The sequence below is a fragment of the Sebastes fasciatus genome, chromosome 10 (genome assembly GCF_043250625.1).
Source record: "Sebastes fasciatus isolate fSebFas1 chromosome 10, fSebFas1.pri, whole genome shotgun sequence".
NCBI lineage: Eukaryota > Metazoa > Chordata > Actinopteri > Perciformes > Sebastidae > Sebastes > Sebastes fasciatus.
The window spans coordinates 13,689,889-13,825,400 of record NC_133804.1 but is presented as its reverse complement, the minus strand read 5'-3'; the positions used below and the strand labels follow the sequence as shown (position 1 = coordinate 13,825,400).

The window sequence follows — 135,512 nt, the reverse complement described above, 5'->3', positions numbered from 1 at the left end:
CAGAGGGAGATGAGAGAGAAGAAAGTTGGAGAGCAAAGTGAGAGTGGGAGGGGGGAGAAACGGGGCGGGAGGGAAAATATGGTTGCAGTCTGCGGTGAGAGGCGAGAGAAAGAGCTGCCATGCGAAGGGACATCAAAGGCTCCAGATTGGTTTGTACTTTTTAGTGTTGCTGCTAATCGGCTGACGGAGCGACACAGCCTCCTCTTCAACTGGAGGGAACACTACCTGAGAGGCAGAGTTTCCTCAGAGATGCTATAGGAAAGCCTCCCTCCATCATTCATCCTGAGCTGGGAGCGAGCTGTCAATCGCTGTAGTCGACGGTCAGTAATCTGTTGGTGACTTATGAGCCTGTCCACCTGAGTCTGCTTGTTTATTCATCCACAGAGTATGGACAGAAACAAAGAGGTGCACACTTTCACCAGAGGTGGAAACTTCAGCCTCAAGTCAGACTTAAATATGCATTCATTAATTAGATTGTTTGGCCACTTGGGGGCAGCACAACAAGCTATAAACATAAATGTGTCATATTAACACCTTCTAAAGTTGATATGATGAGCGTGCAGTGGGCAACCTCCAGGTCTGAAAAGTGAAGCCAATGAGGAAGTGTCTTAAACGTGCATTCTCTCTAATATCCAGCAGGGGGCGACTCCTCCGGTTGCAAAAAGAAGTGATTGTATAGAAGTTTATGAGAAAATGACCCTACTTCTCACTTGATTTATTACCTCAGTGAACATTGTAAACTTGAGTTTATGGTCTCAATCGCTAGTTTCAAGTCTTCTTCAATACAGCATGATGTTCATTTAGTAAATTATGATCCCATTTAGAGTCAAATAGACCATAAAGCAGGGTATGCTTTAGGGCGTGGCTACCTGGTGATTGACAGGTCGCTAACACGGTCTGGGTGTTTTCCGTGTTTTCGTCTTAGAACTTTAAACCTTTCACAAAATGTCTTATTCAGTGTTCTGTTGTACTTAGCTTCACCCTCTAGTATCACTTCTGGTTGCAAAAAAACAACACGGCGACAGCCAAACACTAAGATGACGACGACCAAAATGCTGAACTACAGTCACCAAACCAATGGGTGACGTCACAGTGACTAAATCTACTTCTTATATAGCCTACAGTCTATGTGAGCGTGTAAGCAAACAGTTCCACATGCAGCAGAGACGGCGCAGCATCAACATTCATGTGGAGCAGTGCGTCTGGTCAACTGATGAATGTGTAGCTGAGTCAATATATTGTTTATGTTGACTTTTATTTATTATAGAGCACTGTACACTAAAACAACCAGACACAACAACAATTTCTTCCTGCAGGCTGTCAATCTGATGAACACTTGAATCAGTCACTGTCAATAACCCTCTAACACCAAAATATCCACTGCTACTGGTATAGATTATAATTTCACAGTATTTAATGCACAATGTTTTTAATATGTACATAATCTACATAATCATCCAGTTCACGTATATCGATTCAGTATTTATTTCTTTGCACTATTTGTATTGTTTACAACTTACAGAACATTGGACTTGTTTATAGACAGGTAATTTTATTCCTTATTTTATTGTTGGTCATTGGGACATTTTATATATATTTACATAATATTTATATATACCCCTATTTTTTCCACTACTTGTGTACATAACAATCCTGTCTATTCCTTACCTTTATTTGTCCAGCTTTGTTGTCCTGGTTCCTAAAGAGATGCATAAATCCAGAGTATGTATGCATCATGGTATGTATGCACTTGGCAAATAAATCTGATTCTGATGTTATTTTTTTGGTGAACATTCTCAAAACCTTTGTGACATTTTCTGCCATAAAGTCAAAATTCAGGTGTATTGCCAACCTTATATTGAGTGAATGAATATGTCTTCATAGTTCACACAAAATACGCATGATGTAGCTGCAGATTTCAACAGAAGTTGGACAGCCAGAGCGGCTCCTTTGGGTTTAGGCAACAAACCTACTTGGTTTGGTATAGTAAAAGAGCATTTTTTGGGGTTAAAATAAACTATTTCTGGCCGAAAGTACAAACTTCTCTCATGTGCGGGCAGCTATTGTGCTGGTAAGATGTTGTTGTGAGGCTCTCTTTCCTTTGGTTAAGCTAGCATGTTCAAAAGTAATTTAATTCTGGCTTAAACTGCATGGAGATGTAACGATGGGGTCATTGCTAATGCGTTCCTGAGTTTTACAATTGGGTTTTGGTCGGAAAAAACGGCTTCTACTTCTGTTAAATCAGTCTGAGATTTCCCCTCATTTGCATATTTTCTGCCTGCAGGAGCCTGAGAGAGAGAGCTGCCACTGTGTGTATATACTGACCGTGCCCTGTCCTACTTCTATAGGTGCGTTATAGTGATACATTATTGTAATATTCTTGTGTAACGTTTTTTTTATTGAGGGATTGCATTGAACGAATAGCCTACAAACATGAAAAATATGTGTATTATTTAATGTGCACTTTTACTTTTATTTTGAAGAGATGCTTATAGTTACATGTAAACAAGAGCGTGAGGCATTTAGTAAAAATATGAAATTTTACTTGCTTTTACTGTAACTAAAGGTATCAAATACACATGAGTAACCAGTCTAAGAGCATATTTTACTGTGGTGTGCACATCTTTTATTGATGTCATTATTTTGTTATACACAAACAAGTTGGACAGCTATATTGTGCTGGGGACTGGCAGTGAGCATGCCGCTGTGTTTGTGTGTATTGACTGTGCTTTTTGCTACTTTTATAGGATAAACGTGCAAATCCTGATTCCTGGTGTGAATGGCGTCCTTCAGTCTATGAGAAACAATCCTACAGCTGCTACAAATGTAAGTCCAATATTCACTCTTTTTTTAAAATCTCTGTTTTGGTTTCCTCATCCTCCTGAGGGGAATATCTGCCTCTTTAAGCTGCTAAATGCTCCACTATGTTCACCAGGTAGTCGCTAACTGTGTCTGTTTGCTGTTTGGTGCTGGGAAGGTAGCGCGTAGAGTTGATTTATCCATTCAAGCAACTGCTCAAAACAATAAACCAACTGTTTAGGTTGAGGTAGAGGTTAATGAGCGGCAGGAGTTAACAAAAACAGGAAACTTGCAGGGATGTAAAACCAAAACACTGATATGAAAGATGCTAATAGCTCCACAGAGTTGTGGGGAGTGGCAAAAGTTGGTGGTAATTTTCTCTTGGTTCATCACTAAGTGACCGTTTCACAAAACATGTATAGTCATTTGAGTCATGGTTAATATACAAATATTGAAAACTGGGTCCTTGACTGTTATGAGATTTGACTTATACTTGAGACTTTCCTCCCTAAGATCTTGACTTTTCAAGACATTCAGACCTGATCTGATACAATTTTATAATAAGCCAATACAAAATAAATATGCTAGTGAAAAGCAGGCTGTGCATACAGTAGCCACAAAGCTTACCTTTGAATCATTGGGCCTATTGCTTTGAAAGGACAAGGTCTCAGTTATGTAAAAACATTATTAACACGGCTTTGAAGGGAACATATTCAAATGCCGTGTCATTTTAAAGGGGAACTATACGCTCATTTTCAAAATTCATACATGTTCTTCCTATGGTCTAAGGCAGTGCAAAACATATTAGTAAACATGAACAACTCTCTCCCAAATCCAAAAACTAGAGTGCTAAAACTCAAACTTGTGATGTCAAAGTATACAATGTGTGGAGCTGCTCCATAGACAATGAATAGGGACAGATGTTCCAGATGACACTGAGAGCACCCAGGGGAGTGTTTTGAGTATATGGGAACATCTTCTGTTTCACAACTGACAACACTACAATATAATAAGGCTCACTCAAAACCCACAAAACCAGTCTCCCATTCATTGTCTATGAAGCAGCTCCAGACTTTATACCCTATGACAGCAGAAGTTTCAGACTTCTCTGGTTTCTGGTTTAGAGAGAGGGAAGCTCATGGCATTTTTAATTTAGATAGTGTTCCCCTTTAATGGTCAGCATTCAGACCTAAAAGACTTACATCATGACTTGAAACTTGCCTATGATGACGTGAGACACTTCCTCAAAGATGTTAGGAAAGCCCTCCATCATTCATCCTGAGCTGGGAGTGAGCTGCCAATCGCTGTAGTCAACGGTCAGTAATCTGTCAGTGACTCATGAGTCACCCAGTGGGTTAAAGTGATTGAGTGCGTACACTGCAGTAGTGTGCTTAAGAACAATTTCGAGGTACTTACACAGTAGCTCCTTCTATTTCATGCTACTTTATACTTCTACTCCACCACATTTCAGAGGGAAATATTACAGTTTTTACTCCATAACATTGACATTGATGGTGATATGACTAATTGTGTGCAAAGGAAGGTTTTAGATACAAAATCTACATGTACTACCAGTTAAAAAAGTGCTGCATTGTTATGGATTGAACTACGAAATTGCATATAGCAAAAATTAGCTCCAGCTCGACGAGTTAGAACATTCTGCATCATTAATAATAATCTAATAATACTCTGTACTGCATAATTAGTACAGAGTAGTTAAGTACATTTTGCTGCTAACACTGTGCTTGAATATGAATGTCCACCACTGCACACACCAGTCAGATGGTTGTTCGTAAAAGGAAGCAACGGTGGAGAAAACTAGGTAAGCGGACCAGTGCATGATCATCTATCAGGGCTAACAGGAAAACTCTAGGGCGCGTTGCAACGGCCACACACACCGGGGCTGTCTGGGAGGCCTTGTCTGTGTTTATCGAAGGGTCAGCACCCTCGTGAGATGAGCTCACTGGAAGGTCAGCGCACACATTACTCCCGTTGCTCTCATATAACCATCACTCACCACCCTAATTCAAGTCTATCGCTGGCAAGTCAGGCAATTACGACAGCCTAATTGCAGGTAATGTCAGTGAAAGCCCAAAGTCAAACAGAGACATGCAACAAACTGAATACCGAATGACGTCTGAAAGCAACATGACAGCTTGCAACATGTCTCCTAATGGCTTTGTACAAGCATTTGGTAAATATTCAAACAAACAAGCCACTGTTATCTTATACTTTCGCGTTAAACACTTCATTCAGTCGCGTTCCGACACATTCGAGAATGGCCCAGCGAGCGATGCATTCGAGTGCCTAAAACAAACATTGTGACAAAAGCTCTAATTTCAGAATTTCGAGGACTTCTGTTGGGCGGGACGGTCTTGAGGTGCCATGACGCTCATGCATAAATCATGCAATCATCATCAATGCATATTCAGAGAGGCTGTATCGCTCGGCGTCTCTATGGGAGATTAGAGGGAGCCCGGACTGTGACAAAACCCAGCTGATTGTAATGAGCTTTTTTGTGGCTTCCTGCGCTGACAAAACAAGCCTAAATTAATCATGATACCAGCCTCCTACTGCGGCAAGGAAGCCTTAAGCTTCCATCGGCACTCCCTGTCGCAAATTGGACCCCGAGACCGAAATTTTCTATGACGCAAAGTGAATTAGGCTCCAAACCGCTTTAATTTAAGTCATTCATAGCAAATGGGTGAAAGAATATGTTTTCAATAATTGGCTTGCCTTTTATGAAACATGACTCAAATGGTTGCAGTTTGTTTGTTGCACCATCTGCAGTGAAAGGCGTTAGATAAGTGAGAGGAATGAGGGAATAAACAGAAGCAGAAATACACTCTGAAACATACTGCTGGCGTCACAGGAAGCAAAATGTGAGTGTGTGTGTGTGTGTGTGTGTGTGTGTGTGTGTGTGTGTGTGTGTGTGCTCTGAAATGAGATTTGTTATTTTTAGATTTTTTTGCACATCTTTATTTGCCTGTATTGACTTCCCATCTCCTTCTGACAACTTAATCTCCATCTATTAATTCAGCATAAATGTTGGATTTTCAGCTAATAACCAAAGTAAAGTAAATCTCACTTCTCAGGTAGAACCTATCATCTGTTTGTCACTTTGAATACTTGTTTGGCACATAATGTTACGTGTATTGAATGAATTCACTGTACATTAGCCCCGTCCCCCTTAGTTACCGTTGCTGGGTCATTCCGCCGAATCGGTGCCATTTGCATGTTCTAACATTTACTTTTTTTACCATGTTTTTCTTAATGGAAGATGGTTCATATGAGTAACAGGACTGAAAACTATCTTTAAAAACAAAGACATAATAACATCTAAGATATAATTTAGGTACCAGGACTGTACATTGAGATTGACATTATCAGTCATACTTACAATATGATAAAAAAAATACAGAAAATAGAGTGAGAGAACTTGCTTTTCGTCTTCCCGTGGCCTTCAGGAGACTCAAATGATGCTACTTCCTGTTGACTTGAGTAACGTCCCAAATTTCTAGAGGGGGGAATGTGTTAGGGTAACAGGACTGAGTGAAAACCTGCATGAGGACATGACTGAAATGTGTAATTTTAACTAACGTATTATGAATTTCTGATGAGAAAATGTATTTGTGTGTCTGAATTGGAAACCGAGTCACTTGGTTTGATAATATAATGTATTATAGAGATAGTGTTCATGCATATTTATGCACGTAATGTCCTGGGGACAGAAAAGGCACAGATTCAGCAGAATAAGACTGACTACACCTGTCAGGCTTTCCGTTCTCACATGTCACATAAGCAGTTTACAGTGATAACAGTGGCAGATTTACCATTAAGTCTCAGTGATTTTTGAAACAATGGCTCCTTGATTTCAAAGAGAAGTAGACAAACTCAGGCTTCTCATTTCTAACTCGTGACCCTCGATTTTGCCAGTTGATATAACTGCTGCTAGCAGATTGCATTAGCCATAGCTAACTAGCTAATTAAGCTGACGTTAGCTCCATGAGTCGGATTCAAATTCAGATTCAGATTCAGACAACTTTATTGATCCCAAGAAGGGGAATTCATTCACAGCTTACCCCATCACAAATGCACAGACAACATCCAAAATGTTATGTAAAGCACAGATCAGTAAAACTGACAAACAGAGGTTGGTAAAGGACAGCAGATAAGTTAATAAAATATAATAAATAGCAATAAAATAGAATAGATAATAAATGGTTGAAAACACAGGCTACTTTCTAAATCACATACTTTTTATTTTTACTTTTAATACATACTGCAGCTGCCCTTACAAAGTATGTACTATTGCATGCAGTATGCATACAATTGGGACATAATACTTCGTCATAACATTGTGCTTTGAACTTTGACCCTCTTGCTCCTATAGCCACGGCATAGAGGACTGTGGGTCAGAATAGAAATGCCGGACCGGATGTAGTAGGACATCCGACGGACCTGCCCTGCCTAGATGTTGTTGCTAATCTATGACTGGTCAATTCACCAATACTTTGATTTGACGCGAGTTTTGCCCATCTGTGCCACAGCAGAATCTCATCCAAAAATAACCGACTGCCTTTTAAGCTGCCAATAATAGCATTCAAATGCAAACACAACTGAAAGCCCTTGACAGTATTTTAATTGCACTATTAAATCACTTCCTAATTGTACTGCAGGCAGCGAGAACTGATAGTCCAAAATTAAAAAGCCGGCAGCTGCTTTAAATTTGTAAAATGTGTTATTTCTGTGGGAACATCATCAGATAGGTAATGACATTACCTTATCAGCTCATCCACCAGCTGGAGGTGTCCTCCCGGTCAAGGATGATGACACTGCGGGGGTTAGGATTTGACAGGAAGCCGAGGACACGTCTCATCAGACTCTTTAGTCACACTGAGAAGAGACGCTCACATCCTCTATGTCTAACTGATACTTGCCTCATGATTCCATTACCTGGAGTGCCAGAGGGCCCGTGGGACAGGAGCCATCCACACAGGACGCCAAGAAGCAAGTGAAGGCAAAGGACGAGATGAAGGCAGGTGGACGAGTGGAACATGAATATATCAAAAAGACTTGAATTTCTCCTTCCCTGGCAAACAGATTGCTTGGGTTGGGTGGATTTCATTCCAGCCATATGCCTCGAGGACATACTAGGTCTTCTCATTTTAAGGCTCATCTTCCCGTTTTTGCATGTTCAACATTTCGTGATAATAGAGAAACTGGGTCAAACTAGCACTCTCACATTCCAGTCACATAATTTCAATGGAGGGAGAACTTTTGCGCATTTGCATTGTACTCTGGGGTGATGGAAAGAAGAGAGCAAGTTTTAATTCGGCGAGTGAACTTTGGCGACCGCTGTTTTCCAGCGGGAGATGGAAGGAGTTAGTGTTTGACCACTTACACAACCGCGCGATGGGAAAAGAAGAAGGGGAAAATAGTTGTAAGGATTACTTCTACCCCAAGACCCATTGCCTCAAGGACAGCTTATCTAATCCAAAATCTCACAATTGCAGCAAAACGCTGTGCTGGGCTGTGCTCAACATAGAAAAGAAATAAAAGAAATATACTCATCCTGCGGGTTCAATATGAGAACAGGGATGCCCCAAAGTAATTTACCCAGAATGACCTACACTGTAGAACATGAATAATGTACAAAGGCCATAAAATGGCAAAAAAAGAACTTTAATGGTTTTACCTCGGCTTATACAAACTATCCCAAGAGATGTCACATTACAAAAAAATCATATGGAAACAGCAGCTACCAAAGCAATATAAGCCATAATAAACCTGCTGACTGCAGTAAATATGACTCCCATCTCAGCATACTGTTTAACTGGTACTGAAAGGCACTGAACTGTAGACTATACAGGCTGAAGTGACTTTGTCAAGGAACTCGGTAACCCATGTTTATCAATGCAGAATCGTCGTTTAAAGAAGGCTATAACAAAGATTTCCCAGGCAGGGGGAGCAGGCGTAGGGAAGACGAGTGGACGTGTGAAAGAGGGAGTAGGAGTGAGAATGAAAGAAGAGAGAGGTGGGGGGGGGGGGGGGGGGGGGGGGGGTGAAAACATGGGCTCTAGGACTGAGCCATTCTAACAGAGTGAAGACTATAGGCAGCTATTTGGACGGCATCCAGACACCTGGAGCTGTTATCAGGTTGCGGTGAGTGGGGCTTTCAGAGGGTTGTGAATGGGAAGCCGGAGCTCAGCACTAACGGGCATTTGAAGGCTCTTTTCCTCTGATGATGGTGGCGTTTTAAAACAGGTCAAGCTGACGGGGCAGCAGCCGGGACCCCTGCGCCCCGTCAGCTTCAAGGAAATCTGACAGGAGGAGGGGACGACTGGACTGTCCTACCGCTAGGGCAGCTCCTGGAGCCACATTACACACACACAGACACACGTCAGGGAATAGAACAGTTTGTTCCAACCAGTGACTCATCTGCAAACATGCAAATCAAGAATAAACTGTACAGGGATGTAAACACCTAAATAGCTGTTCAAACAAACATAGACATTCTTTCCCAGAGTTCAACCTTAATCATGGCCACAAAAAGTCTCTCTGTGGCCACCAAATATCCCCTGTGGTCAGGTTTATTAGGTCTCTCTTGAGAATGAGACTGCGTGTCTCAATGAGATTAACCGTCCTTACCAACAGTGCCACGAACATCCTGATTCATTTGCGCCTTTTAGTTACATACTACAAAAAGGCAATAGAAATACTCTCAATCTCAAATTTAGCACCTTTAGGTAAAAGAAGTGATACCACAATGTAAAAATACTTTGTTAGAGGTCAAATTCAGGAAAAAGTTTCCTTTTTTCTTAACGGAAGTACTCACAACAAAATGTACTTAAAGCACCAAAAGTAGAAGTACTCATTATGCCGAATCACGCCTTTTCAGTGCTATATTATTATGAATAATAATACTGATAATTAGTCTTGACCTTTTCATGACTATGAAGGATTAAAAAATCAGCAATATTGGAGAAACATCTTTTTTTTTATAACAATAACAATGTATAACAATAATGGCGATGACTGTGTGGAAAATAAGTCTTTGGACCAACAGCGATTCCAGCTAAAAAAGGAGCAGGCACAGTGAAACCTGACGGTCATTCATCTTTAGCTGGTGTTCTGGCTGAGCGCAGCTGGAAGGAAAAGCAGGAGGAGGAAGAGGAGGAGGTTTTTTTTCCACTGAACATTAGTCCTTGGTTCTGTCAGTCAGTGCTGATCCAGCCTTTTTGTTTCCTAGCTGATTCCTGTACTATTCCCTCTGAAATGCTAATATAGCAACTTAGTGCGCCAGCGTCAGCCTTTCCCAGCCTTCGCCTCACATCTTTCTATCTTCTGGATGAGATCACTCTCTCTCTCTCTCTCTCTCTCTCTCTCTCTCTCTCTCTGTCCCTCTGTCTCTCTCTGTCCCTCTGTCTCCTCCTCTGCACAGATGCAGAATTCAGTTCCGACTTATTTCAAATATCTACAAACTTAGGAGAAGGTCAGCGGTCATGTAAATGTTGCATCCTCCAAGACGAGAAGAAAAAAAAAAAAAACAGCCACGTACTGTTAAACACTACTCCTCGTCACATTTCGCCAACGCAGTGACCTTTCTTTGTACTGTTCTGAAAGGAACCAATTTCAGGCACCTTTATATCCGCTTTGCGTGTGGATGAAAGCTATAATTTCAGCTGTTTCTCAGAAACTTTCCTTTGACAGTTCTTTCAGTGGTATACCTGAATCCCCGGGGTGCCCGCCAGAATACCAGAGAGACGTGAATCGCGCCTTCACAGTCTCAACACATGGTGCCGAATTCATCCCGTCTTTCACGTCTTCCTCCGACAGACAAATCAAAATGTTGTGATGACAAGTAAAAGTCAAAACCAATATGCGTACTGTAAGGATGGGGTGTAATCAAAGATCTGATGGCGCCGCAGCGGTATCTAAACCTCAGATCTGACTGGCCGAGGAAATCTCAAAATTACACTTCACATTATGATTACAGTGTGCCACGTCTGCACTCTATCGGATCTGCTCTTTGGTTGGCTGAGTTTCTTTCCCAGTATCTATTCTAATAAGCGGCAGAGTTAATCGAGAGCACAGTACAACACAGCTTCCCCCCTGGGAGCAGCCAGGCAGTGCTGCTGACTGTGGCGCTGACAGCCAGAGAGCATTAAGCACAGGGGTACTGCCGCCCAGTGCAGGCGCTCAGTGAACCATGACGGTGTCATTTCTTTTAATAGGGCTTCTTTCTTTCTCTCTCGTAGTCTGTTTCCTCCTCTCTCTTCTTCTTCTGCTATAGTTTCTCTCTCCTCTCTTGTATCCTGTGAACCCTTCCCAGCCTCCTATAGACCATCCTCATTCCTAGCTCCCACTTCCTCTCTTTCTTTAATCCCGGCCCTCGTCCTGCCTGTTTAGAATGCAAGACGTGGGGATGCGGTTGTTGCCGAGAACCCCAACGGCGTGTGGGGAACTCTAATTGGTTTGCTTAACCTTCAGAGCACAATGAGCAGGCTGTAATGAAGGCTCATGATTCATGGCCAGGTAATAAAGCTGAAGAGGGCCGTTTACCCCAACACAACACACACACATACCTCGAGACGCTCTGAGTAACACACAGCTGCATATGGGATTTAACACAACATCAGGAGTGTGTTGTCAGACAGGCGTATGGTCGCTAATAAAGCCCTAAGCTATTCTACCGAGAGTACTATTGAAAGGCATTCCTTCTTGGCGAGTGATTTTCATCAAAAACATGCAACCAACATGGCAGCCAGGTGCGGGTAATTTGAACGCTGGATGCCAGAAGGGAAAATTATCAGGGTGTGTGACAGTTGATGACATAATGTAAAAAGTTTTCAGGGTCGGGCGGCTCGGCTCGTGACGGACCAAAGCCGCACAGGTTGCTCGCAGGTTGTGGATGGCACACTCTTTCCACATGTACAGTAAATGTCTTGTCACGCAGCTGAAAAGCCAAGCTAGATTTAATGCGGTGCGTTCAGACAAAGGCCTTTCAGAGGAAGCAACATTTAGATCGTGCACCTTGATAAGACACAATATACGAGAGCTAAAGGAAACTTGTTAGCACCACAGGGCAAAGCTTCCCAGAAAGCTGAATTAGCTTGTGTGTGTGTGTGTCGGCGTGTGTGTGTCAGTGTGTGTGTCGGTGTGTGTGTCTCTGTGTGTTTGTGTTGCGCATGTTTGATGAGGTTTTTTAATGAACTGGCGGACTCCTGGTGGATATTGCTGTGTCAGGGTATAGTCTGCCTTTTAAGGGCCTCTGAATAAGTTATGATATTTGAAGAGATAATGAGATGGAGGGAAGGAGATAGAGGGCGTGAAGGAGCTGAGATCATCAGCAGAAAAGTCTTAACACAAACTGACAGTTGGAGGTTTGAGGCACTTTTCAAGGTCAAGCAGAGATATTCAGAGCAAAAAAACTTGCCACGATTCTGTTTTTTATGTTAAATCTCAGCTGTTTCTAACAGGCTATGAAAGGCACTGGTGGGGAGTTTATTGATGTCGTCTTGTTAACATATCCTTCACCTTCTCCATCTAATGCGAACAAATTTACATCTGACCTAACTCTTAAAGAATAACACATTGCAAAGCCCACTTGTATGAGCTAATGACACTACAACACAGTCTGACTGCTGTGCTTCCACCTGAGCATCAAGGCTACATTTCAAATTTACTCCCCTTTCAGCCCGTGTTGTCACAGACACACTGCAAATCAGAGGAGCCCTGATGCTCTGATGCTCTGATGCTCTGGTGCACAGATGTGCTGTGTCATGTGGGTGCAATGAATTATGGTCATTGTAGTGTAACAGGTTTTCAGGGCTTGGCCGCATTAAATCTCGATAGTCTGAAAACGACATCATTGAGAACCTCCGGCTTCGTGCATCACGGCACCTGTAATAAATCCGAAACAAAGGTTTACGTATTGGATTGTTAATTCAGCTATCGTCTATAAATAACTGCTGGCTTTGCGAGGTCAGATTTAATAGACTACCTGTGTCCACCAGTAAAGAAGAATGTAGAAGTAGCCTCACCTACAGAGTGTGGGGTGGTATTTTTTTCCGAAAACATACTTCGACAAGCGGCACAAAGGTGAGATTTATGCTCTATTTTTATTATTGGGTTTTAAGTGGCTATTATTCAGTTTTACAAGAGAACCGACCTCAGGGGTGCAGAATAACTGCTTGGTTTGGAAAATGTACCTGTGGTTAACTTCCCCATCTGTGACAAAAAGCCAGTGGGCAACCTCCGGGTCTGAAAATGAAGCCAATGTGGAAGTGCCTTAAATCTGCATTCTTTCCAATATCCAGCAGGGGGCGACTCCTCTGGTTGCAAAAAGAAGTCTGATTGTATAGAAGTCTATGAGAAAATGAACCTACTTCTCACTTGATTTATTACCTCAGTAAACATTGTAAACATGAGTTTATGGTCTCAATCGCTAGTTTCAAGTCTTCTTCAATACAGCATGATGTTCATTTAGTAAATTATGGTCCCATTTAGAGTCAAATAGACCATAAAGCAGGGGATGATTTAGGGCGTGGCTACCTTGTGATTGACAGGTTGTCCGGTCTGGGAGTTGTCTGTGTTTTTGTCTTACAACTTTATCCCTTTCACAGTGTGTTTTCAGTTCATGCAAGTTAATTATAACCTTTTTGGTCGCCTGAAAATGTCATATTCAGCATTCAGTTGTACTTAGCTAAAACCAAGATGGTGACAGCCAAAAACCAAGATGGCGATGGCCAAAATGCTGAACTCGAGGCTTCAAAACGGCAGTCCACAAACCAATGGGTAACATCACGGTGACTACGTTCACTTCTTATATACAGTCTATGCAAAGAGCACTGCACAGCTGCTTCCCTAAGCCTTTCTATGGGAACCATCTGGGACTGTGTCCCATGCAGTGGATGGGATGGATGATACGGCCCCAAACAATGCTAGGTGGCTATGTGCTTTTTGTACTTTTGTACTGCCATTTTAAACTTCAACTGCAAAACTCAAGGAAGTTGTAGCTGGGCAGTTCTTATGTACTGTATAGCCTGATCAATGTGAGGGCTTGAGAGGAAAACAGCATCATTCTGTCCACTGCCTCCACCATGATGACATGTATTTCATCGTTCAAACAAAGTGCCAGAGAGGACCTTATTATACTAAAGTCAAAGGTTATTTTAGGACCTTTTTTCACTTTCATGACAACATAAGTCATAACAGTAGGCCATATTATATCCAGGCCTTGAACTTGCCTCTGTTGGAGATGTTCCTGTCTTAGAGGAGGTATTTTATTGATTGGAGTCAATGGGATGACTTCACAATGACTAAAAACCTGTTCATTTCCCATGTCTTGTTCACCAAAGGCTTTATTTCTGGGCCTTTAACCTCGAGCTGGGCCACAATGTCATGTTGTCATACTGATAGCATGCACCTTGCTTCCTCGCAGGATTTATCACTGGCTGTAAATTGTCCATCCACTGGCTGTGGGTTGAACCCCAGGCTCCATTCTGGTCCATCACATTTATTCCCAGTTGCTGCAATTCTGAGTTTCTTAGCCATGCATACAAACAACAATGGGGGGGGAGATTGTGCTTCCAGCTCTTGGAACAGGTTGTGAGGCCAGTGGTTTTTAATTGTAACCTTGTGCTTCTGAAGTAACGCAGGGATTTTTCCATGAGAAGAATATTCTGTATTTAGACCACGAATTGTTCTGAAACAAGATTTTAAGCATTTCGGTGAGCAAGATTTTCTTCATGATTTGCGGGAAATTGACTGGAAAAGAATGCTGTAGAACTTGTAAACGTGCTCCTTTCCTGCAAATTTAGAGTGAAAGGCCTAAACAATCTGTTTGGTTTTCCCCTCAGCTGTCCAGTCTACTAAAAGAAAGGGATGTCGCCTGGGCTAAGGCCAGAAAATTCAAATCTCAGGCTGGCTGGCTGATTTTCAGACTGCTCCGAAATTGTTTTACCAAAATCTTCATTTGGCCATGGTAAATGTTACACCTGCAAAACATCAGCATGGTGTCATTGCGAGAATGTTGGTATGTTAACATTAGCATTTAGCTTAAAGCACCACAGCGCACAGGTCCAGCCTCACAGAGCCACTCTGGCATGCATGTAGACTCGTCGTAGTCTGGTTTATAACCAGTGTTGCTTTCAGACGAGATCTGAGGTTGTGGTGTTACCAGAGTGGGTTCAGTAGGGTAAGTAACCAGCATGCATGCAAATGTCACGATACGCGTTCATTGAATTGTAAAACTGCAAGCGCACAAATGAGTACAGTACTGTAGGTTACACTTGAACTAAGTCGCTGGTCATGGTTAAATCGTAAATTTGTTAAAACCCCAAACTGCCATATCCCTTATGTGACTGCCCTGTACATTTGGTTGTAAAGTCATGTCTTGCAAAGTCATCCTTTCTTCATATTTCTCAATGAAGTAGTTTTGATAACTGATAGCAATAACCTTGAAAACTAAAAAAAAAAAATAAGACCCAAGTTGTAAAAACATAAATGAAGAAGTTATTTTATGTGGAAGTGGTTCATAACCACTGCTGAATATTAACATATTATGGAAAAGAGTGTAATATAAGCCCTAGACAGAGGAATTTATACATAGAAAATATCATTTTACCACTCATTGAGAACCTGTTAATGTATAGACACTAACAGGATATCTTTCCCACCCAAAGCAAGTAACAAAAAAAACTTGGAGGTGAAACACTATAAGATGTTTGACAAGGAAAAGCTTGACTAACCCGTGTTGGATCCATCCCAGAGTGCTGTTAGTAGTTTACATTACATTACATGATGTCTGGGTATCAGAGTACACATTTTTCAAATGGTTGTGTCTTGCTGCCTTTTAACGTCACTAAAGTGTGAAGGTGTGAAGGTACCTGGCGCAGCAGCATTAATAGTGGTCTTTGTGTTGAGAGTGTTTGTAGAAAAGCGAGTCAAAATACCTGACAATTCATTCTTTAAATGAATGAGTTCATTCCAGGTGATTGAAGCTGTGCCACTTCTGCCTGGGCAATTTGATATGTTGCTCTCATGGTGTGTTGCAAACAACTTCTTTGTAAGTTGTTTTCTTTCTCTCTGGTGAACACAACAGCAATTACTTTCAGCGGTTGGCCTTTTCACACCTCCCATTCACAATTTTTAGCCTGTCCATTCAGCTGTTTGCAGGAAGGAGGAGATCGTATTGTTTAACTACAGCTATTTCCCGTCGAGAGCGCTCGAGTCATTCATCTTGTGGAGTACAGGTGAACTCACCCCATGAGGGAAAAAAATATGAACACTGACCCGAGCAAACGGATATTTTTCATCCCAGCGATGTGTGCTGGGATGTTGAGAATAAGAGTGAGATTGAGGTAGACAAATATGGGTGACAAAGTGCACGGTTGGCAGTATATGAAATGGACCGATGTCACTGGGTCCTGGGTAGGAAATGGAAAACCCTGGCATATGAGAGTGTTAGATTATCACGACATGATATCGTTGAATCCAATCAAGGAGGTGACATTGCAGAATATTCTTCCCATCCCAAACCAGGAGAAAATATAAGCAAGTAAAACACAAAAGACAGGTAGAAATAAACAAAGAGAGCAGCGCGGAGAGAGAGGCTGAAGGGTAGATTACCTCTGGGTTCACCTGAGGTGTGCCTCTTGATCATGCTGTTGGTCTGGCTTAGAGGTTTTGATATGGGTGGTGACTGTTTATTGAAGCTGGCACAAGTTGTGCTCTCGGAGGTGGCGGCCTCACATGAGCCTCAGAAAACAAGCAGCTCGGAAAACATCCAGGGAACAGGGTGGCCGTAAACCATCATCCTGGCACATATAAAGGCTCATATAAACATGCATCTCGCTCATATTTCACCTCTTTATTGGACTCGGCTTCATACCGTCCATAGCACATCCAAGATATACAAGTGTCTGCAAGAAGACGGTCTGAATTATCTCTCTATCGCTGTACCTGCTCTGGTTTACTGAGCAATTTGATGCCTAAAAACCCAAAGTGTAAACATTCCTTTCGATGATGGAGCTGGCAGCAAAGCATAACAAATCTGAGTAGGGATAATGGCTCAAAGTATTCTGATTCATATCTTATGAATGCTTTCCGATGACATACTTTTCACTGTCATTTTCTAAATTTAAACACAATAGAAAGAGACAGAGAAAATATCTCAGTGTATAATGTTTTATTAACTCTGTCTTTTTTGAATGAATCTTTTTTTTTTCTATTGACATTGTTGTTAACCACAATCTAACTTGTGTGTTAGCTATTCAGTATACTTAAATTGGCTCATATGATGATTAATATTTAATGCGGCTATAATCAATGTTTGTATATTAACAATGGATGTGAAAAGGTTGCTCATAATGATAAACCCATAGATAATTATCTCTTAATTTCCCTTCAGCTCTATGAAGCAGAGGCGGCACCAAGTCATTGCTTTACAAGTCACAAGTCTTTGCACTCAAGTCCCGAGTCAAGTCTCAAGTCCTAAATTTTGAGTTTCGAGTCCTAAACAAGTCATAATGCACTCTTCCCCAAATGTAATGCCATTAACAACAGAGTAACTGGCGCTCAGTAACGTAATGTTAGTTCTTCATGGCTTTCTCCTGCAACTTGATTGGATGCTGTCAGATTGGTTCAAACAAAGTGGATCTGGGTAATTAGGTGTAACACAATCAAATGCAAGTCCAAATAATATTCACCAAAAATAAAGAGTCCAGAGTTCAACAAAAGAAACACCACTTTTCAGGGTCTCAGCAATAAACCATTAAAGATAGAAATTGAGTTTGTTCAGTTCAGTTTCTTCCCAAATAAATCAGTAAATCCTCTTGCCAAACATAGTAAACAACTACTGGGCAGTTGATTGTCTTCGTGCACACACTTTTTAAATAACATATTTTTTAATCTTTGGGCTTGGGGGAAGATGTCAAATATTATCAAATCAAAAGGTTCAAAGTCCAAGTGAAGTCATGAGTCACTGGTGCTAAAGTCCAAGTCGAGTTGCAAGTCTGTTTTTTATTTCTTCAAGCCACGTCTAAAGTCATCGAATTTGTGACTCGAGTCCACACCTCTGCTACAAAGTGTTTCAGCTTCACTTACCTGCAGCAGCGAAAACACACTGTACGCTACCTGCCCAGCACCAAACAGCAGATAGAGAAAATTAGCAACTAGCTGGTGAACATAGTGGAGCATTTAGGAGCTAAAGAGCCAGATATTTACCTCAGGCGTTGGTGGAGACCAAAAACAGAGCTAAAAAGAGAGTGAATATTGATGTTGCATTCACCAGGTGAACAGAAACACAACTCTAAACAAAATGCTTAAGTTGCTCTATATCTGCCTGATGTTTAAATAGGCAGTTATTGTACATTGTAATAATTTAAGTAAGCAGCAATAATTTAAATTTCTGGCCACTTTGGGGCAGCACAACAAGTTGCAAACACAACATTTCTCAAATTATCACCTTATAAAATTGTATGTAGGCAAACAGTTGGCTATCTACACATTCATGGGGCATCATTAGCATTCATTTAAAGTCTTGTATCTGGCCCCCAGACAAATGTTAATCCATTCACTTCTGTTGTCATACAAATAAGTGTAATACTGATGAATATTTTTTACTCTTTGGAAAAACTTGTGCTATAATTACTAACTATTAGCTGAGCATGATTAATGCATTTTTAACAACTAAAAACATTAATTAATGCTTCATCAGTGATGTGTTTCTTTTTTGTGATCCATAATATAGTCGATACATGGCATGGTTGTATTCCTCTGGGGTTTCCTCGGCTCTCCACTCCGTGTCATGTGAGTGTTCTGCATGTCTCTCAGGTCCTCGGCTTTTCATTAATAAATACAATTACAGAACCGTGTCTCTGCTGATGGTGCTGCAGTGCAACAGACAAGGTTACTCACAGAGGAGTACTGCTGAGCTCAAGGCAAGGCAAAAAATTACAGCCTGTACAGCAAAACATCACTGTTTAATAAATTGCCTTAAACAGTGACAACTTGGCACAGGAAAGAAATGCTTTTAGGGACAGGAACTTTCAAACTTCAAGTACTAAAAGAAAGTTTGAATTTTAAACTTATGCCATTTCACAAATGACTATGTGTAATGTGAAAGGATAACCAGACGCTGTTCCCCTCGACATCTTTCAGCTCATTGTTTTGGTTTTAAGGCCAGAAGCTGTACTGTTCTCATCATCGTTACTTCCAGCAGCAGCAGGCAGCTGTTTTCAGTGAAAAAGCTCTAAAAACCACACAGTACGCTGCTGCTGAAACAGCAGCCAGACAAAGTTAGCGACTAGCTAAGTAGTAATGTGTTTCAGTGTTCTACTGTTCTACTGCGTTCAACCGACAATTTTGAGGTACTTAAGGTACTTTTTTTTAATATTTACATTTTATGCTACTATATACTTTAACACCACCTTTTGTGGTAGCAAATACTGTACTTTTTACTCCCTTACATTTATTTAACAAGAATAGTGACTAACATTTTAGATTTCTATTTTTACATATAAAAACATATTTTCTGTTTATAAAATATAATGCATTGCAATAATAATCCTGTATATAGGCTATATACTGTATACTGTAATTATTTAACAATCTTAGTTTTTACTTTAAAGGGACTGTTTGTAACTTCTTACACATATAAATCAATCCGGGTCGGTGTCCCATGCACACTCACGTGTGGCTATGCTGTTCAGACTCAGACTCCAACACAAACTACATGGAAGCACCAAAACCGCAAAGTTATATCTAGTGAAGCCCGTCTGTTAAACAGTGTTGGCCGCGGTCGGAGGACGCCGGGGAGACCAAAACATTTTTCTGAAGAATTTCTGATTCTTACAAACAGTCCCTTTAAAACTCGTCGACTAATCGATGAGCTGATTTAATGGACAGATCAGTAAAACTGAGTTTCTCTACAAAGAATCACACACAAGCACCACTTATAATCTTGTTTAAAAGAGATGTACTCATAAGTTTCTTTGAAATAAGTCATTCAGCATGAAAAAAGCATATAAAATGACTAATCGACTAAAGAAATCTTAGTCGACTAAGACCCAAACAACTGATTAGTTGACTAATCGACTAAGAGGGGGCAGCCCTAACACTGTCCCTATTCAATAAAGGCAAAGCCCCCCCAATATGATATTAAAACAAAACCAGTTAATGAATAAGTGCAACCCTGACATTGTATTGTTTACTGATTCCCCTGAACAGGGTTACCTTGAGAAAACACACAAAACAACCCTTTGCATGCTAAAAAGGCCACTAAACTGCACCAATTCTGTGTGGAATAAGAAAATCAATTACCAAAGTGTTTCTAAACTGAGTTCCACACACACAGTCAGCAAATAGGTGGAAGCAGAGAGAGCGACGTGAGAGTACAAACGCAGCACAGTGCAAAAAGAAAGGCGGAGAGAGAGAGAGCTTGCCGATCTTGATAAGGACTCTTCTTAAGACAGGCACCCACAATGAGAAGGAATTCATCATTGTCCGTGGAAATGGGAGACATTGTTCAATTTACAGGAGATTTATAGGTAGGAAATCAAATGCCACAGCATATCAATTAGCCAAGGTTGCACCTCCGCAATTCAATATGCCGAGACAATGACTCCTGAGAAGGTAATGTTAGGGGCGGAGATGTCTAAAACAATTTACTGCAATATTGGATGGTATTATTCTATTAGCTATGAATCACTTTAGCTCCTATGTGATTCCTTACGATGGCAATAGAAAGTCGATTTTAATTTGTGCTCTTTTATCAATGGGTATAGGAGAAAGGAGAAATTTGAGACCAAGCAGCCATCGTCTTCCAACAGCTTGGTGCAGTCACGAGCCTCAGCCAACCACGCAAGTCTCCATGGTAAAATATAAGAGTGCCTATTCCTCCTGCAAAACTCTATCATCTGGCAGGGAAAGCCTCTAAATCTTGTTATAAGCTCAGAGAGGATAGAGTGGCACACCATTTATGAACGCTGCATTGAAGCCCGCGGGACGTTATAAGAATTATTCCTGTTTTTTTTTTGTCGATGCCAGAAAAACAATCACGACAACAAAACTGGTTTTAATTGTCACAGAGGCTTTAGAGTTGTGCTGTCGGAAAAGAGGCAGCAGAGACAGATTTGACTCAGACAGTGGCATTGTGTTGAGTTTGACCTTTACGTCAGGGCTGTCTGTCAACTTTCCACAAAAATGACAAATTATTTTACGTACAATTTGATAAATAGTCTAAAGCTCATATATATATATATATATATATATATGATGATGACCTAAAAAGGTTTTTAAAAAGTGGGTTGAAATCATAGGAGATGCATGTGCCTAACTATTCCAGTCCTGAATTATCTGCTTCTCAAAGTCATTGTGCCTGCTGCTTGGATGAAAAGCGTGGCAAACGTGCTTAGGCTGAGCCCTCAGTCACAGGCCCTATGAGGGTTACTTTGAATGTCTTTCTCTCTACGATTTCACTATCTTATATTCTAACAATGGAGAAATGACTTCCCGGGAGAGGGAGAGAGAGACGGAGGACGCTTAATAATGATCAACAGTCCACGGAGAAGTTATATAAAGATATACATACAGAATGTAGAAAATAAGATGTTCTTTCATTTTCATTTTTCACCCAATACGAAGCTGTTTTAAGTTCAAGTTCATCAGAACGCTGGTATGCAGTGTTATTGATTTATGGCTTGGCAATGCTGCCCTTCAGTGGCAGCTGACTAGAATCACTTTTTTTTCTGCAGATGAGTTGGAGGAATGCAACATATTGCGCCGAAGAGAAATAGGCTGAAATTCTCACCTTCTTATAGTAATCAACTTCGTGCTGACAACATTTCACAGTGATGAAATAGCCATATTCCGATGCCCAAAAAGTCATTCCTCTCCATTATTTCCTTCCACAATATCAAGTGAAACCCAGCGATTAGTCAGTGTGCCGCAGGGTGAGCTCATATCATGAAAGAGTGTACCTCTCTGTAGGTCAAGTGCACTCAAATGTCAGGTTTTGTCCCAAAGAAATAAAGACAGATGTTTTGTGGCACTTGCCTGAAAACTAATCTAAGCTGGTGATCCATCAAGCCCCCAAGTTTTTCAGCCCAGCTCGGTGCGCCGGTTTCATCATCTTGAGGCTCAAGGGCGGACTGATCCACAGGCTACCTCCTTGCTTCAGAGATCAAAGTGCCTGCATCTGAAAAGAACAAAATTAAGGTTGACTTTGGATGTTGAAAATGTAGAAACCCAAGTGCCACATTCTATCTTCTTAAAGCATTGTCCTCAGCTGGCTTCTTGGTAACATAAATGTCAAAACTATTCCCCAAGTCCAGCTGAGTGACACGTGTTTAGAGTATTTGATGGTGTTGTACACAGAGCGGTGCTGACCTCATCGTGACACAGACTCCCTTCCAGGCCCCGCTATTGTACCTATTGTACCAGACGGGGTCCAGATGCAAATAAATATAATTGCTTAATGTGTAGTCTTTTCAAGAACATCATTTGCAATACTTTCCCACGCAATATTTACGGTTCCGAATGAGTTCTTCACGCAGGACAATGGATGCACTGATTCGACTTTTTCAGTCCTGATACCGATAGTGACACCTGGGCTTTCGGCCGATACAGAGTACCGATCTGATACCAGTGTTTAATTAATAAGCTTTATGCCTCACTGTGTGGAAGTGACTTGGATCATTCATGTGTAAGGCAAGATCAAGCTTGACTTAAACATGGCTTTCCTAACTTTATAAAACAAAGTATAACAAATAAATACATATATATATATACAGTATATTTACTGTATTGTTATTTATTATTAAAATAATAGGTTGTACACCAACAACTTGGCAAAGAAAAGCTTCAAAATTAACAGGAATTACAATTTAAGTGTAAACCTTTTTAATGCAGCAACACATTGATCAAAACTTTAACAGGAATTAAAATTCCAGTATATAATGTATATAGTATATAAACATAGAATTGAATTTATTGGATCGGCCCCATTGTCACTGATATCCAATCCAGCTGTTGGAGCCAGTATCGGCCCGATATCTGATCCGGTATCAGTGTCGGTGCATTCCTACACAGGATCACCACTCTATGTGCCAACAACATAACAAAAAAAAATGCCAAACAAAGAACACTCATAGAAAGGTAGCATGTCCAAAGCCTACAAATAGGGTGACCAGGTGTCTTGGGTGACTTTATGAGGGACTGCGCAGCATTTCTATCCCTTGTCCCACATCCTTCATATTGAGACGATGTCCCACATTTTCATTGGCTCCAGTTTTTAAAAGTCCACTACAGTCTACCACTGCAGGACAGACGCTTTTCTAAAATCTGGCTTTTATCCAATTGGCAATGAAGAAAGCAGGGAAGGCTGTCATCACGGGGCTGTGTTTGCTGTCACTCAAACTGCACACGCGTGGGTCAAGTGCAGATTAACATTTCACAGTGTTTGCTATTCCCAATGGGGAAAATTTAGAGTCACCACAAAGTCACAAGCTATGCAGATTTAGGCGCAATATGATGGAAACAAACCACAAAGAAAAAGAAATGCAGCTACAACAAAGACTATGAAACTACTTATAAGTGTGTGTGTGAAGCTGGTGGAAGGCAATTCTCAGAGTTTTTTGTGAAATTTGCCAAGCGACACAGTACATGTGAATCTCACAAGAAATGTGCGTCTCAAAAAGAGATAGATAGATAGATAAATAGATAGATAGATAGATAGATAGATAGATAGATAGATAGATAGATAGATAGATAGATAGATAGATAGATAGATAGATAGATAGATAGATAGATAGATGTACTTTGATCCCAAATTGGGAAATGATTGTGTTACAGCAGCAGGTTATCCAAGCAATGCACAGGAACAGTACATAAAATGTAGATGTCAACACTAAAGAAATATATCCATAGAATACAAAATATAAAGAATATTGGAATACACTATAAATATACCTGACTGCTACAACTAGCATAAACAATCTAAATTATAAACATAGAATAACCCACTATATACATTAGCAAGTGTGCAATAACATACAATATTCATTAGCAAAGTGTGCAAGTTACAATGTTTTGTTCTTTAATAAAAAAAAAAAATTGAGATAGTAAATGTGCAAATGTAGCTGTGTAAAATTCAACATGTGCAAGATTATTACAGACTAAAACAGAATGAATGCTTGAGACAGAAACTTTAGAGCCGAGTGTTCTCTGTTGGACAGAGATGAGGTGTTGAAGAGACTTATTGCTTTAGGCAGGAGATGTGCCGATCAATGGATGCATTCGGGCAAAGCGTAGAGATGTTACAAGATAAGGGGCAGAATAGAAATGTTTCTTATTTAAGTTAGACAGACATTATATCAAAATTGTAGACTACCTCTCATTATTGAACACATTGTCATTAACATAGGTACAAACAGATACATAGACAATTGGGAAAAAAACAAGATAAAACAAAAATAATTACATACACATTTCATAATGCCAGAGTTTGTTATATACATCATATTATATAAATGTAATAATTTAAAAGTCTTAATGGCTTTTTTTGTTTTTAACATTGGCCAAGATGGTGCTATATTGTTTGAATTCATTAATAAAGTGCAGGAAAGTCGGCTTTGTTCCTGACCATTTTTTCTTAAGAGTACTAAAGTTTCCCAAAAATAATAAATAATTGTATGATATACAGCATGTTATCTTGACTCAAAATAAAGCATTACATCAAACATATGTATTTTAACATTCATTTTAAGTCCCTTTTGTAGAAAATTGTCTACATCAATCCAGAACATTCTTGTATATACATACGTTAAAGAATAGATAGGAAATATTCTCTTTTTCAACTCCACAGAAATCACACTTATAATCAATATCCAGCTTGAATCTTTCTAACAAAAGTATACCTACCTGGTAAATTCTATGTAATATCTTGAAAGACACACTTCCTTAATTTTGTTATTGATACAGTATTTATCACATATTTTCCAAGCTGTCTCCCACTGTATAGCTTTTAAACATCAGACACTGACAACAACAATAATATCAATATCATGTGCAATACTACTTTTTACATTCTCATGAGTAATATCACTCATTGTTCATTGTGTGCAATATTAATGTCCAACATGTGCAATATTACTTATTTTTCTGTTTTTTTAGCACTTTACCTTTGTTTATTTTACTTATTTTATTTACTAATTTTACTAAATGTATCTTACTTAATTGTTATTCTTTCAGGCACTGGTGCTAAAAATAGTAAATTTTTATTTTATACACTTGTATTTTTAAACACTTGAACTTGTTGTAATTTTTGTTGTATTTTTGAGCAATCTCTGGCACAAGAATTTCCTTCGGGATTAATAAAGTTCTAGCTTATCTTATCTTATTTTATCTTATCTTATCTTATCTTATGAAGTGACAGTAACATAACTGGGTGTGTTCCTAATATTTTTGTTATAGAGCACTTCGCTTTCAATATATATTAGTAAATCCAATATAAATATTTTCCACACAATCTTCTGAATTAAATGGTTGATCAACAGCACCAGGGGTTTCGTAGAAGTATAAGGACATGTTTCTGATATAGCATCGAAAACAATAACATACTTCTTTGTTATGTTCAAATTTTGTATTGGTTCAAAAAGTACAATGAAGCAGTACAACTATAAATAAATCAATGTTTTACATGTTTGAAACAGTTTTATCCTAGACCCGTATTTCCTAACACCCCGTTCCTCTTTGTAGTGATGGAGATAATGTGGTACACACGGAAAGTTTGACAGTGTACACATGGGATTACATTAAATGATCCCAGAGAAGGGAAAACTAAAACTAAATTAATAGATGGATAAAAGAAATAACAATAGTAAATAGATCAGGAAGGAGTATGTATACCTACACACACCTACATATACCCATATACTGTACATATGTATACATACGCATATAAATAATAATAAACCGTAATACATAAACCAAAATAAAAATATGCATTGAAGGAAGCATACTTCTTTAAGTTAACAGGCATTTTTCATTTATCTTAGCATTACATCAAACATATGTATTTCAACATTCATTTTAAGTTTCTTTTGTAGAAAATTGTCTACATCAATCCAGAACATTCTTGTATACAGTTAAAGAATAGATAGGAAATACTCTCTTTTTCAACTCCACAGAAACCACACTTATATTCAATATCCAGCCTGAATCTTTCTTTTTATAGCAATCCCTTGTTTTAATTTCATTATTGTTGACTTTTTGTACACACTGTTTTAATTCAACATTTTATTTTGGCCTTTGTTTTTATGTTTTTATTCTTGCACTATTTTAACTTATGTAAAGCACTTTGTAACTATGTTTGGAAAAGTGCTATACAAATAAAGTTTTTTATTATTATTATTATTATTATTATTATTATTATTATTATTATTATTATTATTATTATTATTAAAAACATAAGTTTTACCGGGTAAATTCTATGTAATATCTTGAAAGACACATCCTTAATTTTGTTATTGATACAGTATTTATCACATATTTTCCACGCTTTCTCCCACTGTATATCCTCAAATAAGGAAGACCAAAAACATCTAGATGAAGTGACAGCAACATAACTGAGTGTGTTCCTAATAATTTTGTTAGAGCACTTCGCTTTCAATATATAAGTACATCCAATAAAAATATTTTCCACACAATCTTCTGGATTAAATGGTTGATCAACAGTACCAGGGTTTTGTAGAAGTATAAGGACATTTTCTGGAAACAATAGCATACTTCTTTGTTAAAGGTCCCATATTATGCTCATTTTCAGGTTCATACTTGTATTTTGTGTTTCTACTAGAACATGTTTACATGCTGTAATGTTCAAAAAACACTTTATTTTCCTCGTGCCGTCTGCCTGAATATGCCTGTATTTACCCTCTGTCTGAAAGGCTCCGTTTTAGCGCATTTTGACGGAATTGCAACGAAATTGCAACAGAATCTCGTTGCTAGGAAACAGCTTGGGTCCATGTGTACTTCCTGTCAGCTGATGCCATTCATATAAACTGCAACCAGGAAATAAACTGGGAAACATTTAGAATGTTTACATTTAAAATTGTGTCAAGGGTCTAAATATTGTATATTTGTGACATCACCAATGGGCAGAAATCCTGACAGCTTGTTTCAAATGCAGAGTTTCTGAATACGGGCCTTTTGTATTTCCCTGTGGATTCAGTGTTTCGATATTTTCACAGTATTTATATAGGACTTAAGCCTGCTTTATAATAAAAAAAACATGAAAATCTCACTTTTTTACAATATGGGACCTTTAAGTTAACAGGCATTTTGAATTGATCTCACAGGCGTTGCAGCTGCTCAATGTGTCCATCAGGTGTCGCTCCACTCCTGCACACCTGGTTCCCTCCAGCCCTCCAACCAACCCTCCTCCAACCTCTGGCCCGGATTGTCTGGGCTCCGTAATTGTCCCTCGACCAATCAAAGCAGAGGTGGGCGGGTCTCCATTGTTACTACAGATAACTCGGGAGAAGTCTGCACCACCACTGTAGCTGCTGCACCACCTCATATATGAGTCTCCACGCTCAATGAATAACAGCCGCGGCCCGCGCGAGAACACACACACGAGCCTGACTATGCCGAGATAAAGAAGAGCGTCTCTCCGTCTCCCTATAATGGCATGCCATGGTGATGGTGCTGGTTCCCCCGCGCAGCAGGAGCACTTCCCGGACAAAGTGATGCCCCTGAGGGCAGCAGCAGCAGCTCCCTGCACGTGTAACACTAACAAGAAGTGCACCAGGAGCAGTCGGAGCAGCAGTGCCGTCTTCCTGGGATTATTCCTGCTGTCCTTGTCTCTGCACGCTGTCACCCTCGTCTGCTATTTGGACCTGCGCTCCGAAATCAAACGGGAGATTATCCACCAGAAGCGGGACTCAATATTGACACTAGCGGGCAGTGACCTGGCTGACCCGGCGGCGGTGCTCTCCTCACCCGGACACCCGAGACCGGACTCCGGCAGCAGCCGCAGCGCAGAGGAGCATGAGGTAAACATTCTATAAGTGTATTAAAAAAAAAATAATGTATCAAAATGAAGAGCAATATTGGTAAACATTCTAGAGTGTAACAAAACAAAAGAATGTATAATGAGGTAAACATTCTAAAATGTAACACAAAAAAAAAGAATGTATCAAAATGAAGAGCAACATTGTTTCCATTCCTCAACACGGAGGCTGTTCGTGTTCATTCACCTCCGTTCAGTGCTCCTGTTGCCGGATTCACGGTGTCAGGTTTGTGCTCTGTTATGGCATGTTTCTTGGGCAACTTCTTCTTCTACAGTAGCCTGTCACGAAAGTTTTTGCCAGCTCAGTTTTCCACACAAATATGTTTTGAATGAGAGCTCCCGTGTGTGTGTGTGTGTGTGTGTGTGATCTCCTTGTTGGACAAAGATGCACAAAGGTATAAGCTTTAAAAAAAGGCTGTCACCTGGCCAAAGTCTCCAGTTCACAGGTAAACACATCCAGCAGGGAGGAGGCATATCAGGGAAGTTATAAGAGAGGTATAGGGTGCTGATTCATAGAAACACGAGGCTGCTCACAGTTAACTCATTTCCTTTATTTTCTCCTTAATCAAATCAAAGATGCACAAAGGTATAAGCTTTAAAAAAAAGTCTGTCACCTGGCCAAAGTCTCCAGTTCACAGGTAAACGCATCCAGGGAGGAGGTATATCAAGGAAGTTATAAGAGAGGTATGTGGTGCTGATTCATTAAAAAAAAGAAAGAGGCTGCACACAGTTAACTCATTTACTTCAGCTTTATTTTCTCCTTAATCAAATCAAAGTTGCACAAACGTATAAGCTTTAAAAAAGTCTGTCACCTGGCCAAAGTCTCCAGGTCACAGGTAAAAACACATCCAGCAAGGAGGAAGCATATCAAGGAAGTTATAAGAGAGGTATATGGTGCTGATTCATAAAAAAAGAGGCTGCCACAGTTAACTCATTTACTTTATTTTTCTCCTTAATCAAATCAAAGATGCACAAAGGTATAAGCTTTAAAAGGCTGTCACCTGGCCAAAGTCTCCAGTTCACAGGTAAACACATCCATCCAGGGAGGAGGTATATCAAGGAGGTTATAAGAGAGGTATATGGTGCTAATTCATTAAAAAAAAGAAAGAAAGAGGCTGCCACAGTTAACTCATTTACTTCAGCTTTATTTTCTCCTTAATCAAATCAAAGATGTACAAAGGTATAAGCTTTAAAAGTCTGTCACCTGGCCAAAGTCTCCAGTTCACAGGTAAACGCATCCAGCAGGGAGGCATATCAAGGAAGTTATAAGAGAGGTATATGGTGCTAATTCATAAAAAAAAAACAAGAGGCTGCACACAGTTAACTCATTTACTTTATTTTTCTCCTTAATCAAACTACATTTAACCCAGTTTGTCTTGTTCCTAGAGCTCCTTCCCCACCCTCAAACAGACTGTGAGGTGGATGCTCAAAACTTAGGCATCCTGCCCAGCTGGATTCACAGAGATGGGGTCAGTCAGTGTGCTGGAGCAGGTGGACGGGAAAATGAACTGGATCACCAGCAGGTGCAAAGCCCCAAGGGCTGATGTAAATTCATCAGGACTTAGATGGGGGCAGTTGGTACTTGGAGCGGAGCCAGCCTCGTCTCACATGTGTTTTCCTTTCTGGCAGCAGGGCTGATTGAATGTTCATTGTGTTGTCTGTGGCTTTGGCAACAGCTGCCCCCCTCCCTCCCTCCTCCTCCTCCTCTCCATCACAACCACCACCACCACCACCACCACCTCACACTCCCTAATTCCATCAGTACAAAGGGACCAAGCGTAGGTCTCAACTTTGCTTGCTCAATTAGCTCACCGGTTGTGTAAGCAGAGAGAAAATGATCCACTGTGTGTGGGGCATTGGCCGGACTTTTAGTTGTGCAAAAAGCGTCAACTTGATAGTCACCCCAGAGGAATGGAGGCTTTCATTCCTCTGTAGGAAAGATTAGAGATCAGTTGCCTGGTGTTGGTGTTTGCTCCGTAACATTTTCCCCTCACAAGTGGGAAGCTCAGCCTATTCATTTAGTCGTCAGCGTGTCCTCGGCTAAGCTTATTTTAGTTTGGTTTCCCCGGCTGAAGCCCAGCGAGATGGGCCCTGCTATTCAACCCAGATGGTGACGCTTCATGAGGTGAAAGACTGTGGCCCAGCTGTAAATATTTAACAGCGCTGTGATGCTGTCCTTGCCAGATGTCTGCATTAAACAACTCTGATTACACATCCCACAGTTTACATAGTTGGAGAAACAGGAGCATGTGGCATTTGGACGCAGCGGCCGCACTTGTTAGCTTTTCAGGCATTTCCTTTGAAGAGTCTCTTTTGTTGAGCTAAAAATTGTTTATTGGATTTTTCACACAAGTCTTCATCAAAGGATGAAGCGATTTCATGCGACGTGCAGGTATACAGACAAGTGTAACAGACGTGGAAAGTCTTCAGAGAAAACAAAAGCAGGAACAAACATACACACCACGTAGACTTGCATGTGATCTCGCTGACACGGAGAGTGCATAATGTGCTTTGTCATCCCATAGTGCCAGTGGATCAATGTGTAACCTCAGTTCAGATGAACTCAGTCCGCTTTGTGGTCGAGTTGTATGTTGAAAAAGACAAGTGGCGAGGCTTCATGTAATAACAGTGCGTGTCAGATAGTTTTCAACTGGTCTGGTCAGCGTCGAACATCAAACATTTGGCACGATTCTTTTGTTTAACGTCTCCTCGAGTCAAACAGAATGGAAAGAGAAGGTTTCCTCGGCTGAGATCGTGGTATCAAGGAGGATAAAGGTTATTTAAACTGGATACAAAAATGGAAAATGACATTTAGATGAGTTTTAAGATGTAAATATCTTCTCTTAAGTGCTCGTGGAAAGAAGCAAAGGGGTTTTCTTTGCGTCAGGCTGAAGTGTTTTAATGCTTAAATTTGATTTATGAAAAGAAAACACCGTCCCGTGTTTATTCTGGCAGCAATTTAGTTTGAATCTAACATTACATTTTATTTTTTCATCCAGTTAGGGCACATTTGAATGCATTTTTTTTTTACCCCATTTTTGTCACCTTGTACTTCAGCTACGACTCGTCACTTGTTTTACAGCCCCTTACCAAAAAAAAAAAGTCAAGTGGACCTGTGAAGGCATAAATGTATAGATCCACAACTGATCTGAAGACACTGATCATGTCTATAACCCCCAGATAAGGATCCAGGCTATATAAGCTGTAACACTACAAGTGTCTGATCAGTTTTCAGAATGTGTCTGTGAACTTGAGGTGAGTTGTAACTTGAGTTGCGGGGTGCTCCGAGGCGAATAAAGAAAATAAGGCAAATGCTATCGAAGCAAATTTGTAACAATATAATACAATTTGAGCCTATCCATATCTGTCAGGATGTCTATACAATTTTTATTCCCTCAGATGCAAGTACAGAAATAGACAATATTGTTGAAAGGTTTATAGATTTTCAGAGATTTTCTAGCAATGATACTCATTGTGGCAGGAAAATATACAATAGAAGCAGGAAAAGAAATGCACTCAAAAATAACGTACCACTTAACATCTCACACTCTTTCCAATCCAGCTAGTTGCTTCTTAATGAGAGCAGATGATCTGGTCATTTATGATCTGAACAAACACTCTTTCCCTCTTCAACAGCCACAGTCGGTATGCCCTTAAGCAAGGCATTAAATCCCAGCTGTCCAGCAGATCTGCGCAGTTCCCAACAGTAAAAAGCCCCTCCCAGGTGTGTGTGTTTGTAGCCTGAGTGTGATGCGGGACATTACTGAATAAGAGCAAGTGTCACTCCCAGACAGCCTCGTTCACCTGACCTCAGTGAGCGACACGTCATAAAAGTCAAACCCGTGGAATATTTAATTGTGTCAGCTCAGATTTTATTCTTCAGCCTAACATTTTTCTTATAACCATTATATGAAATAATTCTCTCCTCTGATGTATGCCTTCAAAGTCTCACAGAGAACAGATGCTGAAACATCTGGAGTCTAGTTAACGGCTATTAAAAAAGTCAGTTTGATGGGACACAAAGTCCTCAGCAGCGTACAAGCTCTGGGGCGCCGGGGTGGGCTGTCACCCACATCTCCTTTAATTGTGACCAGCGCGTGATTAGTTAAAACAGCAGTATCGTATGTACAGATGGGAGCGAGCCCTCCGTATCGGGAATTAATCAGCAAGGACACAAGTGTCATAAAAGCACAAGGCAGAGGAGGTCGAAACATCAGAGATACGCGGCTGCAAACTTTTCCAAAGAAGACTGAATTGTCTTGACAGACAGACGGCGTAGACGCCCAGTAAAGATTAAGTCCAGAGTCGCAAACATCTACCAAAATAATAAATTCTCAAAGCATTCGCGGCATTCAGCGAGAGGTCGCTTTGCCAAGCGGTGTTGCAACAATCTGAAATGTGATTGGCTGCTGACAGGCAACATTTCCCCTAAGGTTGCGCTCCACAGCTTTTTTTAGATGACAATCTATGGATGCTGTTATTAAATTACCCGAGTTATGGTTTAAAACACATGGCCTTCCAGAGAGCAGTGTGTGATATTGGCTGAGGTACGGACACTCCTTTTTAGTAGGATATTTAAGAAGAAAACACGCTGTCGCAGTCTCAGCAGAATGCATGCTATTCAAGTTAGTAATGCCTGCACAGCAGTGATGGGCACTCAGTCTGCATTTCACCTCCTCACCTTGAGTTTCACCTCCTCAACTTTATAACTTCACATTCTCAACCGCAACATAGAGACTAATTATCACTGCTAGTGTGAGATTTAGAGGCGTTACTGCAACCAGAATGTCTGGCAAAAAGTATTAGTCAAAAAACACTCAAGCTGTAGCCTTTTATTTTCATAAAAAAGCGTGAAAAGTTGTGAATTTCTGTGATATACAAGTGCAGAAATGGGGAGAGATACAAGCCGTTGTAATACTAAGTGTTAATAGGGCAAAAAGAAGTCCTGTGATCACTAAATTACACATCCCTGGGGTGACTGAATTTTAGTCATATCCTTGCGGAGCAACGGGGAATCGCGTTGTCTCCACGCAACAGCACCCCCCCCACGCTTTGAAGATTTGAAAGCCCTCTAATTAATAGCATTTTTTCCCTTGTGCTAAAAAAGAATGGTTTACTCAATAGTTGGCACTTGGCATACATACCAACACGTTGTCATCCTGATTTACTGTAACTCTGCGTGCCTTTGAAGGGTATGAGGGCTGTAAATGTTGTAATGAAGTGAAATGAAGCAAACAAGGGGCGCAAAGCCATTCCTCATAGTCGTATAATGGAATCGCTTTTTTTGCCTTCATGTGCAACAACAGACGCACCAGAGTTTTTGGTAGTAGCCTTAGCAGATTGCTTGTTTGTTTTTTGTCGTTTCTGCTGGGGCTTAATCTCGGGCCAGAAATTGGCTGTTGAATCATGTTTGGCTGTCAGAACAGACGAAAGTGTAATGCCATATGCCTGAACATACACCCCGAATCCTTTTGAGAGGTAAAAAGCTCCCTATATGCCAACAGCTGGAGAGGAGATGTGGAGACACCTGCGCGCCAAATGAACAGCGAAACGTCGCCGCTCGCGGGAACATCTGGAGGTCTGTGCGTCGACGAACCACTCCAACACACACTCCTCCACCGTCGGGCTGGAATTCCCGTGCTTATAAGGTCAGACGCGGCTGGCAGCTGGTCAGGGATGTAGACTTTAACTACTTTGCCCAGCACAGCCAGCCGGGGGGGTGTTTGACATGATGCAGCTCATCCCTCACCACATTGGAGGGGAGGGAGGCGGGGGGGGGGTTCCCACATCTGAGACGAGGTATAGAAGAAACTAGAAACATAACTTTTTCTTGTCTGTCTTCTTATGGTCTATCAGTGGCTCTGCTTGGAAAACCACACAAAGAGGCACTGGGAGTTCACGCTGCTTTTTCCGGAGAAGGAGATTTCTCGCCGTCGGGGTTTTGGAGTAAACATAACAACTAGCTGTGTTTACGTGAGCGTCACAGCTGGAAACATGGAGTATGTCATCTTGTACCCAACTGGGATGGGCCCTTGTGGAAAAAGAGAGGTCAAAGTGCCTGTCAGTACGCTTGTCTGATTCATTCCCAGCAGTAAGAATGACTGATACATCATTATTTATTATCTTTTGATCCCGCGCTAAGGGGCTGCACGTGTCACTGCTTTGGAGATGTCAGTTATCCAAACTCCAAGCAGATGTCCGGCACAAATATCAGTTGTCTGGTCGTCTGTCTTCAGCCATCGAAGGCCTTTATGCTTCACACTCTCACCATTATTTATGCTGACACTCCAAAGTGTGACCGAAAGCAATCTCTCGTATATTGCGGGGCTCGACGAAAAGGAGGCTTTGGGTGGTCTTGTTGTGTTTCCAGTGCTGAGTTTCTTTGTCTATCAGATTCTGGGAATCCTCCAAGGATGTGATCACGAAAACTGGCTGCCCTAACAGAAAGCGACTTTGAAAGAAGCGTTTTTAAACCGTCCTTAGCACGACACATTTTTTGTTGTCGGAGTCGGTCTCGTCTCGAGCGTGCTACAGTCAGGTCAGCGCGTCCTACGGAGTTCATGTGAATGTAGGTCGACCAGAACCAGTCACATAAGAACACAGGCATGCGGTTTGCCCCGCCACTCACTCGCCCATGGGAACACCCCACCACTGTAGCATAGCTTTCTCTGTTTTTAGGGATGAGCTCAGAGCAGCTCCATCAGATCCTTTTTCTTTTTAGCTTATTCATGCTACCTCCTGAATAGGGCTGGGACCAGGTGCCACATGAATGGGTATTGCTCTCAGATTAACCGCAATTCATGTCCTCCTTTTGTATAAAAAGGTGAATTTTAGAGCAGTCGTGTCGAGGTGACTGTCTCAAACGGCAGAAACACAGACAAAAGTGACTTGGGTTACAGGATGTGTTACAGCCCCAATGGGACAGACAATGACTTGGCCACAAATGAATGTGCTTGTCTGACAGTGTCTCGTGTCTTTTCAAATGCCCCAAGTTGTGTCTGTGCAAACATTATACCCCAAGAATAGAAAAGGCCACTTGTAACATGGGCTTCGCTCTCGAATACTTGTATCCCTTTTGTTTGCTTTCATGGAATTAATATAATATATAAGGTATTCATATTCTGAGGAGAGTCTCTGGCCCTCTTGAATTTCCTTCTATATAAATTTTCCATTAATATTTTTCTTTTGTTTTTTTTTCACCAGGAGAAGTTACTACACAGACATAGCGAATTCCACGCCACAGAGGACCACAGGGGCATAACTCAGCGGGCGAAAAGAAGTCCCGGCAGGCAGACAGAAACAGGTACCATCATTTACTAATGCTGTGTCATGTCCTTACACCTTGATAGAGAAGTCACATACCGACACTTTATTGTCTCCTACTTCACCCTTCTGTATTTGTCAGACTCAAACTCCAAATTCAGTACCAATAATGACCAAAAAAAACCCACAAACCATTGCTCTCTGGTGCACCTGCATCCATCTGTTTTCTGGATATGTACTTGGCGAAGGCCTCGTCGTCTGTTGAGCAATGGTTTCTGTAACTCGTGTTTGTTTGGAGGGGGTTCAGTACGGTGTAAATAACTTTCGGGGGACTTAAAGTGGCTCTTAAATTTTCATAACAGTTTGTTAATGGTTTCTCACTTTTTGCGGAATTGATTTTTTACTGCTTTGTGCTTACTTAACAAAGCAGCTCCACCACATAATGCTGCCGAGTTTATAGAGCAAGAGATTAAATGGCATGGGATTGATTATTACTTGGACAGCAAACAAAGACAACAAGGAGTTTGGGAGGGTTTCACCAATTTGAAACAGACAGCGCAGCCAGGCGCGTTGATTTCCCCCGTCTCGAAGTAATATCAGGTGCCTGAAATATCTTTTCTATCTGTCAAATAACCAGTTCTCGAACTTCAGATTCCAACTGTGTTATCGGTCAGATCTGAAAATAAGACCAAAAAAAATTTACTTTGTCAAACATGCAGTCATTTTTAAGGAACCAGGTGGTCATTTTCTGAATCATCGGAGACTTTGATGGTTTTCATTAATTCCACCGAATTGATTCATTGTAATCAATAGCTCCGCAGAGAACCACATGGCCGATATGTCTGAATTAGCTTTTGTAGTTTGTGTTTAGAATGTGAGCAATGCAAATAAAAAATAAAAAAAGCGAAGCCTTTTGAAGTTTCATGTCTGAGTGCAACAAGTGCAGCATGATCACAAGGCATTCCAATGTCTGTGGCGTGACACTGAATACTTGAGGGGGGAGTTTAGTGATTGTGTTTAAATTAGAAGAAAAAACTCACCTTTGAGACTTTCTACATAAATCAGTAAAGTCCCGAGCCTCTAAACACTAATCATTCCCAGGTCTCTCCTCTGCTCTCAGCGCACAGACAAAGGCTTTTGTAATCTCAGCCTTAGATGTGTGTTTCTGTGTGTGTGAGTATGTGTGTGTGTGTGTGTGTGTGTGTGTGTCCTGTGTTTGCACGTGTGTGTGTGTGTGTGTGTGTGTGCGTGTGTGTGTGCATTCTGGGCACTCCTAACGGGCACCAGATTCCAGATAGGGCTGCTCGTTAAGAGAAATCTACGCGGATGCATCCAGTCATTTAGCCAGAGGAGAAACACTGGCCATATGTTTGAGGGGGACTCAAACTGTGAGGTTTTAAGGTTAAATGGCCTTTGTAGTTGTAATGACATGGTAAACACAAGAGCAGCGAGACGGCTTTTTGAAAAGGATTCTTCAGCTGCACACAGAGCACACACACACACACACACACACACACAAGGGCATTTTGTCTTTCAAGCACTGACATAGATGCCCCACCAACATCCATGCACGCACACACAGACACACATGGTTGTAAAGGGGAGACTCACACACACACATGTACACACACTTTCATCTGCATTCTCCATCTGGGCTTAATTCAAAGAAAAAGGATTTTGGCAGGATAAAGTATCTCTCTAATGATCTTCTCCAGTTCCACTGCCTGTGAATGCTTAAGGCACTTGTTCATACAGAGGAGGTGAAACCACACTTACAAATTACTACACTAGAAGATACCACAGACTGACATACCTCCACTCCAGTATTCAGAGCCCAACATCTGAATCTGTTATTTTAGGATACCTACACGGTGCGAGCTGTTATCCGAGATGATGATAATTGTTCGGGAGACCATTTCAAGCTTAATAACCGCCCTGTTTTTGTTCCTTACAGAACCGACTGGAAGGGAAAGAAGGAAAGAGAAGAAAAAAGGTAATACATAATAATTCAGTGAGCTTGGTCATTTATTAGACTGCTACCCTCTGCCTACTTTCTGGAAGTATCCCTGAGGTGTGACTTGGGAGTGATTCAATATTTGATTCCGTCCGTCGGGCACATTATTCCTGCCTCTTGCCTTTCTTCATATCAGAATTTACAGTCTGTACAGATGCTGTACACATTGTAAATTTGTGATTTTAGGCTATATAAATAAAATTGACTTGACTGTCAAAAGATTAACCTTTGCCAACCATTTTGCTTTCTCTCTTGGCAGGGAAAAAAAGGTCTGTGCCGGGCCCCCCTGGTCCCCCTGGTCCCCCGGGCCCACAGGGGCCGCCGGGCATCCCTGGAATCCCCGGTATTCCAGGAAGCAATGCTGTGGGGCCCGCTGGACCCCCTGGACCCCCCGGGCCACAGGGACCTCCGGGCACTCAAGGTCCAGCAGGTATTAAAACATAAAAATAGAAATGACGCGATAACACGCTGCGATAGCCAAGAGTGGAGCCGGAGGACTGGAAAACACCCACGAGTTGAGAGATTCGTTCTTAGATTACACTATTTTCCCCGCACGCAGACACGTTCCCACACTAGAAGGGGGCTCAAGTTGTCAAAATCGATGAACTCATTGCGTTCGCAGTGAGAGTTTCTGATGCGGGATGTCAAACACAGTGTGGGAGAGCAGTGATCGTTCCTTAAACTATTTCACTGTTTGTTTTGTTTTAATCATCATCATCTCCTTTGTTCCCCGGCAGTGTTGAAGGCCAGAAATTTATCATGTCTCTCTCCCTTATTGTTGCAGGGGTTCCCGATAAGACGAAAACAAAAGAATTCCAGGTAGAGTATGTCAGCTATTGAAATTAAATTTTACCTCGCACACAATCCCAGATGAAACCGCTGTTCTCGTGTTTTACTGTGTATAAAGATTACTCAACCAGAGATCTTTTTCTGTTGTTTTTCAGCCTGCAGTGGTTCACTTGCAAGGGCAGGAAACAACCATCCAAGTGAGAGAAGGTGGGTCCTCTGTCTATTCTCAGTTGTAGCTGCACCTCTGTCTCTGACACAAAACAATAAACATGTCATAGACTTGGGTCTGCAACTCTTCTACTTTACACAGATTTACACCAGAATAAATATAAGATTTTACAGTTAAGAGGGCTGAATGTTGCTACCAATATTTAGTGTAATATTAAAGTAATCCTACAGCTACTGCAGGATTATTATACAGTTATAGGCTTATATAATAAATGAGACATGTGTTAACTCTGGTCAAGAGCCTCGCATGCTAGCAGATTTAGGGTTACCCTGTGTCTAAAAGGAGTGTAAGCATCGTTAGCAGGCTTATGTTTTCTGCCAGTAATGAGCTCTGGTTGCAGTTAAACACTGCTGAAAGCTGTTTATGTTGACTGTTTGCCTCTTGTTTGTTGTGACATGTTTAGATCTGTCTGAAGGCATCCTTAGGAACTGGAAGATGGTGTCCATCCATCACCGCGTGTTTAAAATGCACTCTCGCTCTGGAGAGCTGGAGGTGCTGCTGGACGGTGTCTACTTCATATATAGTCAGGTAGAAGTGAGTACGGTCCTTGACGTAACTCTTATAATTTACAGTTTAGAATGAAAAGAACTGGCAGTCGCTCTGAAGCTAAGCGTAAAAACCTGCTCGCTTTTGCTTGTCCATAAATGTTTGAGTTATATTACGAGACATATTTCTTTTCCCGTCTCCCTAAGTGAGCATCTATAACTCAAACCCTTGTTTGCTACTCTGATATTCCAGCTGTTCCATCTTTAAGTAAGATCTTACATATCATGTGGTTTTTGTTTTGACTACCCCTCTCAGTCTCGTGTGAATTTTATGTCTCCACCAGGTGTACTACCTCAACTTCACCGACATTGCCAGCTATGAGGTGATGGTAGACTCCAACCCGTTCCTCCGCTGCACCTGCAGCATCGAGACGGGCCAGCGCAAGTTCAACACCTGCTACACGGCTGGGGTGAGCCTGCTCCGCGCCGGCCAGAGGATCTCCATACGCATAGTGTATGAGGACACCCTCATCAGCATGACCAACCACACCACCTTCCTGGGAAGTGTCAGACTTGGAGAGGCTCCATCTGCTGGACAGAACTGATAACTACACACAGCCAGCAGCCCTCTCTACATGAAAATGCCACCCAGTCTTGCCCCTGTTTAGAGGATACATAAATCCTCCAGGTTACTAAAGTTGAGGAAGCACCCGGGTGACTTTTGTCACTTTCACATTTCCGTATCAAAAAGGGCAATATAGACTGTTACACTCCCCTCTCACGTTGATTCTGTGCAAAGAGATCAGCCTCGACGAGCCTCGCCAAACAAAAGTTTCTATTTATAGTCACCATTTTGTGTCAACACAGACGGCATCTCTCTTTATAACAAGGAAGGACACTGCGCTGACATATACCTAATATTTACATATTTTTAAGTGCTGTTGAATGATAATCTTGTATCTCCAAAAACACCATCTATTCAAAATGTTTTTATTTACAGTTTGTATACATGGACATTTTAATTGATTAAATGATATTAACAGTTATTAGTAAGTGGTTTAACAAGCTCCATATGCCTCTGGGTTATAATATGATCATATACATGTTCAAAGTATAAAGATATCTATGCAAAGCTGAGTAAAATCCATTACAACTGGAGTTATAAGGTATTCAGAGAGCAACAGCACTATATATTTTGCACACATTTGCACTACAGCATCCCTGCAGAATATCAGCGATATGTTTTGTTACAGTGCTATTGTTTAGTTACCGTATGAATGAATCCATGTGGAAAAATGATAGTTGTTTATACGTCTCTGTACATATTGTATATAAAAAGGGATATACTTTTGTAAATGGAGTTGATTGATGGATTAAAATGTTTCATTTTCTGTCTAAACACATTTGTCTGTCTCTTGTGTTTGTGTAACGGGTGGTATTGATTTAAAAGGTTAAAACTCTCTTTCATATTGGACTCCGCTGGCACGAGTATTGACAAGAACAAATGACTCTCTTTGAGTGAGGCCTTTAGCGTTATTAAAATGTGGCTTTTACTCTGAAGGCGAGTTTCACAATACACTGCAAATTTGGCTGTAATCTTCATGCTATCTAAATGAGTTCCATCTTGAGAGGCACAGAGGAGATAGTTCCTCATTTGGAAACTAATTTTAAAACTGAACGTTCAGGTTTCCGGGGTTAGCTGATGTGTGACCTCACCCATTTCAGTAACTTGAGGACATCCAGTCTTTCTCTCTGGTCTCACAATGCTTTACAATGCTTTATTATCACTAGCAGCATTTATGTTTTGTCTTAGTCTTTTCCTGGTGCACAGAGCCAGTGTTTTAGAAAATGATTTTCGCAAACTCCAAGGGGACATAATTCTACAATTAAATCAGCCACGTTCTGAGGGAGTCAATGGGAAAATGGCCAAGATGTCTAAAACAAGTGAGGTATGTCATTGATTATGCAGGATGGAGTCATCTTGGACATTGTACTACTGAGATTTATGCCATTAGTGAGTGTTCAGATAGCGCTGCAATAATAAATTGTCTCCTAATGCTTTGTTTTCTCATAGGACATAAAGCCAAGTACTTTGCAAAAAGCTCAGAGTTCTCTGAAGATGTCTTCAAGGAGAGTAAAACGGGAACAGGGCAGCTGCAGAGGTGGGTTGGAGCTGAAAATGTGTCCATTAGTTACGGTCTAATCTGGTAGTGAGACAATAAACAGTACATGCTAAGTTAATAAAATTAAAGTGTTATGTTGATTTCCTCCTCTTGCCAGCTCCAACATCATTCCTGCAGTTAACAGCTAACATTAACAAACAGCCAGACACAAGAGGTACAACTAAATTCAAGTATTTGGCTTTAGCATTGCACCGTATGCCATTATTTTGAATAAGTATATCTTGCCTTCTCCCGTAGGAAATATAACAGTGATCCCTTGGACTGTTTCTGCGCAGCAAGGAAATGCAATTTCACAAAAAGAAAACAGAATTGTTGTCCAAGAAGATGGATTTTACTTGGTGTTTGGACAAGTATTGTGTCACTGTTACTCAAGCATAACTAAATTGATATTACATCTGATTTGTTCCAACTGTTCCGCTAATGTTCTGCTTAATTCACAGGTTTTGTTCAAAAGCCCAAGTACAGTTATGGGTCACATCATTCGAAGCTGGGGTTCCACTGGAACGGGGACGACATCAACAGAGCTCTTGCGCTGCCTGCAAGAGATGCCAGATGAAACTCCTGCCAATACATGCTACACCTCAGGTCAGTGAGGCGATACTGCTGGCCTGCATCGTGGCCACTTAAAGATAGAGTTCAACATTTTGAAAAATATGCTTATTTTTCTATTCTTGCCAAGAGTTAGATGAAAAGATTGATACCACTCTCTGTCTTTGCCGTAAATATAAAGCTACCGCAGCAGGCGGTTGAGCTTAGTTTAGCACACGGACTACCTCTGTCCAAAGCATAAACAAAATATGCCTACTAGCACCCATATACCTTGTTTGTTTAATTTGTACAGAAACCTGAATATAAAAGCAAAACATTGTGGTTGTACAAGTGGGCAACTTCTGGGTCAGAAAAGTGAAGCCAATGCAGAAGTGCCTTAAACTTGCATGCTTTCTAATGGCCAGCAGGGGGCGACTCTTCTGGTTGCAAAAAGAAGTCTGATTGTATAGAAGTCTATGAGAAAATGAACCACTTGATTTATTACCTCGGTAAACGTAATAAACTTGAGTTTATGGTCTCAATTGCTAGTTCCAAGTCTTCTTCAATACAGCATGATGTTCATTTAGTAAATTATGGTCCCATTTAGAGTCAAATAGACCATAAAGCAGAGGATGCTTTAGGGCGTGGCTACCTTGTGATTGACAGGTCGCTACCACGGTGTTGTCTGGTCTGGGAGTTGTCCGTGTTTTCGTTTTACAATTTTAACCCTTTCACAGTGTGTTTTCAGTGAAAGTTAATTATAACCTTTTTGGAAATGTCTTATGGCCAAAATACCGAACTCAAGGCTTCAAAATGGCTTTCCAAAATCCAATGGGTGACGTCACAGTGACTAATTCCACTTCTTCTATACAGTCTAGGGCTTTGCTGGACTATTTCTTGGCCGGAAGTAGTGACTTCCTGAAGTCTTATCGTCACCCTGAGGTTTCCAGACTGCTTCTGGCCATTTACACTTTTGTACAGATTAAACAGATGAGATAGTATGTGTTGATTTTGTGAGTTTTAAGAGGTGCTGGTAGGAGGATTTTGTTACCTTTGGACAGAGCCAGGCTAACTGTTTACCTCTGTTTGCACTCTTTGTGCTAAGCTAAGCTAATCGGCTGCTGGCTGTAGATTCATGTTTAGGCGTGAGAGTGGTGTCAATCTTATCATCGGAACACTGGGCAAGAAATTTGGGTGCATTTCCCAAAAATGTTGCACTATACCTTTAACTTTAGCAGCCTCTCCACCATTTTCTCATAACACCAAATGAGGGAAAATCTTTTGTAAAAAACCCCTCCAGTACAGCTCCAGAGACTATGCCAGGGAGCATTGAAGCTGGCCTCAGTAGGAGACATTATGTCAGCTTTTCCTTTAATTTGTTACCCATCTTGTGTCTTCCTCTGATGCCTTCTTCTGTGTATCATCTGCTACAGGCATAGTGCAGCTGCATCAGGACGATGAGCTAGAGTTGGTGATACCATACAGGCCCCAAGCCCTCATCTCTATGGACGCAGACTCGACCTTTTTTGGTGTCATACAGCTGAACTGAGACAAGACAGTATGAAGATGATAACTCTGCGGCTCGTTGCTGCAGGATGTAGAAAACTGACACTGAGCCGTGTGAGGGGATGCTGATAAAAGACAGAGTGACAGACAGCAGCAGGATAACTGTCAGAGCCTGTCATTAATCTCAGGAAAATACATAATGAACTTTTTAAATGAACTTCCCATTTCTTGTGTCAGTTTTTTGAAGACAACTTCTTTTAAAACCCTTTAGCTTTGATGGTGTATCCTTCAGGTAATCCACCTGGGCTCTGTCCCCTAGTATTGTTTATGTGCGCTACCAAACTCCTTTCATCAGTCTATTTTAACATGTCTCTTTATACCTTGCTGGGGGCTTCCCTCCAGCTCCACCACCGCGCTGTCTGTTTATTTGTTCCTCTCGTCTATTTTAGAATCGTTTCCGTTTTCCTAATATGTCAGGAACAAACAAAGGTTTAAATTTATATCTCTCTGGAGGTGTTTTCCTGGTTGACACAAAATGCTCAACACTGTAAATACTTTATCATGATACAATTTAACTTGTTAAAAAATAAATGTGTATTAGTACAAATAAATTCCCAATTGGTATTAAGGTTCATAACTAATTTTGAATGTATGCATCTGTATAATTGGTTACATTAAAGACAGAAATATGAGCATCTTTGTCTAAAAGCCTGTTTTTATCCAAATGTTTTCTTAATAGAAAAGTGACATATCAGTGGTCAAGCCTTTATTGTCTAAATATAGTATCCACAGTGCCTATCTGGTGTCCACAGCTGTTTTCTCTCTCCCATTTTTTTGAAGCCTGGCTATAAGAGGGTGTGTGTGTGTGTGTATATGAGCTCTGGCAGCAGCAGTAGTGGTACAGTTTAACAGCAGCAGAAGCAGCAGCAGGGAGGATGGTCAGACATATGTTCTCTAATCTCCTACTGCTCTGGTCAATCAGCCATGACCTCTATATAACTGGACTGACATATCACGAGCCAAAGGTAGGCTCAAGATTTATCATTTTGTGCAATATCATTGCAATTGTTTTCAGTTTTTTTGTGGGTTTGGTTTCCATGGTTCCCTCTTTGATTATGATTAATGCTCCTTTCATTTCAAGGAGCGGTCCTGGAACAACCAGAATCTACATTCTGTCCCTCTGGATTTGGATGTGAGGCTCAGAAGACTAGACCTGTCCAATAACTTCATCAGACAGCTGCACACACTTGCTTTGCCATACTTGGAACAGCTGGACCTGAGCTCCAACCAGCTGGATCTCATCTCCGAGGGAGCTTTTGAAAACCTGGCTCGACTCGAGGAGTTGAATTTGTCCAGAAATGCGCTGAACAACGACGTTGGCAGCAACGGCAAAGCACTCCGATCCATCAGAGGACTGAAGAGTTTGGACATATCAATGAACGGCTTGAGCGATGATGCAGTGGAGCTGTATCTTCGGAACAAATCGTCCCTTGATCAACTTAAGATGACTGGTAATGCTTTAACAAGACTTTCACACAACTTGTTCAAAGAGAGTAAAGGTTTGAGGGCCATTACTATCGATGACAACCAGATTTCGGTGATAGAACAGGGGACGTTTGAACCGTTGAGCCAATTAGAGATGCTAAACTTGGCCAAAAATAACCTCGCACATATCTGTGATTTCAAATTACATCAAGTGAAATATCTGAATCTCAGTCGAAATTCAGTTGAGTTCTTTGTTACGCGTGAGGACGACCAGTTGTACAAACTTGAAACTCTTGACCTGAGCCACAATAAACTCCTTTATTTCCCAATTGTTCCCAAAATTAACGGTCTGCGGTATCTTCATTTACAGAATAACATGATTGGTGCCTTAAATTCAGAGGCTGCAATGGTATCAGAGGCCAATGCTCTTTATCGTGATATCACACGTGAGAAAACAGTTACAAAGAATAACCTACACTCAGTATGGAGGCTGATGCCACTGATTTATATCGACCTGAGCTATAACCACTTCAGATCTTTCCCACTGGAGACTTTGAGTCGTCTCTTATCTTTAGAAACTCTGAATTTCAGTTTCAACTGTTTGCAAAACATCACCTGGAATATAAGAAATGACAGTGAGTCAGGACACCATCGTCAGCTTTTCTTTCCCTCCTTAAAGTACCTCGACCTGCAGAGTAACGGCCTCGGATACATTTCTCCACTATTTCTCAAAGCTCTCCCACAAATACAAACATTAAATCTACAAGACAATTCTGTGCAACCTTGTGACTCTACGGACCAATCGACACAGCAGATAGATCTCAACACATCCTGTGTCGTCTTCGGGCAGCTAAGGACTCTTAAACACCTCAATCTTAAAGAAAACAACATCAAAATGCTTCATCCAAACACATTTCTAAATACCTCTTTGGTTTCTCTGAACCTTGCAAGAAATCCACATATGGTGATGCACGGGGATGCATTAGAGGGTGTGCAAGAGACTCTCGAGTCCTTGATCATCAGTGAAAACAGCATGACCCGCTCTGATCTGTCTTTACCCTGCATGCCAGCCTTAACTCAGCTGAACATATCTAACAACCATCTCGACGAGATGCCCAGTAGTTTGAGCTGCTCTCCTCTGAGAGAAATCGACATAAGAAATAATCATTTTGCGTCTTTAAACCATTCTTTGATTCTTGCTTTATCCCTGCACCTCAATCTAATGTATATTAGTGGAAATTATTTTAACTGTTGTGACAGTAAATGGCTGATAATCCTACATGAGGCGATGATAAAACTGCCTGATGTTAGTGACGCTGTATGCTTTGCAAGTGATGGAAACATTACGATGTCGGGGTATCTGAAAAACCCTTCAGTGAATTGTTTGTTTCATACAAAAGCACAGGAAATTCACTTTGGGACAATGATCATAATCATTTTATTTGTAGCTGTAATATCAACAGTGTTCATCATAATCACCAGGAAGGTGTGTTGCAGACAGAGATCATTCATAGTGTGACATGTAAAATCTGTTATCATTGGTTTATTGTTCTATCTATACACATGGGTTACATAAAGTAAGCAAACCAAATACAACCATGAGAAACTGGATAGCAAACTAAAGTAACTGAAGCATAATTCCTGTGAGTTTCATTTTGCATAACCCATTTTACCACAAACAGAAGTGGGACTACTGAGACTGTAAAAACTAGCAGACTTTAAGTTAACAACGTGCAGTGAAATCTTCATCATCTAACACAATTGTATTGTCATCACCATCCAAGGCTTTGTTTTATGACTCCCCTGCACACTATTAGTCATGTAGAACATGCATCCCGCTGTGTGACCTGCACAGCCAAAATGTTGTGATTAAAGTGGACTCCCAAGCTGTTTGGTTACGGTGCATGCCAAATCGCTAATCAGGCAGAGCATTTTTGCCCATCCTTCATTGTGAAATGTTTGCTTGCAACTGAAAGGTTAGTCTTGGCTCAAATTTTTATGACGTCTGTGAAGCCTTGCACAACGTTCCCAGAATCAGAACTCCTGAACAATTCAATAAAACGCCAATAAACCTTTTTCCAAATTAAAAACATGAGCGTTCTAAATGGGCCCCTTTGTATCTTCTGTTGCTATGTTTGCTAATGCAGTAGCTGACAGGAAGTAAACTTGGACCAAAGCTGTTGCCCAGCAACAGAATGGCAATGAAAAGGTCTGCAGGAGAACTTGTACGAGATTCTATATCACCATATTCTATGTGTTTATATAAGATCTATTTTAATATTCATCACTATCTGCATTGTGTTTTGTTATGTATAATTGAGGTAGCCCTGGCTTTGAAATATTGTAAATGTGGCAACAGTTATGCTGTACATAATAATAAATATGTTTTAATAACCAGACTATGTTGGCAGTCTTCATTTTAGAATATGTACACCTGCAAAATAAATCACTGAGGTTCAGAGGGGAAGAATTTTGGTGTCTGTGAATTTCTGTTTTTAGTTGAGCAACTTGAATTCCACCAAGACATAAAATATTGATAAGAAGGACTATCGTTCAGTGTGAGGTGCATTCTCACTGAATTTGGATCCACTACTTTAAAGAAAATAAGACCCCTCTATGCAGCACATATTCTTTAAATGAGGTCAAACTGTGTTCTTTCTCAAGCTTGAGAAAGTTAAGTATTCTTTGAGGGGTTCAAATGATAAATTCTTCAGTGCCCTGCAGAGGCTTCCTTTGGATGAGGGGCTGTAACTTCAAGTGTTCACAGGCACTGAGTCATGTTATTGCCATTGACTCTACGTTGTCAACACGCGATCTATGCAATTTGCAATTTTAATTTTATTCTACTTATTCATTCATTTTATTTTCTGCTTCACATTTCTACCCCATACCATCCCACTTAATCTATGCCTCCCTCCTTATATGTTACGTTACCCTCATAATTAGTCGAATACAGGTCTGTGTATCATTGTACAAGTGATGGTTTTGTAATTGAATTTTGTGCATATGGCTATGCTCTGGGCTCACGTTCCCACTACTTCTACCAGCAAATGATGCTTCCAATACATGGGACTTCTATGATTTATTTATTTTTTATTTTTTTAATATAAACTCGGAAAAGAAAGTTTGGAAATTTGTGTTTGGTGGATTATTTCTCTGTTGTTACAATGCTAATTGGCATTGTATTTTACATCATTGGAAAGCCTGTTTATTTACCTTCACAATGATCTATCATCAATCATCCAGCCACCAAACAACTCAAAACAAGAGTCAATACCAACAGGAGAATACACTGTTTACCATTGGCAGAGCATTTTGGCAAATTTTTCTTGGGCGCTACCCACATAATCAGCTGTGCTGCTCATCCCACAAATGCATGATCCTTACACGTTGGACATCATTGTGAAGGTAAATAAGCAGGCTTTCCAACGATGTAAAATACAATGCCAATTATCATTGAAACAACAGAGAAATAATCCACCAAACACAAATTTCCGAACTTTTTTTCCCGAGTTTACATAACAGGAGAAGAGGAGAAGACAGACAGTGAGGTGGGCTGATTGTCGGGTGAAAAATGTGCAAAAGCCTCATGACATGTTGCAGTGTAAAATGACTCAAAAAGTATAGCTCGGGGTACACCGGGGAGAAACTGCTATTGCAGGAGGATATCCTGTTAAGCAATCCCCTTATTGTCTTCTCATTGACACATCCTTCCCCTTTAAAACTGATGCAAAGTGCCATTTTGCAATTCTCACGCCCATTACCACTTTGTCCACTGGGTAGAGCCGAGGCTGTGTGATGCCAGCATTAGTGCCAAAATATCCAGGATGCCTATCAATCTGGCTCTTGAGCAATATAACTGTAGAAAATGTCTTCGTTGCCCCACCCACAAGATTTAGGTACTAGATCAAGTAGCAGCTTGACAAGTTCAAGCAAAGAGTACTGGAAGAAAAGAACACTGTGTGGATAGTATTATGTGTAAAACCATTGGAATGCAAGTAGCAAATTGCATTCATTCTTCTACTTGGTGGTTAATGGTAGCTGGCATTTAGACATTAGCAGCAGCTTGTTTGTTATAGAGCAAGTATTGAAAACTTGTGTCAGTCAGTCTCTCCCTGTAGGCTTACTATATTTCCAGTGAACTCCATCCACAAGCCCAATTAAACCTGAGGCTGTGGAAGTATTTCCTAATAAGGATAATTTTATCTTACATCAAATGTAGCACAAGTCATTGGCATTGCCATTAATGTGGAAAATATCTTGTTTAATTCAGAGTGAAATCCGTTCTGTTCTGTTTTATCAGTTTTCCTGTAAACCCATCCCTGACAAAGTTACTGTCTCAGCATCCAGCTGGTTGTTCTGCTCTCATTTTCTGTTTTTGTGCTATTTAGAAATCTGCTGACCTGGAATTATAGTTTTCTTAACAAATACATTGTGCTCCTTCTCCCAACACGCTACAACCAGCAATTCACCAAAGAAAATATAAAGTACATGGTGCAAAATGCAGAAATCCTCCTAACAATATTATTTAGAGTACTTTGACAATACTTATTTTTTTTTTCTAATTTTCCTCCTTCAGTGCAAACAGGAGATTAAGGACACAATCAACTTCTTTGAATTATTTAGTACACACTTCAAGGTTCATTTATTGTCATTATACAACACAGGGTTGCGCAACGAAATGCAGTTGTAATCCCTTTATGCTACATAAGAAAAACTAAAAAGAAAAACAATTTTTTTATGGTGGAGGATGAGTTGATGAGTCGCACAGCCTGAGGAAAGAAGCTGCTCTGCAGTCTGGTGGTACGGCAGCAGACACTTCTGTATTGCTTTCCAGACGGCAGCAGGGTGAACAAGCTGTGGCTGGGATGGCTATTGTCTTTTAATGTCCTTTGGACTCTTCGCAGGCACCTCTTCTTACCAAAATGTTTTTAAATCATATTTGCTCCATTTCTACCCACTGCAGCTTTAAAAGTGATTTACAAAGTGCATTTAATCATGCTACATTTAACAATTTACATGACCAGATTAAATAACCTGAAGGATTTGCTTTGTGAATTCACATATTCCAGTAATTCGATATGATAGTTTGCATTATATTACATTTTGTAATGATTCTTGGTACACAGGCAGGCCAGCAGCCCACTGCACCACGAAGAGGCCAACCCACTAATGGGATTATTTTTCTCCACACTGTCCTTGAAGCAGCAAAACTGATGACATAAAAAGCCGGCTAACAGTGACATAAATTTGGACAGCAATACGCCATAGCAGCGTCTAGTCCAGGGGTCAGCAACCTTTACTATCAAAAGAGACATTTAAAAAAAAAAAAATGTCTGCAGCCGCAAAACATTTGAGCATTGTGACAACACAGTTTATAGTCTAAGTATATAGTATATAAATCTAATGCAGTGAGGGCCCAAGTGCAAATGTACTACGGAGTATTAGGGCCACATTGAGGGAAAACAATCTGAGATTTCCAGAATAAATACATGATATTACGAGAATAAAGTCGTAATATTACGAGAATAAATTCGGAATTGAATGAGAATAAAGTCATAACTTTACAAGAAAAAAAGTCGTAATTTAAAGAGAATAAAGTCATAACTTTATGAGAAAAAATCTTAATATTAGGAGAGAAAAAAGTGTTATTATTACGAGAAAAAAGTCGTAATTTAATGAGAATTAAGTCATAACTTTACGAGAATTTTTTTGTATTATTACGAGAAAAAAGTCGTAACATTACGAGAATAATGTCATAACTTAACGTGAAAAAAAGTCGAGAATAAAGCCATAACTTTACGAGGAAAAAAGTCGTAACATTACGAGAATAAAGTCATAACTTAACGTGAAAAAAGTCGTAACATTACGAGAATAAAGTCATAACTTAACGTGAAAAAAGTCGTAACATTACGAGAATAAAGTCATAACTTAACGTGAAAAAAAGTCGAGAATAAAGTCATAACTTTATGAGAAAAAAGAAAATAACACGTAAAATCACTACTTTATAATATTTTAACTTTATTCTTATAATACTACGACTTTTTTTCTCGTAAACTAGTTACTTTATTCTTGAAATCTCAGATTTCAAAATCCACTGAAGAAGCAGACGAGTTGAAGAAAGAGCAGGACAACCACTAATATCAAAGTTATACCACAACCGCTCCGTCACATCAGATAACCAAGGTAACCGTTACTATAGCTGCGATCACTGAGCAACACGGCGGGCAGCAGCTCCTCGCTGTCTGTCGGTGGCTGAAGAAAGAGCAGGACACGGTTCACCGACAAATCATCCACCAGGACAACAAGAAGATGAACCAGGACCTTAACGCTGCGAACAAAGAGCGCCGTCAAAACTGGTAATAGCGAACAACTTCATTGACATTTTTAACCTAGCTAGTTAGCTAACATTAGCCACCGGAAGTGCAGTGAGCGCGCTCAGAGCCCGCCGGCGCCAGTCTGTCCCTCCAGTCCGTCCCTCCAGTCTGTCCCTCCAGTCCGTCCCTCCAGTCTGTCCCTCCAGTCGACCATGGCTCCTCAGCAGCAGCAGCAGGCTGTCCACCACTCCTCCATCATCACCCAGAGAGTACAGCTAACCTTCAAACTCTTCCTGCTGGAGAATGCCCGCAACACACTTGAACAAGAACTTCTCAAACTCACCAACAAGGTAATAAAAACAACACCAGTTTCACTTCTTTACATGATCAGGTTATCACTATCTGTATTAGTTAATGTAGCTAACGTTAGCTAGCTCACAGGCCACATGGTCAAACCCTGCTAATGTTATAAACCCAATCAGATGCTTTATAATATGGCTAGTTTTTTTTTAAACAATATTTGTATTGCATTTTTACATATAGACATATATACATATATACACATACAGGCAGACTAACTATTAATATTAATATTAATAATTAAATTATACAATTAAATGTTTAGTCAGAATTCCAAAGAAAGAGAGACATGACATTTCATGTATTTCACTTATCTAATAAAGAAAACAAAGAAAATAAAATATATGACAAAATAAATAAATACCTCAAAGAAGAAGAACAAAAAACAAACAAAAAACAATTTCAACAACAGCAATCAACAACATACAACAGTTTCAATTTGACTGTGCTTCCTTGAAGTCCAAGAAACTCCAACAAAGGTAAATCTCTCCAGTACAACACAAGATGCCATCTCCCTCACCCAGACATGTATCAAAGGTAAATCCATTTTCTCCAAGACAAAGCTATCATTCTCCTGGCCTGCAGGAGTCCAAAGTCAATTAAAATTAACTGTTTTGAGCTAACGATAAAGTTATCTGGATATATACCTAGTATACATATCTTTGCTTGGTGAGGCACCTCCAACAATCTAGCCAATAATTTGGCTAGTTGGCTGAGATTGCAAAAGTGTAATGAAACAAAGCACTGTGGAAAATAGCATGTAATTGTTGCCAGAGCTACAATCAAAGCATATTTTTCAGTATTGATTAATACTTTTCCAATTAATTGATTAGCTTTATCTGTAGTCTATAATATGTCAGAAAGTAGGGAGTCATCACAGTTTCTTAGAACCCAAGATTTCTGGTAAATTATTGAATTGTTAATTGATTCAGTTTTCTGTCTATCCAACTAATAAGCACACCACTAATTGTTATTTTTAAATAAACCTGCTCACTTCAGCTTGTCTCTTTTTTTCCCCTCAGGCCTATGGAGAGGTTCAAGGTTTCTTGAATTCATCCTTTCCCACTAACGTTGGTGTCTTCAGTGATGTTGCTGAGGCTTTGGATACAAAATGTCAAGCCATCGACAAGCTCTCAGCTTCATTAAAAGACCTCACAGTTGGTAAGTCAAGATTGAATCCTACAATTATAGCTGCTAATGTGACATTTTGCATAAACCTTTATTTAATCAGGCAACTCCCATTGAGATCTCATTTTCAAGAGAGACCTGAGTACATAATTGTATCAATAAAACATACAACAATTTAAAATGTACAATATCAATTGTGATAATTACAGTAATATAATATATATATATATATATAAATAAAAAGTAATATAATCCAATAATAAGTAAATTAAAACAAGTTATAAATCAGGATTTTGACTAGATTTCTTCATTGACCCATGGGAACCAGAGTATCAAGCTTTTAACTACACTGCAATTCATGAGAAATGTACGGTGCAAAGAATCTAAAAGAAGTCTTTCCCAGATCAGAGTTAATTCTTGGATCCTGCAACATTAGCCAGTCCTGTGTTATGTGTTACTCTCCAGCCAATAAGTGATGTCAAATATAAGAGCATTTTTTTTGGAGAAACACTTACTAAATAAATAAAAAGAAAGGCTTGTCTCCTCTAATGGAAAGAGAAGGCCAACTTGCTTTTAAATAAAGAATGCAGTGATGAGTGCCATAGATGTCTACAGTTATAAATCGTATGGTAGACAGCATTTAGGGGTGTAAGAGTGGATGTTGCTGCATGTCTGTAAATCAATTTTATTATTTTATTATTACATTGATATGTGTCTTAAAAGTGAATTAATCATCAATCCAGATAATATCCATGTGTAAGACAATTGTACCACATTTCTTGATATAATATAAATGCATTATCTACCACAAGCATTACTCAATTATTCAATGTGGGATTTAGGAAAAGATTTTTAGTGCACCTTCATTTAACTCTCTCTTTATGCTTTTCTCATCTTTACAGAGCCACAAGTTTGTGTCCAGCTGATTGTCAAAAATGGAAGAAGAACAAATCAACTCCAGCCACTCAGACACAAAGGGATCCTAATGTCCGATGTTGTCAAGTTCGGGCCCATGTTGCAGAGCTCGCTCATGGCGAGCTCCATAGCCAAAGCAGTCCAGGTGCTTGGGGCCACGCTGTCCCACCAGCAGTTGAAACATTTCCTCATCTCCCAGCCTGCAGCGGTCCAGCAGGATGACGTGTTATGCAGCATCTCGTCCAGCTACAACAGGGCTATTACGGCTACAAGCCCATCCTCTCACTTAAAAGCTGAAGAAACAGAACATGCTGTTGTTTTTGACGAGCAACGCCCATCAGATGCTGTGATTCTTCCACCTGCGACTATTGAGAGACCCGAGATTAACCCAGAGAGGCCACCACTACTACTACCTCCCATACAAGCTATACTCCCAGAGATCAGTAACCCTAAACCAATGAAAATAACCCCACTAATGAGCTGGGGATGGGAGGATGATGTCCAGGTGCAACACCAAAAACAAACATCCTCTCAGCTGCTTCACTTCCTCAGAGCAAAAGCTAAAAACATGGGTGCACTGGAGGTCACTGTCATGGAGTTGAGTAAAATTATGTACACTTCAAGTTTGCCACAGTGGCCTACCATCAAGACACAAAGCTACCAATTCCGACACGTTGCGACGGATGATCTGATCGATGCGCTACCTCAGAAAACGTTATGTGCAGACATTGAAAACCAAGCCCCAGTCTTCAGAGTGAAAAGAGTGGAATCAAGCGGCTCTCTGACCTACACTTGTGTGATTGCAACAAAGACTGAATTGTGGGATATTGGAGACATCTTCACAGAGGTGGGACATGGAGACTCTGAAGCTAGCCCCTTGGAAAATGAAGACTGCCAAAATCTCACGGCTCAGGTGGAAAACTCCCGTCTAAACGTCCAAGCTCTCCAGTACACAGAACCTGAACAAGTGAGCCATTTTGTGGATGCAAAAACGCCAGCGATCAACGGCGTTACCATTCCTGAGTTCCAAAACCGGAGGTTTGAAGAGACTGAAGTTGTCGTGTCTCATATTATCAGCCCAGGAAACTTCTACATCCAACACGCAGACTCCATCACGAAGCTGCAGGCCCTCGTCACAGAGTAAGTCGTTCAGCATGGATCCTAATCTCTTGTCTGCTTTTTCTCAACTTTTCTTAACCCTCACTGATTCCCTGATCACATTAACAGAACCTATACAGCCACTTATCCTTTTTTTTTTTTTTTTTGTTCATTACTGCTTTCTTTGTAGATTTTTTTTTTTTTTTTTTTAATAATCCACCATGTTTCTGGTTGTCATTATTTTTTCTCATTTGCAGCAGCTGGAACGCAAGTAGTTCATATGCCGAGCAGAACTGCATTCCAGACATTGGAACCAAAGTAATGGGTTGGTTCCCTAAGCAAGAACAATGGTGCAGGGCTCAGGTGACGAAGATATGCGGAGTAAGTGGAGGTGGGTCCAGTTTTGTGTATTGGAATGGTTTTTGCAAATGCATACCTCTAGATGGTAGCAGTGTCACTTTGCTCGCCTGTTGCCACTTTGGAATTTCTTTCTGGATTTTTTAGCTTAACCTTGCCATGCTCCTTGTCTTGATGTCAGATAATAATGCCACCGATGGTGCTGGGAGCGAGACCTCCATCAAGGTGGAGGTGAGGAAGCTGGACCACGGCGACACAGCCTGCCTGTCACTGTTGAACATCAAAGAGCTGACCCCAGAAATGGCCGTCCTGCCACTTCAGGCTGTACAGGTCGCACTGGCAAATGTGAGTGATTCCCTACTGATAATGTTTGGCTACATCATTTTTCACATGTATCTATAGAGTTCCACCGGGGTTGGGAGGGTTACTTAAAATATGTATTCCGATCCGATTACTAATTACCTGTTAAAAAATGTAGAGTAACCTAATCCAAGTATCACAGTAATAAAGTAACGTAACGTTGTGCTACTTTTCATCACTATACGGTGCAAGTTCTGCCTTCCAGCTGTGAAAATGCTGTCATCATCCAAGGACTCAAATCATTTGGCACATTAGTGTTCCCAGATTTTAACTTGGATCAGCAGCAGTACCCATATAAATTAGATTAAATTAACCTCCATGCAATCTTCCCGGTTTGTCCTGTATTATGTTTGCTGGACCAGAACTTTTAAGCGTTTCTCTTAATTCTAAAAAAGCATGTTCTTGATGAACTGGAAAGTGTGCAAACCATCCGCTATTTTCCAAGCTACTGTAGCTGTCATATTGCGCAGAGACGGACCTTCCTTTCTGCCACTTTGGATTTCGGATTTAATAAAAAAAAGAAATATCAAAACGTAGGCTACACGGGCCGGAGTTCTGTTAATCTGCACTCGATTGCTCTTCCTCGACGACCGGATGTGTCTCAGTAAACTGAGTTTGAATTGTGAGAACTGAATGGGGAAGTATAGAGAGTAAAATTTTCAGTCAGGATCAAATACAGTTTCAGATCAACTGAATTCAGTTTCATAATATTCAGTTTCAAGTTTATTGGAATTCACTTCACAACTAATAATTCAATTTCAAATTATGCTATTCAGATTCAGTTTTTCAACGCAATTTTTCAAGTTAAACAATACAAATTCAAATATGTGATTCAAATAAAAAATTTTAATGCAATTATTAAAGTTGAGCAATTCAAATTCAAATATAAATGATTCAGTTTCTAGTGACACATATTTCTGCCCATTTATATGTCGTTCTTTAAAAAAATATTTTAAAATTGTAAACCTGCAAATAATCCCCATTTTTACTAAACGTATCGGTACTCTGATAATGATACTGAATACAGGTATTTTTTTTGGTATCCTAATTACGTAACGCCGTTCCATGTAATCCGTCACTCCCCATGCCCGAGTACCACACAGAAAGATCTCACTGATGAACACGTTAAGATCTTCAGCGACGGGCGTACCGATTAGCCCTCTCAGGATTTGCATACATGGAAATGGTTAATAACTGTGCTCTGCTGTGAGAGTGTAGACTCAGTTACAGTACTGGCATTTGTCCACATGATTAGTCACAGCCTTATCTATTGGGAAGAGATAAAGGAAATGAATTATCTCAGTTCATGGTATTTTTTGTTTGTTTCCTCCCCCCCGAGGTGACGCCTGTAAATGGGAGTGATTGGTCTGAGGAGGCAGTGGGCTGGTTCAAAGCAATGGTGCACAACAGAACGCTCTTTGCCAGACTTTACCCACAGGGGCCCAAAGTTACTGTCGAGCTATTCTTGGAAAAAGGAAAGCTTGGAGCTATGAGGTACTTAAGTATGAAACAGTCGGTTAATTGTAAATTTGGAATTAACACCAAGTGTGCCCCTTTGTTTGATTTTACCTGCTATCATTGTACAAAGGATATATCTCGTTGCATTAAGAAGTAGAAAAGTGACTGAATATATATGCTAATTGATATTGTGTTTATACTGTATGGCTTCAAGGCCAACAACTGCACAATGTCTCAACTGTACAATGGTATTATCTTCATCTCAGGAGGGGTGCATCGCTCTCTTTGAGACTGGCCCAGAACGGACACGCAAAACATAGCAAACTGAAAAACGTCGGCCTCATGAAAACAAGTAAGTCGAGCTACAGTTTGGATATTGTTTACCCAAAAATGGTGCATCTACAGTAGGTGGCAGTATAGCCTGTGTATGACCAGAGCAGCACTCATTTTCACTCCGAATCTTGTGTTTTTGCTTTTTAGGCACAGTTCAACTTAAAATGAGGAAACGGCACTCGGAGTGGGAGAAATACCTCATCTCGTGCTATACTCGAAGTAGGAAGTAATTCAGAAAGCAGAGAATGTGTCGTTTTGTGGGTGTCATTTTGTCTGGCTTGTCTGACAGCCAACCAATGTCAAATGTGAAATAGAAATGGCAGCCCCTGACACGAAGCACAAATGTTAACACTGAGACATTTAATGATTCTTTATATATATATGTATATATATATAGATATATACGTTTTTGTTTATTTTTTGTGGGCGGGGGCATTTTATGCCTTTTTATTTGATAGTAATAGTGGAGAGAGAGTAGGGGATTGACATGTAGCCGAGAATTGAACCGGGCATTTAATTATTCTTAAATGAGAGCTAAATCATCCAGTTTCGGTTGACCATCTGTATATAAGTGAACATACAGTGGACTTTCAGCTCACGCATTGACAAACTGCTGTGACTGGCACTTTGCAGTACAAGGATAAATCAAGGATATTTATATAAAATGTAATATAAATGAACATTTTGCATTTAAACTGAAGGAATTGACTGTTTTAGTACACATTAAGTAGCTTGCATCAGCTTCCTGGTGTATTTTTATGTCTTACATTGCAGTTGATAAAGTCAAAGCTATGTCTAGAGAATGTGAGTGTAAAGATAATGTTCACTATAGCATCATTGGAACTCAAGAAATTTCTGTTTTGGCTTTTTTTTTTTACATTCATTTCTCTGTTTGAGAGTCTAACACATTTTGTTCATCTTTTTTTTATTTTTATTTTTTACATTTTTGATGTATGTATGATGTATGGGGACATGAATACCTTATTGCATGTTGCATTGGTGCATGTTGCTTTATTTAGAACATTTCCCCCATGTACTTTATACTTTAGCATTTCCTTAAAAATGAGGAAGTGTGTCTCAAGTCCTGGTTATTATTCCTGCCACTAGACGGTGCCGGTTCAGTTAGATTACCTGCCCTCTTTAAGTGATACTTGATTTGTCTGTGTGCCACATACAGTAGATCTATGTTATTTCATTTTTTATGTATCACTTTCCTTTCATAATAATCATTATTAGAGCCATGTTGCCTTAGTTAATATTGCGTTCTTGTACAATGGCATATCTATCATTTTGAATGTTCAGTGTACGTGTATACCTTTGCTTTCATAATAAAACTGTTAACTACGACTGTATGCTCCATGTCTCTGTATTGTAGACTGTATTCTTCTCTCGAGGGAATATAAATGAGGTTTAGTTCATTCAAAGAATTACCAGGCCACCCGAACCCTCCCACTACATTTGTCATAAATGACGCAGAAGAGCTCATGGCACAGTAAACTGCTGTAGGTCATCTGATAGTACATGACAAATGACCACATTGTGTTTTCACTTGCATTCAGTTTGTTGCTACTGTAAATTATTGTTTCTACTGTTATAGGGAGGAGTTTGACCAGAACAAAACGTGCATTCTCAGCTGATAATGGTGAAAGGAATTATATCTATAATTCATATATTTCACATGCTTTACCAAAGCTCATTCATGAGTGTTTCATAGCAGATGGAAGATAGATAACTGTGATGTAAACTTTAATCCAAATGACTGGATATGTGTCCCAATTTGCATATAATATGTTAAAATATGGCATGTGCCCACAAAAGGATATTATCAAAACAATGGATGCAAATTTAATACAAAACTAATTATTGGTTAAAAGTAGTTTAGGCCAAGATAATTGTTTACCCTGCACAAACATCAGTAAGAATAGCACTTGGCAAAAAACAAAGTTAAATTAATTTCTTATATATTTGCTTAATTCACAGTATTGTAGCTTTTTACATTTGTAACATGGTTATATTGCAAAAATTGGCTTGAACAAATGTGAGGACTGGTTCAATTAAATAGTGTATAAATGATCTTTTCTTTAAATCTGGCTTTCATTTTCTCCTACATTAGTGTTTTGCACATGTATTTTCTGGATGAATCTGCAAACCTGTCGGTGTCTCTGTGCTCGCAGTGACAGTGCTTCAGGTCAAAAAGTTCCTTCACTTCCCTGCCCTGCCAAGCACAATAAATAATGTGGCAGGCTGAGGCCTTTTGTGTCCACACAGATTCCTTCTTTTGCCCGGGGTAGGCGGAAGTCGAGGCGTTTGATCCGAATTCTAAAGAGTCTTGTTGCAGCCCAATAAAGGCTGCCATTGTATGTAAATAGTTTATATAAGAGCATATGACTGCTACGGTGCAGGGCACTGGCTAGTGGCGGAGGAATGATTAGCATTTTCCGAACGCAGGGTGTTCTCAATCCAGCCCTCTGGCTTGCTAAAAAACACAATATTTTCTTCTTTTAGTCTTTTGTACACATTTTTGTGTACCACCACAGCTGAAGGTAAAATGTTTTGTCATTTAATTGTGTTTTATACTAACATTTCAGTGTGAAGTGAGTTATGTGAGTGATGGCTGACATGCCCCATTGCTTCGACTCGACAAATACCATGTTGTTTGAATTATTATTACCCATTATGGTAATATTATTTGAATGAATCTGCTTTCAAAGTGTGATCATTTCAAGTTTTTATTAGGTAAATCTGGAAAAGTCTGCAGCCTTTCTTCCAAACAATAGAGGTCTCTCAGTTGTCTTAAAAAAAAAAAAAATCTCATAATGAGATGGATGTCTTGCTTGTTCCTTGGAGAAATATGCTGGCAGTCTGTCAGTCTGTCTGCAACTGGGCTGTAGGTCAGTTTGGGAGTACAGTATAAATACAGGGTGAGCGAATCACGTGGCTCTGCGAATGTTTCGCAATTGGCTTCGTCCTGTTGCGTCTTGTGACGGCGCGCGGCGGTAGGCCATCACGCCCTGCCTTTATACGGACAATTTGCTACTTGGCAATTCTTTTCTGTTGTTCCTCACTCTGCCAGCTTGATGCTCAGGCCTCACCTCAAGATGGTCATCTTTGGACCCGGCGCTGCTTACGCCGCTTGCACCGCTGGCTGAGCCTGGTAAACCTCTAAAAACTACTGTTACAAGTTGTTGTGGACGTCAATTATAACTAAATTATTTAAATTCATTGCTACAAATGTGAGTTTTTGTTCAATACAAGGGGCTAAATGGTGCATGTTTTTTAAGAAATTGGTTTATTTTAGACATTTTGATAATACTCCCTTACTTTATGTTGTTATACATTTATAATTTGGTTATAACCTTAAGCTAGAGCTATAGCTTAGCTTTCATCCATGTAACCTGTCTGAAAATGTAATTATTTTTTTAGACCTGGAGTCGAAAATGAACTGGGGGACCTTTTATGCCGTGATCAGCGGTGTAAACAGACACTCTACTGGCATCGGACGCGTTTGGCTCTCCGTCATTTTCATCTTCCGTATTATGGTCCTGGTGGTTGCTGCTGAGAGCGTTTGGGGCGACGAGAAGTCGGGCTTCATCTGCAACACCCAGCAACCCGGCTGCAACAGCGTCTGTTACGACCAGTTCTTCCCCATCTCGCACATCCGCCTGTGGGCGCTCCAACTCATCCTGGTCTCCACCCCCGCCCTGCTGGTGGCCATGCATGTGGCCCATCGACGCCACATCGACAAGAAGATCCTGAAGAGGACAGGTCGCGGCAGCCCCAAGGAGCTGGAGCACATCAAGAACCAGAAGTTCCAGATCACCGGAGCTCTGTGGTGGACATACATGATCAGTATCATCTTCAGAATCGTCTTGGAGGTGGCTTTTCTCTACATCTTCTACTTGATCTATCCCGGCTTTAAGATGGTGCGTTTGGTGAAGTGTGACTCGTACCCGTGCCCCAACACGGTGGACTGTTTTGTCTCCAGGCCGACAGAAAAGACCATATTCACTGTGTTCATGCTGGCGGTGTCCGGGGTGTGTGTGCTGCTCAACCTGGCTGAAGTGGTATACCTCTTATGCAGGGCCTGTAAACGGTGCTTACGAGGCTCTGAGGAAGAGTCCAAAGTAGATTGGATAAGTCAAAGATTGTCTTCATATAGGCAAAATGAAATCAATCAGCTGATAGCAGACCATTCTCTCAAATCTAAGTTCACTGTGACCAAAAAGAGCCCAACTGAGAAGGGTGAAAGGTGTTCTGCTTTCTGAGACTCTGCCTCTCTTTAAACTAATCAACAGTAATCACACATGTTCATAGAGCACGTTGCTCTGCATTAATGTCACACATTCTGTATATTTTGATCATCAACATACACATTTAGACCATTTATTTATGATTCAGTCAATCGCTTATTGATTCATCTGTTTTTTTTGCTGTGTTATTGGCACTAGTTAGTTGTTGTTGGAACTGGTGTATTTGGATTTTTGCCAGTAGTGAAGGTTAAAGGACCATACTAGTGCATATTTTAGACCATGCTGACATTGGCGTCAACTGTCATTTCAGTGGTTTTAATTTGAATACAGTATTAGAAGCAACTTGCCAGGGCGCAAATTATCTTGAGCTGAAGAAGCCATGCCTCTGTGAGCATCAAACCTTCATACATTTTGGTCAAAGTTGTGTCATTGATAATACGGTTCAAACTGGATTTGTTTGAAAATCCTGCAGGTTTGGCGGGTTGGCACACTGATTAGAAACCATCAGTTGCTGCCGCACAGTTGTATTTACACCCTACGATGTATGAAAATCATGCCCATCAATTAAACGTTGATTTGAAAAAGATAACGGGAATATTTATTATTCGGCATTATTTTTGTTTGGGAAACTACTCGATTCTTGGATGACAGTTTCTCACCAGCGCATGAATGCACCGATCGGCCACATTTCAGCTGCTTTATCACGCAACAATAATGTAGCTTTGACACAAAAAAAGGAAACGGGCAGCTGTCCAGAAGGCATGAAAACACTGAAAACTAAAAAAAAATATATACGCATTAGGATATGCTTAGTAATACAAAAGTATGCATGATTTCTAATATTAAATATCTGATATGTCTGACTCTGTTGTCGAAGTGTCCTTGAGCGAGACACTGATCCCTAAGTTGCTCCCCGGGCGCTTTACAGCAGCCCACTGCTTCTAATGCTTAGGATGGGTTACAATGCAGAGGACAAATTTCATGTATGTACCTGTATATACATGACGAATCTAATGAAGTTAAAGTGATAATTTGTGCAAAAACACCGGTATGGTCCTTTAAAGGCGAAAAGATTACAGTAAAGATTAAAATGCTGGATAGAAAGGGAACCATTTATTTACATCAAACATGTTCATTTGTACCATATTTAATTTAATTCCAGAGTCAAAGCTAGGTGATGAAAAAAGAAAAGGGCATTTATGTGAGTAAATGCCATTAAATGTCAGTAACAGCTCTTTAAGACAACAGCGGTATGCTTAGATTTTATTAGACAGTTTTAGTTATTTGACTTTGCTAATCTTTTGTGCAGACAGCTATAACTATTATGTAATTTAGCGTACTGCTATGGAAATATTACAACAGTTGGTGCTAGAAAACCAAAGAAAGATTTCAAATACTGTCCAGATGTGGACAACTGTCATTGGATATTATCGTTCCGCAAGTGATTAAAAAACAAAATTCATTTTGAAAACAAACATATCTTTACTACTGACCTATTAAAGAGGACCTATTATGCTCATTTTCAGGTGCATACTTGTATTTTGGGTTTCTACTAGAACATGTTTACATGCTTTAATGTTCAAAAAACGCTTTATTTTTCTCATACCGACCTTTCTGCAGCAGCTCTTTTAACCCTCTGTCTGAAAAGCTCCTCCCCCCCTCCAACCCCCAGCTCTGATTGGTCAGCTGGCCAACTGTTGTGATTGCTCAGCCGAACCAAACTCTTTGGACTCTGCTCCAGCTCCTCTCTAAATAGCTTTGTTTGAGAGCATGCCAAACTAGGCGCTAGGCAAAATGTGTTACTTGGTGACATCACCACGTTACCGAAGAAAAGGCGGGACTTCAAGCAAGGCGTTTCAGGCAGTTCAGGAGCAGTGTTTCTGTGGGGGAGAGTAACTCCCTTTGGCCTGGACTTTGGGTGTAACTTTGCAGACCTTTTACATGCACAAAAAAATATATAACACACTACAAGAAAGGGGAAAAAGCATAATAGGTCCCCTTTAATAATATGTTATCTCGACATAGTGGTCGGAATGTTGCACAGAGCAAAAGTTTATTTCAATAAACTCCCAGTACTGTACATATGTCTTTGTATATCTTTGTATTCAACTGTAAATACTGCCTACTCACTTCATTGTAGCTTCTGTTTGAGGTGGTCTTTTCTTTCTTTTTTGTGGTTTCAGAAAAATGTTTGAGGTTGACAACTTTTTAACGGAGACAGTTGCACTTGCTTTCCTTAATATTACCCTGCATAATATTATTCAGTATCTCTGACGCTGATAAGCTGGTATTTGTTTATACAACTGTTCTATTACAAAGTTATACACATTGTGGTCTATATAAAAACCCAGATGTTGACATTTATGCTTATATGTACATATATGAATTTACACCCAGGTAAACAATCCGGATAATATATAATATGGGTTGAAACTATATGTGTACATTATGTAATATAAAGAAATAAACTGTTGATAATTTGACGTTATTTGAAGTTATTTAGCAAACATACAACAATTGAGTGTCTTTCAAAAAGTTGTACTAAATGGGTGAAATAATGACATCTGTCATAGTAGCCTCAGTAATTATATAAACTGTGTTTTCCATTTTAATACTTACTTTAATATAGTTGGAGCTCATCTCATTACCGATGTGTTGAAACACAACTTTTTCCTTCCCGTCACTGTGATTTGTAACTTGAGGATGCAAATGGCTACTCATCTCCAAATCATGCCCCCCATGATAGGAGAGACTCTCGTGCTATATTTAGACCACTTGTGGCCAGACGGACTTAGCGGACACCATCATTGGCCAGCTGCCCTGTCACTCACTGTAACAAGCGAGTAGAGGGGCTTTAATAGTTTACATTAGAGTGTGTACCCTGTGCCAAATTTAACCACAGAGGGGAGGGGTGGTGGTGGGGGTCTGAGGCCGGACAGAGTGTGTCCAGCAGGTTACGTCTGTGTTGTGGTCAGTGGAAGACCCCGAGGCCTGGATCCTGATTCCTGCCTTAGCTGTATTTGAAGACAGGAGACCGAGTCGGTGTGTTTGTCGGTGTGGAACAGAGGTTGTGGCCAGCAGAAGTTCACTTTTCCTGTCCATTCAAGGGCATTGCTGGGGGCCCGAAGATCAGCTTTTTCACTGAGGCCTGTCAGCGAAGCAGGCGGCATCATGGACCCTCGAAGACGTGTAGGGCTTCACCGCAGGGGATGCATAAGCTGACAAGGTGGGTTTATCCAGTAAACTTCTCTCTGATTATTTGTTAACTTGAACCTTAGTGGATTGAAGTACTTTTAGGAGTTTAACGTTTAGACAGCTTACTTAAGGTACTACATGTTGGAGCCAAGGGCTGTTGACTGTCTTGTGTGGGCGCATCATATCTTTTGTGATGGGGGATTAAATAGTCCGAGGGGTTCAATATTGAAAGCATTGTTTTGTTTAAAATTGCAACCCAGTCTACCGTTGGCTAGATTTATTCGTGGTGGCTCCCTAAACATCACTTCACCTGCCACATTTCACCAGTTATCAGAATTCATTCTCCCTCACAGCAGCATACCCTGACTGTGCTGTACTGCTTCTGTACAGTATCATCCATCAGAAGTAGAATGTATTTATAACATAATGTGTTACGGGAGCTGACAGTACCGACACTACTCAACTATTTCTAATTCGCACTTCCACCACATCTGTCCGGTGTTTGATTTCACCTCGTGCGTGGATCGTGTTGCTGGCCGGGAGCTGCAGAATCATGACTGGAAGGTGCCTTCCCCCCTGTCCACACTTGCCAAATATATACCCTCCTAAAGTAAATATAATCCTGTCTGCGTCCACGTGGAAAAGGCCACTACCTGCTCAGCAGCAGAGCCCCCCCGGTTGTACAGTCAGTTAACAGCTTGGCTCCCTAGAGACTCATTTGGTCTGCTGAAACTGGGTAAGACGTTTTAGAGGACTTGTACTCATCAGGAACACTGAAGCTTACTCTAACCACTGGATTAATATTATTACAGGAGTTACAAATCAAATTGATAATCTATTTTTGACTGTTTTTGTAACCTCCAGTCCCAGATCTGAGCTCACGCAGCCATGGGGGACTGGAACCTGCTGGGAAAGCTCCTAGAAAAAGCCCAGGAGCACTCCACTGTAGTGGGGAAGGTGTGGCTCACCGTCCTGTTCATTTTCCGCATCCTGATCCTGAGCGCCGCGACAGAGAAGGTATGGAGCGACGAGCTGTCGGGCTTCACCTGCGACACCAAGCAGCCCGGTTGTGAGAACGTGTGCTACGACATCACTTTCCCCATCTCCCACGTCCGCTTTTGGGTGCTTCAGATCATCTTTGTGTCCACGCCTACGTTGATCTACCTGGGACACATCCTCCACCTGGTGCGGATGGAGGACAAGCATAAAGAGAAGGCGAAGCAGAGGGAACTTGCAAACCTTCCGGAAAAGGAGGTCCTTATTGTGAATAGTAAAAGGAAGGCTCTAGAGAGGGACGAAAGGGGACGAGTGCATCTACACGGGGAGCTCTTGCGAACATACGTCTTTAATGTTGTCTTTAAAACCCTGTTCGAGGTGGGCTTCATCGTGGCTCAATACCTCTTGTACGGCTTTGAGCTGAAGCCCATGTACAAATGTGACAGACCGCCATGTCCCAATGTGGTAAACTGCTACATATCCCGTCCCACAGAGAAAACTATCTTCATCATCTTCATGCTGGGAGTTGCCAGCGTGTCTCTGCTCCTCAACCTCATAGAGATCTACCACCTGGGCTTCACCAAGTGTCGCCAGGGCATCACCTTCAGGAGAGGTGTTCAGGCCCCTGTGAATCTCCCCAAGGAGCCCAACGAGGCCACGGTGCCGTACGCGCCGAGTTATGGCGACTATTTCCACCAAGTCCAGCCGGCCTACCCGCCCGTGCCCAGCTACGACCTCTCCCCTCTGTCGGAGGGCACGGACTCGTCCTTTCACCCCTACCACAGCAAGGCGGCTTACAAACAGAATAAGGACAACTTAGAAGTGGAAAGGAGCAGCAGCATGCCAGAGGAATGTGACCTGAAAGGAAAGAAGGGAGCAGGATCAGCCCCTGGGTCACCTACGCAGTCCAGGCCCGGTCGCAGCGCCAAACACAGCAACAACAAGACTAGAATAGACGATCTGCAGATATGAGGAGGTTTATGTTTCTCTGAGGGCGTCTTAAATTGCTGCAAGGGGATTGAATGTTGTTTGGAAGCATTCATACACGCTGAACTGACTCCCCTCTTTAAGATGGCGCAGGTTTGACTCATTCCAACTCGGAAGGGAGTGGCATTCATACTGTAGGGCACACGGAGAAGCTGCAGTTGCACAGTAATGTGTAAAGACGGATGTGGGTCAATTATTACATTTCTAATGAGTTTAGACTTCTCCAAGGAAGCTCTGCTCCACTGAGAAATGTCCCATAGCTGGCTTTTCTTTTGAAAAACTCAATTGGATTTCACATTAGACTGTAGCATTAATGGTATACAATACACCATTTGTGACAACGCCATATTTTTCGTCTCCACTATTCACTATTGTCACTGAGAATCAAACTAAAATCAACATCTGCTCAGGTTTTACATGAATGTGAATGAACCTGCACCTCTGTATATAAAGTTGCTCAAACTTTGGGAACAGAATCCAGGGCAGAAACTTGTTCAGCGCTGGCCTGACCTCATTTGAGGAAATCAGATAGGGCGAATAGTTAAATTTAACTTCCTTTAACTGTTTTGAGGTCACCATTTAGCATAGTTCACTTGCTTAGACTTGAAGTGAAGAGTTGTGCAATACCTGACAACACATTGGACCCTGGAAACGCTGTACCTAATTCCAGGACGTGCCTCAAAAGAAATTGCACTGGTCTCAGGAGTTCCCTAATTTGTACTGCCTCTTTTTATTATGACAGCCAGCAAGTACATAATTATAAGCACATTGTTTTGTTTATCTGTGTTTGTGCCGTTTGTGTTCTGTAAAGCACTTGGTGACAACCATATTTGTAAAACTGCTTGTAATAAATCTGTCTTAAATTTGCAAAGTTAGCAGTTTGTTTATAATTTGTATGTCTTTATCAGGAAAAATGGGATCATTTCCCTGGAACACATGTTGCAACTGTTACTTTGTATTTCTGAAACAAATAAATCAAGATCAGCTCAGGAGTAGAAACGATAATATTAGTAATATTCTATACACAGTAGCTCTGCAGCTGAATCTTTTTGAAATCTCTGAAATTAGAAACTATACCAGGTGTACTTTGAGTCATCAATATCCACCCACAAACATTTCAACCTGTTCAAAACTGACGTGCTTGAGCGGGAATAAACATGTCCAGTCTGTGCTGTCTGCATATCCCACATATGCACATCTTGCTCATCTTACGGGAAAGCACGGCATGCAGGCACCCCTGGTATGGAAACCTTGAAATTAATGACATAGCATTTTCATGACGAGGAAGCTGTCTCACGCCTTCTGACTAGTACATTCATCATTTTCTACCAATGCTTAATGTGTCAAGGGAAGAACAAATAGAATTTTTACTAAACTTGTATTAAAAACTAAAGAATACAGTTTCTGAAAAAAAAAAAAAAATGACTCTTTCAGCTGTAGTTTAATGATGTGTTGAGATATGATTGAGTGTCGTCTGGGCATACTATTCACTTTAGTGTGTTGTGGTGCCAGAAAAAATGTGTTTCAGATCTCCCAGACAAAACAGCCAGGAGTGTTATTTGTAATGTATGGCTCCATAAATCAGAAAGTATACCAGAATAGTCTCAGATTCTAAAAATCTACTTTTACAAATGAGAATAAAACACGAGGGTTACCCAAAGATATTTTCAAACGTTCATCATCTTAACATGTAATAAAGTGATCATCTTTGAGAAAAGGGTACATATATGTGTTTATGAAATGTTGACAGATGAATAGATATGAGTTATGAGTGTAGATGGATAGCCAGCACTTTGAAATGAAATCCTTTTAGTGTTAAGGCCAGCATTTCAAATTGTAGTTGCATCAGAGCATTGTAATCTAAAGGTTTCTAGTTTGGCTGAATGACGTAATAAAAGTCTGTGATTTGTTAACATTAGATGACATGTAGTAGTTTTTTTGTATAAAACTGCCATGACTCTGATCAATGGTGGCGTTTGTATTTTGTAGCTCTGCAAGTGAAATTAATCGCAGCATGATCACCTCTGACACTCTTGACTTTACAAGAATGGTGATCTCAGTGCAGTTTATCTGAGGGACTGTACAAAAATTACTTGTGTGGGAAGAAGGGCTGAACATTACGTTTTAAAAAAAGCAAGGCTCTCGTCAGTGGTATCAACATTTTCTTTGTATCTTAACCCTTGACTTAGAGAAAGATTGCAACACTCTCTCCACATTGTACAATAAGGTAATATAACACTATTGAACAGGTAAAATTAGTTACATTAATATAACAACTTAAAGGGCCAGTGTATAGGATTTAAGGGGATCATGGTTTTCTGTATCATGGTGGACTTAGCAAGGTAGTTAGCTAACTAGCCAGTCTCTAAATGAGTAAAATTTAACAAGTTAATGGTCTGGTGGCTAATAGTTTAGCCCTCTGCTAACTGCAGCCATTGGCTCACGACTGTGGTTAGCAGAAAGCTAAATATTAGCATAATTTACTCTCCATCTCTGAAACGTTTTTCCGATGTAGTTCACAGTTTGTTATCTCAAATGTATGTGTTAGCTCGATTCTGCCACCCAACAACTCAGCAAGATGACATTTTTGATGTGTAACTTTAACCCACTGCTCGTGTTTGCCTCCAGTCTTTTTTTTGTTTTGCCTCCCGCTAACGCTGTGATGTAGGCCTAATCATGATGTCGACACAAAAAAGGTCTATTTGCAGAAAATGGAATATAATATTCATAACTATGTTTTCATTAGTGTATAATCGCCTGAAACTATTGCCGTATTGTCGTGTTTTTGTTAGCTTAGAATGAGCCCTTCATATCTACATAGGGAGCGGGTCCTCTTTACGGAGTCCGCCGTGTTTCTCTGCCATGTTTCTACAGTAGCCCAGAACGCACAAACCAAACACTGGCTCAAGAGAGAGCCTTTCATGTTTTTAAGTTACCTGAAGGCCGCCGTAGTTCTTTGACACGCTTGGGTAGGGAGGGGTGAGCGGAGGGGTATTCAGTTGGTTGCAATCTGCAACCTCACCACTTGATGTCACCAAATCCTACACACTGCTCCTTTAAGATACCTAATTTAAAACTTAATATCTGAAATAAGTTTCACATAGCCACCAAATCACACAATAGAAGTGGAATTAGTAATTCACAAAATTATGGGAAAAATAACAAAATGATGCATCCTTTTTACGGACTATTCCAGCCATTATTTACTGAATATACTGTATATTGAATGAACAGCTGTCACTGTCACTTTATATGGCACATTTACATTTTTGGACTGATTTTATTTCGAAGAAGTTCGGCTTTTTGTCAAGATGCAGAATAAAGTAAAGGTTGGAGCTGCTATAGGACATGTGGACTACTCACTCACTTCAGGAAAGAAAAGCAACAACAAAAACAACAAACATACAACCCTCCCCCCCTAATAATTTGTGTACAGTCCCTAAAACCTAGGGAAGGTAAAATTGCTTCAAGGGTCTTAACGTCACTCACTCATTGTGTAGGGGAAACTTATTTAGCTTACCATACTCATTAGAGGTGAGGGGCTGTTTAGATAGACCTCCAATTACCTTTCAGTTAAATTAACGCACAAAATAGATTGTGGCATAATCTTATATAAACAAAAGTACAATATACAGTACAAAGTTGAATATAGCAAAACACCTACACAAAGCACAATTAAAACTGTCAGCAACGCTTTTATAGTAGGCCTATAGCCTAATCAAGAGGATCTATACTGAGGACACTTTCAAACTCTGCACATCTTCATAAATAGCTGCACAATAATATATTCGGTATGTTTATACCTTTATATACTGTATAAAAGATTTAACATTCAGGATAAATAAGTAATAGAGTTGTTTCTTCAGTGCTGAAGCCAGTAATTATCTTCATAAAAGCACCTAAGCAGAGTTCCATGGGAAATAACAGCACAGACTATCAGAATAAAGCGCCACCTTAGTTATGTGTAATGGTGGATATCATTTTATGTGTCCGGATGAGTTATTCTATCACTTTATTCTCTTTTGTTCCCTGTTGTGCTATGATTCATATTATCTTCCACCAGCTGTAGCACAGTGCTCTACTGCCCTCTCTCTTTACTTTTACTTAAACACTGACATGCTGCTCATCTGAGGGATGTGTCTGCTGGGCACGCCATCTGCTGGGCACAGCAGTCACCTTAGTTTTTCTGTAATGCGGATAAATAACTGTGATAGTGAACATTTATAATGATGTATTCCTCCTATATATATATATCTGTTTAGTCTGTTCTAATCTAATTAGGACATATTTATACAAAGCTTCTGTATTGAATGTGGAATGCATTCTGGCACACACAGAATAAAATCATCAAAAAGTTGTAGTGTTTATTTAATCCCTGACTCAAATAAGTGTTCAGCGCTCTCTGGCCTGTTTTTCATCACACTCACACTATACACCCAACCTGCTAATGTGTTATAAATGACAAAGAGCCAGGAGCAAAGCCTGTCCTTGCAGCAACTTTGTGTTGCTGCAAGCTTCAGAAATATCAGCCAAAAGGAAAACGAGGCTTCTGATGTTTGCTGACTGAATGAGTCTGATTGCTTGCAGGCCTGTCACCTCATCACCAACACCAGCCTTGTTAAACTTAATGCAGACTGCATAGCTCAAACACCAAACTCTGCAGAATACAGTGTGTGTGTGAGCTACGCTAGAGTGCTGTTGAAAAGAGACTCACACTACAAAGAGGGACAAGAACAGAAATCAGCTGCTGTCATTATGGCTCAGCTGCGTCTGTCATTTCTTGTCTTGGCCTCCATATTGTGTTGTCTGCGGGACAGGCTGACTGTTTGCTGCCACCATGTGACAGCTGAAAAGCTCTGCAGAAGTCAATAAGGTAGCTCATGAACTTTTGTCTCAGCAACCTTGAGAGAAAGCCTGTGATGTCATGGAAACTTGATTGATATTCCATATACCCTCTATCAGGCTTGGGAATAAATCAGGGTAATCAATTTAAGAAGTGAACAATAAAATGACTTTATGTGAATCCTGCTTTGAAAGAGGATGAATTAGGTAATCAATTTTAAGAATTTTTACTGTAGCATTTGTTTATTGCATGTCAGGCGTGTTGCTGCTGTGGCAGTGGAATTGGCTTCTGGGATAAACAAAAAAACGAAAAGAAGAGACTAAAAGAGAACTACACAAAGACTGCATACTTACCTCAGAATACTTTTTGTTTGTTTTCAATGGAATCTCCTATTTTGACTTAGCATAAACATAAAGCTTATGTCTTATGCTTAAAGTCTAAATAAATAAAGTACACACACACACACACACACACATGCATCTACGTGGTCACATTTTGGATTGGTGTGGTTTACACAACATATGTTAAGGGAAGGCCTCTTGTGTGACAGAGCTTGTTTATCTCGTGCACAGACCACATAAAAAAATATTCATCATAGATTCCATCACAGCGTCTTCTCCAAAAATGTCATAATATAGTATGCCATAAAAATGCCATAAACATATCATAGTATAGTATTCCCTTTTAAAAAAGGTCATGAAAAAGTCATAGCCATAAAGATGTCATAAAAATGTCATGATATATTGTCATAAAACGTCATAGCATAGTATGGCATAAAAATGCCATAAACATATCATAGTATAGTATTCCCTTTTAAAAAAGGTCATGAAAAAGTCATAGCCATAAAGATGGCATGAAAATGTCATAAAACATATCATAGTATAGTATGCCAGAAAAGAGTTATAAAAATGTCACGTATAGTATGCCATAAGTCATAGTATAATTTGTCAAAAAAAGTTGTAAAAGTCATAGCATAGTTTGTCTAAAAAAGTCATAATATAGTATGTCGGAAAAAGTAATACAAAAATCCTAGTATAGTATGTAAAAAAAAATCTGAAAAAGTCATAAAAAGTCATAGAATAGTATGTCCGAAAAAGTAAATAAAGTAATTTTATAGTATATTAATTATATAGTCATAAGATAAGATGTCGAAAGAAGTCATAAAAAAGTAATTGTGTAGTATGTAGAAAAAGTCATAGTTGAGATTCGAAAAAGGTCGTAAAAAAGTCACAGTGTAGTATGTTGAAAAAGTTTTTAAACAGTCATAGTATAGTATGTCGAAAAAAGTTAACCAAATTTCATAGTATATGTCCAAAAAAGTGATAGTATAGTATGTAGAAAAAACTCCAAAAATGTCATAATATAGTATGTCGAAAGAAAATCATAATATAGCATGTCTTTTTTTGACATACTGTACTAGGACTTTTTCACGACATACTATTCTGACGTTTTTCCACGTACTACACTGACTTTTTTTTCAAAATACTATACTATGACTTTTTTTTGACATACTATACTATGACTTTTTTAAGAATTATTAAATTATATGAAAAAAGTCATAGTATAGTATGTCGAAAAATTTCATGAAAAAAAAGTCATAGTAAAGTAGGTCGAAAAATTTCATGAAAGAAAAGTCATAGTATAGTATGGGATGCAGGGTGAGATGGTGACTTGGCTTAGGGAAAGATTGAAGATCTTGGTAAAGACCCCTGAGAGCTGGTAGGCACATGCTTTTCCCAGGCACCCCATCCGGACCGGCAGCTTTCCTCGGGTTCACCGACCCGAGTACACATCTCACCTGGTGTTTTCTCGCAGTGTGAGTGTGTGGTTGCTGGAGGTTGGGTGAGTGTGGTGAGTGTAGTAGTGTGACTGTGGTTGGCCAGTTTACCTCAAAGTGAGCAAAGAAGCTGTTTAGCTCCTCTGCCAGCAAGGTGTCCGCATCATCAGTCGTGGTGTTGCTGCCCTTGAATATAGTGATGTTCTTTATTCCCTGCCAAGCTTGACGAGGGTCGCTGTCTGAGAAGTGGTCCTCTATTTTCCTTGTGAAGGCCATTTCACTTCATCAATCAGTTCATGTGACATTAAACCTTACGTTGATATTACACTCCTCTTTTGAGCGTCTAGCAGCCATTATAACCTAACTACCGAGATTCTTTTTTTTCTACTCCTAGAAAATAAAAACGGCTCATTGAAATCTGTTGAGAAATGTAGACGTCATATTGCTTTTTATCCAGAAAAATGGCAGCTCCCTGTTCACTTGTATTTCTTTACAGGCCAGTCCTGCCAGCTCCAATATGGCAGCGACGTTGACATATCGCAGCAATGGGATAAAGCAGCTAATGCAGCATCTATATAAGCCTATATGCTTGTTGCTTCCGCTTAGTGCTCATCCACAGGTGGCGTTGATTTTCTCAATAACAATAGAGAAAGTATAAGAAAAGCAATATAAAACACCATGTATCTCCCACAATAATCTTTCATTTTTGCCTTGCATCGTTCGGTGACCGCTGGGTCGTTTGTTTATTCGGCCCAAACAGCCAAATTGTTAGCATAAGTTAGCTGTAAACTGGCTAACGGAGGCAGAAACCATGTCGTGCGGCCATTCAGCCTCTGACTGGCCTCCTAATTCACAAGAAACTCCAGTTCTCTCTAATTCAACAATACCATCTTCTATGGCTAGCTAACTTGAAGATCTTTACAACGTGACACAGATATTCCAACATGATCTCACTATGAATATTGTGACGTTATATTAGCTAACTTTATATAGATAGTGTCCGACGACATCACTAACCTTCAAAAAAAAGTTGTATGTAGTTTGCTTTCATTATTGGGATTATCAATAACAAATTTGACATGTCCAAAAAATCTAAATCTACATAGTGTTTTAGTGAATCAACAAAAATCGCACAACGGCTTTGAAAACATGTGAAACAACTGAAAAGTTAATTTTTTCAAATTTATTTGAGCAAGTCAACATTCTCATCTGCATCACACCGACAACATCCTCAAATCACCAGACATCTTCAATACAAATCATTCCTTTAAATACAAATTGATCTTGCAATAATTTTTCTAATTCAAAGTTCCAAAATACCACTGAGCTACATTACAGACACACACTTTAAAACAGAGCGAAAGACACAAGGACGAATAGACAAGTCTGATTATTTTAAAGACAAGACGTCATGAAAAGTTTTGCTCCAAAATACGGCATGAAAGTTAAGCACATTATGGGTTTGTATCGAAGTTAAGGGTCATCTTTAAATGTGGGCGGATAATAACTGAAATTAGACAGAATGATCAATTCAGCAGCACAAATACTCACAGAATGGATGTAGAGCATTTTGGAGTCAAATCCTTTATGCATACACATTGCAAGCCCGTACAGTTTGTGAGTAGGTGTGTGTGTGTGTATAAGTGTGTGCGTGTGGATGAACGCATCATCCAAAAGATGTTTTCCTACACGACAAAATCTTAACTGTGAAGGATCTTATAGCACGTAGCCAAATGGCAGCTTATAACAAAGCCTCTTTAAAATAAGGGGCCATCCTCTGTCAACAAAAATCACATTTTCCGAGAACAAAAAGTCATAAAGTGGGCCTGCTGAGGCTGGTGAAAAAACACACCCAACAGCCTCCACTCCCTTGTGTCAGGGAGTAATACAGTAGATTCATGCTTTAACCTCGTGTTAAAGCCTAAGCGCAAACCAGATCCCCTAACTGTCTGGTTGGTAGATGGTGCTGGAGCCCATGTTGGGGGTTTGGGGGGGGGGCTGCGGATCCATGCCCATGTCTGTCCGTCTCCTCCGGTCTTTTACGAGCTGATAAGGACGTGCCTTAATCGTCTTTGCCCTTCCCTTTAGGCGTGCCTTCGTTCCAGGCCACGTAAACAAACAAAGCCAAAACTACATGCACAGCGAGCACTGCAACAATGGCTGCATAGAAGTAGCTGTCAGAGCTTGACATCTTCATGGAACCTGGGACAAAGGAGGTGGAGAACAGTTAACAGTGATGACAAGCAGCTGCATTGCGGTGCCAAATGTGTCTACATCATCTTTCATGTGAAACTTAAAATCAGGATGCCTACAACTTTCATTGACTTCAGTTTAAAACTTGTTTTAATGCCCATTAGAAAAATGAGCGCAGGAGTGGGCCATTTGATGATTATCTTACTTGAGATGAGAAAAAAAAATGTCTACCATTAGAGAGTTTTCTATATGCTGTGCTGCCTTATCTTTAATATCACCGGTTTTATTAGGTCTGTGGGCAATATTATAAACCAAGGACCGCTGTCAGATTTACAGGCTTTTTGTATATCAGTGGCTTTCTCAATTGAATGTCAAGAAAATGTACCGTATCACTACACAATGTTGACTCGGGGGGGGGGAGAGGAACTGCCCCCCCTTGGTGCTCCCATGTTCGAAAAGAAAAATGCTGCAACAGTGCCCTCTTGGATGCCCATATGGTAAATACAACATGATGAAGTGCCATAGGGTGCCCTTCCAGTGGAGAAAACATGATAAAGTGTCCTTCAGGGCAGGGATTGATCACTTTCTTTTCTTTTTTTATAAAAGGCTTCATAGTTCAACAAATAATATTAAAATGTTTAAATCTAAAATAGTTCACAGATCACATTCTAATCTAACAAATTGTATATTATTTTAAATGCCATAATCAGAATCTTGTTTTTATTAATGTATGCATGCACTAGGAGTGAAACACTTCACTTCATACTTCTCTTGATATGTGTGATGTTTTGTTTATGTACAGTGTTACTTGCAGCTAATTTAATTAGTGTCAGTTGCATTGTTTTATGGGTATTCTGTGTTGAGATGGTGCAAATTTTTTTAACCCTTTGAGACACACAATAGACCCATTTTTGTCTTTTTTAGGAGGGGCAGGGGATCTTTAGGGGGAGGTCAACAGCAGATGTCACATAGAAGTGGTGTACATCATCTGGAGAAAATGCAATGAAGTGCCCTCTGGGGCTGCTCATGACTCATCTGGTTAGTTTATCTATATAGTTTTCTAAAGTGAATGTCACTGAAATGTACCGTATCGCTACACACTGGTGGACTCGAGGGGAACTGCCCCCTTGGTGTCCCCATGTTTGAAAAAAGCGCTGTGCCCTCTTGAATGCCCTTATGGTAGATACAACATGATAAAGTGCCATAGGGTGCCCTTCCAGTCGAGAAAACGTGATAAAGTGCCCTCTATGTTGGCCTTAAAATTGAGAAGACGCGATGCAGTGCCATATAAACTGCCCTACATACTAGAAAAAACTGTCTGCTCGCTGGTGTCATCACTGCATGCAGCTGGTGCCCGGTTTCTTTTTTTCGCCCCCCTGCCCCTCAGACAGTGCGTTACCGTCACTACATATATCAATATTGCAATATATGATTACTTTTTGTCCACATCATCTAAAAAATGACAATGTCATCATTTGAAATAAAGTTAATAATGAAAGCCAATGTTTGACCCACCAGACGATACAGTTCTGCCTGTAACTCAATGTCTTGATTTTTCTATGTTCTGAAGACAGTTTGCATCAACAATGAAATGAAGAATACTGCAAACTATCTCTTACGGCCTTAAGGCCCAGACACACCAAACCAACATCAAAGAACTAGCGGTGATGAAGGCTGACTGTTGTGTCAACTCACTTCGCCTGTCTTGGCCAAAATGTTGCATTCAAACACACCGCAAAGACTACAGCCAACGGCCAACTACCACGTACGTCCTGCGCCTGTGTGAATGGAAATAACTCTCCCTACCAGCAGGCAGCGGTAGTCTGTATTCATCATTCAAAAAGGAAAACCAGAAAGCCGAGGACTGCAGATATAGCGTGCATCTCAAGTCTCTTAGTTGTCATTTCCTCACTCCTTGATCCTTGCTTTAACCGGAAGTGTTACAGTGTCCCCTTATTGGATATCAGTTATTGACTGGGCGCTGCAGCTGATCCGACTGATCTGATACATGTCAATATCACTGGAGTCTCATACCGTATTGAAGACAGATAAAAGATTAAAAGTTATATTTTATTTGTCTTCCGTATTCACCATCTAGTTCAAATCTGAGTTAATTGTAGGTTTGAACAACAAACAGACCATGCTGATGGTAAAGTGTTCCAGCAGCAGAAGGACCTGCGGTATCTCTCTTTCACACAATGTGGCCGTCACTGAAAGAGCTTTACAAGACCTGACAACAGATGAACTTCAAACAACTTTCTTCATTTATTAGAAAGAGTTTTCTTTTCACGATCTGTTATTTCCCCCATAAACTTTTATAAAGGATACTATTAAAGTCAGAGACAGCAGGAGAGTCTGTCTGTCAGCCACACACACTTTTTACATCATTTATCGTCAATTCCATTCAGTCACATGTGAGGCTGATAATTCCTGAACATCTGGTTTGATATGAGTTACATCATTTCAATTTTCCCTGACACATTTAGCCTAATAAATCATTTCCAGTGTTCAATATAAACCATAATCATATTCAATCAGAATATCAATAAATACAGACGCTAATAATGAATAAATAATATAAAGCTATTGTGCCAGTAGAAATGGTTCCTGAGCCTCTAAGCAGGACTCAGTATAAATACAGACTGCAGGTTGTTATTCATGTTAAACAGGCAACAGGCTACAGAGAGGAAACACTGCTGCTCTGCCAGGATTAACTGTGTCTTTATTAGTAGCCTATTAGGACAGTTCACACACAAATTCCATCAAAAGTCTCTACAACTGTTATAGCCGACTGACAGCTGATCCAGCTATGATCAGAAACGGACGTCGCTTCACGTGACGCTTCAGAGGAAAGGACGACTCATGTCTCTAAAAACATATTTCCTTGTTTCCTCCGTCCTCGTATGATTTCCTTGCGGAAAACGTGATACAATTAAGAGACTTGGTACACACAGAACCTTCTGTGTGTGCCCTCTTGCTTTCCTCACTTCTGTTTCTCTTCTTGTGCATTAATACGCTCAAGCTGAACAGCCAATCAGAGTGAATGATTTCTCTCACCGACAGGCTCCGCCATCGATTCAACTTGCTGAATCGGCCGAAAAAATCTCCAACATGAGAAGACTAGAGCCAACAGTGCGGGACATACTGCAAAAACTAGGGCAACAGACGCTCACCGACGGCTTGAAAATTGGCAGATGACCGACCATCGGCTTGGTGTGTCGGGGCTTTTACTGTTACTATTGGGGACGGCAGATGGCCGCCCACCCAGAGCCCAGTTCTGCTCCAGGTTTCTTCCCGCTAAACGGGGAGTTTGTCCTGGCCACAGCGCGCTTGGTGGATTTTGTTGGGTCTCTAAACTATTGTGTACGGTCTAAGACCTGCTCTACATATAAAGCTTCTCGAGACGCTATATCAAAATAGATTGAATTGAATTGAATTGAATTGAATTGGCTATATTATAGTCTGATATTAGTATTTTAGGGCATTTTTTATGCCTGAATTAGAGTAAACAAAAGATATATGACAGGAAATGAGGAGAGAGAGAAGTGTTTGGGAGAACTTGCAGACAGGGATGCCATTATAGTCTTTCCACCACAAAGAATAAACAATATCAACAACAATATCAATATCTGTATCAGCCAGACTGTGGTTAGGACTACTAGGCTGAGCTTTTTATCTGGCCCAAAGATAAGACCTGAAACAAGGTGAAAAGTGCAGTTTGTGGCAGCATCCTCCTTTCATCTAAATCAGTGAAACATGCTCAGTGACATTGCTCTGCAAAACACACAAACGAGGCAGTGTTGCAAACCCTCACCCTCGAAAAGGTAGGCCTTTGTTGCAAAGTACAGTCCGATGGGAAGGGTCACCATCAGGATGGTGAAGAACAGCAGTGTCTTGAGGGCTGACACCAGGGAGCTTTCATTTCTGCAGAGGAATACAAGAGTTCATGAGTCAGTAGAGATAACAACAGCAGAGACAGTGACAGTACTGTTACAGTGTGACATGCAGACTACTGATGTGGGGATGTCCCTCAGGCGGTGATTAATGTTGTGTTCCAGGACGCCACATCACATAAAAGTCCTCTGTAAACTTTGGCACATGTGCAACATGAAGCAGCAGAGAGAGAGAGAGAGAGAGAGAGAGAGAGAGAGAGAGAGACGTGTTGTTGTGAGAACAGGAGTCCACGCAGAGAGAGAGGCTAAGCTACAAGCTAAGCTAAGCTAAGTTTAGCCATCTGTTGTTTTAAAGTATCTTATAGTTGTCTCACCCTCTGTAATAAGCCGGTGGTCCGGCGTCTGGAGCCGCTCTGACTGATCCGTCCATGTCTGGGCTGAACGGCGTCGTGATAAAGATAAACACGGAGACTATAGTGGGGTAATGTTGATGTTAGCTGTGTGTTGTCACTGTGGCTGAAATCCCTTCTTCCGCAAAGGACCACGGGACTGTCACATGATGAGATGTGACGACAGCTAGTCTCGCGAGAACAGAGCTTGTTGTTCATCAGTTCTCTTCATACATCCATGTGAATGAATGAATGAATGAAAGACTTTATTTCGAACATATAATAAATAAAAACAGATACAAAATAATAACAAACAAAACAAGAGTTATAGTGTCCGAAAAGGAGTAGGTAGAAGAAAAACGTATATTACCCTACCCCTTTCTCACTTCTCCTCTAATAACTCATATATCATAGAATGATAATATAATATAATATAAAAACTATCCCAGATTTATTTACATCCCAAGTTGAATATATGAACAGCATCCCAAGTTTATTTACAACCCACAAATACATCCGGAGTTAAAAAGTATATAACCAACCTTTAACACAACTCTTCTTCAACCATATACCTCCCAAAAATATCTTTCTTGTATAGCTTTTTAAATTGATTTATATTTGTGCTCCCCTTCAACCCATCACCTAACCCATTCCACAAATCCACCCCACAAACTGAAATACACATACTCTTCTTTTTTGTACGAACACAATGCTTTTTAAAATTAAATTTTCCTCTTAAATTATAACCCCCCTCCCTGTCACAAAACATTTTTTGAATATTGCCCGGAAGTGAATTATGTCTTGCTTTAAACATAATTATTGCGGTTTTAAATTTGACCAAATCCATAAATTTCAATGCATGTGACTTCAAAAACAGTGTGTTCGTGTGTTCCCTATATCCCACATTATTTACTATCCTGATTGCTCTCTTCTGTAGTATGCATAATGGTTGTAAGTTGCTTTTATAAGTGTTACCCCAAACTTCTACATGTCCTGCACTAATAAAGTTCCTTTAAAGAAGTTTCCTTTCAAATTTTGCATCGCATATATCCAGCACAAAAAGACATAGGAGAGATTTAGAAGTGATATTGACTATTCTTGTACTTTCTGTGAATTAGAAGAAGAAACAATATGTAATTTGTTTTATTAATGTATGTATACCAGGATCTTTAGGGTGGATGCTGAACATTATTTAAGAAGGCACCTCTTTTATTTATTTTTTTAAACTCTTTTTTTTATTTGAGAACAAAGAACACGAGGTCATCATGGGTGTTACAATGTCAGATCACAGTACATTTTTGTAAATACATCTTAATATACAATGTCAAACTTCAATCAACGGTGTAAATACACAATCCATTTTTCCTTTTAAGCCTTAAAATAAATGTGAGTCTTTCCATACAATATATTTCATTTACAATACCACACCATTGGTCTAATGTTGGAGGATCAGTCTGCATCCACTTTCTAGTTATGGCTTTCTTACTACTTACCAAAAGAATCTTTATTAAATATTTACCTTTGTGTAAAACAATTTCTGGTATTTTCCCCAAGTATAGTGTAATGTATGAGTACTTCTCCCATTATTTTATGGATCTCAGTTGCCACCTCTAGAAGGCTCCTCTTTTAGATAAAAAAATAAAAAAATAATGTATTTACATGCCCACACAGTCCGGGGAAGAGATATTTGGCTAAATAAGTGAAGACACCTGTGTTGGTAAACTAAGGGTGTGTAGTGCCTTTATTGTAAATAACTTGTTTTCCTGTTGTCCTGCATATTTTCCATAGATTTAGGTTGATTGTAATATAAACTTGGAAAAAAAAGTTTGGAAACTTGTGTTTGGTGGATTATTTCTCTGTTGTTACAATGCTAATTGGCATTGTATTTTACATCGTTGGAAAAGCCTGTTTATTTACCTTCACAATGATCTCCAACTTGTAAGGATCATGCATTTGTGGGATGAGCAGCACAGCTGATTATGTGGGTAACGCCCAAGTAAAATTTGACAAAATGCTCTGCCAATGGTAAACAGTGTATTCTCCTGTTGGTATTGACTCTTGTTTTGAGTTGTTTGGTGGATTGGATGATTGAACTCTCTATCAGTAACAAGGAACAAACAACACATATTGGCTATTTTACACTTTGTCCATTTAATACACCGTCAGGAGTCTCAGTAGCGGTGGAAGATCAATACGCAGCCACAACAGCCTGGCACCTCCTCCTCATGCTGGTCACCAACCCGGTCACACGTTGCTGTTGGATGGCGTTCCATTCCTCAACCAGGATTCAATTTGGTTTTGCGGAACACCAGCTTCAACCGCAGGCCTTATCCAAATCAGACAAACTTGGCATGCCGATGCTTGGAGCAGACACCAAATGATCACTTTAGTAGGGCACAGCACCCAGCAGGCCCCATGCTTATGAGGCACCGGATTGGCAGCACCTGGAGCTCAAAATAAGAGTCAATTCCAACAGGACAATACACTGTTTAGCATTGGTAGAGAATTTTGTCAAATTTTACTTGGGCGCTACCCACATAATCAGCTGTGCTGCTCATCCCACAAATGCAGGATCCTTACAAGTTGGACATCGTTGTGAAGGTAAATAAACAGGCTTTCCAACGATGTAAATTACAATGCAATTAGCATTGTAACAACAGAAAAAGAATCCACCAAACACAAATTTCCAAACTTTTTTTTCCCTGTTTACATTTGCTGTTTATTCATTTATTTTACATTAGGCGTATTCATTTAGCAGACTCTTTTGTTATACAGTATAATTCAGATTCATAAAGTGTCTTCTTTGGCCTTGGGGGATTGAAGAAATACAATTTCAATCATCTTGTCTTGACTGTTTATTCAGAATATCTATTCACAGGACCGCTTTAGGGTAGAGTTCTTCACAATCTTGAGCTTTTATGGATTGATCACTGCATTTCTTTTTGCTATAAATGATCTATTGTGACGGGTAAAAATAGCCAGAAAACATAAACCTGTCCTGTCTCAATCAATTTTGATTCATGATGGTGTACTTTCTCTATCTCTCACAGAAGCTCTCTAATGTAGCAGCAAATGATCAAATCAGCATCACATCATAATTAAATCAAACGTTGATATGTTTTCAGATTATTTTTTTCAGAGTCACAGTTTGTGAGTCTTTTTAAGAAGATGATAAGAAGTATAGAGCATGGCTTTTACAAATGGAATCAGTAGCTGTATATTTATAGGCATTGTCCTTGAAGTCAAACACATCATAATTATCTTTTTTTAACAGTTTAGACATATTTTTCTCACATTAAATGAAACAATTTAACATGGTCCATTCATATCCTACATCACTGTTATTTTTTTTTCTATTCCCATAAGTAGGCTCTGAAAATAGAAGCAAAGAAAGGATGGATAGACGTCTAAATTAGTCATTCACGGATCATTTATGGCATTCCTGTGTCATGTGCTTGTGCACCCTACATTCCTGAATAATTCAACACTGTAGACCATCTCCTGTTTAATTGCAGATGTAACAGAGAGTCATTTAGTCCATTTCGTGCCGTCTGTATACATTCAGTGTTGTGCGCTTGCTGTGTCTCTGGCTGAAGTCTCGCTGCCTGGGTGTCAAGGAGTGGCACTTTCTGCTCCAGTTGGCTTTGTTCTCACCGGTCCCACGCTCAGCAGGTTCTCCGAAACACATTTCATCTGAACAGACTCTCAAAGGGGAACCAGCCAGTGATGTGTGTTCAAAATAATCATTTTTGCTTTCTGTGGCAATTTCACTCCCAAGTAGTTACCCATCAAAAAAAACACAAGATGACACCGACTCATTGAATCATATTATCCTCTAATCTGTTGCTGGATGAACCACGGAGAGCAATTTTTTAAATTATTAACACTTAATCAAATACATGTCTTTTTGTTCATCAGCACTGTATGCTGACATCATGAGATGTTAATACCACTGTCAATATCAATATCTCATTGTTCAGAGGCACGGTTTATATATTGTACATGCTGTATTATCCTTAATAGGCTTTACTGCTAAAACCTGAAACTTAAAACATAATTGCACTTTAAAAAAATAATATAATCAGATCAGGGAATTGTAAATGAATGCAGTTAGATGTTGATTTTAACAGATTGCAGGTGCATATTACAATGTTTTATAAATCATTCATATTTGTGTGTCACATTATTTATTGATAGATCAGATCAACACTATACAAAATGTACCTCACATAACTGTATTTAAAACAAGATATTGATTACAATCTAACACCTTTTTGTATGGAAGCCAAGGCACGTTACACTGTATGTTTTCTAAATGTACCGGAAAAATATCTTAATAATATATCAATAAGCATTAGAGCTTATTCTAAAACAAACAGTGACCTCTTTTCATAAACAGATCATCAGTAATTATTCCAGATCACAGTTACATCCTCCAGATACACTGGACTTTTATTTTCTTTGGAAACAGATACAAACCCAAAAATTAATTAAGTGGTTTATGGCAGTGAGCTCTGGGAATAAACCGTAAATCGCAGAGGACTTGTTCACCCCGTTATGGTGGGATTATGAAATTTAATAAAACAACCGAGTCTAAAATTGAAGCTTGACATAAAGCTATGTTCTCAATGGAATAACAGTGTTTAGATCTGGTCAAGGGGTCTTCTGCTGCAAGTTCAATACTTAATTGTCCTTCCTCGTGGAGTTTGACCTCTGACCTTCTGGAAGTATTTCCCATGGCTCTCTCTGTCTGGACTCCCCCAGCTATGCCTTTTCCATTCCATGTGTCACCAGCGCTCTATGTCAAACAGGGGGCACCCCACACGCCACACCTGTTGTTTTGTTAACTGTTGCTGGAAATGAAGTTTCCATTCCAACTAAGAGTCAAAATATAAACACACTTTAAATATAGTTTCATGCTATTCATAGCTTTGTCATTCACTGCCTTTACAACTGTTGCTAAAGGTGAGAGGACTGCTATTAGCATTTATTTATGTGTGGTGGAAATAACTAAGTATATTTATTCAAGTACTGTACTTTATTGTACTTTATGCAAACTGCAATTTTGAGGTACTTGAGTATTTCCATCTTTTGCTACTTTATATACTTTAACTCCAGAAAATTTCAGATGCAAATTTTGCACAGTTTATCCATTTATCCATTGCATTTATTAAATAATTAGAGTTACTATTTGCTTTTCAGATTTAGATTTCACATTTAAACGAAAATACAATGTACCTTTAAAGTAAAAGTTTGAAATTTTGAGAAATATGCTTATTCGCTTTATTGCTGTGAGTTGATGACAAGGTTGATACCACCTTCATTGCTAACTTAGCTTAGCACAAAGACTGGACACAACCTGTCTCTCTCCAAACATAACTAAATCCGCCTAGCAACATCTCTTAAAATCACTAATTAATATGGCCCCCCACTCATAGACGCTTAGTTGACTAATCGATCGTTTTGGTCTTAGTCGACTAAGACTTTTTTAGTCAATTCATAATTTGTTTTGCTTTTTCATGCCGAATGACTCATTTCCATGGAACTTATGAGCACATCTCTGGTAAACACCAGATTTACAGTGGTGCTTTTTTGTGGAGAAACTCTTTTGTTTTACAGATCTGTCAATTAAATCAAATAATCGATTAGTCAACAAACTCATATGAGTGTTAGTCCCCTAAGAATTTCTTCTGGAAGTTACTGCTCACAACCAAGAAGTAGTCCGGTATAACTTTCCGTGAAATGTCAATTTGTAATTTTCACACTTAGTTTTTTGTACGGATTAAGCAAGATGCAACATGATAATAAGCTTTAGAGGTACTGGTAGATGGATTTTGTCACCATTGGACAGAGCCAGGCTAGATGTCTCTCCTACAGCTCTCATCAAGAAAGCAAATAAGCTTATTTTGCAAAATGTCAAACTTTTCCGGTAAATGTTAAACCAGGTCGTGACCCAGCAGTAGTGACCCAATAGTTCAACATTAAAGCAAAGATCTGAGAAGAGTCCTAAAATGTAGCATAACTTAGTTTTGTGCCCTGTTAATCTTCTCACAGATTAATCTTGTGACCCTTTGGAGGGGTCTGACCCTCAGTAGACTAAACAGCTAAGCTGTATATAAAGTAGTTAAAACTAGCCCCATCTCAACCAGTTACAACAGTAAAATTATACTTACTGTATTGATTAGCAATTTAATAATTTAATTTATAACAAAAATATTATTCAAGTGTTTTCTGTGTTTTTTGGCACTTTAAGTATATATATATATATAGCTATATATATATAGCTATATATATATATATATATATAGCTATATATAGCTGATAATACTGTTTTTTTAAATGCAGGACTCTTACTTGTAGAGATCCGAGTACGTCTTCCATCTTTGGTATCATGGCAAACTAGAGGTTACTGTCAACAAACAAGGAGCATGGGAACATTTTGTCTAGTAGAAGTAATGAAATATTTACAAATCCATCTCTCCTTACCTCTGTATACCAATCAGTCTAAAAATAAAGTCAAAAGATGTGACGTACATAATCACCATCACCCATAATTTCCTGCTCTCATTGGCTTCCACATTTCCTTGGACCCACGCCACCTAAAACCTCCTGGTAGTATTGTGACCCACAGCCCATCGGGACATGTAGGAACACATCATATGCATGAGAACACAGGCAGCGCTAAACCCGATGCACAAATCCATTAGGAGACTTGCTATTGGGGCAGTAGGCCCACTGTGAGACCCCACCGCAGTAAAACGCAATGATGTGCAAGAGCTGTAGAAATTCCTCTGTGCAGAACAGGGGAGTTACGTCTGGCATCAACCAGCGGGGAGGAAAACCATCATGTCGTGCTAGCGTTGGGCCAGATAATGCCTCACTCCTCAGCCATTGTGTGTGGTGTAAATAATCTCCCACAAATCCATGATGATTTGTTTCTTTGAGGCCTCTCCAGCTCACATAGCACTGAGGAGGAGAGGAAAATCAGTAAATAAAAGCATGGCTATGGGGGGAGTAGAGTATCATGTCCTCAGACCAACTCAAGTTTGCGCCTTCCTCCCCTTATGCTTGATCCAGTATGGGCAATAAATTCTCTGCGCCATCACGTGGATGCTGCAAAAGGGCACTGCGGATCTCTTACTTACAAGAAAATGGGTCAAGAATGCCTGCCTTGTATCTGATATAGGACAACAGAATGATAGAATCTATGATAATAAATATCCTATATGACAGTATATACAGATTTATGGTGTGACTTGGCTGTAGAAAGCTTACCTGAGACACAAAGTAGCAGCCAAACAAAAAAGAAAACGGAGCTGATGTTACAGAGAAACCAGGGAGAGACTCTGTCACATATGTGAAATTGGCAGAATGAAGTCATGAGTTATGATGGATCTTATAGCGTAGGGCGGCGTGGATAGATGATGCTGTCCTTGAACATACCGAAAGAAGAATGTCTCCACAAGCTATTCCCCTTCATATTAAATCACAGGCAAAATGACAGACAGTGTGGGTGGATGGAGTAGTCATTTCAGCTATTCATCCTGGACTCTGGTTTGTACTTTTGATTTATCCACTGAGCAATGTGTGTTCCAGAGAAAAATGCCAACCGTTATTTTACAAAGACACTTTATATCTTGAGTTATCATCTATCCAAAATTGGTTGGAATTTGTATGAAATCAAATTTTTTATGCTAAACAAAGCCTGCATTACATTTTGTGGTTCAAATTTTAATTTGATTACGTCAGGATGCGTATTTTCAGTAGCATGAAAATGTCTTTACAGCACTTGTAATGCTTAATAGCTCAAACTAGATACAAAAGCCTAAGTGTAAACATGACTGTTTTTATGAGGGGTTATGCGTCAGACAATTTTTTATTTGGGACTTAATTTTGATTTAACTGCAACTTGTCATTATAAATTAAACAAACTTCACTGAATGCTGGCGGGCTGATCTTTATTGTAAACCTTCAGGCGGAACCAGTCTAGCTCTTTCCCTCTGATTCCAGTATTTACGCTAAGCTTAGAGAACCGTCTCCCAGCTGTGGCTTCATACTTTACTGACTAAATATGGGAGTGGTATTGATCCTCTCATCTTACTCTCGGCAAGAAAGCAAAAAGCTTATTTCCCAAAATGTCAGACTATTCCTTAGGAGATAGGAGGATAAATAAATACAGGTAAAAAGTGCAAGACAAAGAGAGAATGCAGAGTGGAAGGTGACAGGAGGAGGAAGAAGGATGACCCTGCCATTAGTCTGTGACTCGTCGGTGTGGTAGAGCCGACTCTGTCATCTTCCCTCGAGCCCCTTTAGCCACTCATCTGTAGCTGACCTTGCACTGGCATGTGGGCCACTTCTTTCTTCCACATCAGAGACGCTGCCTGGTAAGATTGTAAGCGGGATTGAACAGTTAGGGCCACGTTGCTGCTGTGCAACTTGATAGCACCTCCTGATCCAAGATCCATCAGGGATTCAGGTTCCTATTCCTGCATCTGTAATCATCCACTGAGGGTTTCATTTATTCAGACATCAGGCAGCCCAAGCTCATAGCTGCAGTGAAGTATTGCAGAATACAAAAACCAGAAAGCTGATATGAAAGTAAATGTAAAATATGCTGAACTTGCTTTGAATTACACATCGTGAATGTTGGCCTAATAAGTGCATCATATCAAGAATGTGTCACATTGACGTCTTGGAGCCTCCCTGTGAGGTGAACCGCTGTTTGTTTGCTGGGTTGAAGTTATGCTGGGAGGCTGTCAGAGCTCATCTCGGCTAGGGTGACGTGCTCAGGCACACTTGCACTAACACGTAATTACATCTCTGGCTCCTGATGCGTATCACGTCCCCCAAGGCATTTAATAAACACGGAAACTAGCTTTATTTATCATCTGTTTTTCCCTTTTCCCAAATTCCTACAATTCAGAAATCATTCAGGGTCTGTCAGGGGACGCCCCTGGCTTTGAAAGTTTTGTTCCAATAAATTGATCCACGCGATGGTTGCGTCAGTCAAAAGATACTTTTGTTCACCAGAAAAATTGACTGAAACTGTGAGAGAATTAAATTTGACAAACAGCAAGGCACGTCTTTTTCCATTAACAAACAAAAGCCTGTTTAATACTTCTTCCCAGTGTGTGTTTCGTGAGGGCATCATGGCTCAGAAGACCAGCCTGCGGGCGAACCAGCATCATGGTGAATTAATACGGGATACAATCCCAGTGAGAAGGAGCCTGAGATATTCATGCGCACTCAGGATGAAATATGGGATGCACACTTCACCGTGGCATTTACCAAAGCTAAAATGTGTTTCCATATTGCCACCTACCCTAGTTTTAATATTCTCAGTGATAATAAATGATGGCATTAATTTCTTGATAATTGAGCCGGGCGTTGAATAAAAAGGCTTCAGTTGAAATCACATTAAGTATTACATTGAAGGAAAACAACCAACCTTTATACTCTTCCTTCATTAATGCTGCATTAATGAGCTCAGAAACACAGTGGGAATAAAAAACACATTTATTCGCTTTTCACAATGTTGTTGACATACTTATAATTGCTCTGTGCAAATAGGCAGTGCGTCATTCTCGTGCACATGATGTGCTCGATGTGCTGATGTGGCTTGAAAAGTGAAGACTCCCATCCAAATAATAAGCTTTAAACGGTATGTATTGACTGAATGTTTTTTTTCTTCTTTGTTAACCAGGTGGTCTGTCTTTAAAGTCCAGAGTCAGAAAGGAGCGCATTGTACTGATGATACAATTGATTTTTCCTCTCAACATGAGGGAACGGTGTCTGACATGGCTGAAATGAAATCATGATCACGTCTTTACAACTTGTGAAAAGGCACTGAATGAATCATGGCACATATCCACAATGAGGCTCCACAGAAACTTAATCGTAAGTTTCCCAGTAAAACAAGTTTATACATTTATCTCTGCTACATTATTGTTTGTTAAAACCGGAGCCGAAGGCTTACTCTTCAGTCCCTCAGTGGCACACCTGGAGGTCTCCGCGAGGAGCAAGCGTGGGATGCAAAGAGCAAGAAGGATCGTCTTGTATTCTTTACGGAAGTTTTGGTTTAGCAGTCCGTATATGACGGCGTTGAGGCAGCTGTTGAAGTACGCCATAAAGTAGCTTGTGACAAAGAGCCACTCGGGTATGACGGGCGCAACTTTCGCTGGGTTTATAGCTACGGCCAGGCCTATGAGGTTCAGTGGAGCCCAACACACCGCAAACAACACAAACACCATAAACATAGTCAGGAAGTTCCTCACATCGCTCGATTTCAGTTTGGTCCTTAGCTCCGGTTTCACCCGGTGTTTCACTTGAATCACCAGCACCCATATTCTCATGTAGCAGTAGGACACCACCAGCAGCGGGATCAGGAAGTGAATAACCACCACCGAGATGGTGTAGTACGAGCTGACCGTCTGGGCGAAGGTGCAGGAGTAGATGCGGGGGTCGTACTGCAGCGAGCCAACGAAGAAGTTTGGCACTGTGGCGAGCGCAGTGAGCAGCCAGGTGAGGCCCAGGTAGCAGCAGGTGTTCCTCAGGCTGTACAGCCGGTCGTAGTGGAGGCTGTGGCAGATGTAGCAGTACCGGTTGATGGCGATGGCTGTAATGTTGAAGATGGAGCCGATGACGCTCAGCCCCATGATGAAACCGCTGGCCTGGCAATGCAGGTCGCCCATGGTCCAGTCATCGTGGAAGATGGCCGTCAGGACCAAAGGGTAAGGATACAACGCCACCACTAGGTCGGCTACGGACAAACTCACCACGAAGATGTTGCCTGGAGAAAAACAGAGGAGGTTCAGATAACAGCACAAAACAAACCAAACTGGTGTATGATTAAAGCATACAGCACTTCCTTTTTACTTTCTGCTCCGGGTTAAAATAAACTGGGTCACTGGAGGTACAACTGAGATTTACCATCATAAAAGAGCATTGTGCCCTCGGAGGCTCAGTTTGATGAGGCTTTTACCATGTACTCTCCACTGATGTGGATCCAGGCAGATGCTTTATTGTCACAGCTCTCTCACTGTTGCAAGCCCCTTTTTTCCCACAGTAACTGGTTTTAAAACTAACAACATTTTTATTTACTGATATTTTATTTCTATGGATGGCAACGGCGGTCTGTCGGTCAGTTTACCACTTTGGTCCAAACTGAAATATCTCAACAACTATTGGATGGATTGCCATGACATTTGGTAAAGATATTCATGGTGCCCAGAGGATTAAGCCCACTGAATTTGATGATCTCCTGGCTTTTGCTTTAGCGCCACCATGAGATTCACTTTTATGGTTTTGAGTGAAATATCTCTTGGATGGATAATCACTACCAAGATTTATTGCAGAAACATTCATGTCCCCCTCAGGATGAATTGTTATAATTCTGTTGATCCTTCGACTTTTCGTCTAATACCATCATCAGGTCAACATTAATTTGTCAAATACTTTGTTTTATGACCAAATACTTACAAATCTAATGACATTTTCATCCGCCTCAGCTGCAGTTTGTGTTTAGTGCTGATTAGCTATTGTTAGCGTGCTAACACACTAAAGTAAGATGGTGAACATGGTAAATATTAAACCTGTTAAACATCAGCATGCAACATGTTGGTATTGCCGTTATGAGCGAGCTAGAGCCGCTAGCATGGCTGTCGAATCTTGGTCTGTTTTTTTAAAACTATGAATTTGTTTCCCGACACACAACCCACAAATATATTTAGAAACCAAATATTCATTGTCTACTGACAGTGTTTTATTTGGCGGATCCATTCCAATAAAATGCTCCAATCAGGCTGTCCTTGTGTTAAAGCTTCTTTGCCCCCCGGCAACGGATAGTTGAGCACATAAAAACCAGGACACGGATGATTTTAGCGTCCGATTACATCCAAACAAGTTCCCGTCCTTCTGAGGTCTAAGATGATAGCTGTGTGACACTGGACGTCCTCAGAAAACATGAATCATAGAAAATGACATGTGATACTGTTGCAGTGCAGCTGGTCTGGGCGGAGGATAATAAAACAATAAATCAAATTGCAGTGTGTCAGATAAGACGATAGATAACAAGAACATACAGGACAGTGGAGCCACAATGCAATTAAATTGGCAAAAGACGTATTAGCTTCCCGTAAGTTTTGAGTAGACGTTGTTCAATAAAGAGTCTATTGTGTGTGCAAGCTACATGTTTTAGGAGTCAATATTTGTGAGGAAGTGGAGATTTTGCCCAAATAAACCCAGCATTTGCCGAAATTAATTACAGTTTACCCATCTTTTTCAGCCGATTAGACTGTTGTCAGGCAATTAAATAGGCGTTATCAGTCACTATAAGCACCATAGATGTGAGTCAATAGGGGCCTACTACACCCACTAGTAGGTTTTATCATCTATCTATTGTCTTTTTAAGAGATAAAACTCTTTATCATATACTGTAGTTAGTACTCCATGTTGTGAGTAGCATCAAGCTGATCAAAATAAACCAACTGGTCCAAAAACATGATTACATACTGCCTGTCATTACCAACTTTTAGCCAGTTTCTCATGCATCATTACATCACTGGTTAGAATATCAACATTTATGCTTTCTGTAAATAATCTGTAAAGGATTATATATAATGTGCCTCAGTTTAACAACATTTTGTGTCAGACATTGGGGGGATTCCAGGGTTGATATAATATAAACTACCTTCTGAAGTTTAACTGTGAAGGCGCAAGGCTCTCGCTCATTCTCACAACAGCTGAAACAACAGCATTGATTGGCAGATATGATGGGAGCAAATTTAAAACACATGTTGGCCATCAATCCCCCGCGTTCAAAGCTCATTACAATCCCCGCTCCCCAGGGACAACACAGTATAGTATGTCTAATTTGAATTTACTCGATTCATCGAAATGGTAATAAAGACAATAACAATTACATCATAAATAATCATGTCATTTTATTCTTATACCTTCCTAACTGGGGGACTTTTCTGTTTTATTTTTAGAAGGAAATCAGATGTTGGTCTTGTGTTTTTCCACAGACCTAGCACAGGTATTCAGAGACAGTCTTACTAAAACAGCACGAGCCGTCTCTCAGGCCTGCTAAGATAAAAATAAAAGCATTTGCTCTTCGTATTCGAGTCAGCTCAGTGGACAAATCTGTCAGATTGTATTTGTGACGCTCACAGTGCTCGCTGTGTGCATTTGTCATTGTGCAGAGGTTTGATTCCTCGCTGACATCATGTGGCTCAGTGCTATCATGTGCGCTGGCTGGGCAGGCCATGCTGCAGCCTTATAGCTCTCTCTGGCTGAACCCTCTCTCCCCTTTATCATCAAGAGGATGAGGTAAGTGCTAAAACACCGCTGAGAAGATTGCTATGTGACGCGGCCAGATGACTCTCTTTGATTTGTTGGCAACCATTATTAAAACATGGGACCATTACAGTACCTCTCGCTGTTTAATTAACCGACTTGGCCGACCTGATGCTCATCACGCCCAAAAAACTCACAGCCCTCAAAACGATTATTGTTTTAATGTAAAACAATGACAATCTCACGCCTGGATACCAGAAATAGGGTCGTGCCCCCTGAAATCTTTGGGAGCTATTATTATCAACGAGTGTGAGTTGAACAGAGCTTAACCTGAATGCTGATTGGTTGCAGGCCGTCGGGGACAGCTGACTTGCAGCATATCTGACACCACTGGCTCTGTAATTATCTGATCTTACAGTGCACTCTCACAAAACTGTCAACCAAGTGAAGCGTTGCATCGAATCCAACCAATTCTTGCTTTGAAGTGTCTCCCTACCGAGATTTGAGCGACCACCGCATGGATCCCCCCCGTGGATCTCCCTCTCTTTGTCTGCCACATACAACATTTTGTGGAAAATGAAACCATAACTCTTAACAATACGGCGGGGAACTATTCAGCCCTGCGTGACTGGAACAAGATATTTGTCACGAGACGCGTCCAGCACACACCAGGCTGCAGCATATTCAAATATATATCAGACAGGAACTGCCTCCCACCCAGCATATAAACCTGCATACGCTGTAGATTAAAATAGACTCGGTATAGAACGTATATTTATGGCACATTTCTTCATTCCAGCTGAATAATTCTGAACAGTAATAGGACATAAAGAAGGATTTATGCTGGAATATAAGAATAGGTGCAATATTTAAGAGCAAGACATAAATAAAAAAAATAAAATACAAAAGAAAAGCATATGTGGACATGTGAATCTGCTTATGTTCTTGTGTTAAACCCCACCGCCTGTGTCCCACTGCTCATACAGGAAACGTGATATACTACACATTGATTCACCCGGCTATATTTATACACCTTTGAAAGATGAATTCACAGAAATGTGTAGGAGGGCTGGCGTCGCTTAGATCCGGCTGAACATTCGCAACGAGAGGCTTATTAGGGCCCACTACAAAATGCATATCCAAGATTAGATTACATTCAACTTAGTCAGTCATGTTATCATAAATAAGCAACAATAACCTTTCGGCAAGGGCATTAGCGCTGATGAATTAGCAGTGACTACTTCATGACCTCGTGTTCAAGGGGCCAGAGAATTTTTTCGAAGAAGTTCAACATTGAACTGACACAAGCTGCCTTTTGGTGATGCAGCCCCGCTACGAGCCTGGCCAAAAACATCATCGTCATCATCAAAAGGCCGTCCACCAATCAGATCCCTTATGTCCGAGAAAATAAGACTCACTGGCCCTGAGAGAAAGCAGACCGTCGGGACACAAGCAGCGTCTGGTCCAACAGTGTTTCCCTCGCAATCCCGGAAACACGAATATGACAGAGAATTATGCAAATTTGAAACAAAACAGCCGCCCACATTAGAAGGAGAGATTGGATTTAATGTAAACATAACAGTGCCTTTACCTTATCTAGGAGTGGTTTGGGCAAATAATCGCAATCTGATAACATCCCACATCCATGCTGACCACATTAGAAGACCACATGTCATGTACTGTTTTGTTGTCATGGAGAAGAAGACGTGATTAGCGTAGTGTGCTAAGTGATATTCCCCGTAGAACTTTCAATGTAAACTGGCTTCTGGTTTGACTCACTAAATCCACTGACTCAATTAACCCCCGTCTGGACACTCGGCTTTGCAGGTTTTATTCATGACTGTAGAGTGACTGAGGGGATGCGACGCATGATTTAACAAAAAATCAATCTCCCATCCTTACAAACCGCACAACCCACAGCTCCTGACATGGAGGTTCAAGTTGCACACACACACACACACACACACACACACACACACACATACACTGCCAAGCTCATTCTTTCGTTATTACCTCCATCTGCTCCCCATCATCGTCTACTTTATCTGTCCCTCTCTCTCTCCCTCTCATGAGTGCCTTTTCAGAGTGTATTTTTAGTATAGTTAACCCCAGTGGAACACTTTAGTGTTAACACCCCATCGGCGGTCCTATGTCACGCTCTACCCCAGTGATCGTCAACTGGTGGCCCGCGGGCCACATATGGCCCACCAAAGCTTCCCATCCGGCCCTGAGACTATTAAAGGTCCAGTGTGTAACATTTCGGGGGATCTATTAGCAGAAACGGAATATAATATTCATAACTATGTTTTCATTAATGTATAATCACCTGAAACTAAAAAACGTGTTTTTGTTAGCTTAGAATAAGCCCTTCATATCTACATAGGAAGAGGGTCCTCTTCATGGTCATGTCTAGAAGGGACTTTCACTCTCACAGCACATCAGACCTCTGAAAAGGCATCAAGTGGAAACTGAAATTCTCTGGCAGAGTTGGCCGCTGCACAGAGATGGCAATAAAGATGCATAAACCAATTAATTTATAATATTTCCTGCATGTGCACATCTGTTAGATTGTGTATCAATACAATACAATACAAGTATTAAGATTCCTTTACTGAAGTAAAAGTACTCACTGAGCAGTAAAATGTTCCCTGTTGGTGTTTAACTAGTATATATGATGTTTTTGGATTAGTGCTGCATTAATGTATATGTTGCACAACATATGTAACCATAACATTTCATGGTGTCAAAGAAACAGCCCTGTTTTCATCTTTGTGACGATGCATTTTTTAGCTGATCCAAGAGGGATTTTAAATAGTTTATTTAGCTTAAGAAATCGTAGATTGTTTCAACGCATAAAGGAACACTTCATCCTTCAGTTTATCACATTCAACATCAACACATGGTTTTCACTGGACAGCAAGGGAAGGAAAAATTGTAATATGAACAGTAATGCTTGTGTTCATGTTTTATCTCATCGCAAGGATTAATTATCTATTTTTTCACGCCTGTATTCCTCCGGCAGCGAACAGACCCAGATTTGGCCTCACTGCCGCCTTTGACCTGCAGTCTGAGCTCCGGCAGTATAGGTGGAGAACTCGACGGCTGTCAGCAGCAGCTCCTTCTCCAGCCAGGAGCAGAGCTTTGCCTCGCTGCTCTGCCGGTCCTCGCTGGGAGCCAACACTGACACCACGCTGCTCGAGACCCAGGCCGTATTGCTGGGCACGCTGGTTATAATTGTAACTATGGCCACCGAGCGAGGCCAACGGCGTTACCACAGATTTGCACTCGGCGGCTCACGTTAACGCAGTCTTGGAAAGGGAGAAGTGGGCGAAGGGGTACTCAGTTGGTTGCAATTTGCAACCACACCACTAGATTTCACCAAATCTTACACACTGTTCCTTTAAGGAATTAAGTAAATGTGAGGAGGAAAAAAATGGGTTCCAGTATTTAGGGTATCTAGCATTTTTTTCTTCTCATATTGAAGCAACTCCTAAAACAATTGAGATGGAAACAATTTCATTAGGAATGATTTACCAACCCCAAATATGTGTATCCTATCCGCGGCTACAAAAGACATTATAAATCCATCTTTCTGCCTATTATTATTAGCGAGGAGCCCACCCAACTTGATGCAGGAGTCAGGCCTCACAAAGCTGTGCTTACTTCGCTGGTTGTGCACTGAATAGCAGCAGCATACAATAGGTGAAGCTTAAAAGATGTTCCTCCTTTATGAATGTAATGCGGGTTGTGCTGTATCTAAATTTGCACGCCTTGTGTAATGGTGACGCCCAGGATTGTACTCTTTTGCAAAAGCAATGCTTTAAATGCAAATGAGGCTTTAAGGTAAAGCATGTCTGAAAGTCGGCAAGATGAGTGCGTACTTGTTGGGAACAATCTGTTCATCAACTTCCGGCTCTTTGAGAGTGACATTGCCTTACATTACCTTACCTTACATTACTTTACCTTACATGACATACAATTCAACAGGCTTTTCCACCAATCAGGACACCGCATAATGTTAGAGTTGATTAATATTTCCTGCTAATCAGGATTGCATTCTGCAATTACCTTTCCATTATTTTAACCATCACTCCTCAGTGAACTGCATCCTTGGCGGAGGTTAAGTATCTAGTTATCATTATAGTCTATTCACACTGATATATGCTAATAAAATTCAATTCAATTTATTTTTATATAGCGTCAAATCATAACAGAAGTTATCTCAAGACGCTGTTAAAAGGGACATTAATTTTGTAAGAAAGTTAAATATTAAACAATGTTAGGCTAATTAGGCCTAAATAAATGTATTTTTTTGTTATTTTAAAGTCTGGCCCCCCAAACTCTGGCCCTTGGACAAATATAGTTGATCCACCCTTTGAAGATTCACTGGATGGATCCTATTACATTTGCACACTCGAGAGAACCTGCAAACCTTTGAATATTTAACATATGGTACCAGTTCTCCCCAAATACATGAAGAGATCTGGGACAAATACATCACTCGGAAGATGTACCGGCATCTACCAAATGTGTACACATGCGTGTGTTTTTTTGTGGGGGGGTTGAGTGGTGGATAGCGGAGGGATATATGGAGGCAGGGTGAGTGTGTTGAAGTGAAGCCGAGCAGAAAGGTCCTGCTGCAGTGTGTGAGAGGACGCAAACCAGCGGCCTGAATAGTGTGTAATGGAGAGAGGAGATGGGATGTTTTCAGCAGTCTGCCTGACACACAGGATTACACAAAAATGTGTCTGAGTGTAGACTTTCTTCACCCACTGTAAATCATACATTACACCTCAGTATATCACTCAGGAGTCTGTTCGTGGGCCCAGAGGTATTGTTGTATTATACTGCACCTATCATTCCTTCACAAAGCAGCCGTCTATCACAGAAACAGATTTTTATGGTGGACAGATATTCTACATCTGTTCTTCCACTGTTCCTCAGCTGTGCGTCCGCGCTTTCCTCCTTTTCGGAAACTCTCTACAATTAAACATTCATACACACGGAGCCTAACCTATAAATAGCTTGTTAAGAACAGAGAGGAGATTGATGATAGGCTAACGGCAGTAACAATTTCAGTCACTTAAACCTGCAGTAGGCGGAATGTTTTTGGCAACATTGAGCAAAAAGTCCAGGATAACCTTTCAGCATATTGTAATTCAAGTGTTGTGAGAGAAAACTAGACTTCTGCACCTCCTCATGGCTCTGTTTTCAGGCTTTAAAAAATCTAGTCTGTGACGGGAGACTTTGGCCAATCACAGGTCATTTCAAAGAGAGAGAGCGTTCCTATTGGCTGTTCATTCAACGAGGCAGCTGTCAATCTCTCCCGACCTACGACCAAACGGTCAAACTAGGCAGCGGCTGGTGGGCGGTGCTTGGTATTTCCTCAACTGATCTCAACATTGCTGCAGGGTCACAAACTTTCTCATGTTACAGCTAAACAGTACACTATAAGATGTTTTTGAAAATATTTGAGGAGAGAAATAGGCATTACAGAAACAGAATATTGATTCATATTTGATCAGCGTTGCCTAGTTTGACCGTTTGATTGGAGTTTGCGAGTGATTGACAGTTGCACAGAGACGCAAGGCTCCAGCTCAGCTCTGATTGGGCGTTTTCCTCTGGTCTGTGAAATCCTGGACACCAGAGGACACCGGAGGACACCGGAGGACACCGGAGGACACCGGAGGACACATGATTTTGTTTTCAGATTACCTGTCTCATGCTCTACTATCAGGATATAGTAACCGTTTTATAAAAATAAATATATATTTTTTTAAATCCTATTTGCTCCAGTTCTACCCACTGCAGCTTTAAGGACCCACTTGGAAAAAGTAGCTTCAGGTTTCTACTCACACGTGCATCCATCACAACTCTGGTGAGGAATCTTGTGTGACTGGACCAATCAGTTAGTCCAATTAGAATAAGAGAACAGTGAAATGAGATCAGTAAACACCGCAGTGTCCATATAGTCTGCCAGCATGGAGGAGACTTTTGAACAGTGTTTACTATCCTCTTGTTTGAGACCAGTCGACTGTGGCATGAGATAATCTGATTATTCTTCGGGCTCCTAAACTCCTCGCCAAACTGCTTTTGGCTGGTATGCACAGGAACACATTGGACGTGTTATGCAATGTATTTGAAATTGTAATTAAAAGCTCATTATTCCAAACAGTCGCTGACCTAATCCCACTGCCTATTCGCATGTACTCATTAGCATCATGTTGTGATCACGGAGTTTAGTCTTTTGCCTCAAAAGACTTTACTTTTAACTGCAGACCAAATGGATATAATGGTGCTTGATCTCTCAAACCTTTAACTTAAACGCGACACAACATGAAATGTACAGTTTATTGAACTCTTTGTTCTGTTTTCAGCCTCTAGAAGACACATCTCATTGTTCTGCTCACTTATTTTTGGAAAATAAAATCATGAGGTGCTTTGGTACAATTCTTGTGACCGGATTATAAAAATATGCATTATGTGTTTTACGACTGTTACACAAACCCTGTAGGGATTGTATGTTCATTGCTGAGACTGTCCTGTGACTGTTTCCATGATTATTTTCTTTGCCACTTCTTTAGTTTTTCCATGCCAGACAACAAACAGGCTCCAAGTATCAAGGTATTATCTGAAATGGACAGCAACACAGACAACTTGTAACCCAAGATACGACTGATAAATTGAATTTGTTTCTGGATTGTTGGACAAAAATAACTGGAGTGAGACGGCCCTCCCCGCCATCATCAATATTTCCTTGCAACACCCACCCCTCTACCCTCAAAAGCCTTGCTTTGTTATATCATAGAATACTTTTCACTGTAGAAGTTTTTAAAAATGTATTCTTTTTTAATCACGCTGTTTGGGAGGATGTATTCAATCACTAACAATAATAAAATAAGTGTATTCTGTGTTTCTTAAAAACTGACACTGGGACAAAGAATTAGTTCATTTTGATGGGGAAAAAAACCTGATAGACACAGGACTGTTGTCCTCTGCATATGAAAGACGTCTTTATATAACAATTTTGGTTAACTATTTGTGTAACTAAGCACATTGCAAGGGAAAGCTGAATTAAAATATAAATCTGGGGTCAGAAAAACAATGAAAGACCCTTGTCTCCTTGCTTCAGCCAAAAGAAAATATACAATACCTGCCCACTTTTCTGACCTCCCTCCGCCCCTAATAATTTCCGTACAGTCCCTTAGATCAAACGGACTTTAAGAAACACTTTACAGACTATATTTTCCAAATTAGTGCAAGGCACTGAAAGTGACAGGAGCTGACTTAGTGTTCAAATTAAAGGAGGTAACTGAATGATGGTGGCATTTTTTCCAAAGGAGAAAAATGGCATTAAAGTGACATCTCCTTCACCTTCACACTGCTCTCTGGACGCCTCAAATGTAACACAACAATGGTTGTGTTCAACATAAAGCGTGCACAAAGGGGCACTGAAGCCATACAACAGCGTCTCTCACCTTCATGGGACACTACAGGTCCTGATATAATGGTGGGGGTGGGGGGGGGGGTGATGGAGAACCAAGGATAAAGCCAGATGGGGGGGAGAGGGTGTTATTATTTATGAAGAAATATGAAGGCAGACAGGCAAACCTCCATCACACTGAGATAGAAAGCAGCCTGATTGTCAAGCACAGAGCAGAGGTCACACGCTACACGATATATTACATAATTATAGTTATGAATGAAGAGAGGAAAAGCAAGGCATCCCACTTACTGTAGGTCATTGAGAGAGATTTTTTTTTTTTTTTGGTTTTGATCAGATTAAAGTGTCTGTTTGTTAAACAAAAAGAAAACAAATTCTTTCACATTCATTTTGATAAAATAGATTATATTTCGTGGGTCTGCTTGTCCCTATAACTTATCTCACAAAACCAAATCAGGTCAAAGTACAGCAATATACAGAGCAATGCAAGACTGGAACTCACTCTCAAATCATATTACACAACAAAATACTAAAAAAAACACTAAAAGAGCATTACTTAAGAAGAAACTTTAGTAATTAATAAGTATTCTTGGGTGTGTTAAGGGTATTAAGGGCATTCCATGTTAAATGATGATATTTATCTGTTAGATCATGATAGATTCTTTGTGTTTTTGTCATTTAAACTGTGTCAGTTGTTATTTTTATTTACAGTTGACGTGCATTACAATGTGTTATGTTAGTGTATAATGAGTAGTGTGAATGTGTATTTTTGTGTATTGTCACCATGTAAACTATGTTGATCCCAGGAAGAATAGCTGCTGCTATGCAAAAGCTAATGGGGATCTAAATAAACAATATCTTGACCATTGAAGCAGCTTTCCATCAGCATCTTTTGGAGTCTATTCCAACACTTAAATCGTTTCTTTTATCTCTCACCTGCATTCCTGAGCTTCTTGTTCCTGTACACGGACAGGATGACGAGGACATTGCCCAGGATGTCCACCACGATGGTGAAGATCAGCACGCTGGCCAGCGCAGTGGACACTCCGGAGGAAGAAGAGGAGGATGAGGAGGCGCACAGTCCGAGGTGGTCGCTCTCATTCCGGGACAAACAGTTCGAGTCGTTCACCTCTAAATCCATCTCCCCCTCATGGTGCAGCAGCAGCCTGCATGATGGGAAACGCTCCCAATGTTCAAATATAGAAAGAGCAATAAAAAAAATTCAAAAATTCTTTACTGGAGGGAGTGTGGAACTTTTGGATACTCCTGCTGCTCCTCCTGTGGAGTCGTGGGAGGACGACGACGTGAACCATGGCATGATCATTGGAGTATTAATAGAATTAATAGAATTAATAGAATCCCATGCATGCATGCATGCATGGGAATCTGAGAAGTTAATTTTCAGAAAGGTGAGGTTCAAGATGCCAGGAGCTCGTGTTTCAGTGCTCAGTCCTCAGTGTGGTCCTCCTGAGTCACCAAGGTTCTCCTTTACTGCGCGCTGCTCCATGCTGCCACGAGGACTCGTCCAGTACCAGGAGGCATGTGAGCGCTCTCCTGTGCGTAATGGAGATGGTTCAGGGTGCGAGGCTCATATACAAGGGGTAGGAGAGTCCCTTGGCTTTGTTAGGGCTTACATATAGTGTTTCAGTTCTGTCAGCAGGCAGGCTTTACGCGTAAAAATCAGCCAGTCAGCTCTAAGATGCTTTGTGAGCTTTTTCCAAACTATAAATAGTCTGCAATCTGTGCGTCCTGACCAGTGATGGCTAGCCAATAGAGGGCGCTAGAGCTCCCTGAGTCACACACAAAAAAAACATTACTACTACTACTACTACTAATAATAATAATAGTACAAATTATATAAATTGTCAATATTTGTGTTTTAAATATGGAATGCACCCAGTAATATGTGTAATTTGATTGTAATGTGATTATATTTTGTATTAAAGGGACTATTTGTAACTTTCAGAATTGCTTGTTAACAGCGACACCTGTGGCCGTTAAGTCAACGAAAGTCAGCGTCGGGCTCGCGCTTGTGCTCGCTCTACATTAGACATGAATGAGCATCGCTCAAAACAGTGAGGCGACACACGTCAGCTAAAACCACAATATGACTCTATATTTCACCTGCTTGGCAGTAATGTTAGCTGACCAGACGGAGGTCTCTCCATGAATCAATGCTGATCCTAGTGTTGGCTTTTCCTGCCTCAGCCGCCGGGGCTGAAGCAGGAAGAGAAACGTTATTGTCTCCGACTGCGCCCGCAGGGAGACTCCGACACCCGGTCAGAGGCGATAACGTTTCTCGCTGCGGAGCCCCGTCACCTCACAAGACACGGGAAACCTCTGTTGGTCTGGAGGAGCTGCAGCATTTATTTCTGCACAAACGTCCACTGTACATTCACTAGATATTCTCAGAGCTAAACTAACTCTTTTGCAGTGTGTAGTGAGCGTGCGTTCACGTCTAGAGGTGGAGCGAGAACGCGCGCGGTTTGTGAGTGAAGGCAAGTAGGCAGAGGAGCAGAAACTCGCCACACGCGAGAGCGCAAGGGATCCCGACCCGGTAGATTTATACGTGTAAAAAGTTACAAACAGTCCCTTAAATAATCTGAATCTGTAAAGTAACTAAAGTTGTCAGAGTTGTTGTAGTGGAGTAAAAAGTCTAATATTTCCCTCTGAGATGTAGTTGAGTAGAAGTAGAAAGTAGCAGAACATTGAAAAACTCAAGTAGAGTAGAAGTACCTCAAAATTGTATTTAAGTACTTAGTTACATTCCACCACTGAGTACATTTTATACTGTTGTGTTTTTTAAAAGCATTATTTATTGCTCCTGTTGGAATAAAATAATTGTTAATTATTTATTATTTTTATTTTTATTTAATTATTTTTGATACCTTTTTTTGCATTAAATCATACGGGGATGTTTGCTGAAATTGATCGGATGTGGCACAGCCCGACCTACAAAAATTTCCACCAGCCACCACTGGTCCTGACACTCTTCTCTCTGAACCAGTCTCATCAAATAACACTGAGATCAGACTATATATGGGGCTTTCCCAAGTCATCCCAAGAATAGCTTGGTTTAATTGTAGGGCATCAACAACTTGTCAGGTTTCTTTACTGGTCTTCATTAAAACAGAGAGTCTCTCCTTCCACATGCATGGAAATGGCGCCTTCATGTGTCCAATGGAGACTCCTGCAAACAAAAACAACTGGTTAATATTTGACAATTTATAATTTTTTATTATAAATTGTGCATCACTGGTATTATATAAAGCTCTTTATTCTGTGCACCTCTGAAATAATAAACCAATGTGAGCATCTGCCCCGGGGCCTCCTGGACCTCCAGGGGCCCCATAACTTGTAACAGGTTCACTGTTGCTTTTTGGTAATCTCATTACTTGCAAATTTGTTAGGGAATTATTTACACCCATTTAAGTACAATATCGACTGTGTTCTGCATTATTATGTAATCTTGTGACCTTGTTTCAAAATCTGATACAGGCAACTTTATTATTTTGGTTTGTTTTGTGATCACATGGCAAATAAAAGTTATTGGTCATCAAATTACCACAAATTAACTGACTGGTTTTCTGTGCAAATTATGATTAAGTGTGAAAAGCTTAATTTTCAGGTGTGAAAAAAATGTTGGTGTAGTGAGAACAGAATAGGGAAAAGATGCATTTCCAGACTTAGCGTTAGTGTGATCACACACACAGAGGAGGGGACAGAGTGGACGTTTGACCAGCTGAGAGCTTATGATTCATAGCAAATTATTTCATGGACCCCCAGGCATAAATCCAATGCTTGGTTTTTCATAATCCAAGGGTCAGTCCAAACAGAGCAAACAAGTCAAGACTTGGAGAAGACAAAATCCAAACCCAGGGAACAAGGTTAAGTCCAAAAACCAAAGAAAAATTACAGCAATGAGCTCACGGGGTAGATCAAGGACAATCTGGCAGGGGAGCAGGGGAAAATAAGAGGTGGAGGTGGGTATATAAACAGGGTAGACTAATGGCAAAATCAAGGGCAGGCAAGTAGTTGAGGGCAGGTGTGGATAATCAACACTGGAGTGTTGGAACTGGAGATGTTTGTATATCAAAATAAAACAGGAAATTATGAAAGAATGAAATGAAAACCTAAGGGCAGGGCAGATCAGGACAATTGTCTGCAGGAGTTTTCTTTGAAGCAATGGTTCATTGGATCATACAATACTGGAAGTGAAGGCCCTTTAAGATGTAAATAATAGTTGGGTCATTTTAGCATTTGAGGATATTTTTAATTTTGAACTTTATCTATAACATGTTTGATTTCTGGTCTCTACCTATAGGGAGTATGTTAACCTCTTAGAAAGATGCTGTGCCATTTCCCAAAACTATTTTGTAAACTTTTTCAGTTTGGCACCTCTTTAATTAAACATGGCTACCTACAAGGAGTTATAACGCAGTCACTTCCTCGCATTATGAAATTCAAATTACACTCTTGACACAGCACACTGTTTAATCACTTTTATTATAAGGAAACTGTGCACACTTGTCAGTCAGTGTGAATGAGTCTCAAATTAACTGTGGTGCTTCAGTTCACACTGCGGCTGTGTGATACAGCAGTAAATAGTTACACCAGTCTACTTGTGTGTGAAAAAACAACAACCTTAATATGCCCGGGGAGATATTTTGCATAACTCAACAGAAAGTGACAGGTCTTTGGCAAATGTAGACATAAACACGCTCATGATGAACAGAAGCACCTAGACTGTCAAAAGGCCATGTTTGTGGTGCAGTTTCTGAAAAGATGGGCACACTTGGTGGATTTAAATGTTGGTTTCACTGCGGGTAAAGATGTTCTCATCCCGGGCTGTCAGTGAACACCAAATGCAATCACACAATTATCTTAACCGCTGCTGGAAAAAACGAATGTTTGTATTTTTTGAGAACACTTTATAGGTTTTCAGCTTTATGTTGCCGACTGCTTAAAAGAACAGTGTGTAACAATTAGGGGGATTTATTGGCAGAAATGGAATATAATATTAGTAAGTGTGTTTTCTTTAGTGTATAATCACCTGAAAATAAGTATGGTTGTGTTTTCGTTACCTTAGAATGAGATGTTTATATTTACATAGCAACGGAGAGGCCACCATGTTACTACAGTAGCCCAGAACAGACAAACCACTGTGTTAACTTTTTCTGCTTGGGCCGGAGTCGATAACGTTACTCGCTCCGGAGTTAACCCCCGTCGTCACTCCACTCAGCCGGCGGGAAACAAGACCCGGGAAACATCTGTTGGTCTCGAGGAGCTGCAGCAGTTATTTCTGCACAAACTGCAACTTCAACTGTACGTTCACTTGATATTCTCAAAGCGAAAATAACTCTGTCTCCTGCTCACTTATTCGCTCGCACATCAAACACATTCGCTGCCGCTCTCTCTCTCTCTTGCTTCACAACTCACTTTCCACATACACATACACAAAAGCAAATTGCTTTGCTTCCACTCGATACCCGCATATCTGTATGAAATAAAACACTTCCATAAGTCTTTTCACTGACTATACTGTATGTGCCACTAAACGTAATGGAGGAGGTAATAATTATAAATTGCCTTAGTTAGCTTCACTACCAACACAATAGTGTGCTTGCTGCTAATAATAGGCCAAAATGACTCAGTGTGTATTGATTCACCTCAAAGATTTAAACTTCCCACCACTACAGCATCGTGCTACAAGGGCTCAGAAATGGTATGGGCTGTCTTTCACAATTTTGCTGTATATATTATTTTATGTTATAAGACCTAGCAATAAGCTAACAGATAACCTTAGTGCGCTATGAAGTATAACTAACAAGTGCTAGCAAACAGCCTGTTCACACCTATGGTTTACACAGCAAACACATGTAGCTCTGTTTGGTTTCTACTGACGTCTGAGGAAAACATCTGGTTCTTTATATAATATTAATTGTGCATTGCAACTTTATTAGTGATTTTATTCAACAAATGAGGCAGAAAGACTCGTCCTGACATAGCAGCTTATGGCTAATATTTTAGTAAAAAAAAAATACTACTAACTTATACTAATACTGCTTATAAACCCAACAGAGCCAGAGAGGCATTAGCATCTCATTGAAGTCATGTCTGGTCATCTGATAAATATTCAACATGCACTCACCTTTTACAGGGTTTTCATTTCTAAATGAGCTTTCTGTCATTTCACATTATCGATTATAGATGTTCAAATTCGGACTAAAAGAAAGCATAGCCCTTGTTTTAGCAAGGATTATTGTGACAGATCTATCAAATATATCAAAATGTCATAAAGAAAAATAGCTCACTCGTATTTTATAAGAAAAGCACACTAGTGGTATCAGGAATGCTTAATAATTTACCCCCAACATATTGTCATGACATGCAAAAGTGCTGCTACATCTACAGCTATACAGATGAAATTAATATATTTTCTTGACACTAAGAATGGTTGTGTTTTCGTTAGCTTACAATGAGCCCTTCGTATCTGCATCCTCTTCACGGAGTCCGCCATGTTGCACCAACATGTTTCTACAGTAACCAAGAATGAACGAACCAAACACTGTTACGTTACCTGAAGGCCATCGTAGTTGGAAAGGGAGGGGTAGGTGGAATGGTATTTAGTTGGTTGCAATCTGCAACCTCACCACTAGATGCCACTTAATCCTTCAAATACCTACACACGGCTACTTTAAATGTTATAAAGTGAAGTCTTATTATTGAAACTACACACATTTTAATCACACTTAGTCCACGTTTATTAATCTCTCGAAGTGCAAAAGCAGATTCTTCATTTTGTACTTTCCAAACATACTTTTCTTAAAGCACACCACTGAACACACTTACCGTACAGTCACATCTTTCCACTTACTCCTACACCTTTTATTGCATAAATTCTGTATCTGCGTGCCTTTTTTACCACAAGCTTTCATTACTGTACATTGAAAATATGGCTAGGATTGTTAGCATAATCACTTGGACACACAAAGTGGCAAAAATCTAAGGCACTAGAAGTCATAGACTACGGTCCACATATTCTGCTGAAGCACACATAAATCTAGGACGAAGGTAGGGACAAAATATTCACAGCAGGATTTTCTGCTCAGCAAATACATGTGATGTAAGAGACATCACATTGAAAATACAAAACGACTCGTCTTTCTTAGACAAAACATAGGAGCTCATGTAGCAGTCTGTGTATTAAAATGAGCTCCATCACAGTTCTGCGTATGAAGAGCATCGTCTCTCTCCAGAAATGATTCACCCATATAAAATGGAAATATAGGCACAATTATGTCCTGGTGTGACTAATCTCCGATTGGGTCCGTGTCCAACCAAGCCTGAGAAGGGGGGGACACAGGTGGCATCCAGCAGCGGAAGTCACAGCACCTGTTTCAACATCTGGACCATCATGGCCGATACGTTTTGATTACATCTTTGATAGGCCTCCGGCATATCGGACAGCACGCGTTGATCTGTCTCTTCAGCTTCAGCCCGCAGTCGTTGCACAGACACATGTGTCCACAGGTGTAGATGACTGTGTCCACGTCCTGGTCGAAGCAAATGGTGCATTCTCCGTTTTTCCCAGCAGGGGGCAACTCTGGGGCGGTGAGAGTGGGAGAGACAGACGGGCTGAGAGGGGAGCTGGGAGCAGTCACTGGATGAAAAGAGAGAAAACATGTGGGTCTGAAAACAGAGCAGACATGGATGCATGTACACAGATGTTCTCGTCGTTGTTGTGGGACGAGTAAGTCAGGTTCACATCTTCAATACTTATGCTTTTATACATTCTTTGTTTATCTGTGTTTTGGAGTGTGTTTTGTTATTTATGAGCCATGACAAACACACATTTCCATATGTAATCTTTGAAACTTTAAAAAAGCAGTATGTATTAAGGCTACAACTAATCCTAATCATAATAATCTGCTGATTATCTTCTCGATTCATCTATGTAACATCACAAAACAGTTAAAAAATGCTCATCACAATGTCCTAGAGCCAAAGGTGATGTCATCAAATGTCTTTGTTTTGTCCAACCCACATTCCAAAGCCCAAAAATATTCTATTGACTATAATGTTAAGACGACGAACAGCACCAGATGTTCACTTTTTTGAAGCTTAAAGGAACAGTGTGTAACATTTTGGGGGATCTACTGGCAGAAATGGAATATAATATTAATAACTATGTTTTCTTGAGTATATAATAAATCGTGTTTTTGTAACCTTAGAATGAGCCGTTTCTATCTACATATGGAGCGGGTCCCAGAATGGACACACCAAACACTGACTCTAGAGAGGGCCATTCGCGTTTTTTCACGTTTTTGCATCGGCCATCGTAGTTCTCCTACACGCTTGACACACGGGAGAAGTTTCAGTTGGTCGCAATCTGCAACCTCACCACTAGATGCCGCCAAATCCTACACACTGCACCTTTAAACAAGAGAATGTTTGAATTTCTTTTTTTACTTTAGAAATGACTTAACGATTTATCAATAAGTTGCCAATTCTGTCGGTTGACTAATTGATTACTCGACCAATCGTTACAGCTCTAACATGTACCGAATCATCATATCTCTAACAATGACAAAATGTCATATAAGAAAGGAGATCCGTTGTTGACATTTCAAAACGTCTTTCCGAGGACTCGTCTAGTGTCGCACATAAACAGACCAAACAGGATTGCCACACCTCTACACCATAAAAGTTTTCCTGCCGTGACCTTGCGGGGGTTTCTACATACATTGTAGGCAAGCTGTCAACATGTGGTAACCTACCCAGAGAGGATTCAGAGGCAGAGGACGATCTGTTGACACTGAACGCCAGGTCTGAGTCACTGTCGTCTGGACTGCTGCTCTGAGACGTGCTGGGGGAAGTGGAGGGAGGACTGGACTGCAGTGTTCCTGTGTCACAGAGAAAATATACACGTCAACAAAAGCCAGATAATTAGACTCATGTAAAGCCTTTAAAGGTGACATGTATATTGAATTATTGTTGATTAGATATGCATATTACTTGAAGTTTCATAGAGTGATTTTCTTTTAGTTTCTGTTTGAGGATAATATCGTTGGGTCTGAGCTGATGGGAGTTTATGTGGGAGTTTATGTGGGAGTAGTGGGACGAGGACAGATAGGTCACAGCTCTGAACTGTACAGGCTTATACAGACATAAACTACTCAACTGCATTCCTTTAGTCTGGGAAAAAAATAAATTGCAGGGGCTGCCTCGACTCAAGAATAGACTGATGATAATTGAACAGTATGTCCATTTTGGCCATTAATCATTTGAGCATAAAAGGAAAAGCTGGACATTCTGGGAAATACACTTCTGAAGTTGGTTACCAATCTCATTTCTGTCCATTATGACGAGACACTACAGGCCTAGACATCGTTTTTTTATACGCTGGTCTTTTTTGAGATTTGGGATAGTTTGCTTGCCATGTCTTCTTTCAGACTAGTGGAAAGAAAACACCCCAAATACACATTTAGTTATATATGTTACTACTTTGTTTATTTGCATTTGTAGATTTCTCCTAAATTCACCAATTAGATCATGCCTCATTTGCATATTTTAACATACGATTTCAGAAAATGTATAAAATTAAAAATAATTGTCTTCAAGGTGCTATTGATAATATTGATAACGTTCAACCACCATATTTACTTCACAACAAGTTGTTGCCAGGCACTTACCGTCAATCTCAGCCATTTATCCGTTTTTTTCCACACTAATTGACGACCCAGAAATACCATGTGTTACCAATGTTGTTATACTATTGGCTCACAAGCCTTGTTAGAAGTGGGAACCCAACATCTGATATCTTCCACAGAGATAAACAAAACATTCATTTTGGACCCGCCAACATTTTTAAAATGATTAACACAATCAGAATATATTTATTTTTATTTGGCACCTTTCTTAAGGCTCTGTTGATGTAGTATTTAAATCAATAAGACCTTAGATGTAAGTAATCAACTGGGAAATTTCATGGTGTCTTGTAAAATGTCTGGAATTTTACAAAACTTAGCTTTAAAAGTCGTTTTCTCAAAGGTTTTCCCTCATACTCTGAGCCAGAAATCTCCACTTCAGTATCACTTACATCCACCAAACTTTCCAGTTTCATTCCTCCCTATATTCTGAATGTTTTAACAGAGGGGTTTGTTCATATATCAATCATAGTCTGATTAATATAATATTTTATTCCTAAAAACATGGCGAAAAATGTTTTATTTTTTATGGCTGTTGACAGTATTTTCTGATTTATGGAGTGATAAAAAGAGATATCCAAAAATCCCTCTGTAAAAACCTTTTACTCTAATATGTCAACAAAATGAAACAAGAATTTTGAACCTGGCTTTATCTAATGTTCAGATTTCCGTTCTGGAAATGTATGCAAATTAGCACATATTTAATAAAATAATGCCTCATTTGAATGTTTAAACATAAAATTTCAGAAAACTTGTAATAATAAAATTAAGAAAGTGAATGCGATTATTTCCCAAAATGTCAAACCTCTGCTTCAAGTATTCCATTTGGTAGTTTGTCTCATCTCATAATTACAATAATTCCACAAAAAATGTAAGACTTGAGGAATATGTGTAGTTTTGTTTGCTGATATCACATCTCTGTGTTGCTGTGAATACACTCAGCTTACCTAGTATCCTGAGTCTGTTGACAGCCCCATGCAGGGTGAAAAAGGCCCACAGGACCTGAGAGGAGTCCACACAGAGCAGCCGGCCCCGTCCCACTCCGTTCACCCCGTGGTGCACCTCTCCGCTGGGCAGCAGGCTGAAGCTGAGCACGTCTCCGGAGCAAGGCATGGGGAAGCCCCGGTGCACCACCCAATACTCTTTACGGTCCAGGAGCACCTCGGGGTCTGCCGGTAAGTCCCCGGCGTGCAGACTAGCCGGGTCGCAGGATGTTAAACCAAACAACAGCGCCCCGAAGTAGGGCAGGCCCAGGTGGCCCACTTCCACGTACAAAGTCTCGCCCACGTGCAGTGGCCGGTCACTGAACACCAGAGTCCGTGCACTGTCCAGAAAGTGGATGCAGGCGGCCGAGCGGTCTGCAGAGAGTATCACGTCAGAGCCACGGACGGGGTGAAAGTGCAAGTCATTTTCCAGCGGGGAAGGAAGTCCCCGGACCACCCTCGGGGTGCTGAATCCAGTGGAGGCAGAAGAGGACGGTGTGGTGGAGGAGGAAGAGGTGGAGGAGCAGCAGGGGATGAGCTGAGTGTAGTTATTGAGCTGGAGGTTGGCCATCTTGGCAGCAGCGGCCTGGTTGTTCTCCAGCTGATTGTTGCTGTAATTGGCCGAGTCATGGCTACTCTGGGGCAGATAGGCACTCAGACGGGCCGCGCTCAGGCAGCTGGATCCCACACTCTCAGCAAACGTGCTTTCTGTGGTGGAGAATATGAACAAAGAAGTTCGTGACTGGGACATGGTACGATATCATCTGTCCCGAGTAAGCTCGGGACACTTCATCTTTTTTCTCTCGTTTCTAGAGAGTCCTTTTTTCTTCCACGGAGCTGGGTGCTGAGATACTATCTGAGATACTATCTGCATGTGTTACCGCAACCTCTTTGATGTCTGCTTTTACTCCATGAGCGCTTTCGTTGACATGGGCATATCATAGGACTGCAACTAATGAATAACTTAACTATGCTTATTTTCTCAATGGATTAATCATCCATAAAACATGGCTATAAAACCTGAGAAAACTGTGTTGTTTGTTGTGTGTGAGTTAAATAAACCTTAGTTTTTAGAAAGCCGTGTTGGCCAGACAGTCACCAGCTTATTTACCTCCATGAGCTCTTCTAAACTGCCACACTTCCTGCACAGAGTTCATAGTACAGCTGAATTTCTTTATGAGGGGCTGATATAAAGACATCTGGTGCTAGTAGTCCCCCTTTGACTTATGATACATTCCTTTATTACTATTTCTAGTGATGCTGGAGCAGTTGAGTGCACTGGCCCCTCCAAAGCTCCTGGGATCTGCCGCCTTGACCAAACATGGCTATAGCTCTTGTCAGACTGAAGATAAACACACCCAGTGAGTACGAGAGGGAACCACAGGGGAGAGGGTGATGGAAATGAAGGAAGAGGGAGAAAGTGACACAGCGCGGGACATTGATAGTAAGAGAGCGGAGAGGTTCAGGGTGGGTTGAGATCCGTGGTCCACATCCTGTTTATCTCTGTATGTTCTGGTTTTCTAGACAAACTAGTTTTGTCACGCAGACAGTGGATCATTGAGCCACCCCAGTCCCTACTACCTACTCCTACTATATATGCCATGCTGGCACAGCTGCTCTCTGAACTCTCAGGAAGCTGCTTAAATTAGCTGTGAATGTGTTGACACTATAAAAATAAGTTCCTGAGGTTTCGGGGGGTTGTCAAAGCCATGGTCAAAATACACGGCCTTCTAGCTGACTCCAGTCAAAAAATATCCACTATTTAAAACTTTATTGGATGTATATGAATTGTAATGATGGACTGTGTACAGATTCATGACCAGTCAGTTGTGAAATTTGTTCCTCTCGCTTCCCTTTTGAATGCAAGTCAGCTTCTGCTCGCCTCTCTCGGATGCAGTCACGACAAAAAAACAATAAGTATTTTATAGGAGTCATTTCACAGAGCAAGTAAACAACATAATAAAGTGCTTACCAAGCAGTGTGACCTCCTGAGTGATGCCATAGATATCTATGATGGCCCAGAGTGGACAGCCGATGCTGAGCCCGCAGTGGAAGAGGATGGGCTCTCCGTCGTTGATGCTGTAGAAAACTCTCCCGTGGCGGTCGGCCCAGAACGACAGCACGTTGTCCTTCAAGGCCAGCCTCTCGGGCAGAGCTTTGGCCCAGTAGCCGGGCCGTGTCACCAGGTCTGGGCAAGCGTACTTGGGGATGTCTGTGGCGAGCAATTCGCTGGGGTCCAAACTGGTGAAACCAAAGCGTAGAGATCCACTCCAGCCGGTGTGCACGCCACTTAGGCGAAGACGCACCTGAAGGAATGGCAACGTTTAACTTTTATTCTTTACATCTTTGTTGTTGATAAAAAGCACAGTGAGTTGAAAACAAACCTTCTCATAGAGGTGGACAGGCCTGTGGCTGAAAGTGATGCCATTACAGAAGCTGTTCTTGCGCGTGGCACGGCGAAGCTGCCCGTCCAACCTGATATTCTTGCCTTTGGCGTGGGGGTGAAAGCGGGGCGACTCCACATTGATGCTGACCGGAGCGGCCGACGTTCTTCTCTCCACACCTGCCCCGTTGTTGGGCAGGGTGTAGTACTGCCTGCTGGCCACCGGACGGGGTTGCAGAGTCGCATCTGTGGGTACCAAAAATATCAGGGGGTTCAGTGAGAGAACAGAAAGCCATCAATGATTCAAACTGATCAAGACAGCAGCGCGGTGTGTGAACAGCAGGTCTAGTTTTGTGCGAGTCCGACAAGGTCAAAACAGGAATGTTAGTGACACCAGCTGTTGGAAAAAGAGGCGAACATATCAGCACACAATAACTCGTTTGCAAGTGGTCCATGGCAGTTGGTTTAGAGGGCAGAGGCCAGTTATGTAAAGGAGCCCACAGCACTTCCTTTCCCACACTGACACTAAAAATCCCCTCTGCTCCTCTCAACAAGCACATTAAATAGTCCCTTTTAGCATGTAACCCACATTTACAGTATAAAAAGGCAAAATGTCCCAAATCAGTCTTCTTACCACATCCATATGGGACATTTATATCACAGAAATAAAACAAGGTAAATTTAGACAAAACCCATGTGCATACATCACTGGGAAACATACAAGGGACATTCGGTTCATGTAAAATCAACATATATTTCGGCGGTGCTAATATTAATAGCGTCACGGGAGAGAGGAAAACATAACAAAAAAAAATGAACAGAAAGTCGACAACAGACGTGATAAGCCTTCCTCTTATTTATGGGCTACACACACCCTTGGCCTACAGCATAAACAAACCCGGAATAGCCCCTTTCATTCCTCCACAGTTATCTTCAGAAGTGGAATGAATCACACAGCGCCTAGTCAGTGAAGAAATACCAAAATGAAAGACTTAATCTTTCATCTCATCTTCACAGGAGTCAATGCCCTCCTTGGGAGAAGAATCCCTTCATGAAGCATCACAAAACAAATTAACAAGGATCAGAAATCACACGAGACAAAGTGGCTTAAAAGAGACTGTTTGGGTTTTATATTAAGTCAAATGAAAGCTATAGATGGGAGTTTATGGTATAGACTGGATGAAATCCAATATTCAAAGGGAGGCGGTGTTTCTATTCGCTTCGAGGGCCACAGAGTGATTGCATTTCTGTTTAAAATTCACTGGGATCTGGTGTAAAGACAATAACTCAGTGAAATGCTCCACAGTACATTTCCTAAATTAGACATTAACACTGATTATATTCTAAACTATAAAACAGCAGCAAGAACATCTGTAACATCTCAAATGATGCGTGGGTGCCCCTTTCCCTTCTGTCCCTGGGAATTTAGCTTTTGAGGGAGTAAAAAAATACACTTTGGGTGAAAGTATGGAGAAAAACATGTTGAGGATCAGCCTACGGGCTTTAGTATCAGCTGCCTTGCTGACAGAGAGATGCACTGGGACTCTGCAATGAAGGCTGTTGAAGACACTTGTTTGCCATTATTAGATGAAAGGCATAGCCCACCAGGTATTTCCAGAATCCTTAAAAACTCTTAAAGAAATGTCCGTCTGCAGCACAACAAAAAATTATTTTAGCTAATGTGAAACAAACTTAAAGGTACCCTACAATTTTTTTTTTTTTTTTTTTTTTTTTACCTCTAGGAGCGCTATGGAACAGGTTTTTTATTTGTCCCCATTTTGTTTGCCTTGTGCACGTGCACGAGGACGCACATACATATGCAATAGACAATAGTTTCACACCATGATGTGAAACTAATGCACTAGGAAATGCAGCAATGTGCCAATAAAGGCAAAGAAGAAGACAGATGGCAAGTAAACATAGATAACTGGCTAACAAAATTGGCTTAGCAAATATTTTATGAGCAAAGAATGCATTCAACACGTTTGTTAGACTTCAAGGCTACACACAATGTGTTTTTGTGAGAATCGCCGACTGTAAACATAGCTTTAGTGTGTTTATAAAAAAACTCCCCAGGGCACTTTAAAGAGTTTTATTATCTCTCATAATTGTCTATATTGATGATGCTTTCTATTTGTTTTTTAAGCAAAATAAGTCTTTTCTCTATTGCGGCACAAAGAGAGCAACAGCTTCCTGGATAGGTAGAATAGTTAAAGCTTGAGAAACAGGTTTCTTATCGTGCAGCTGAGATGGTTGAAAGAGTCTGTGATGATTCTGGAAATACCGTCAGAAAAGTTGTCATTAAACGACTTTCTGGGTCTTTCAAAGATCACTGGATGATGAAATTTCGGAAAATCCGTCGCTTAGCTCTGTGACTCGAATGTAATGCTTATGCATGAGCTTGGGTTAGGTCAACGTCAGTGATGGATAACTACTCTGACCTTCTGCTAACAGGTGATACTAGCATGATGGACCACCAAAATCATGACAACAGCAAGAGAGCCAGAAATATATCTTTTATCTGGAAGGTGATGAGACAGACTGAGATTACAGTTTCGACCAGACAGAGACCTGCTGAAGATCAGAAATATGGTCATCATGCAAAGCTCAGTCTCTCATACAGTATATTTCTGCAAGGTTCAATTTTGAATTGTAAGAGATGGTGTCTCTCTGTCTTTCTCCTGATGAAAGAAAAAAGCATAAATAAATGCAATCATAAGACTGCACAAGACACACTGGCGTGCCGAGGGAGAGCTTTTTGAAATGTAAAACTGATTATGTGCATCCGCGGAGTTATCTTTGCTGATCAGGCTATTTATTCTCTCATATCTCTAGGCTGTATGTGTTCATCATACTGTAATCCATTCACTGAGCAAGACTTGAGCCTCTATGGATTTCAGGGTTTGATCTTTTGCTCCTAGAAGTTGTGAACATCAATTTCTAAGAAAAAACACCTCAATGACATCACTCTTTTCAAAACTGGTGTTTTTGTGACTGCAAAATACTGACTGAGATGAATACATAAAGACCTACTGTCTGATATATTGTGCAAAAACGCAGATATTCTACTCATTCCACGTTTAATGGAAACCATACAGTGCAAGCAGGGACCCACGCTGCTCCTGCTCCTCTGTGACTAAACTGATCTCAGTCCAAACCCTACGTCAGCTGGCTCCGGTGGCAGCAAACACATCATTTAGCCACCGAGTGGGTCTGTTGGGGGCGTGGGAGTGTGACAGACACTAAATCAAAGTGATACGGGGAACTGATTATCAAGTAGCGTGCTGTAGGTGTCATGACAAAGTGATATTCTGAGAGCTCATAATGACAGCTTTATGCAAAAAACTGGGGCGGGCAATCACATGCAGGGATAATTCACTTGAGATTGTGCCTTATATAAGGCAGCTTTCATACTTGGGAAAACAGCAGAATATTATACGTAGAGAATAGTCCTAGTGTTCAGTTTCTGGTTAAAACTGTAGTTTTCTTTCTTATTGACCTCTTACTATGTGTGCTCATGATTGTTCTGTGATTCATGTGTGACTTCTTGGCTTGCTGTAATTCTGTATTTCCCATTGGGATTAATTAAGGACTCTCTAATCTGTATATCCATCTATATGAAACAAGGTTGTATGGCAAAACAACAAAATAATGAATCATGTCAGAAACAAAAGCCAGATTTTACACATTGTAACAGAAAACAAGATAAAAAACAATCTGATCGTGCAAAAAAAGCAGAAATTAAGGAGCCATATAATGCACTGCGTAATTTGGAAATTGGTCTGTTAGGCTATACAATCAGGGTCTTTTTTATTATGATAGGGTCTTTGGCAACAGTTACAAAGGATTAATTAAATACTCTCTAATCTGTATATCCATCTATATGAAACAAGGTTGTATGGCAAAACAACAGGCAACTAAATAATGCATCCTGTCAGAAATAAAAGCCAGATTTACACACTGTAACAGAAAACAAGAGAATCTGATCGTGCAAAAAGCAGAAATTAAGGAGCCATTTAATGCACAAGTAATTTGGAAATTGGTCTGTTATAGGCTACAATCAAGGTCTTTTTTATTATGATAGGGTCTTTGGCAAGAGTCACAAAGGAGCTTTGCTGAAAATATTAGGTTAATGACTTTAGTCAATTAATTTGCTTGCTCTTTGTATTTCATTTAAGGCTACATTGCTGCTTATAATGCTACAAAATGATGCGTAAAAAGTGGATTTCCAGAGAGAGAGAGCGCATGTTTGGAGTCGCTCCCTGGGAATCACGCTCCGTGATGGGAAGCGCGTCCTGGACCAGCCATGTGGATCTCTGTCTGTATATCTAGCAAGGTTTCGCACACAGACAGACACTCATGCTTCGTGTGAGTGCATTTACAAGCCTCGTGAATGATGCATTAATAACAAAGTCTCACCTATTAAAGGTTTAGGTGTCGTATTCCCCATTATATCCTGCAGAAATTCCTCGCACCGGCTGACAAGTTAATTCCGATTGCACTATGTTTTCTCTGTCCATCCATGTATGTTGGGTCGGGATGAGTATCTGCGTGGAACCAGCTCAATCTGAGGATCGGTGCCTTCAAATCTCGAGCATGGATTGTCTGCTTTAATGTCAACCAAGAGCTGCTGCGACAGGCAGACAGAGACACCTCCAACTGGCTCACAGCAGCCCCCTCCTTTCCTTTCCTTAGAGGAGCTCCCTTTCTGCTCTGCACGACTTTAAAGACACAGTAAGCAGCAGCAGAGATCCCCCCCCAAGAGCATCACACAGCCTCTGAATAATTCATTTAACTGTTCACTCAAAAAAGCCTGTGATGAAGCCCTATAATGAGTGTGCAGCCTACAGGACAAACATCATGCTTGGAAGGGGATGTGTGCTAATCTAAAGGAAGGTCAGCGCATTTGCACACAGAAGTCTCAGGGGTCAAACAGACAGCAAGGGGTGCAAACTTTGATAACAATATAAGATCATTGATCATGGATGCTTTTTTGCTACTGCTATTTTTTTCTTTTGATCGCTGTTGATTGATTTTGTGCACGTTATAATTAGTCGATCACTTTCATTAAACCAGATTTTTGTTCAACGCATTTTTCGAATCTCAGGGTATCATTTTGGTGGCGCGTCGGACAAGCGAACCGGCCCGACCTCAGCCTCTCAGCGGCTTTTGTTTGTTTCCCGAAAAAAAGCCTGTGATGAAGCCGATAATGAGTGTGCAGCCTACAGGACAAACATCATGCTTGGAAGGGGATGTGTGCTAATCTAAAGGAAGGTCAGCACATTTGCACACAGAGCAGGGGTCAAGCAGACAGCTTGTGGTGCAAACTTTGATAACAATATAAGATTATTGATCATGGATGCTTTTTTGCTTCCTGAAGAGGTTAAAGTGATCTGAATACAGAGGAAAGAGATTTACAAGATCATTAGTGTTTTTAAGTCACAGACCCATCACGGGGGTGGGGGGGGGGGGGGTTATTAAACATTAATTAAACGTGCAGTAGGCAGAATGTTTTTGGCATCATTGGACAAAAAGTCCATAATAATCTTTCAGCATATTGTAATTCAAGTGTTCTGATAGATAACTAGACTTCTGCTCCTCCAAAAATCTAGCCCGTGACGGGAGACTTTGGCCAATCACAGGTCATTTCAGAGAGAGAGCGTTCCTATCGAGCGTTCCTATTGAGCGTTCCTATTGGCTGAGCTCCAGCTGGTTTGGCGGTGCTCGGTGTTTCTTCAACTGTTCTCAACATGGCTGCCGGGTAACAAAGTTTCTCATTTTACAGCTAAACATTACTTTATAGGAGCCATGAACAATTTCAGAAAGGAGTAATGTTTGTATTAATATTAGGTTTGTGATAGTTTATATTTTTGCTGTTGGTATTTGTTAGTGTTGGGGATATTGTCATTTAGTATTATAGATTGGGATGATTTGGGTCACATGGATATGGGTAGCACTCATAGTTTACGTAATCAGTTGTTCACCTGGGTGCGAGAGGGAAGAGAGGGTGGGTGAGTGGGTCGCCGACATTTTTTGTTGACCGCTATTTTTCCTTTTGATCGCTGTTGATTGATTTTGTGCACGTTATAATAAGTCGATGAATTTCATTAAACCAGATTTTTGCTCAACGTATTTTTCGAATCTCAGGGTATCATTTTGGTAGCGCGGCGGACAAGCGAACCGGCCCGACCTCAGCCTCTCAGCGGCTTTTGTTTGTTTCCCGAAGGCGCTACAAGTATACTATGAGATGTTTCTGGAAATATTTGAGGCGAGAAATAGTCATTACAGTAACAGAATATTGATTCATATTTGATCGGCGCTGCCTAGTTTGACCGTTTCGTCAGAGTTTGGGAGTGATTGACAGCCGGCTCTCATAGACGGTAGACTCCAACTCTGCTCTGATTGGTTGTTTTGCTCCGGTGTGTAAAATCTTGCAGATGCCATTAGGAGCACAGAGGACACCGGAGGACACAGAAGCACATGATTGTTTTCAGATTACCTGTCTCATGCTCTATACTGTCAGGATATAGTGACCGTTTTATAAAAATAACTTTTTTTAATCATATTTGCTCCATTTCTACTCATTGCAGCTTTAATCAGCTATTCATATGTTGGACACATAGATATGGACTGCACACTTTTAATAAAAGTCCAAGCGCCATATGAGGAAATCCCCTTATTTCCCACCCTATCCTCTGCCCTCCCACAGCCTTGACTGCTGGGTTTCTCTCAAGCTGTTTCCTGTCTTCTGGACTACACCGCTCTCTGAGGAGCCATGGCCTGCAGGGTTTATAGGACTGAGAGACCATCAGTGAAGGGAGTGGCGGGACAGCGTATCTAACCGTAGTGGAGTACTCGTGAGGCCTGGGGCGCTACAGCAGCTGTGTAGTGTGTCAAATATGAACAAAGCCTGCTGGTTAAGAAATGAGAATGCGTGAAAATGTGACTATTTGGAAAAGGTGTGGCAGATTTACTTTCTGCTTAATGTATGCAGGTTGACTATACACACATGATCCATATCACAAACAGAGGAAAAGTGCTTCTGGGCTTTGGCGGCTGCCAACATGGTCATATATGATCTACTTCAGTTTGAGGGCAAACGAGTCTCGTGAGAGATGGCGTTTTGGGTGAAGGCAGGCAGGAACTAAATATAACTCAAAGACAAAAGCATTTGTTTCTACCTCCTCAATGCTGTTTGTTTTAGCAGGATATGGTGGCTCTTTATATGAGCCTTGGGTGAATGGTGTTTGGGGTGAAGCAAAGCAGAAGTGAAATTCCCCCCACGCCCTCGCCGCTGCCTCAGAAAGAAAGATCTGCTATGGCAAAGGGGATTAACACAGGAAGTGAATATGGAGTCTGCAATCAAGCTTTCCCTGTAAACACAGCAGAGCTGCAGTAACAAGTGCTGCTTCCTCTAATGCTTGCTTTACTGCCTGAGCGCAGACTATGGGGTGTTAATTAATGCATAATGATTGCCGGGCTGAATCTTTTCCAGAGGAAAGGAACTGTGCTTTCAGGATAATTTTCAGCCCAATCATGTAAGACGCTGTTGAATGTCTGCAAGAAATATTCAATAACACAGAGAGATGTTAACGGAATTGTTCGACATTTTGTGAAATAAGCTTATTGGAGACTGTCAGCATCAATCGTTTCAGTAAGTGCCCCAAAATGACATCTGTTCAAGTGACAAAGCCCTCCGGAGACTGTAGTAATTATTAACAATTATCAACGATTGACAGATATTAACAAAACATCAGACTTTAACACGGGAGACTGCTGTTCGTTTCCCGTGTCCAACCGACAGTCAATGTTGTCTTTTTTTTAAAGCATGACCACGATCATTCACTAAGCTTAACCACATGTTTATTATCGTAGCCATGACAATGAAGCTACCCTAACCTCAACAAAGTAGTCAGTAGTAGTATTAGTAGTAGTAGTAGATGTCACGAGAACCAAAATTCTGATAACGTGACGTACCACAGGTACTGTAGGTACCGGGGATCAGGGCTCAAGACTAACGAGGGGACGATAGAAAATTCCCTGAAAATGTTACACTGTGAGCAAGAAATCTGTGTTGAAATCGGCAGGAGTAGACTCGTGACATTACCTGTTAGCAGCCGATGGGCAGTACAGTCCTGCTTGGCTAAATAACGTAACGAACAGTTAATGTACAGAGGTTGCATTGAGTTACACTTTGGTGTGTTCAAGCTCTATTAAGTAAAATTAGTATTAGATGAAGGTACATTATAAATTTCAGGTATCGTCACATCCCCACAACAAAGTCCTTATTTTAACCAAAACCATGATCGGCATTTTTGTACCTAAACCTAACCAAACCTTAACCATATTTTCACATCATAAACATGAAATTTGTAGGTTTTGGAGGGCACAGACAACTGGCAAAATCATGGTGACAACCAGACACTGAGATTAAATCGACAAGATATAACATATTAATTGGTGAGCATTAGAGGCCCTGTAGGCATACTGTATTTTGTTACAGTCGTGAAGAGCTAGACTGTTTCCCCCTGTTTACAATCATTGTGCTAAACTAAGCTAACCGGCTGCTGGATGAAGCTACATACTGTATGTTTACCATAAAAAAATTAGAGCAATATCGATCTTCTCGATGCAAAAACGTGACTAAGCCTGTCTCCCCAAATGACAAACTATTCCTTTAAGATGACTGGCTTGTTGTTTGTTTGTTTTTGTTTGTTTGTTTTCAGTTTAAATGTAAGTGAATGCGAAGAGATAATTGATAATTTAGCACACAGTGGCTTTAACAATGATCAAATCTAAAATATACAACAGCGCTTAAAGATGAACTCACAGTTGAACAGTCAGAACTCACTCAGGACATTCAGATAGTCTGCAGACAGTGAAATGTTAAACTAAACACATTAGTTTGTGCTTCATGCTCAGCCAGAGCCTAAATTACTATCCGGCATCACCCTAAGCCCTGATCCCTGGACACTGTTAACACAGATATGTCGGTCTGATTGCTCTGATGACAGCATGACAGAGGCAAAGAAGCCTCTGGAAGTTGGAGACCAACTGAGAAAGACCCCACACTGTTGGTTCGACCACCCATGTACAAACAGAATTAACTTCCCACTGCAGCAGAGAGTCATACATTCTGGCAAGCTTGTATGTGATTAGTTAGTGTGAAAATGATTGGTCCAGAGTTGGGATTTTCACCAACGAAACTAGGCCATAGTGTATATGAGGACATACAGAACAACACACTGTCAGAAAGCTGTGTCTATTTTTATTTAACTGGATGCAAACAGGGATGCTCTGCTCTAAACTGAACCATAATGCATACTGTCCCCCTTCTGGGTATTAAGCATCTGTGATGCAGCGATCTCACGAGGGCACCTACAGCGGATAAAGTTATTTCCAGAGAAGGAGGGCAGACATGCCTCGTTTGCTCAAGGAAACTTGGCCCACAGCGGTGTGACTGCTGCCATGCGGAGCGGCGCAGTGACTGGTCCTTGGACAGCAAAGTGTTACATTTGCAGTATTTTAATTCTCAGTAAAGATTCAAACGCAGTGCATAAATGCTGAGCAGATGGCTGTTTGGGAAAGTTTGTACGCGGTGGTCTCAGTATCAGGGGAGGGCTGCTGTCCAAACCCCAGCCACTGATCTAATGGATGAAGTGAGTCATACCCACCTTCGATGTGAACACAACCATCTCCATCAAACACACATGGGCCAGCAGCACAATGAGCCACATTCATACAACAATGTTTTTCTGGTCACCTCTTTTTGTTTCTACTACAGTGCATTCACATTTGGTTTCAATTTGTGCTCCTGTCTTTTCATTAGGTCGTCTCTTTGCAGGCCGTTGGAGTCAAGCACCTGCTTTTCAAAGACACAGTAAGAGTTCAACTAGTGCCAAAGCCATTGTATCAGTAAAAAAAATCTCTCACGTAGATGATAAAACATACTGAGTTGAAAACGTTTTTTGTTTTTTTTATCAAAGCAACAGTGCAGCATTTGTCTTTAATTGGAGCCATTTTAGGGGGAGTTCTTTGCCATGTGCTCGGTGCCCTCACAGATTGTTCTAATTTTCAAAATCCTCAGATCATGAGACCGAATGCTGTGGTAGTCTTGAGCTGACAAAATGCATGCATGCTTGGTTTCACTTCTGCAATTTCAGATTTCAGTAAATTAAAAACACCACCATGAAGTGAATCACTGGCGAGTGGGAAAACAAAGCGCTGCCACTGGTACGAGCACTGTACAGTAATGCGGTAAATTGACAATGGCTGTCGAACTCTTTACTCGTGTTCACTTCATACGTCATTTTTACAGTGCTGAGAAAATAATGTAAATACTTACAAATATGACTGATTACAAACAGTGGGCAACCTCCGGGTCTGAATAGTGAAGCCAATGCGGAAGTGCCTTAAACTTGCATTCTCTCTAATAGCCAGCAGGGGGCGACTCCTCTGGTTGCAAAAAGAAGTCTGATTGTATAGAAGTCTATGAGAAAATGAGCCTACTTCTCACTTAAATGTATTACCTCAGTGAACATTGTAAACATGAGTTTATGGTCTCAATCGCTAGTTTCAAGTCTTCTTCAATGATGTTCATTTAGTAAATTATGGTTCCATTTAGACTAAAATAGACCATAAAGCAGGGTATGTTTATGGCGTGGCTACCTTGTGACTGACAGGTTGCTGCCTGATCTGAGTGGTGTCTGCGTTTTCGTCTTACAACTTAAACCCTTTCACAGTGTGTTTTCAGTTCATGAAAGTTAATTGTAACATTTTGGGAGCCTGAAAATGTCTTATTCAGCGTTCGGTTGTACTTAGCTCCACCCTCTTGTGTCACTTGTGCAAAGAAACAAGATGGCAATGGCCAAAAACCAAAATGGCAACAGCCAAAATGCCGACTTGACGCTTTAAAACATCAGTCCACAAACTAGTGGGTGACGTCACGGTGACTACGTCCGTCCACTTCTTATATACAGTCTATGATTACGAACAGCAAGCAACCGCAGAACATTTCACAACATGTCGTCATGCGATAATACCATAAATGAGAAAGAAACAACTGTGTTTTCTGACAAAAATTTTAAAAAAACTTAACTCAAGGTCCACTTACTAGCGTTTTCTTGCGCTTTCAACCGCATGTCATGGTCTCCCTCAGTTTGCTCAGTTATCTTGGAGAAATAGTCGATCAGTTGCTCTGTACAACAGAGAAAACTTCATCCACTGAGGAAGGCTGTGACGGTTTAAATGTGGTTTAAATGTGGTTTAAATGTGGTTTAAATGTGGTTTAAATGTCTGGAAGAAGACAGTAAGTGGAAGATTTGTTTGACAAAATATTGTTTCCAAGGTCAATAATGAACTTTCATGCTTCAACTTTCTGTTATTGCAGTTATTGCATACACACACCTAAAATACGTTCTCTCTATTCTTGTCTGAGACTGATTCACCTCTTCCTGTTGATAGGCAGGTTGTTAAAAATGGTAAGGATAATGGACAAGGATATTGACTGTGATATGAAGAATTTCCTGAATCATTTTCCATTGAAGGAGTCTAAATCACGACGTTGCGTAACACGCCAGCTCCTGACATGAAATGACCCCTTCTACGCTAACACAATGGAAACAGTCAGAGGCGAAATTGAAAAAAATGCTTTATCTGAATCTCTTTTTGAGCATTTTAAAGTATAACAAAATGTCTCTAAATCAATGTCACACTTTCAGTTTGTGCAAGTGGAACATGAAATAGTGGCCCAGCTCCACTAAAATGTTGTTTTAGGCCTCTCTGTCAGTGGGAGACTGGCTAAAAATGGCCTTTCAATGCATTTAACCAGATGCACGGACAGTGTTCTTCCTCCATCTGTTCTATTGTCTCGGTGTTCTCTGGGATGAAGAGCGGATGCACCACCGAAGGAGATGCAGGAAATGCTCTTGGCCCAGAACAACATGGCCAACGTCTTCTAGCCTTTTGCATAGATGTGGCTTCAAATACAAGCACAGCTTAAGACCATGGCAAAATGAAGGTATCAATAATGTCTTCTATTGTTTAAAGAGATCCAAAAGGACATTGTTCCATACAAGAATTCAATCCTCATTTCTTCCTTTTTCTTTCATCTTTCCAGCAGTGACTAGACGGTAGCACGCTTGATGCAATGGAAAATTCATGGGATTATACAGTTGTCAGAGGGTTAATAACAGCCCTGAGTGGTGTCCAGTCTCTGGCCAAAGAGGAAGAGGACGGGTGTCTATGTCAAGGTCTTTGTCATTTTTAACATGACTCCACACAAACAGCAGCAGGCTCGCTCCAGACTGCCTGTCAGGGCACTCGCCAGGAATAGACATTCTGGTCGAGCGTTCAAATTTACAAGGTAAAGCTATGTATTTTTAATCGTTCTTCAAAAAACGGATAAAAATAAAAGGGAGTCTTGTAAAGAGGAGAGGTGTATAATGTTAAATAAAGAGAGGTGTGTGTAAATACGGCAGGGGTTTCATGTTGGTGTGTGTATAATTATATAAATGTGTGTTTTTGTGGGATCATATTTTTAAAAAGGGATGGATGTCGTTGACCCACAGCATTTCACTGCAGCACCGCAGTTGTAAAAAAAAGTCTTGTGGCATATTCACATTAATCCTGTCAGGCATACGGGGGGAAAGCAGGGAATTCTTGTGGCATATGTTAAACAACCAACCTATAGTTAAGAACATCAAAATTAAACATCATTAGAATTTATGACAGAGTTCAAAAGGAAATCTCTTCCCAGGCAATGTAAGGCTTGTCAGGATTTGCCTTCAGGGTCCCAAATTCTAACCTCTAAATTACTTCACTCTTAAATATTCGGAAGAAAAGAATCCAAAATCTCATTAGTGAAACGGGAGTGGTTTTGGGGAACTGCTGAGCGGCTCAGTTTGGGGGTTTTCAGCTACGGCCATTTAAACATTTTAATCCGTTCCTTTTCATGTGTTGATCATGTACCATTATTTCTCACTAGAGCCAAGGCAGCAGTTTATTGAAGATAATGTTCCTGAAAAGTGGAACCTTGGAGTCTTTACTGTATTATAGTATTATAGTGCAAGGGTGAAAAGTGTTTGTTTTTTTAAATACCCACGCCGCTAGACACACATAAGCAATTAAGAAGCAGTAAACACTCAACCAACATACAAAATCAAGTCTGTAAACCTCAAATTACATCATGGAATAACTATCGCAAACAAAACAAAATATGAACAAGATGTAAAGCCTAATTTGGCCCATTTCCAAAAAATCAAATATTAACAGATTTGAGTATTTGCTGCATGTTGCTAGAGGTAACAAACTGTTTACACACAGCAGGCCCCCATGGTGATTCAGACCTTGACCGCAAAGCGCTCAGCGACCCAATGAAGGGCCCCGGGGTTATGACACAAAATACTTCTGCTATTATTACCCACCCCGTCACTCAGTACGCCAAAAAAGACATTGAAGCCCACTTTTAGAAACAAACTCTTGGTTGGAGAGAAGATTCCAGTGTTTCCAAGAAGAGAAAGAAGTTCAAGAACAACAGCCAGCAGCTGTCATATTATATACTGACCATTAGTGAGTGCCCGTTTTGTCTCACAGTCCCAAAGGAAAGGGCATATAGGGATAACAGAGCTCCAGGTACTACATTACATAATAGCATATTTCCTTCCAAACTTTCTTTCCATTCGTCTGCAGTTGGTAGCCAGAGACAGTGAGACGGAGCTGAGCTGTATGTATGGTAACCTCCTGCTGCTCTAGCTTTCCTGTTGAATGTTTTTCTATCCCCTTTTCTGCCCCCTCTCTGGAGCTCTGGAGCTCCAAATCTCTGGAGATCATGAGGCCGTCCAGCTCCACATTTCCCACAGAAGGCAGAAAAATCAGACTGGTCTGCATGTGTCAAAGGTCACGGAAGTTACTTTGTTAGTCTTGTCAATGCAGAATTTATCGGCGCCTGAGCGTTCGATGTTATCAAAATAATGTAACTCCCTTTGGTTTCACCTCGTGGCTGATGAGAAATGCTTATTATTTTCATGATATCATCGCAGTCTCTGCGCTCCAAAAGCAGATCAAAAACAAATGAATCAAACTAAAACAGAGGCTGTAACACAAAGCAGCGTTTGTTCTCCACTGGACCGTGCATCGCTATGAAGGACATATAATTGGCACTCTGGGGGGACACAAGTCCAGCCTCTCCTTCCAGCGCTCTGGGTGCACGAGTCATTTCAGCTGTCATAAAAGACATTCACGTCACTAGCAGCTGTATACCAGCAAGGTCCGGTTATGCTGTTGTTTTGGTGTCAAGGGCGATTTCAAGGCCTTCAACTCTCTCTGCATAGGCTTTTTAATGAAGGTGGACAGCGTGGCGTCACTTCATGTAGCATGCCAACAATCATGTCCTTTGACTTGAACAGGGGAGCCATGCTGGGGTTTAAGCTGGCATGATGTCACTCGCATGTTTTTGTTGCTAACCTGAGATACATCATGTAGGGAAGGGGACACCATCCTTCTACCACCTGTCTTCAGCAAAAGAGCACATATTTTTAAACATTTCTTTCTCAAATTTACCTGTCAGCTTAGCTCTACAGTCATGCCAGCATTGTATCCCGAGTGTCGTTTCCTCTCCAGCCTTCATGTCCTTAGCTGCTGTCCTTTTGCCTCTATGCATCTTTCTTCTAAAACTGTTTCAGAACAAAGTAGCAGCATGAAGTCAAAGAGATATTAGTTGTTTCTGTGCTAAGGGTCCTGAGCTGAGGCATGCTTCCTGCCTCGCTGCTGACTCGGGTGGGCGTAGGTAATTAGAGAGCAGGTCATGTTAGTCCCCGCGTCTCCAGGGAAACAGCTGCCATCCATCGCCGGTTCCCATGGAGCAGCTTGATGCTGAGGTGTGTGCCGACTCCTCTGCCAGCCACCACTCCGTTCTGGACGGATGCCCTTCACTGAGCACATGGTGGCTTCCTTCTTCCCTGCTACCTGAGGGATCACTTCAGGATCACTGATCACCGTCACCAATTCTGATAGTATGAGAGTACAGGATAACAGATCTGGACTGAGTCCATCAAATTTCCGTCATTTGCAAATGAAACAACATCATGTGCATTTCTCCTTTCTATCTCAAGAATTCACATCAAATAAAATGTCTGCAAAAACTCGTCCTTTATTTACGTCCTACTATTATAACTATTACTGCCACTGATGTAAAGATTGATGTTCAAATGGAGGACATTATCAGAAAATGAGGGGACCAGAGGGAGAAGATTAGCCGTGTTCCCGTCTTATCGTTAAATTTCCAGACTATGACTAAGAACAATAAATGGAGTACATGGACAAACAGCTCTTCTTCATGATGGACTTGCAGCCCCGCGGCTGCAGCTGAACCAGGAAGCAGACACAGATTAGCAGCAAAGGACCAGGCTCCATTTGTTTGTGAGACAGATTATTGATGATTCCTTCAAAGTAAACAGAGAAATAGATGTAATCTTGGTTCATCCAACACAATAACCAACCAAAAACTTGTAACTGAGTGGCTTCCATCACTATGTCATGGATGTTTGTGTGCAATGTCGCAACATATTCTCACCCCAACTCGTCACATACTGATCCCTTGGCGTCACTTTTCGGTCACAGTAAACACATGCTTCACGTTGTGAATTAAACAAAAATAATTGCTTAGGTTTAGGCAACAAAATCACTTAGTTAGGTTTAGGGGAAAACAACATGGCTGAGCTTAAAATTACTACGTTTGTAAAGTGAAAGTGAGACTTAACGTTGTGAACACGGGACACGAACGAACAGCTGATTGTACCGTGAAAGTGAAACTTAACGAATGGGACACAAACAGTGGTCTCCTGGATGAAAGACCTGTGTTTGTTGGACCCATACAACACCCCTTCCACCCTCTGTGTATCTTCACTCTTTAAACTTAGTCACCACACTCCCGCAGCACTTTCTCTGAGCGTTTACTGTTGCCGCGGATGGGTTTACATTCTTGTTAAAGGTACAGTGTGTAGGATTTGGCAGCATCTAGCAGTGTGGTTGCAGATTGCAACCAACTGAGTTCCCCTCTGTTCACTCCTCCCTTACCAAGATTGCAATAACGTGAACCGTGAAGTGCAAAACCGTTGTAACGCTGTTCGCCTCGCTCAGAGGCCATCCTTACCATAATAACACTACTTTAGGAGCGACGGAAGTCAGACATCAGCTGGGGGTACCACGGTTTCCACTCTGCAGCTCACATTACTACAGTTTTACAAGCTAGTTGGAGAACTACGGTGGCCTTCGGGTAATGTAAAAACATGAAAGTCTCTCTTTAGAGCCAGTGTTTGGTTTGTCCATTCATGATGATGTTGTAGGCACAACACCAACATGGCGATATCAGATCGTGCCGCTCCCTATGTAGATATGAAGGGCTCATTCTAAGCTAACGAAAACACAACGATTCTTAGTTTCAGGTCAGATTTTTTACTAAAGAAAACATACTTATTAATATTATATTCCATTTCTGCTTATAGATCCCCCAAAATGTTACACACTGCTCCTTTAATTGAAAGCCCGGTGCGTTTCATTAAGGTACTAAAGGGTGCCTAGTGTGTTGGTATCACAAAACGTGGGTCATTTGTGCCCTAGGAATGAAAACGGACTGAGTGTCTTTATGATTTCACTCAAAGAATCTATCCAGACATGGTTTAAGACATATAAAAATGATCTGCTTATAGAATAATAATTGTGTGTCTGATATGATTTCTCCACAAAAATAAATATATTAAAATGACATCTACTCCCCCTGACGTTAATGTAAGGCCTTAGACGAGGGGTTTGCCAGTAAGTGACATGAAATGTGACTGATAATTCCTGTGCTGTCAGAATCTAGCAGTGTGTCGGATTGGACACTACCGGCTATCTGGAGGCTCACTCCTTAGACGGACCACATACCAGACATCAAAGACAACTGTCATGGATGGCCCTGAGCCAATGGGAGCTCTGTAAACTGATCTCATGTTCGAGACACTTTGAGATGTTACAATGTACACTATGCAGCAAATATGTTCAAACAGGTAAACAACTGGGGACCAGCAGCAGGTAGGGATTACAGCTCTGGAGTCCATCATCTATGAGACGAAAGACGAAACTGTAGGGGGCCATTAACACCCCCTGTTACATAACCCTCGCGTTTGATTTGAAGAGGGGAAACGTCGGGGTCAATTTCACAGACACTCGCTTCACCTTTAGCACTTTTACACTGCTGAGTGCTTCCGCCCATCTGTGCCCCTTTTCCTGCTCGCCACGTCCCTCCGCTGCCATGAAGTCAACCACGCCCTTTCTCGTAACCCCTGGCTCCTTCTAAAATGTATTTATCTTACACGTTATTTTCTTTGCCTCTCCATACAGCTAATCTTGCCTCCTTCCCATTCCCTGGCCCTCTTCCTCTCTCCCTCGCTCTCTTGTCATGACATTGGCCTGTGACACGTGTGGGAACCTTCTGTGGGGCCCCCGCTTCGGGTAGGACACTGATATACTGAGAGTGCTGGGTGACGGGGCTATTTCGGGAACTTGTAAATATGAGAACTTCCTTTCCTAAAGTCTATCTAATATCCCAGAGGGTTATAAACAACAAGAAGCAATACAGAGGCAAAAATTTTGCACGTCCGTCATCACTGCTAGTACAGCTTTGCCTTCTCTTTGTGTTTGAATCAGTGGTATATGATTTCAGAAACACACATTTGAAAAGTTAAAGAGACAATATGACTCATTTACAAGTTTGCCTTCTTCTGCAATTGTTGTTCTATCTCTATAATAGCATTTTCAGGTGCTTCCACACATTAGGACAAGTTTTATAGGGAGCATCCGGCTCACAGCTCTAGTGATGCCAAAGCCCTCTCCCCTGCTTGGAAGTATAGGGAGACAAGGAGCAAAAGACAAAGGAAACATGATTGAACCGCACCTCAGAGGAGGAAGCTGAAATTGCGATAAGAGAGATCTGGGGTACACTGTCGGCCTTTAAGATGCAAACAGATGAGGTTGGATCTGAACTGCTATTCTCCTCAGTTAGTGGAAGATGGAGAGCGATTTTAATCGGCTTCGTCCGAAATTGCACACTATGCACTACATACCCAATATGTGTACTATCGTTCAACATACTTTTGTGTGAATAAACCGTAGTATGTATCTTTTCGGATACACTGAGCAGTAATGTACGTCGTCACTTCCTGAGAGCATCCTTGGCCAGTTGGAGATGCGTAACCATGGTAACCCGTGATAACCTCATGTGACTAAAACAATGATTTGAGAGAATCAAAGTCTGAACTAATTTAAAAACTATATCACACCTAGCAAAGTGAAATCTCATGCATACACTTAAATTGAAATGTTGTTGATGTTACAGAGCGGTCCGTTCACGTCTGTTATGAACGTTGTCGTCACTGCATTGTGTCATTGCATTGTGGGATATTTATGCCACCGTAGTGTCCAGCGTTTGCATACTGTAATATTTCACCCGAAATAGAATGCAATTCATGTACTATTGGTTTCATACTAAGGTTTCAGACATACTAAAAGTCCTCACATACTGTTTAAGTGTACTAAATAGCATGTTAGTATGGGATTTTTTGCCATGCTGAATATAGGCCTGGGTTTGGCTGGATTTTCCTCGCCAGCCAATCAGAGCAGACTGGGCTTTTGCAGGACGGATTCTTAAAGAGACAGGCGCTAAAACGGAGCGTTTCAGATAGAGGGTGAATACAGGTATATTCAGACAGACAGGATGAGAAAAATAATTATGTTTTTTGAACATTAAAGCACGTAAACATGTTCTAGTAGAAACCCCAAATACAAGTGTGAACCTGGAAATGAGCATGATATGTCCCCTTTAAGTCATTTATCAAGCAAAAATGCTAAACATTCACTGATTCCAGCTTCTCAAAAAGTGAGGATTTTTAAAAAATATATATATTTAAAGGTGTCACCATAAATATAATAATAATTAATCAAGATTACAAAGGAGGAAATTGTCCAATATTCAAAAATAGCCTCAGCTGAATAACTGCCATGACCTGTTCCTAAAATTTAAATCAACATAAAAAATGGATGGAAACAGCTTTGACGCTGACTCCCCATCGGTATTAATAGCTGATATATATCCAGTGAATATTACTGATAAAATGATGATGTGTCTCATTTTCTTGATCTCTTTTGTCTCTCTCTTTCCCACAAAAACACTCTCACACACACACATGCACGCAGTCGAGCAGTCTTAAATAATTAAGATGGTGCTAAATGTTTAACTACCTCTCCTTATGCCACCCAAGAGCTCCGTCACATGTGAGAGAAATGGCCGAGGTCGTACTCACACTAAGAGGGGGCGTCCTTATTTTTACTCTCCAGACATACAGATGTGCAATATAGATACTCTACGCAGCATGTAACTTGAGACAAACAAAGCATAGATGTGATGAAGCCGTCAGGATGAGGGAGTCTGACCTGAAACTCTACACTCTGCTTTCTCTACTTCTAACACTCTCATCCTCCTTCAAAACACTCACTCAGTCTGATGGTATCAGGTTTACTGCTGACATCATGCTCTAACATACACAATGAGCAGTAGTATACTCTTCAAAGACGGGGCTCTGCTTTATAGCTTCAAATATAGGAACATTACACAACCACACCTGCTGCTAAGTCACAAGCAACCACTTCCACTGAGCCACAGAGTAAACATGTCTCATAACACCGCTGCAGAGCAGAATGGGAGTTTACATTTGGACAATGGATGTTTGAATAGAAACAATGTTTACTGTTTTATGCAGTGATCTAATACAGAGGAAAAGGATGATGACAGATGTAGCGTAGCTTGGCTACAATAATCCCATGAACTCATCCCTTTTCCTGCCAAAGATCATGAGTTGCTGAGCTCTCTGATGGCCCTCCCCCACATTGTGATGTCAATATAATATAGTGGCGCCACTTAGTGGTGCATATTGGTATGTACGAAAAGAATGATTTCCAACACAAAACAGTTAGAGAGTGGAAAAAATGTAACACTAGAGCAGGGGTCAGCAACCTTTACTATCAAAAGAGCCATTTTAGGCAAAAAAAATCTGAGATTTCAGATTCAGATTTCCAGAATAAAGTCATAATATTACAAGAAAAAAGTCATAACTTTATGAGAAAAAAAGTTGTAAAATTACGAGAATAAAGTTATAACTTTACGAGAAAAAAGTCACAATATTATGAGAATAAAGTCATAACTTTACGAGAAAAAAAGTCGTAATATTACGAGAATAAAGTCATAACTTTACGATAAAAAAAGTCACAATATTATGAGAATAAAGTCATAACTTTACGAGAAAAAAAAGTCGTAATATTACGAGAATAAAGTCGTAATATTACGAGAATAAAGTCATAACTTTATGATAAACAATGTCGCAATATTACAAGAATAAAGTCATAACTTTACGAGAAAAAAAGAAAATAGCACGTAAAATTGCTACTTTATCATATTATGACTTAATTCTCATAATATTATGACTTTTTTCTCGTAAACTTCTGACTTTATTCTCATAATATTACAACTTTTTTTCTCATAAACTTATGACTTTATTCTCATAATATGACTTTATTCTTGAAATCTCAGATTTATTTATTTTTCCTCAATGTGGCCCTAATACTCCGTATACTGTGTGGCCCATATACTCCAATACTGCAGACCCCTGCACTAGAGCAATCAAGACAAAATAGAAATGTTAAACTCATTTTAAATATGTGTTGTATGGTGTTGAACACATGTTGTTATCATAAGTGGTTTACAGTAAGAACATGACAGCATTCAAACAAAAGAACTGCTCGTACTATCTGAAAACAGATTTTTTTTGTACCACACTCCACCACTTTTTTATTGATTTTATAAATTGGTGGTTTATAATGTCAGAAAATGGATAGCACAACCTATTTGTGAACAAGGACAACAATGTGTGGATGAACAGAGCAAAAAAAGGAAGAAACAGATCGCGAGGGACCGTCCAAATGTTTGAAAACATACTGAAATTGTTTGTTTCTCCTCTGGATTACATTTTGGTTCTTGTCCAGTGACTTCCTTTTCTATTCTCACAATCATGTTTGTCTTTTTTTCCCCATCAGCCAGCAGGGGTCTGGGAAAGCTATGACATCATCAGAGGCCTCTGAACCAATCTCAGCCACACAGGGGCTCAGTACAGCAATGACTGAGCGACAGGCATTTCCTGTCTGACTAAAACAACAAATAAAATTGAATTAATATGAGATGTGGTAAGACAGCTCTGATACTGGTTCAGGGTCAGATATTTGAGCTATAAAAGTGGTCTCAACAACTGTACCGTAATATGTAGGCCTAAAATGTGTTATAGTTGCAGCAATAAGATGTCTAATATCAGAAATAAAAACAAATCTGTCTCAAACAGATGGAAATATTAAAATGCAGCTTACAGTTAGTCTGAAAAAGGTCAAAAAATTGCAATAATAATGTAATTTATTACATGTTAGAGAGGTTACAGTAACCATAGATGAATTATAGCCTCATGTTTTGCATCTAATTTTATGCAATAAATTAGGTTTTGCTGTGATGTTTCAATTTTATTCTGCTTTATAAATGTATTTTACCCCCAGATGTTTCTTGTTTTTATGATCCCTCTGTTGATTGTTTTTTATTCTTTGCTGATTTATTGTTTTTTTGTGTTTATTTTGTTTTGTTTTTTTGTTTTTTGTGGGGGGTTTTCTTCCGAAAAGCACTTTGTAACCTTGTTTAGAAAAGTGCTATACAAATAAAGTTTATTATTATTATTATTATTATTATTATTATTATTATTATTATTATTATTATTATTATTATTATTATTATTATTATTATTAAAAGTATCCCTCTGTTAGCTAGCTATAGCAGGCTACTACAACAACAACTAAATGCTACTTTGGACTATAACTTAACTATTATTTTTAAATAATGTTTAACAGCCTTGAGTAAAATATTAGACAGTCAAATCACAAAGAAAAAAGAATTGAAATAAGTGAAGAAGCAGACTTACCCTCTGTGGTGCAGTTGAGTGTATTTTCTTTGTTGGAAGGAGGCAACAAACCAGAGGGGATGCACATGTTTGACTGCTTATTCCCCATGTTAGATTAGATTTAAAGCAAAAATATTTGCCACTTTTATCCTACTAAAATCAGGTTTCCTGTGGTGGTCTGGTCTCCTCTAGTTGGTCTCTGTCAGTGGGAGTCAGGAAGCTGTGTTTTATATTAGAGACCAGATCCCGCCTGAAATTTGAAGAAGTGTAAACAGGAGCACGTGGCTATTGTTATCTCTTTATTCCGCCCAATAAAATCCAACCTGAGAGAGGGAGGACGGTGGACCGTTAAAAATACACATGACATTAGAGACTGCAGACTGTTGGTACAGCCAACACCAACACAGCTACTAAAAGAGGTGAAGTGGGAGTGCATGGTAATATTCCTGTCCTCGAGAGGGGAGCACTG

At 40.5% G+C, this 135,512-nt stretch overlaps 8 protein-coding genes across 15 annotated transcripts; 5 read left to right on the top strand and 3 right to left on the bottom strand.

The window, feature by feature from the left end:
* The first annotated feature begins 27,346 nt into the window (after positions 1 to 27,346).
* eda (ectodysplasin A) lies at positions 27,347 to 40,053 on the top strand. Of its 3 annotated transcripts, none has more exons than XM_074648316.1 (8): positions 27,347 to 27,857; positions 35,078 to 35,177; positions 37,092 to 37,130; positions 37,411 to 37,581; positions 37,936 to 37,970; positions 38,096 to 38,147; positions 38,573 to 38,703; positions 38,999 to 40,053. In XM_074648316.1, exons 1-8 carry the CDS (start codon positions 27,489 to 27,491, stop codon positions 39,257 to 39,259), a joined length of 1,158 nt encoding a protein of 385 aa, XP_074504417.1. In that variant the 5' UTR covers positions 27,347 to 27,488; the 3' UTR covers positions 39,260 to 40,053. The 3 variants fall into 3 exon arrangements, with proteins under 3 accessions (XP_074504417.1, XP_074504418.1, XP_074504419.1); XM_074648317.1 differs by having other exon boundaries at positions 38,573 to 38,697; positions 38,999 to 39,412; XM_074648318.1 differs by lacking the exon at positions 27,347 to 27,857 and adding an exon at positions 33,304 to 33,522.
* Positions 40,054 to 40,335: 282 nt separating this feature from the next.
* On the top strand, positions 40,336 to 43,566 carry LOC141775193 (tumor necrosis factor ligand superfamily member 13B-like). Of its 3 annotated transcripts, none has more exons than XM_074648315.1 (6): positions 40,336 to 40,603; positions 40,729 to 40,816; positions 40,935 to 40,991; positions 41,075 to 41,175; positions 41,278 to 41,422; positions 42,799 to 43,566. In XM_074648315.1, exons 1-6 carry the CDS (start codon positions 40,418 to 40,420, stop codon positions 42,912 to 42,914), a joined length of 693 nt encoding a protein of 230 aa, XP_074504416.1. In that variant the 5' UTR covers positions 40,336 to 40,417; the 3' UTR covers positions 42,915 to 43,566. The 3 variants fall into 3 exon arrangements, with proteins under 3 accessions (XP_074504416.1, XP_074504414.1, XP_074504415.1); XM_074648314.1 differs by having other exon boundaries at positions 40,337 to 40,603; positions 41,075 to 41,187; XM_074648313.1 differs by having other exon boundaries at positions 41,075 to 41,422.
* Positions 43,567 to 43,699: 133 nt separating this feature from the next.
* On the top strand, positions 43,700 to 46,749 carry LOC141775192 (transforming growth factor beta activator LRRC32-like). Its single transcript, XM_074648312.1, has 2 exons — positions 43,700 to 43,896; positions 44,013 to 46,749. Exons 1-2 carry the CDS (start codon positions 43,807 to 43,809, stop codon positions 45,873 to 45,875), a joined length of 1,953 nt encoding a protein of 650 aa, XP_074504413.1. The 5' UTR covers positions 43,700 to 43,806; the 3' UTR covers positions 45,876 to 46,749.
* Positions 46,750 to 50,150: 3,401 nt separating this feature from the next.
* On the top strand, positions 50,151 to 63,402 carry LOC141775897 (uncharacterized). Its single transcript, XM_074649637.1, has 11 exons — positions 50,151 to 51,023; positions 52,056 to 52,194; positions 53,064 to 54,216; positions 54,432 to 54,565; positions 54,713 to 54,876; positions 56,231 to 56,385; positions 56,616 to 56,701; positions 56,830 to 56,901; positions 59,115 to 59,225; positions 59,768 to 59,836; positions 60,106 to 63,402. The coding sequence occupies exons 1-11, from the start codon at positions 50,886 to 50,888 to the stop codon at positions 60,945 to 60,947; spliced, it is 3,063 nt and encodes a 1,020-aa protein (XP_074505738.1). The 5' UTR covers positions 50,151 to 50,885; the 3' UTR covers positions 60,948 to 63,402.
* Positions 63,403 to 63,809: 407 nt separating this feature from the next.
* LOC141775191 (gap junction alpha-3 protein-like) lies at positions 63,810 to 67,986 on the top strand. 2 transcript variants are annotated; one of them, XM_074648311.1, is made up of 2 exons: positions 63,810 to 64,158; positions 64,992 to 67,986. In XM_074648311.1, the coding sequence occupies exon 2, from the start codon at positions 65,016 to 65,018 to the stop codon at positions 66,093 to 66,095; it is 1,080 nt and encodes a 359-aa protein (XP_074504412.1). In that variant the 5' UTR covers positions 63,810 to 64,158; positions 64,992 to 65,015; the 3' UTR covers positions 66,096 to 67,986. The 2 variants fall into 2 exon arrangements, with proteins under 2 accessions (XP_074504412.1, XP_074504411.1); XM_074648310.1 differs by lacking the exon at positions 63,810 to 64,158 and adding an exon at positions 64,206 to 64,863.
* A 5,912-nt stretch (positions 67,987 to 73,898) lies between these two features.
* vma21 (vacuolar ATPase assembly factor VMA21) lies at positions 73,899 to 79,359 on the bottom strand. Its single transcript, XM_074648309.1, has 3 exons — positions 79,191 to 79,359; positions 78,738 to 78,847; positions 73,899 to 74,932 (listed from the first exon to the last, which is right to left on the bottom strand). The coding sequence occupies exons 1-3, from the start codon at positions 79,244 to 79,246 to the stop codon at positions 74,793 to 74,795; spliced, it is 306 nt and encodes a 101-aa protein (XP_074504410.1). The 5' UTR covers positions 79,247 to 79,359; the 3' UTR covers positions 73,899 to 74,792.
* An 8,792-nt stretch (positions 79,360 to 88,151) lies between these two features.
* Positions 88,152 to 101,278, bottom strand: mtnr1c (melatonin receptor 1C). Its single transcript, XM_074648305.1, has 2 exons — positions 100,882 to 101,278; positions 88,152 to 89,994 (listed from the first exon to the last, which is right to left on the bottom strand). The coding sequence occupies exons 1-2, from the start codon at positions 101,084 to 101,086 to the stop codon at positions 89,126 to 89,128; spliced, it is 1,074 nt and encodes a 357-aa protein (XP_074504406.1). The 5' UTR covers positions 101,087 to 101,278; the 3' UTR covers positions 88,152 to 89,125.
* A 5,407-nt stretch (positions 101,279 to 106,685) lies between these two features.
* neurl1b (neuralized E3 ubiquitin protein ligase 1B) lies at positions 106,686 to 135,291 on the bottom strand. 3 transcript variants are annotated; one of them, XM_074648303.1, is made up of 6 exons: positions 135,065 to 135,291; positions 113,023 to 113,267; positions 112,611 to 112,944; positions 110,603 to 111,346; positions 108,726 to 108,851; positions 106,686 to 107,608 (listed from the first exon to the last, which is right to left on the bottom strand). In XM_074648303.1, exons 1-6 carry the CDS (start codon positions 135,150 to 135,152, stop codon positions 107,361 to 107,363), a joined length of 1,785 nt encoding a protein of 594 aa, XP_074504404.1. In that variant the 5' UTR covers positions 135,153 to 135,291; the 3' UTR covers positions 106,686 to 107,360. The 3 variants fall into 3 exon arrangements, with proteins under 3 accessions (XP_074504404.1, XP_074504403.1, XP_074504405.1); XM_074648302.1 differs by lacking the exon at positions 135,065 to 135,291 and adding an exon at positions 127,581 to 127,943; XM_074648304.1 differs by lacking the exon at positions 135,065 to 135,291 and adding an exon at positions 117,441 to 117,718.
* Positions 135,292 to 135,512: the final 221 nt, after the last annotated feature.

Excerpts from the sequence above, each read along its gene's own strand:
- eda (XM_074648316.1), top strand. The coding sequence starts at position 27,489 with ATGGCATGCCATGGTGATGGTGCTGGTTCCCCCGCGCAGCAGGAGCAC. Across the intron at positions 37,131-37,410 it reads AAGGAAAGAGAAGAAAAAAG|GGAAAAAAAGGTCTGTGCCG; the intron begins GTAATACATAAT and ends CTCTCTTGGCAG. Across the intron at positions 37,582-37,935 it reads GGGCACTCAAGGTCCAGCAG|GGGTTCCCGATAAGACGAAA; the intron begins GTATTAAAACAT and ends TTATTGTTGCAG.
- LOC141775191 (XM_074648311.1), top strand. The coding sequence starts at position 65,016 with ATGGGGGACTGGAACCTGCTGGGAAAGCTCCTAGAAAAAGCCCAGGAG.
- LOC141775193 (XM_074648313.1), top strand. The coding sequence starts at position 40,418 with ATGCTTTACAATGCTTTATTATCACTAGCAGCATTTATGTTTTGTCTT. Across the intron at positions 40,604-40,728 it reads AGATGTCTAAAACAAGTGAG|GACATAAAGCCAAGTACTTT; the intron begins GTATGTCATTGA and ends GTTTTCTCATAG. Across the intron at positions 40,992-41,074 it reads CAAACAGCCAGACACAAGAG|GAAATATAACAGTGATCCCT; the intron begins GTACAACTAAAT and ends CTTCTCCCGTAG.
- LOC141775192 (XM_074648312.1), top strand. The coding sequence starts at position 43,807 with ATGGTCAGACATATGTTCTCTAATCTCCTACTGCTCTGGTCAATCAGC. Across the intron at positions 43,897-44,012 it reads TGACATATCACGAGCCAAAG|GAGCGGTCCTGGAACAACCA; the intron begins GTAGGCTCAAGA and ends TTTCATTTCAAG.
- neurl1b (XM_074648302.1), bottom strand. The coding sequence starts at position 127,680 with ATGCATAGAGGCAAAAGGACAGCAGCTAAGGACATGAAGGCTGGAGAG. Across the intron at positions 113,268-127,580 it reads CTGTAGAGCTAAGCTGACAG|ATGCGACTCTGCAACCCCGT; the intron begins GTAAATTTGAGA and ends TGGTACCCACAG. Across the intron at positions 112,945-113,022 it reads CTGTCCACCTCTATGAGAAG|GTGCGTCTTCGCCTAAGTGG; the intron begins GTTTGTTTTCAA and ends CCATTCCTTCAG.
- vma21 (XM_074648309.1), bottom strand. The coding sequence starts at position 79,246 with ATGGACGGATCAGTCAGAGCGGCTCCAGACGCCGGACCACCGGCTTAT. Across the intron at positions 78,848-79,190 it reads CCACCGGCTTATTACAGAGG|AAATGAAAGCTCCCTGGTGT; the intron begins GTGAGACAACTA and ends ATTCCTCTGCAG. Across the intron at positions 74,933-78,737 it reads AAAGGCCTACCTTTTCGAGG|GTTCCATGAAGATGTCAAGC; the intron begins GTGAGGGTTTGC and ends CCTTTGTCCCAG.
- LOC141775897 (XM_074649637.1), top strand. The coding sequence starts at position 50,886 with ATGGCTCCTCAGCAGCAGCAGCAGGCTGTCCACCACTCCTCCATCATC. Across the intron at positions 54,217-54,431 it reads CTGCAGGCCCTCGTCACAGA|CAGCTGGAACGCAAGTAGTT; the intron begins GTAAGTCGTTCA and ends TCTCATTTGCAG. Across the intron at positions 56,902-59,114 it reads CATCTCGTGCTATACTCGAA|CATTTTCCGAACGCAGGGTG; the intron begins GTAGGAAGTAAT and ends AGGAATGATTAG.
- mtnr1c (XM_074648305.1), bottom strand. The coding sequence starts at position 101,086 with ATGGATTTAGAGGTGAACGACTCGAACTGTTTGTCCCGGAATGAGAGC. Across the intron at positions 89,995-100,881 it reads CAAGAAGCTCAGGAATGCAG|GCAACATCTTCGTGGTGAGT; the intron begins GTGAGAGATAAA and ends GTTTTTCTCCAG.